The sequence below is a fragment of the Gallinula chloropus genome (assembly GCF_964237585.1).
Source record: "Gallinula chloropus genome assembly, chromosome: 4".
Classification (NCBI taxonomy): domain Eukaryota; kingdom Metazoa; phylum Chordata; class Aves; order Gruiformes; family Rallidae; genus Gallinula; species Gallinula chloropus.
The window spans coordinates 64586914-64716557 of record NC_140088.1 but is presented as its reverse complement, the minus strand read 5'-3'; the positions used below and the strand labels follow the sequence as shown (position 1 = coordinate 64716557).

Sequence of the window (129644 nt, the reverse complement as noted above, 5' to 3'; positions counted from 1 at the left end):
CCGGGTCCAGCCGGGAAGCGCTCCGCTCCCCCCCTCCACCCCCGCCCCGGCGGCCCTCAGCCCTGCCATGACACTTCCCGGGCGCCACGGCCCAGGCATACCCCGCGCTCAGCCGCGGACAGCGGAGGACCGCGAAGGGAGGCCCCGGGCCGCCGCCCGGCGCTCCCCCAGCCCCACCGGGCCGGCTGCCTCCGCCTCGCCACCCCGCCTCAAGGGAGGCTCCCCCGCCCGGGGAGGAGCCCCGCCGCTACTCACGGGTGCCGGCGCCGCCGACTCCGTCCGGCCCCGGGTAGCTCAGCAGCAGCACGGGAAGGGCAGCCCCACCGCGGGGCGCCGGGGGTCTCCACACGCCGGGCGGCGCGGTGGCGCCTCCATGGCCGGGATAAAGGAGAAAGAAAGGCGGCGAGTCAGGAGGCGCCTCGTCGTCCTCCTCCTCCTCCTCTTCTACCGCCGCCGCCGCCGCCTCCTCTTCCTCCCCGCGCTCAGCCCGCCGCTCCATAGCGAGGGGCAGCTCCACGCCAGCCCCGTCCCGGGAACTTTCCGCCAGCGGCGGCACAACCGGCGCCCGCTCCGCCTCCGCCATCGCCACCCCGGGCCCCGCCCCGGCCGGGAAGTAGGGCCGCGGCCGGCCTCCGCCCCCGCCGCGGGGGGAGCCGCTGCCCTGCCCTCCGCTGGCACCCTTTTCCCCTTCGTAACAGCCCGGCACCGAACCCGCCCGCGCCGTTACCACCGCGGGGCTGGGAGCGCGGTGGCGGCTGCCAGCAGCGGCCCTCGCCCCCGGCCCTGCTCCGGGCAGCAGCTCTCCCCTCGGCCCAGGCGAGGCTGCCCCGGGCCGGGCTGGGACAGCAGGGCACGCTTCCCCGCGCAGCTTGAGGGTGTGATGGGACACGGCTCCCTGGGAAAAAGCACCTCATCCCACCTTGGTAGGAGCTGGGGATCCGGGTGATCCGGAGAGGACCTTGCTTCCCCCGTCTTCCACGAGGTTGTTTTTTTTTTCCCAGCCTGATATCCTGAATGTGTTCTCTTCATTGCCACCAAGTCCTCATTCTCATGCACTGAAAAGCAAACTCAAGCCAAGCCCACCTAGTCTTCTATGTATAAGGTTCCAACAGCACCCATACCGCTGGCCGGGCAGATGCAGCTCACAGACAGACGCTGTCAGTCACCTCTATACCATGGACTACTCCTGCATCAAGCCAGAAGGAAGGAGGCAGTGGTCCCATGCGTGTGGAGCTGTCTCTCGGGTCCAGAGCCCACATGGGGAAAACACAGACTTTAATCTTAAAAAAAAACATTCATACATCAACAAGGAAGTCGGACTGCCACGTGCTTTAACTTACCTGTGAGACAGCACCATCGGACCATCTCCTGCCTCGCCCTTGCTTTCCCAAGGGTGAGATCTCACGGGCAGCAGCATTTTCAGACCCCTTGACAAGAGGTAACAATACTAAGTCCAAATATATTCCTCATTAATGTAACTATCAAATAGGTCATACCAATGGGAATTTCACTTAGAAGATTGTTTTTCTGAAGACAGTAGTAAAAACTACTCATTAAGGCAAGGCAATTAATGTGGACAGCAGTATTGCCAGTGAGCAGGGAGAAAGAACAGAAACCTGCTAGGGCTTTAAAGTGTATCCTATATTTAGTGCACTTAGGTAAAGCTGACACACAGTGCCTCTTTCAAATCTCACATAAATACTGTGAAAGAAAAGCTGTGAAGGCAACTGATTGCTAGAGATGCTTTTTCCAGTGCTGCCCCAAGTCATGTAACATGCTGCAACTAATTTAACAGATGCTTTAACTTGAATCCGTTTCAGAAATCCACATGTTCAGCTTTCAGTGCCTTGTATTTGCTAGTGCCAGTGAGAGTAAAACAATGTCCAGACTGTTGCTGATAGAATATTAGGGAAGACAACTGGGAAAGCTTTGACAAAAATTTAAAGGCAGCAGCAGATGTATCTCCACATGAGTGAGTTAGACTATTTTCCTTACCCTGTGTAAACAGAAATCTTGGGTTGCAATGCAGAAAGCATTGCCCATTTCTCCACATTACACATTTTCTGCCAAAGCTTCCAAAGGCCCACCAAGGACTGTTTCCCAGGTGGAGAAAGGCAGCAGAGCAGCTCATACTTGTCCTCAGAGCTTTCTCCACAATGCTGTGTACTTTTGAAATATGAATCCTTTACACACAAACACACGTGGGACTCTCTCTTGAATCACTGTGCTCCAAGCAAATGGAGGGAAAGGACACGGGGACAGGTATTTCCATAGCTATACAGGGCAATCCAGGCGAGGCATAGCTGTTGCCCAAGCAGGGAAGTCCTAACCTGTGACAGGTGCTGCTGAGAAACCCCTTCACCACCAGTCCTTTCTGAACAGGGCAGCTGGTGCTTGCTAAGCGGGAGCCTGGCGAGGACAAATGCCATCCCATTGCTGAAGTATCACTTGTCAGTGTCAGCTCCTTTCCCAGAAACACTACCAGAAGAAGGAAGAAAGAAACCCTGGCATTAACAATGGCCTTGCTCCACTGTGGTCCCCTCTTCTATTTTGTATGTGTCCCTTCTCATAGGGGTCTTCAAAACCCATTTACTGCCAAGGATCTTCTTTGAGCATGAAACTCCCTTCTAATAAGTATTTCTTAGAGCAGAATTACAGTGTCCCCCCTCCCATGGCATTAATAATGACAGCCCTCCCATAACCACTCCACACAAAATGATATGGGAACAAACTGCTCCTAACTCAGCCCAATTGCTGAACTAACCAGCTGAATGTAACCTCGTGTTTAGTCTGCATTAAACAGGCCGGGGCAGCGGTGCAGGGAGCCGTGCCGTGCCATCTGCTGATATGCTGTCGTCCCTCTTGCCTTAGCCTTCATCCCAATGTTTCTGGAGAGTGTGTCTGGAAAAACACACTAAATTATGTCCTTTCTTATTGTTCAGATGGAAGTTGTCATAATTGTGCTTGCCAGCTGCCTAGAACTTTTCAAGGGAACACAAAGCCACTCTGGATACTTAGAGCTTGCCTGCAGACCTTTAAAAACCAGTCAGCCCTTCATTTTTGCACCGTGTGAAATGCGTGTGAGCAGGTGCTACAGTAATGAGATCAGTTAGCATCTCTGCCGGTTGTTTCCCACATCCCATATGATGCCTGTTACACAACATCATTCCTCCCCAGAAAAAGCACCTAAGCTGCTTTTCTCCCCTTTAGCATTTCACCTTTTATTGACCTCTTCACAAAGCCTCAGGATGGAGTTCAGCCTTGTTGGTGGCAGCCCCCATTGCCATCCCACTGCTGAGCTAATAAAAGGTGCAGTTGTTAAAAGGTCCCTCTTTGGTCAAGTCAGGACCCGCTAAAAACCATGCACTTCTCAATGCAAAGAGCAGGTGGCACACATCCCTGGTTGTGGCTCACATCCAGGGAGGCTGAATAAGCATGTGTGACAGACATCTTTATCCTCAGCTAATGGGTTGCACGTCTCACCTGACACCAGGTTACAGAGAGCATGGCTCACTCAAGTGAGAAGACACTTTCAGTGTCCCACTGGTAGGATAAGGCCTAGGGTTCGGCACACACCCCTACCCTAGCAGCAGAGACAGCCCCAGCTTGCGGGGCTCCACACTGCCATGTTTGTGTTAAAGCAGCTGCTGCCAGGAAAACTCACTTTTCAAATGTTCTCTCCTTTTGCTACATCCAAGGACGGCAGTGATTTCCATGTTCTGGAGGTTCTTTGATCCTTCCTCTCCCTTACAAGGGTTTTGCCACACAAAAAGCTCAGCCCCAGCCACTTCAGGATGTGACATATTGATCCCTATTCCAGCACTTCCCTGCTACCAGCACAGGCAGCAGGTCCCAGCAGCAACCAGAAGTGCCAAGTTGTCTGCTGCCTCACATGCTCCTGTGGTCCCTACAGCACTTTCCATTATCCCTTGTCATGCAAAATGCCACACTTCTGCAGCATGCAATTTCTGTGGAGCACTTCTTTTATTATGCAGCATGAAACTGCTGTTTGGCCTATCAGCAGCAGGGGGCAAAACCAGCAGGGCCATTCAAGTCAGCAGAACTTGTTTCAGGGTTTTGCACTACACTTGTATCTACCATCCCAGAATCCCCTCCAAAAGTGCCATGCATAGCTCCACATCCCATGGATCCAAGACATACAAAGACTACAGAAAGCCTCCTTACTTCTGTTCCATCTGTCCAGCTTATTTTTTTCCACCTCTGCCTTTAATAATCAGCTTTGACAATTAATTAAATATTCTCCAGTCAGCAATTAACATAATCTTCCTGGCAGAAACCGGCCTAGGATGTAAAGGTCTGCTGTAGAACAGCTTTCACTCGCAGAGAATGAGCAAAGCACCCACTTGTTTGCACTACAGCATCTACCCCGCTATAGGTTTGAGAACACACGCTCCTTGTTTGGCTTCCTCCAAGACTATCACTAGAAACCCCACCAAAACCCGCTACCTATCCTAGCACTTCCATAACATTATTCCCCTTAACTGGTTTTACATGGGAAACAGACAGACCGTAGTACCTTTCAAATATTACTGACACACAAACTACAGCATGGGCTCCCCCAAACCTCTCCCAGACACAAGCACAGGTCTTACCCAAGACAGTGTTTAAGCTTTCAAGAAAAAGCCATCAGTCACTCCTCCTTCACCCCCCCAACTGCAAGTGGCCCCCTCCAGCAAGAAGTGCAGCATGGGGTGAAATGTTTTCACACCAGAAGGCATGGGAAGTAACTGGAAAGTAAACTTTGGAAAGAGATTACCTACAAACTGCAGAACTTCCTGCAACCTGCTGGTCCTGTGTGTATCAATGCTACCTTAGCCCTAGGACAGCAGCCACACGCTTGTCCTGTGTGTATCAATGCTACCTTAGCCCTAGGACAGCAGCCACACGCTTGTCCTGTGTGCATCAATGCTACCTTAGCCCTAGGACAGCAGCCACACGCTTGTCCTGTGTGTATCAGTGCTCCTTAGCCCTAGGACAGCAGCCACACACTTGTCCTGTGTGTATCAATGCTACCTTAGCCCTAGGACAGCAGCCACACGCTTGTCCTGTGTGCATCAATGCTACCTTAGCCCTAGGAGAGCACCCAACAGTTACCATATTTAGCATAGATGAAGTGAAGGTATTTATCAAAGTAATTATGAACTCCAGAAAAGCCCTTGCTTCACTTCCCACTGAAGGCAGGAGGGGAAATTGTATCTCAGGCCACAGGGGATTAAAAAGCTTTCTGCCCAGTTACAAAACTAAAGATTCAAGAGAGCCTAGAAGTTAGATCTTAATGTGTGAGCACAAGCAGTTAACCAGAACAGGAATTAGAGAAAATGCCATAGCCACACGTCTCATTCTGCAGCTCTGCACAGACCAAGGATGAGCCGGAACAAGACAGTGAAAAGAAGGCAGTACTAGCTGCACAGATACCACCCTTACCCTCCCTCTGATGTACACCCACCCCAGCCCCATCAGTCCTGCCTGGCCCATTCCCGGCCCCTTTGCTTGGCATATCCCTCCCAACCCCTCAAAATCAGCATTTACAGCATGGAAAGATGGTAGAGGAAAACAACATGCAGGCCAGGTGAGGAGAGGGCCTTGTGCTCCTTCTAGAAATGGCACCTTCTGAAAAAAGCCAAAATACCATCCCACCCCCAGTTCTGTTTGGTTGGGGTTTTTTTTCATTTTTAGGGATAGAAAACAAAATAGCCTTTATAAAATTTTTATTGGACACAATAGTGCTACTCATAGCTCTCAGACACAAAGAAAAATAGCTGTTATTTAAGCTTCCTGCTTTTCTTAACTCCTGCACGAATGCCAGACAGTTCCCCAGCATATCTGTGCAGCTCCCTCCGGACCTCCCGGACCTGGCCCTTGCGGCGAATCTTGGCTCGCCGGAACTTCTCCCGATGCTTGACCCTGGGGTTGCGATCGATCTTCTTCCTCTTGGGCGTCAGGCCTTTGTTCTTGATCATCTGATAGGTAACACCTCTCTTTTTATTTGGATCCTCTCCTTCCAACACTGTGTCATCGAGCTCATCTTGGTCTTCGGTTCTCTTCCTCTTGAGTTTCAACTTCTCCTCCATCATCTTGTAGTATTTTAGGGCAGCCTCTTCATCCATGTCCGACTCATCTGAGGGTTTGTTGGCAGCAGCCCGGCCATTAGCAAGCACAGGAGCACATTTTGGTTTGCTTTTCTTAACATCCAGTGGGAGAAACAGTGCAAACTTCTTCTCCTTCTGTAATCTCTCTTCCTTCTTATCATAGTAGTTTTTCAAAAGCATACGAACTTGTGACGACAACTTCTGATCTACAACAGCTAGATCATTGATTATATTCCTGTAAGCAACCAGCCGCTCAATAACGGGGTGATTATGAACTGGCATCCTCTTTGACTTCAAAACCAAATAGAAACTGATATTGGCACAGTAATTCAAGTAGAGATGGTACTTGGTCTGCAAATAGCGACTGCCTTTCCCTTGCGGGATAGTGCCACTTTTGACCATTTGCAGCAGTGGGTACAGTTCATCCTTGAGCTCCATTAGCTTGACCTCAAAGTCCTCAATCAGCTGCAGGAGCTCAGGGGACTCCTGCTTCAGCAGCTTCAACTGCTCCTTCTTGGGAAGGGCCTGCAAATCCTTGTCAATCTTCTGCCCCTTGCTGTCATGGGTTTTCCGCTGCTCAGACAGGTAGCCTTGGATCACATCCAGCCCATAGTCATCTTCTCCCAAGTCTTGCACCAACCGCCTCTGGATGACCTGAGCCTCCTGCTCCTCTTCCTCCTCTTCAGCATCGACTTCTTGTTGGTTACGCTTGCCCTTGGCTTGGGCATCACTCCCATAGTCCGTGTCATAGTAGAGCTGCTTGCGTTGGCCCCAAGAGAGCTCATGGGGGAGCTTGGTGTCCTGACGGTGCTCCTCCAAGTCACTCTCCATGGACAGATCCCCATCTTCCTCCTCATCTTCTTCCTCATCTTCCTCCTCCCCTTCTCCATCCTCCTCCTCCCCTTCTCCATCCTCCTCCTCCCCTTCTCCATCCTCTTCTGCACTATGGTTCACATAAAGATCCAGCTCCTGTGCCACCTTGTCCTCCTCCTCCTCCTCTTCCTCACCTCGTCCAGCTGTTTCACCGTCTTGTTCATCCTCTTCATCGCTGTCCTCTGGTAGCTGCAGCCCCAGCACTTCCTCCTCTTCCTCCTCCTCGCTGTCCCCAGCCTCCTCCCCGCTCTCCAGGGCCGCCATCACCGCCTGGAACTGCGCCTCGTGGAATTCCTCCACCTCGTCCGCCAGCATCTCGGGGTCCGCCAGGCCCCGAGGGCCCGCCCGGTCTCCGGCCGCCTCCTCTCCGCCATCCTCCGCCTCGTCGGGGTCGGCCGGCGGCCGCAGGACGGTCCCGCGGCGGGTCCTCATGGCTCCGCTCCGGCTCTTTCCCCGCGCTTCCGCTTCCGGCACCACGCCACTTCCGCTTCCCGTCCACCTCCCCGTCCCGTGATGCCCGCGGGCGGGGAGCAGAGGCGCCGGGGCTCGGTGGGCGGCGCTGCGGGGTCCGCCGCGGAGCGCGCCGGCTGCCGTGAGGACGCCTGGCCGGACCTGCGAGCGCGGGTGGATCCCGTCCCGCGCAGCGTCCTGCGAACACAGGCAGCCCCTCCGCGGCCGGCGCTTGCCTGCGTTTGCTGCAATGCACGTCAGGAGCGGCGGTGCGAGGGCAGCGGCTGAGCAGGGGAGCGGGTTGGATCGTGGCAGGTCCCGGCAGTGAATAATGCCGTGTCGAAAGCACGGAGCCCCGTTTGGCCTCCTGAAGGGGTTTGTCTTCCCTTAAAAGCACCAGCACGTACGAGTGCCGTCTGTATCTTACAGCAAAGAGAGGAACATCCCCCCCCCCCCCCCCCCAGAAGACAGTGCAGCTGGCGTCTGTACCCTTGCTAACCGAAACTCATTGGCACTCGGTTCCCTACAGCCAGACCAAAGTTCCCGAAGGAAAGAAGTTTTTGAAAACCTCCCTGGACGCAGCTGGGGTACATACACCAGCTCCCCTGAGCCCTTCCCCCGGCCCAGTTGGATCTTTACCGGGACACAGGCGTTCCCCAGCGGGTACCTGTCCCGTTCCCGCTGGCTGCAGATCAGCCGAGGAGCGGGCGAGGCGCTGGCAGGCAGCAGAGCCGCGCTGCTGCTGTGCCTGCGTCCCCGTCCCCTCTGCCCCCGGACCTGAGGTTAGTCCCAGCTCAGAAACCCAAGGCCTGATAATGAGCAGCCACAGACACGGCCCAGCCAGGGGAGTTCTGCATAGAACAAGCGCAGGTGTTTTTCCCTCACCGCAGAACAGGTGCAGTTCTATTTATAAATACTGCCCACCTTGTGAAAAAGACACGTGAGGCAAATATTACAGTTAACTAGAACTGAAAGTGTGCAAAACTTTACTCGCCTTTCGGTGATTTGTTTCAATTCTGGTAGAGCTGGTGACAGAGCAATGTCACTTCCGAGCTTTTATCTGACACAGTCAGCTTCTCCGCAGTCCCCCCTTGTCTATAGTTGCCCTTGCACCAAAGATCTGTTTTGCTTCAGATGAGGACTCTTTTTTCCAAATCTGTCCATGCCAATTTTCAGATATCACCTCTCCTGGATACAGGCCTGTATGAGGGAGCAACAACAATAACTTGGTTTTGGTATGTGAGATACAGCATTCATTTAATTTTTTAGCCACACCTCCGTGGAAAATAGACCTTTATTGGAGGCTAAAATACAGTCATCTCTTCTGATCAGGCTTTGTAATTCTTCTGCTGAATCCTACTGGGTTTTGAGTGAAGTCCATCCGGAGAGGCCTCCAATGCCTCCTCACTCAGCACAGCAAGGACACTACTTTGCCTCACTTCATCCAGGCACCTGCCCAGCTTCTTACCTGGAAAATCCTAGTTCAGCATGTCCAGGGCCAACTGGGGGCACAGGACAAGTGAAGGAGACCGAAACTACAAAGCTGGTTCCCATTTCTTTTCTAATTCTCAATTATTCCTCCACTAACCTCTGCTTCATGGTGAGTTTGGGAGTCTTAACACCCCACTCAGCCCAGAACTCATGCCTGGGCTGCTGGTTTGCAAGCCCCTGGCCAGCCCATCACCCTTCTTTAATGCAGATAATTGTCTGGCAATTCAACACATCCCACGGTGAAAAGGGGATAGTCCATAAAAGTAATGGTTCATAAAACAAATCTTCCTCTAAAGAGCTTGCAGTCTAGATAGAAATCCTCAGAGACATGCAGGTGGCTGAATGGGACTAAAAATAGCTCTTGTGCCACCGTACATGGACCAAAGGGGCTGTTTGCAGACATGTAGATTTAGCAACTGAAATTCAGATGTGCAGAGCACTGTCAGCCAGGGAAAACCACCGAAATCACCAGAACTGCACAGAATGTCACTCTGCTCAGTCTCTCCCTTTGGGTTTGAAAATACTCATGGATGCCCCTGCTAAGATTTTACCAGTGCCATGTTTCTACCAGCGCACTTTGGCAAAACAGACCAGAACCTGCCTCTTTTGCATGTGCTTTATTCTGCTACATCCCCCCTTCTTGTATATTTCTAAAAATATTTAAATCGCCTATCTTACAAAAAAGGTGAGTGAAACAATGCTCTAGACAGACAGACACCCCTGTTTTTTTTTTTCTTCTGCAAAAGATGGGGCACAGGGAGCATCTTGCTGCTGCTTCAGAAGAGAGCTCCACATAAAACTCCATTGACAGTGTTTTGTGGGGAGGGGGAAAGGAAACAAACCCAAATTTTGCTCTCCTAAAGATGGAGCTCTAGTGAGAAAACATGGTTTGTAGAGAAGAACTATAGAATAACCTGATGCCCTCAGACCTGAGCTTGCACCCCTCATCCTCCCCATCTCCCAAGGGGAAACCTCACCTGTCAGTACTGCTGATGCAACACAAAAGCTCCTTGCATCATGCAACTACCACGTGAGACATTTGCACTAAAAGAAGCAGCTCAGGGTGCAGATTCCAGGGTCTTTGAACAGCTCTCAGATTAGGGACCAAGCCAGCAAGGTCTGAAGAAAGGGAAAACATCCTGTAAGGTGATGGGCTGCCCTTTAGGAACCAGGACACTGAGCAGTGTTTCTCAATGGCTTTAGCCTCCTGCAAAGCCTGGCAAGAACAACCAACCCCGGGGAGTCAACAGTGACCTAGCCCGTGTGAAAAGCCTGTGTCCACTTACTGGGCTGCTGCTCTGCTGTGCAAGGAAGATCTGGAGAACACAGGGAGATAGACCACATGCTGCTAGTGTTAATGGAGAGAAATGTGCACAGCAGCTAGCGGAAGTTGAGGAGATCCTGGCTAAAGAGGGGCCTGCCAGCATCCATCCTACCATGCTCTGCCTCCCCTTTTGTCCCGTTTCAGGTATTGGGAGCCCTTGCTGAAAAGGGCTATTGAAACTGGGCTTTCCTTAAAAAGTGGCCTTTTCTGTGCAAGATGCATGCATACGCTACCAAAACAGCTCTGGTCACTGCAGGTTACATTGCAATGTCTGTTTTCCAGAGTTACATAAGCCATGCCAAATCTGGGACAAATAACTCCCAGGTCCCCTCCAGTAGTGCCCTCCTTCAGGAAAAATCTGCTTGCTCAGTACCTCAGAGAGCTTGCCTGGGAACCTGACACAGCCTTCCCTATACCACTCGTCCAATGGCATCCCTTGCCCATTCATAAGGAAAGAAACTCATCAATACAGTGGGCAGAGCTAAAAGAATAATTCAGTTTTGCCCCAGGCCTACTGTTGCTTTACACTTTTTACCCCTCCCCTCTCTCATCTCGTCTGCTTTGCCTGAAAGCTCTTTGGGGGCAGGCCAAACCTTCAATATATGTTTGCAAAGAACATGCTGTAAACAGGATGCTGGTCTTGAAGCCTGAAGTGTTCTTATAATATGAATCAAGTGATCCTTAAGTCCTGTTTCTCAAAACTAGAAGCTGGAGCTGTGACTCCCTGGCAATCCAGATGCTTTCTTGCCCCCCAGGTTGGGACGATGCCACTAGCCTTAATGGTAAGATGTCCCCTAAGGACCAGGTTTTGCACCCCTTTGCACTCAGCAGCTTCATTGCTGGTTGGCAATGAACAGAACCAAAAAGCACAGTAATAGTGCAACCCCCTGCCCCCCTCCCCCCACCACCTTTGAAAGCCGGAGGTCTTTGCACATTAAACATGCCCAGTTTCAGTCCTCAGCCACATGTTCCATGGTGTCAGTGTGAGCCGGCTGGGCTGTTTATTTTAGGAAACACCTAGCTGTGTCATTTGCACACGCCCTTATAGGCAGACACAGGCTCTCCCCGCGCGTTCTTCAAAAGAAGAGGAGGCGAGATGAAGAGCTCTTTGTTGCTGTGCGTGGCTTTGGCCATCTCCCTGGGGCTCGTCCTTGTGGCAGGTAGGTGAGAAACAAAGAGCACAGGAAAGACATGCTTAAGGTACCAGTGATGGGTTTTGCGTAATTGGCCATTAATAATTCTAACAGCCAAGAGTTAAAACCTCAAAGCCTGCTCAAGCAGTCATGCTTCAATGGGGCTCAGGCACCTCTGTGTCTTTCTGCACCACAGAGCTGTGTGTTTTTAACTGCTGCCTGGAGGCTAAAAAGTGATGACTGGCTGCAAATTTAGGACTTGGATTAGCCTTTGTTCATCAGGTTTCTGAAGCGGCAAACCGCAAACATACATGCTTGCTTTCCTGCAGCACTGGGAAGCTTGCAAGGCTCTTGCCTGATAGATTTAAAGGTTTCTAAAATCTTCTGGTGATCTTGTAATATGGCTACAGCCAACTTATTCCTGATTAATGTGTAGTTTATCATCTAACTCCACTGAATTTCATGGAGACTCGATATATACTGAGATCAAGCTGTCATCCCAGCACACTCCTCAGTGTTGTTCACAGGTGATAGATACTGACTACACTAGTGCCAGATCTCTAGATAAGAACCTAAAGTTCAATCACATGGTGAACATGGTCTTCTGGATTAAATCTGTGCTGAAGTATAGCCATCCTAACAGCATGTACAACAGCATCACTGCATTTCCTCCAACTTTTGGGAAAGGGCATTTTAGTACCTACTCAGGCAGGTCCTTGCAAAAAGTCACCAGATGTATAATCCATTAGCTGAAAAGGCAGAAGATGTTGCAAAACACTGGGTCAATTCAACACAGAGCTCTATCTGTTATTCCCCATTCATACACATGGCTTTTTTGTATATATGTGTGTGCGCATATTAATGTATTTTTGTCTAATTGAGCTTTGTCCTACTTTATTAAAGTAGCCACTTGCAGCTGCAGCAGAGCTTGAACAGTTATTTTTGGAATGTAATTGCTTCTTTGCTATGCTGCAGCTGGGTTTTGTTGGGCTTCAGAATGTATTACAGGACAACCCAATATTGGGAGACAAGAAATTTTGCCCAAATAATCTCTGCATAAGTGTTGAGGAGGGAGGGAACACCAGGTTGCAGTAAATCATGCACCAGAAGTTCCAACCTGAAGACATTTAGAAGGGCATTGGGAAACTTTGTATTTAACTACCTTCTCCCCAGAGGGGCTTTACTGGATGATACTTGCAAGTATTGCTGATAGAAATATCCTTTTTTTTGCAGCTTTGTAATTGCACATTAGAAATATAGATGTAGTACCCAAAACTTTCATGGTTACCAAAGCCAAGGGTATTACACAAAGAATTCAGGACAATATTTTAGACTAGTCAAAAAACCTCTGCATATTTATAAAAGAGTGTATTCATATAGTTTCATAAAATGAATTGAGGCCTGCTCCCGAAGGTTTTGGGACAACACAGCCAATAGGATCCAATTTGAATATCGGCTTTGGGTTAAGACCTAAGAGAGAATTGCACACAGCATTAAACAGAATAGTGACAGACATCAGAGAAAGCTACGGGAAGGACAAGAAAAAAGCCAGGACTCAAGGAGGCAGAGTGTAAAGAGGCTTTTCCAGTAAGCTTCTGCGTCAGAGGGAAATGCTCATGTGGAATGGTGAGTTGGCAGAGAGGAAGCAGGCAGAGCGAGAGAGATTGGAATAAGGTGTATAGAGAGGCAAGTACCATAAAGCTCCAAATAATGACCATCTCTGCCTGTCAGGTACCACTGCATTTTTCTGCTGCAGTGGGGCACATTGCAACCAGAAGCACAACCAGGCTTGTATCTGATGGATGTTTTCACAGTGGCATTTGTACAGCTGTCCAGTTGTGCTGGGTGCTAGATGGAGAAACTCTAAAAGCCAGCCCTTGGCTCTAAAGGGCTTGATGGGCACGTGTGGTAGTGGGACATGCTGTAGAAGGAAGGAAGACTGAGGGCAGTAGAAAGAGCAGTGTTTCCCATGTACCCATAGTGGCTTGTTCCAGTGCCCAAAGCAAGGGAGCGAAGTAGTTTCCTTCCTGATCAATAAACTCCACAGTGAACCTTCAAAGTCTGCTGCCATTTGTCACAGAAACAGCATTTGTAACCAGCAGATGACGTGTAGGGTCACTCTGAGGCAATATTTTACACAGTTTTTGTGATATTTTTTACAAGACCTCTAAAGATCTCTGAAAATAACCCAGTGGAATGGAAGCAGACACCTGCATATTGTGGGGCTCTGGAATGTTATTTTACTTGCATTGTATAGACTAGATACCTGGGGACTCTCAATCAATCCTGTCCTTGTTTGCTTTTGCAGACAGCTTCATTTGACAGTTAAGCTGCTGCCATTAGCAGCTAATGGTCAGAAAACTCCATTTGTTGCTTCTGGATCCCACCTTCACCTTTGCTTGCACAGGCTTTGAGAGCTATTCCTTTCACCCTGTAGCAACAAGATCTGTTCTTCATAAAGCCTGGCAGCTGTGGACATGGAGATAAAGAAAAAGCCCAGACACAAGCTTATGCAGTATTTGTCTGCTTCTCTACTGATCCATGCTTTGATAACATAAAGAAATCCCGCTGTTAGGACCGAAGCATTTAAGTCAAAGTAACTCTGAAATGCTCCATAGACATTATGAACACAGATGTTTTCAGCCTATTTCTTCTTTCTCTGTGGTTAAACCAAGGGACAAACAGAATAGGTGAGTCCCCAGAAACAAAGTATGTTAGAGCCAAATATCTATAACTATCCCCCATCTCACAAAAGTCACTGCTTTTGCTATTTCTAATAAGCAGGCAAAAGGTGCTATTGGAAGAGCAATACTGCAAAGTGATGGCTGTGAACCTGATTTGAGCAGCATTTAGAAATAGGGGGCTGTAAAACCAACCACTTAAGAAGGGTATGACTGTGCATATAAAAACAAGACTGGCTTCTGGGTGAAGAGACCAAAGGCTAGTCGGTTTTCCCCAACCCAAAGAACAAACTACTTAAAATCCACCTACGTGATCACTAAGAATGCATGGTGTGCCACCAGGAAAATTCAGAAAGTCTCTGGGTGACAGATGAGATGTTTTGCCCTGTTTTGACGAAGTTTCATACTGAGTAAAATGCTAAAAGTACAGGAGACAGTCTCATGTGGTGTCTTCTCTATTTGAGTAAGAAAATCAGGACTGGAGTTTTACCTGCAAACTACAAGCACCATAAGGGCCGCTTGCCTTCTACCACCAGGTCAGCAGGCTGCCTTCCTGCTGTGTCCTTTGGTGGTTTTTGGCATCTGTTCCCTGCAGGACCCAAAGGACAACATAGCACTCCCAGAAAAGCAACACATCAGCCACACTGTCAAGATTGGGAACATGCATTTAGAAGCCAGACACAACAAGGGTTTGGAATGCTAGAGCAGTCCTGGTGTGCAGTAGATGAATTGGGTAACCTCCCGTTAGGGTAAAAAGCAGCACTTCAGCTGCCAGGTGTAGCTCAAGGCTTACAAGGGGACTTGACTTCCCGTTTCACAAGAAACCCCTGCATGTTCACATGTCACCAGCCACAGAGGCTGGGTTCATTTTCCCAGTCCCACCTCCACAGACAGAAGCATACTGCAGACAGGGCAGGACAGACAGCTGAACTTTTTGCCAAGAGGCTCATTTGTACCCGTTTCACCGTGGACTTTGATCAATCCAGATGTAATAATAGTTCATTTCCACTATGCTCATCGGTAGCTTTCTGCTAGATCAGGTTTCAGGGTTTTTCTGCTTGACCCTGGGATTACATGCCCTGTGCTTGCAGGTTTTCCACGGGACTCTGAGGACCAGGAGTATGTGCTGGTCAACAACAAGTGTCAGTGTGTAACAGCGACCTCAAAGTTCGTCCCCTCCAAAGAAAATCCTGGTGAAGAAATCCTGGAGAGAAACATACGTATCATGTAAGTAGCAGACAAGTATTATATGGAGATGGTGTAGAGGAGATGAAGTGTTACAGGAGTTCCATTTTCTTTGCATTGGTCTGCATGTCCTGGCATTAATGAAGTGAACTTGTTTTCTCTATGGGCTTTCTACAGTGTCCTGGAATATTTCCTTTTGCTTCATGTTTTTCTAACTCACACAAAGCTATCTGGTGTTCGTCCCTTCAGACACAAAAAACATCTCCATGTTTTAAGCAGCCCAGTAGTAATATTACAAAATAGGCTGGGGAAGTAGAGGATAACATTTCTGCAGTTGGTCTAATCTGAAACCAAATTGGGCCCAACACTGGACTCATTTGCTGATCTGCCCACAAACCTGCTATTTCACAAGCTGGGAAAATGAGCTGATGCTAGGCTGTAAGAAAAGGCTGATCCTGTGAGGCAGATCTCAGTTCAAGAATAGGGTTTTGTCCTCTTTATTCCCACAAAACTTACGGAAGTGTGTGTCTCAAACATGGACCGAGTTCAGGCTCAAGAGCTGCAGGAATTACAGTAGAACTGACAACAGGAGAAACACTAATTACATCTCTACCTCCTGTAAGTTTCAGGCATCTGTCAGCTAAGTTTAAAAAATGTATTATCAGCACTGTCACCTTGAAAACGGCACTTTCAGAAATTGCTGCAATCCTGTCAGGGAGGAGGGCACAGCACGGCCAAGATCTGCCACTCCTGGGCTTTGCACTGGAGAAGGATCAGAATGGAAATAACCTGAAGAGCAACAGGAGAGCCAAGAATAGCTCGTGGCAGAGTAGTCACCTGTTTAATGAGCAGTTTTCCCTCCTTTGCAGTGTTCCCCTGAAGGCTCGAGAGAACATCTCTGACCCCATGTCCCCACTCAGAACCACTTTTGTCTACCGCATGACCGAACTGTAAGTACTTTTCTTTACTAAATTCATTTCCTGAGACTTAACCTCCCCTGCAGCATTGCCCACAGCAGCTCAAAAATGTGCTTGAAGGCCAACAACAAAGGTGAGGCAGGGTCACAGAGGAGAGCTTTCCCCACACAGTCTAGCTATCATATTTTGTTGCAAGCTAATAAATTATCATCTCTATGATTAGTTCACATTCGCAGGGAATGTTTTCATTCTGACCCCTGTTCATCTTGAATATCTTGGATATCAGCAAATGACACATCGCCTGTTTAACCCTCCTATTTAGGGACCAGTCTTGCCAATAGCAGCTTGACAACAATGAAAGCATCTGGCTAAGAGTGCCTGTCTAAAACCTAGAAAGGCCACAGTACTCTCCTAGCCACACCCACAGATCATCAAGGTGGCATCTTTTCATCACAGCTCTTAACACTTGTTCTCTTCTCCATCTCTTCCAGCTGCAAAAAATGCAATCCCGTAGAAATTGAGCTGGGTGGTAAGACATACAAGGCCCAGCAGAGCACCTCCTGCAACGAACCTGAAACCTGCTACACCTACGACAGGGACAAGTGCTACACCACAACCTTCCCATTCCTCTACCACGGGGAGACGAAAAACGTTCAGGCGGTTTTGACGCCGGCTTCCTGCTACGCAGATTAGCTCAGCCCACCGCTGCACTAACGCCTTGGTGCGCTCAGCGCGCCTGGCAAAAGCACATGTATAGCACGTAGTACCTGGACAACAACCTGCACTATCAGCTCCCAGAGTAATGCCAACTTGCCTCTTCAGCTCAGAGCAACTGCTGGCTGTCAGACTCTGTTCTCATATCCCCTGCTCACAGCTGCAATGCCATTGTGGGTCTCAGACGTTACCACCATATAGACCAGATCCTCAGCAAAGGTCAATCAGTAATTCTCAAGTCAAGGGAACTACACTGATTTACTACACAGGGGAGGAGCCTGTCTTTTTAACACTCTACCACTGGTGTTCATCTGAGCAAAGCTCCCACAGACATCAGCAGGAATGTCTGTGTATGCCCCTTCCTGAGCAGCCTAGAGCAAACCTCCATGCAACCTTTAAACAAGACCCTTTGATTACATTAGCCAAATTTGTACCATTATTAGAGGGCTGTTGTGCAATCAAATTTGAGAGAAAATATGAGGGATGAGACTGAGAACTCATATTCCAAATTTACTTTACAATTGGACATTCTAGACTGTCCTAGCAGTTTGACAATTGCCAGCCTATAGTTTTCATGTACACTTAGAGAATATCAAAACATGCCACTACCCTCAAGTGTTTTACTGAGTTACAAGGACCTCGGATGTGCCAAGGATACTAAATTCTTCTAGGACATGTCAGATATTTCACTTTTCATGCTTACTTACAGATATTGCTCCCAGTTCAATTGATAGAAAGAAGACCCAATTGGCTCAAATTTCTTTTCTTGTTCGTTATTTTGAGTTTAAAGCTCCAAGAAATCTTAAAAAGGCAACTCAATTGCTGGAGCAGGACTCTAGGGATTCTTTCCTTCTTTCACACCAGTCGTCTTTTTTCTTCATCCAAGACAACCCCACCAAATAAAGCAGCTGATTCCATATTGCACCTTACATTTCAATGCATTACACACAGTATTGCCAGCAGACACATCACGTATATGAGCACAAGGCATCCAGCATTACACTGGAGATGGCTGATATGTTTCTCGCTGTTGTCAGGAGCTGATGGTAAAGCCTGAAGCTGTTCTGAAAAGACTATCTGGCTACACACATAATCAGAGTAATACAACAGCAACAACCTTATTCCCATAATTGTAGCTTTGTTAGTAAAACTTGAAATAAACTTTTTTTCTGCAGCACTCTGTGTGACCTGTTCTAGTTCAATGAGAACTCATTAGAAAAAGCCAAATCTATAATCATATTCTTTCCTCCTTCCCAGTGAAGTAATAAGCTCTCCCTAAATAACTGCTTATACTTACAGGCAAAGCATCCTGAGGTACCATGATAGAAATATTATGATGCACTTGCAGAAACTGTGACAGATTGGGGCTGAACTGGTTTATGATTTTAGGATCAAATCTGCATCACCAAGCTTCTACAAGGCCCTGAGTCAGCACAGCATTATTTTAAAAATCCAAACATCACCTCAATCCCTCTTGAAACTGTAATCCACAGATCAGAATTTTACCTTGCCACTGAAAAACTGCCTTTAAGGCTGGTGCGTCAGAGGCCAAGTCATTCATATGCAAGGTGTCTGTCCCAAAGAAAAAGTCTTGCAATAACCTAATTTTGAGAATGAAAAGAGTAAACAGGACAGAAGTTATTCTAACATTACATCATAGTTATGGAAAATGAACTCAAAATTATCTTTATTTTTCCCTCTTTCGTGCAAAAAATAACTCAAACTCTAAGAAATGCAAAATGCAAAAGGAAGCAAAGAGACTCCCCACCATGTACTGACAGGGCCATAAGTATTTCAGTGGTTAGGTACTATGCTCACTGAAATTTGTCTCAGAGTTTTTCATCTTCAAAACCAACTGGTTCTAAAGGATAACTCAAAGCAACGCCACGACTTCAATCAGGCTCTGAATCCTTACCTGAAAAACCACAGCAGTAAAATAAAAGCAAGTGAGGTTTGCTTACCCCTGAGAGCATGCTGGGGGGCCTGGGACCTTCTAACCAGTGGAAGAGGTCCTGTTGGACAAGTTCCCCCTGCTGGGGGTTGGCTTAGATGTGCCAACAAAACCATGTCCTGCTTTGAAAGACTTTATTTCTCAGACTGTGCAGCCTACTTAAGTTGGATGTTTTGCTGGGTTCTGATATTGGGGGTAAAAATTCCTCTCCCTTGGTGAGAACTCCTCCGTTCCATTCTTTGACAGTTTGACAAGGCTTCCCACTTGGATTTGCAGTACTTCCCTAACAGCTCCATCTTTTTCTTTACAGGTCAGCTTGGTTCTTTAGCTGCATTTAATGTTTCTTAAATAGTTTGTCATAGTGCATTTACACTAAATTCATTTTGCCTCAGACTTGTAGAAATACCTTTCTATTTATCTCCTCACAGACTGCTTCTAGACTTATTCTTCCCAGGTCTGTCTAAATACCGTTCTGTTGCTTATGCAAAGTTGAAGTAGAGGGATTTCTTGGTTTTTTTTTTTTTTTTTACAATTCATTTTTAGAGTGTGGACATTTACCCTCATAATCCCATTTCTAGTTTGACCAAAAAGATTAATTAGCAGCATGAACTACAGCACACCTTAAAACTGAGCAAAACAAATCCTTGAGCTCAAAGACTTTGTTTTACAGTAGAGAATTCAACAAAGAAAGCAGCTTATGACAATAACCAACAAGGCAAAGCCACAGTTTAACTCACAAGTAGGCCCAAGGTGTTTGGGACAGACAAGTTCCTGTGCAGTAAAGGCTTCAGCTACCTCTTAGCTATTTTTGTTGTAACAAAAGCAAAAATATAGTCAACATGAATAAATAAAATATCATTTTAGTGGCCTTGCTATATTGTCTGCTTTTGTCAGTGCAATGCTTGTCCTCAGTGGGATCTTTCTGCAGAACTGTACTGCTTTCTACCGTGGAGCTCACAGCTCTAATTCAGATTTGATTTTTTCTTTTCCAACAAAGTTACTTTGTGAATGTCAAATTATAACCTGTAATCTGATGTCTTGTGCTACATAAAATCATTTCCCCCCAGCATCTTCAGTACGGAAGGCAGGAGGAGTTATGCTCCGTTATCCACATAAGCACACCTATGCTCCGTAATCTGTGGTCTGTTCCCATCAGGAGCTGGACAAAATGGATTATCATTCAACTGTAAACTTTGCCTTTACTTGTAGGCAGCATTTATGAAACCTTAGCCTTGGTCTTTGTGTTTTCTGAGCTCAGCTGTTCTCAGACATCTCCTCCAACCTTACTCCTTTGTCCTACAGAGAGCATTTCCTCATAAAACAGGAGTGACACTTGTCATTCACGTCATCCACCCACTGCATGCAGCATGATTTAAATCCTATGCAACTCCACCATTTTACCTTTGGAAGGATTGCCCTCTAGAGCACAGACTGTCTTCCCTTTTGTCTATGTATAAGTAGGAAGATGGAGATGATTTTTTTTTATCATAGGGAAAACAAACCTACTCCCAAATAAACCTAGTAGTGGAAAAATTACCTACCTGCACTTGAAACTCCTTCTAATAACACCTTGTGTCACAACTGAAACCAGCACCTTTGTCAAGGTGGTTATTTAAGTAAAATAGAACCACCCTAAAGCATTTTGAAATGCTTGCTGCAGATGAATGCTATTGGCCACATATGATGCCAAGAGCATTCAAAGAACTAGGTTTACAACAAGTGCTTCAACTAAACTTTGATTAGTGCTTACTTGCCTTCTAGAGCTATTGTCTGCTCATAGGTGCCATCAAGTCACAGTGTCATCCAAGTGAACCGGCCTGTTGAGTATGGTTATCTCAGCTGGGATAACATGGTCCAGACCACATCTATTTGTGGCCATCAGGCACAATACAGAACCATACTCCTCATGATATAGTACCTCTCATAGGTATGTCACAAAGCAACAACAGCACTTTTACATTCACATTACCTTTTCAGGCCAGTTCTTTGCATTCCCAAGGCTTTTGATTGCTGCACCTGGTGCTTTTAATGGCTCATTTGCTTTCTGTTTTTTCCACATTTTGGAATCAAGATACTACTCTCCATATCAGATCTTATCCCATTTTGATTGGGAAGGGACCTGCAAAAAAAAAAACCAAACAAACCCAAACTGTTCCAGTGTTCTTTCATCACTTTGGGATTTGTGCCTTATGCCATAGGCAGCACAGACACTGTCCCAGAATCTGAATAGCACTTCTGAAGGGTCTACCATAGAATCCCAGACTGGTTTGGATGGAAAGGGACCTCAAAGACCACCCATTCCCATCCCCTGCCATGGGCATGGACACCCTCCACTATCCCTGGTTGCTCAAAGCCCCAGCCACCCTGGCCTTGAACACTGAACCAAGGGATCTGGGGGCATCTGCAGCTTCTCTGGGCAGCCTGTACCAGGAGGGTCTTGCACCCTACAATTACACAGTGTGAAGGTGATGGCTGATAAGCTCTGACTATGAAGTTTTTTATTCCTTCTTCATTGCAACAGCAAACAGAATTAAAAGCTGCTTGTGGGAATCACTACCCTTAAGTCATCTGGTAGTCTTTTTTTTTTTTTAACTGTTTTGTGGAGAACCCAGGAAGGAAGTCTGTTAAGTTCACATTTTGAGAGCCAGAAGCTGAATATTTTTGTCTCCAAATTGAATTTCTAAACATGAAAACAATTCTAACTAAGGGTTGGAGAAAAGCAAACTTTCAGTTAAGCCAGAACTGGTCCAACTTCAACCTTTGCCTAAAATCGTCCTTCAGATATTTCCCCTAAACCCCTCTCTAGTTCCACCCTCAACCATATATGGCCTTCGATTATACATTCAGTGTTTAAAAGAAAATGCAGCCTTCTCTCTCCTGGAGGACAGGAGTGATTTCAGGGCAGTCTGCTTTAAGATGAGCTCTGATCTGCCCCTCAGGTACTGAAGCACTAGCAGCTGAAGTGGAGTATTTTGCTAGCCTGTAGCAGCGTGGCAGGCAGCAGGGTACCTCTGTCGTGGCTGGAACCCAGGGAAGCCAAAGCCCAAGTGTAACCCAAATGACTTTTCCCCTAAGTTGCAAGGGTGAAGGGAAGAGACACAGCTCTAAAAAGCAAGTCTGTGAGAAGGGGTGAATGGTTAATGCTGAGATAGTCAACTGCTCAGTTTGCCTGGCCTCGAGAAAACATGCCAGAAGAAATAGACTACAGAAACAAAGCTGAGATTATTTGGTACATTATGTGCACACACACATTTAGGGTCAATATACATACTTGTGGAGCGGATGGGAGAAACAGTAACTCAGTTCTCAGTAGTGAAGCCCCAGCACACCAGCATTCCATATACTTATATGTAGCTATACATATGTAGTTAGTTATACTTAAATGTTTCTCTTGCATACTCAGTTAGTACTGGATTATTTCACACAGAGCAGGACAGTTACCCAGGCAGAGACCAGATTCAGCACAGGAAATTTGTGCTTTATGGGAAGTTTACAGAGATAAGAAGCATGACAAATCTCAGCCTTCAAGCAGCCAAAAAACCCCAGTGAGCATCAGGGCTGGTAGCACCAAGCCTACTCTCAGAGATGGTTTACGGTCTGGCCCAGCAAAAACAGGTGAGAACACATCCACAATTGACTGAAGAGCACAAATCCTACAAGGATTCTCTGAATTTTCATCCAGAAAATGGTTACCAAAAGCCAGGTTACTGCTGCCACTCCCAGGGAAGCTGTTCCAGATGTGCAAGGGCCTCACAGGGAGCAGGGATCTGCCTTGAAAACCCCTTGCTGTAAAGCAGTACTTCATTCATTAAGACAGTGAGGTCTGTCAAAGTAATGATGGAAAGCAAAGGGTCTGAAGGTTGTTTTCTTGACTTCTGACACCTACAGCACAGATTTGCAGTGCTTGTCTTGAAGTCTAATCCATGTATTTCCAGGGACTGTCACATCAGAACAGATGCCTCAAATCTCTAAAAACCACACTCCTACAAGATCTCTGTCAAGCTGAAACTAGTAAGAGGAAGGCTGTACCAAAGCAAATCACCCAGACACAATGCCTGAAAGTATACATTAATTTAATGTGTGCTTCCCTTCCCCTCGAGGGAACATGACCTCATTTTCCTTCTTGTCATTTCTCTGCGTATCCTTTCAAGTCCTTCATTTCTACAGAGCACAGAAATACAAGGAAATGCCGCAGAAATCCTCTTTTATCTTAATAAAAAAAGCCAGAAAGGTGAAAGCTTTTGGTGAAACACCCTAACCTCAGGGGTGTCAACACCTGCCACAGGGTGGCAACACTGGTACAGATTTGCACCAGCTGCAATCATGATCCTTTCCCCAAAGGATGCTGCTCTTGCATATCATCTGGCATGTTAATTATCAATCCCACACTTAATAGTAATCTCAAAATATACAGACAAGGAATCGAATGCAGTCACATCAAACTGTCAAGTCATGTCTTGCTCCTAAGAGAGCCAAGACTTTTACTTCTGTTTTCTTCTGACAGCATAACCACTGAAAATTCTGGAAAAGATGCCTGAACAACAAATCTAAAGATGACTTGGATACAACAGAGATAGGTAATAAGAATTCCTTTCATGGTCTTACCACCAAAAGAGTCAAGTGTGCAATACAACTTGACAGGGTTGTGAACTCAAATTTAAAAAAAATATTGCTTGCTTGCTTGCTTGCTTCTCAGATCCTCCAGATCCTTGTAACTGTTAAGACACCCATGAGTGTACCAAAAGATCCAAGCCCTGACATCTGGGTCTAGAAACAAGACAATTCTACACAACAAGATGTTATTTTCATTAAGTAAATGTAGGGCCTAAATGCACGAGGTTCAAATCTAAATTATTCAATCCAAAGTCCATCTCAAAACCTGAAAACTCAGTCTAATGGTAAATCACAGAATTGTAGAGGTTGGAAGGGATCTCAAGAGATTGTGTTCAACCCCCCCTGCCAAAGCAGCTCCCTAGCTCATATTACATAGATAGGCATCCAGGCAGGTCTTGAATATCTCCAGAGAAGGAGACTCCACCACCTCCCTGGGCAGCCTGTCCCAGGGCTCTGTCACCCTCACTGTGAAAACGTTTTTCCGCGTGTCGGTGCAGAACTTCCTGTGCTCCAACTTGAAGCCATTGCCCCTTGTCCTGTCCTCACAGGCCGCTGAAAAATACGAGCCCATTTCTCATCCTGTGTTTGAATTACAAGACATGCTCTCGCTAGCCCTCCCTCTAACAAATCTTGCTTGCATTATATAGAGTTCAGCAATGGATTCTTTTTCCTACTGAAGTGTTATCACTCTTGTCAACATCAGCCAGACAATAAGGTAGATTAGTAATCCAGTATCTAGGCTCAGTAAACAGGGAGAGCAATCCAAAGAGACACACTAAAGTGGCTTCCATTAGACAAGAGATGCCTGAGCGTTCTCTTATCCATCAAGTTGATATCAGAGTTTAGGAATAATATATAGCACAGGCTTAAGACAGCTGGCACTCCTGGTGTTTAAAAGCTTTTTTATTATTTTAAATAAGAAAAAAATAAATCACAAATACATCTCAAATGCTAGCATGCATGACCAGCTTGCCACTCAGAGTCTGTGGATTTTACCATACACAATGCTTCTCGCACCAAGCAAACTCAATAAAAGGAGCAGCTCATTTAATTGGGGGGCAGTTTACAATGGCTCCTCTATGCTCTCACCACCCTGCTAATGTTGCTTGAGCGGAACAGAACAAGTCCATAATCAACGGCCACCTTGTAGAAAAAGCTGTTGGCATTGGTCCTGCATAAAACAGCTTTGATATCTGGTGACCATTTCTCCTCTCCAGAAAGCACATATGGAAAAATCTTTTCCCGTATTTGGGGGCAAGCTTTGGCTGCAATGGAACAGAAACCTAAGAGACTATCTCTTCTACTGTTTCAGCAGTTAAAGAACCTAAATTAACACTACTGATCTAAGACTGAACAAAATTGCTTGAGGCATTACCAGACCTAGAACGGAGCACGGAGGCTTAGCAAGCTTGCCTAACCCTTGCTGCAATGCTGAATGTACTTTCCTTACAGCTCTTACCTTTATGTAACACGAAAGCATGAGAGGTGTGGAAACCACTGCAAACAAAAAGGAATTGTTTAACTACAACTGTGAAAAAGAGTGAATTCAGCACTATTTACATTGCAACTGGCTAGTTTCTGTAAATCAAGACTTAAAGGACAGATACAGAGTATAGTCTGAGAAGAAAGAATTAGTTTTCTGCTTCTATTCTATATTCCTCGCCAGGCATTAAAAGGTTCAGAGACAGCACTTTGGAGGCTTTTAAGTAACAGTGTGTCATTTCAAACAGGTCTCTGCTGCTTGGTGTATCACTCAGGCTGGTTTTGTCCTTCAAAAACTGACTTGCAAAGGACTTATTCCCTTCAAGTGATTCAATGCAGTGATACATTTACTCCAAGCAAAGGAAAGCCACTGTATGCCAAACTAAGGCTGACCTTCCTTTAGTGCCATATAAATTGCTTTACATCAGCAGAATCAGCTGGGATTGTTATTCCCCCAGCAGAAATGCAAATGATTGAGCATTTGTCAGGCTATGACTCTAACATCACCCTACTTTGTTGAACAACAAGACACGGTTACAATGTCTCAGCTTGCAAATAATTTATGAGCTTGTAACATATTGCAGAAGTAAATATTTGTCTTGGGCTTTGAGACTTGTTTCTTTTTCTTAAAGGAAAAGAGCACTGACATTCTCAGTTCCAAAAACCGAGCAGGAATTAAGTCCAGGAAAACAAATTCCTTGCAACAATTGAAAGCAATGAACTTGCCTAGAATTTAAATGAAATCTGAACCATCAAACACAATATATGAATGCACATAAAGCCTCCAAGGCATTTTCAAAATTCTACTCAAACTCTACAACTCCTGATGGGATAAAAAAGCTGGGGGCTGGTGGCAATAAGGTAATCTGTGTTTTTCTCCTTTCGCAGTTACCACAATCCGTTACACAAGCGCTTTTCTCAAATCCATCTCAGGGCTCACAGGCTTTGCTCCTTGGAGGAGGTGGCATGCAGCTTAAGAGCTTGTTTGAAGCTGAACCACAGCAAGCATTTATTATATGTAACAGCTGCCCTAGGTAACCTGGTAAGCCATAGAAAAATCTGTCTGGCAAAACAGAACCTATAGCTGCTTATCTCCAAATCCCCATATTATGAAATTCAGCTCCATCAAACACTGCACCCCCCCCCCCCCCCCCGCTGCTACTTAATTAAGGTAATTAACACAAAATAATCTGCAGCAAAACATCATAGCACCCTAATAGGGGCCTAGATGGATTTTTTTTTTCTTGGCTTTTGTTTCTAATACAATCTAGTTTTCTGATTTGTCATACAATCAGAAAATACCATTTGAGGCTGCAGCTTGGTGTGAGCTTTTTATAAGGTACACCTAACCCACACACCATCAATGCTCAACAGCAACAACAAAAGGTTCAAAGGTTTATTATTAAGAGTATTTTTACTGCAAGCCTTCTCATTTTTTCCTATTTTCCTAGTTAAAAAGAATATAAACCCCCAAGCTTGTTGTCTACAACCTAAATAAAGCATATATTTATGAGCTTTACATTACAGCTAACAAAAGCACTAACAAAAAGCATTTGTCAAGCAATCCTACTTACAAGAAACATGGTATACTCCATAAGCACATCACAAAAAATAATACTAGCACTTTTTTCTTTAAAAGAAACAACTAGGATCACTGACAAAAACCACCCACCAGTAAAAAGAGGCGTTTTTCCTCTTGAATTTAAATCATTCTGGTTTGATTAGGATGTAGAAATCAGACCAATGAATGCACAGAGGGAAAGACCTGATTATAGAAAAGCTCACAGGGAGCATTATGTTAATGTTTGTTTTGGGGGTTTTCCCTAGTGAGAAAATAAGGAGTTAAGAAGTAAGTTTCTGGTTTGGGGTTTTTTTTAATTGTGATCATGTTTTTCTGTTTTTATACTGAATTTAAGTGTGTGTAATAAATTTTATTCCTCTTCTGTTCTGTTAGCAATATTTGAAAAGGTACAAATTGTCAATTTCTATAGTAGTTTCACTTTTGTGCTTACATAGAAAGCAAAGACTGCTACCAAAGAGTCAAGAATAAGAATTTTTGTGTAACAAATACAAGCAATGTACTTTTAAAGTTACTACAACTGGTAAGTCTTCTATTTTGAGCTAGCTGGTTACGTTTTAAGGCTTTTAACATAGAAAGCATTTGAGGTATAAATAGCTTAAACTATTTGTTTAATAGTTGCATAAGTTTATGTATTTATTTTAGTCTAAAAGAAATCAGATACTCTTAGTGCTTTCCAGGAGCCATTAATTTTTTGTAAATAAAAAAACCCAAACTAACCTTATAATGCTGCTTTTTTAGGGATGTTGAAAAACATTTTGTGCATGTGTTACATAAAACTATTTTTTGCATGTTTATTCTAAATAAGTTTTTCTTTTAGTGAAAATACTAGAATCTTATAAATTAATGAAATATTTCTGTGTTACAGCTTGTTAGTCTTTTTGTCTATTTGCTGATAATCAGCTGAAAGAGCAGCTATGTAGCTCTGCTTTTCTCTTTTGGAAACTAGATCCAGTGTGAGTTGTGTTAAGGCTGCTGAGACAAGGATTTACTAGTAAAAGTGCAGCATCAGGGAGCTACTCAAGCCGTTCACAGCAGTGCTATGGTGTAACCTTCAATAGGAAGAAGTGCCTGAACACAGAAGCTAAGCATACCAAGATGCTAATTTCAGTAATTCACAATTAAGATGAAAATATAAAATATTTTTTGATGAAGAGCTTTGTTTTGCTCTAGTCAGTTGATAACAGCCCACATAAGGTTCTGCTCTTCCAGACTTTCAGACTTAAATTAAGGAAAAACACAGTTTCTTAGTAGTTGTGCAAGCATGTAAGAGATCATATATTATTTATCCTTTAATTGGCATAATTAGGGTAAAATATAATCTATTGCCCTGGTTTAAATGCTTTCCATGAAAGTGTTTGCCAAGAAGAGTGGGTGACAAAAAAGTGGTTATTTTCTCTTATTCTTTAGAGGATCAAGCTCCTTAATCCTCAGGTTCTTGATGTTGTCAGGTGGGGAACTCTGCATGCAGCAGCAGTAGGCAGTGATTGGAAGGAAGGTGTTCATGGAGGGCTTGCTGGCAGCTGAATAGTTAAGCTCTTGTTGACTGCTGCCACTGGTAGCATTCAGCCCTTCAGGCTTAGGCTGTGCTCTAGCAAATGTCTGTGCCTGATGAAAGTGGAAATGTGTGAATTCTCCTGGAAATGGACCCTGAAAAAGGCATTTGTTATGTAACTTTTTGCACTAGGGCTCTGAGTCACCAAAAGAGATGTTAGACCAGGTCTTCAATCTTCCTCCCAGGAACAGGCAAGATGTGCCTGCAACATCAGTGGTGCTGAAAAGCCACTGTACATGGATGGATGTCCTCCACAGAAACCCAACAGTTCTTCAGGTTTCAGGAGAGTCAGAACTAACCTGAACCAATAGCTTCATATTGCCACTGAGAACCTGTTGGTAAATAAATGCTTAGGTAGTCACAGCTGGCTCTGATCTTACTGCCATCACAATGAAAAGCTTTTCAGTGAGAGAGGTCTTGGCTCATGTAATAGTAATAATTTTAAACCTCTAACAATGCCATATTTAATCCTTAATTTTATTTTTGTAGTATCTGGCTATATATGAGAGGGGCTATTTGCTATGTTATTAACTTCTAAGTATACTATATTAAATAACCTTGTCTTTGTTCTGCAGTGTAAATAAGCAGTTACCTAAAATAAGCTATACAATTTAAAAGCTAAGGATTTTATTGCCTTGTTTTAAAGGTAACTAACAAAAGAAACTAAAAAGTTTGGCTGTCCTTGTGGATGCTTCAGTTAACGCTGACCTGTTTTGTAGCCTTGTCACTTGATGTACTGTGAAATCACTTTTCTGAAAGTAGGAGTGGAAGGGAGTATCACTTCTAAGGTGCTTCAGAATCTGTTCTCGCTTACCCAGCAATGTAAGGGCCTGGGGGAAAAGAGCCTGCAGCTATCAGGTGGTGAACAGCTGGGAGGGGTGGGTGGGAGAGTGGGAGCTGTTGATGCTGAACTGATCCCTTTGTCAGAGCAAGGGTGGCTGAGTGTGGGGTTGCCAGTCTGTTAGGGTCAGGCAGATGAGGAGGGAAAAACAAGCTCTGCAGGGGACAAATAGCACTTGGTGACACAAATTAATTTAATCAGAGCAATAGGGGAAAGAGCTACAACTTAATTTGGGATGTAGCTGTCCTGAGCCCCAGCAGTGGTTGAGTACTTTATGCAGAGGAGTAGTCACTCTTTCTCAGTTTGAACTGGGATTGACTTAACTTGCATCCAGTCTGTTGGAACTGACCCTATGTGTTAGCCCCTTACCCACATTCTTCCATCTTTTCCCAGGGAAAACACTGTGAAGAAACATCCTGATCTTGTGTGCTGCTGCATGCTTCTGCCAAACACTTTCCCTCTACCCAAAGTGTCTACTTTCAGCTACTGCTCTCTGTCTAGTCTTGAGGTGGGAAAGCAAGGGTGCTTGGTCCTCAATGACAAGATTTGATGTACTTCACTGTCCTGGTTTTGGTCAGGATGGAGTTAACTTCATTTGTAGCAGTGGATGGAATGCTGTGTTTGAGAGTTAAAATGAAAGCAGTGCTGATAACACCCTGATGTTTTTAGTTGCTGTCAGACAGTCAAGGACTTTCTCAGCTCTTCATGAGAAAGGAGGGGCGAAGCCAGGACAGGTGACCCAACTGACCAAAGAGAGTATTCCACACCAGTTACGTCCTGCCCAGGATATCGGGGGCTGATGGGAGGAAGGCCGAGGGCGGCTCCGGGACGCGCGGTTCTGGGGGGACGGTCGGGTTCTGGGACGGCTCTGGGTGGCACGGCCTGAGTTGTGTGGTTTGGTGAGAAACTGCATTGTGTATAAACGGCTTCATGTATTTTTGCTCTAAAGTCCTGTTAGCATTGTTATATTGTATCTTTCTGTTATCTTAGTAAACTATCCTTATCCCAACCCACGGGCCTCTTAGTTTCTTGGTTTTGGGTTTATTTGCCCCTTCCTCTTCCCTTCCCTTCCCTCTCACCTCCCCCCCCCTTTTCCCTTTTCCCTGCTCTTTTCCTTTAAGGAGCAGGCAGCTGCGTGGATCTCGGCTCTCAGCCGGGGTAAAACCAGGACATTCACCTACTGCTTCAGACTGTCCATACAACTGAGTTTGTCAATACCCTCATCAATGCACCAGGGTAATGAGATTTAACTCCACCTGATAAGAAGGGTGGAACTGAGGACTTGTAATACCTCCTGTTTATTGCCCGTGTTGCATTCATTGGTGTAAATGCACTTAATCTGGTCTATTGATAGAGAAGACACACCAACTTCAGACAGGTAAAAGCCCTAGTGAAGGCTTCCTTCACAAACAGATAAGATGTTTTTCTTCATTCTGCTATTAATCTTGGGCTCACTTGAAGAGTTTGCATTGTCTTTGTGTCCCAAAGATGTACCCTGCTGCTGCAAGAGCCCTGAGCACTCCAGTTGAAGATCACAGTATGAGCACAAACCCACCTGGGCTGTGAATGTAGCACTGGGTGCAGTGGATAGCCCATGCTTTGTGGTCCTTGTGTGTGCAGGTCATGGCTCTGAGTCAAGATGCTGCACTCTTGAAAGTGCTGGAGTGAGGAACCAGTGCTGCTGGTGGCCTTGTGTGCTTGTGTCTTGGCAGCTTGTCAACAATGTGAATTTGTGGTGCCTGTCAATGGCAACTGAACTGTTTAAAGCTAGGTCCAGTGTTGCTGCACTGGTGGTAGTACTTAGTGCTTAAAAGTTAACTTTTCAACCGAATTAAACTATATGACACAGTCAGGGTGAGTGCAAGGTTGCTGCCCCAGAGTGATGTGATGGGGGAGGAGGGAAAAACAAACAACCTGCAGAGCGGGAGCTGAGCTGACTAAATTTGCTTCGCCCGACTGCTGCCGCCTTCGCGACACAAAGAAGGGGTGCCAGCCAGGAGCCGCTTGCCCCGCGCGCCAGTAGGGGAACAGGCACAGCAGCTGCGCGGATGACCAGCTGCTCGCACAAGTTTGTCCCTTAGCGGCACCTGTCGGGGAGGCGGGTCAAGATGGCGGCGCCCAGCTGGGAGCTCACGTGTTCCGGCTGGGGGAGGCGGCCGTTCGGTGGGGTCGGAGCTGGTGTGCCGCGTGCGGCGGTACCGGGTCTGGCGGTACCATGTCGGGCCGCCAGGGAAACAAGTTGCCCAGCAACCTGCCCCAGCTCCAGAACCTCATCAAGCGGGACCCGACCTCCTACACGGAAGAGGTAGGGAGCCGAGCGGCCCGGGCTGGGCTCCCCGAGCAGCAGCGGGGGAGTGGGGTGCCCGGACGGGGCGGCAGCAGGGGGTCGCACCGGGTGGGGGGCGCTGAGGGAAGCTGGGCGGAGGAGGGGTGGGCGGATATTACCTGTGCCGCTGCTCAGCCCCTCTGTGTGCTCAGTTTCTGCAGCAGTACCACCACTACCAGTCCCATGTGGAGATTTTCACCTTCCAGCCGGACAAGCCCAGCAAGGAGCTGGCCGAGCTGGTGATGTTCCTGGCACAGGTAAGCTGCTGCCCTTCGAGGGGTGACTGGGGCCTTGAGCCCCTCGCCAACCACGGTGGCTTTGCCGTGAGCATAACACTTCTGGCAGGTGGTGTTTTGGCTGGTTTTGCTGTTGTGGGCCTGACAGGTGCTGTAAAACTTGCCATTGACCACGATGACCACAGCAGTGTTGTCCCTTTCTGGGAACACAAGTTTTCCTTGTAAGGGTTTGGTACAACTTTCCAAAAAGCTTTCTTAACAGCACCATACTTCTTACCTCTGAACATTGATAATAGCCTACTTTTCACAGTGTATGGTACACTATCATTATTTGAACAGTTGTATGCTTGTCGGTTGCTTACAATATCTCAGACCTTCCCAGGGCTCTGACTGTGGTGCCCCGCGGTTTTGAGTGGAGGTTTCAGCTGGCTCTGTCTACCCAGGTTGCCCACTGCTACCCAGAGCACATGGCCAACTTTCCCCAGCAACTGAAGGAGCTGCTCTCCTACCACCATACAGTCCTGGACGCAGAGCTGCGCATGGTAAGGCCCACACTATACAGGGTGTTGTGGGCAGACCACGTCCTGTGGTTAGAGTCACTTTTAACAGTTTGCTTTTGAATTTATAATACAATGGGAAGTGTGTGTGGGGGAGGTATTATGAGATTTTGTTTCTGAGTCCCTGTTTCTCTCTTACAGACCTTCTGTAAGGCTTTGATGTTGTTAAGAAACAAGAATCTAATAAATCCAACAAGTTTGCTGGAGCTCTTCTTTCAGCTGCTGCGGTGTCATGATAAGCTCCTCCGAAAAGTAAGTCGTGCTTACAAAAAGCAGTCTTGATTTCCAATGGGTTTTGACAAAGGTGCCAGAAACAATGCAGCACTGGAAAGCACCTTTTCTTTCCTTGGTAACAGAATAAAGTTTGAAATAGTCCTGCTTTTTCAGGAACTGATGGTGCCAGAGGCAAGGCTCGATCTATACATTCAGTCTTTACCACATTATTGCAGGCTCTGGGCCTGGCTTACGTTTGGAATTGAGTAGCTTGGAGGTGGCTGCAGATGAAAACCATAAACTCATGTCTTGTCAGAGCAGGCCTTGACATTTCTTTGTGAGAACTAGTGAGAGAAACAACCAAAACCTAACTGGCTGCTAGTTCAAGCCATATTGGAAGCTCTCTGCCATACAAGTGAAAATACTTGATTTTGGCCATGTCCCCGAATGAATCAGGGTGGGGTGGTTTTCAGCCCTACTTCATGCCTTTCATTTGCTTGCCTTGGTGTTTGTATCCTTTAAGTATGCTTTTGAGATAAAAGCTAAGCATGCATGAGACTTCACAGGATAAATTCTTGGTTTGTCCAACTGTCAACTTAAAAGGTACTCTCAGTGGTGGTGGGTTTGGTCGGTTGTTGTAGTACTTGGAGACTGGGGGAATAGTGACATCCTGGCATTGTTCTCTGTGTGACTTGTGTAGGTTACTCCCTGTGATCTCTCCATTTACAGACTTTGTATACTCACATTGTGTCGGACATCAAGAATGTCAATGCAAAACACAAAAACAATAAAGTGAACACAGTAAGTATTTTGGCTTTCAGATATACTGCCATTTAACCTCTTGACATTGTGACTTAGATGTTTCCCAACTTCTTCCTCAGACGCTGCAGAACTTCATGTACACTATGTTGAGAGACAGCAATCCCACGGCTGCGAAGATATCTCTGGATGTGATGATTGAGCTATACAGAAGGAATATTTGGTAGGTCTGGCAGGCTCCAGCCCATTCCATAGTTGTGGGGCAGCTGTCTTGCCATCTCTTGTGGTGTGTTGTGCAAAACATAATGCTGAGGTGAGGGACTATGACTTAAATATATTTACCATCATTGTGTTCCTGTGTGGCTGTATCCTGTGAAATGGACTTTAACTGGGAAGAAACACTGTCTTGCATGAAGTCTGAGTTACTTCGAATCTTTGATGCTTGTGACACTATAAGACAGCTCCTACATTTAGGTAGCAGCTGGGAAGATTGTTGCCTAGATAAGTATTGAAAGCAGTAAAAGCATGCTGAGTACTGTCAGTTGGTGTCTTGTACCTGGTATGCTGCTGAATTTGTGTTGTGTCACCAAATGGCAGAGCAGATGTCACCCAGCAGTAAATTGCATGGGAAGATAATAGTCTGTTCACTTTGCTTGCTTCTTGACGGTAAGAACATGTTACAGACTTAAGCTGTTAAGCTTGTAACTCCTTTGTTGTTTGTTCTTACACACAAGTGAACTGTACAGAGATAAAAATGCAGCTAGTAATACCACTGGCGAGCAGTGTTTTCTGCTTATGTAACTCCAAAGTAGAGTAGAACAGATTATGAACAGGGAGAGAAAACAGGGACTGCTGGGAAATAGTGTCGATGGAAAGTGAAGACTTACACAATTATAGTAAGTAGGTTTGTAAGTATGTGAGACTTGGTATAAATTCAATTACTGCAGCTTAGTTCTCATAAAACTATTTTAGAGCATAGTTTATCTAACTGTCCAGCTGATTTTCTAGTATGTTAGAATCCAGCACTGATTTTTTTTCCAGGCAGTTTGTTTTCTTATTTTACTGGAAATGGTTCTTTCTGCTCCTTCAGTCACAGGATGAACTAGATGGAACACAAGTGAATCTATTCAGATGAAGCTACTGCTGTATTAGAAGAATAAAAGAAAATGGCAGCAGTTGAACTCCTTTGTTTGCTAATAAGCTTGGAACGTTGAGAGAATTGATTCTAATGAAGCTTCCTGATTATTAACAGTCACATTCTATGAGACTTAATTTTCTGAGAATGCTTTGAGTTTGGCAATTTCAAAAGGAAATGCTTTGCTTTATTCCAGGAATGATGCCAAAACAGTAAATGTCATCACAACTGCCTGCTTTTCCAAAGTGACAAAGGTGAGAACAGAAACCACTTGTTACCAAAGCTACGTTTTACCTATGAATGTAACTTTTTATTTGGGTGCTGTAATTGCTAACAAGCTCCACTGATTGCTTGTCTTCTGCTTGTTTGATTTTCAAAACGCCTCTTGTGGATGGGAGGAGACAGCATTTGGTTCTGATGTACAGAGCAGTAGAACCAGAAGCTTGTCTTGGAACAAGTGCAGGGTAGTGCAAGGAGGGTACATCCCTGCCACATAATCAGAGCAGTAAGGTTTTAATTTCTTAGATGTGAAGAGAGCTGCTGTCCTGCTTGGGGCTTGAGCGAATCTTAAGTGTTCTACCATCTGTGTCAGTTCTGCAGTGCTGGAGGTTTTAAAAACTTGTATTATGGTCTGAGACAAGTTTTTCCACTATGAAGATCCAGAAGCTGTTCCATTCAGTAAAAGGTACCAGCCAAAACTAACAACCCCAGCAACAAACCCATAAAAGCTATTAAGTTTGGAATTCTGAGCACTGTCTCAGATTATCAGCTGTGCAGGAGTTCCTGAAAGTGTTGGTGTGGAACAATTAAGTTGAAATGGCTTAGCAGAATAATAGGAAGAGAATTTTGATCTTTAAACTTGCTCTAGGCACTGGGGAAGAAGCTCAGTTGCTTTTTGATTCTTTGTGTGACTCTGGTTTTTGAGGCAGCAAGATTGACTGTATCTGTAAAATGCTTGTGGCTTTCAGTCCGCAATTTGTTTTGCTTTCTGTTCATATCAATGCCTATAAAAAATTGGGAGAATCTTCAGCTAAACTGCTGTAGGGCTGTTGTCAGTTTGTCTTGTCCTACATAAATTTACTTGGCTTTTCAGGTACTAGTTGCTGGTTTGAAGTTCTTCCTTGGGAGAGATGAAGATGAGAAACAAGACAGTGACTCAGAATCTGACGTGAGTGTTGCGAACAAATCTTTCTCACGCTGTAATAGGTCTGTCATCATAGTGACCCTGGCTCAGCCAGTCTGCCTGCTTCTGTGTACTTTCCATCTTGCTTCCTCAGATGTTTCTGTGCTTCACAAAAGTTAAGGTTTTGACAGCTGGCTGCAGCTGATAGCAAGACCCTTACTGTCTGTCCAGTGCTAAGAGCTCCTTTGCTTCCCTTTCCTCTTTCAGAAGGAAGCAGTTCACTTAGGTCTAAGCAAGGGCTGGTCAATCAGGTTTGTAAGATAGATTGTTGGATGTGTAATGCAGAGTTTTGGGAGAGTTTTTCTCACCTGCTCTATTGGAAGCTGGTTTAATCTTTTAGCGCTCTGTTTTGTCCTCAGTTTTCCCTCTTGTGCCCCACTGGCTGTTTGTTTATAATTTAGTTACCTCGAACTAAGTCTAGAACCTCCTAATAGAGGATATTGTTACTGACTGACTGGTTAACCAGCTGTAAAAAGGACTGCTGATATCCTCTAAGTGGTGTTGATCTCTCACATGGAGCTGGGTGGCTAGTTTTATGGAGGCGATTTTAGATGCTAGTATTGCTGTATGATGAAATTTAGGAAGAGGGAGAGTTTTCAAATGTAGTACCTGAAAAGTATTGTTACTTTCTGTTTTTTAATTGGCACTTGAAACCTGATGTCACCTGAGTCTTGTTTTCCTTGCATTCTTTCTCAAGGATGATGCTCCCACGGCCAGAGATCTGATGATGCGGTATGCGACTAACAAGAAAACCACCAAGCGCAAGAAGAAACTGGAAAAAGCAATGAAGGTCCTCAAGGTGAGGAGAGCAGTGTCTGACTTGCCAGCATTGAGCTTAATCCTTCAAGCACTGTTGTTGTTCCTGCCATCTTAGTTACTTTTTGTCACCTCTTCTAGGTAAAGCTCAAGTGTTCTAGCATCTCTTGGCCAGGCATGTGCCACGTTTGCCTGGAAGAGAGCTGTTACAAAACAGACTCGGAGTCTAAATTGTCGATTAGTTTTGCTCTGGTGCCCTTTGTGTGGTCCCTAAAAAGCATATGGTGTCTTGATAAGGGACTTCTTATTGCAGCTCCTGTTGTCTCTTAAGTCAGGTGGCAGAAAACCCTCTGCAGTTGAAAAGAGCGATGATTTGTGTCATGGTTTCACCCCAACCGGGAGCTGAGCACCACACAGTTGCTCTCTCTAAGAGGGTGAGGGGGGGAATTGGGGTGGGATAGGGAAGGGAAAAGAAAACAAAAAAGCAAGCCTTGTGGGTTGGGATATGGAGAGTTTACTGGGACAGCAGAAAGAGAACAGTATACGAAACTGATGATACACAATGCAGTTTCTCACTGAACTCTACAACTCAGACTGTACAGTTCAGAGCCTTCCTGAAACTGGATTGTCCCTAAAACTGTGTGTCCTGGAGCTGTGCACTCCCCCCCACCGGCCCACCTTTATGCTGAGCATGATGTAATTGTTATGGAATACCCTCTTTGGCCAATTTGGGTCATCTGTTCTGGCTGTGTCCCAGCTTCCTGGATTCTGCCCCTGGCCCCGCTGCCTTGTTAGCAGGGCAGTATGAACAACTGAAAAGTCCTTGACTGCTTGGCAACAGCTAAAACCATCAGTGTGTTATCAGTGCTGCTCTGTCCTAACTCCCAAACACAGCACTGCACCAGCTGCTAGACAGAAAATCTACTATCCTAGCTGAAACCAGGACACCTTGTTAAAGTGCCTGTTTTGGAAGAGAAAAACGGTAAATAGCAGCTTCTGACAGCAACCTGAACCTGAAGCACTTGTAGCTTTTTCATGGAAAGAAAAAAAGTCGCTTTTACTCTTTTTGCCATGCAGAAGCAGAAGAAGAAAAACAAGCCAGAGGTGTTCAACTTCTCTGCTATTCACTTGATTCATGATCCCCAAGGTAAGTAGGCATGTGAGAAGAAAACCCATTGGGGTAAGTGCTCTGGCCACCTTAAATTTATTCTGTGCAAGAGCACTGGGACTTAAAAGCCCCAAAAAACCCTGACTGCCTTCTTTAACCTAATCCCAGCTGAGTTACGTGGTGTGCTCTTTAAGCCTAGCACAAATCTATTACTGCTTCTTTTAGACTTTGCAGAGAAACTGCTGAAGCAGCTGGAGAACTGTAAGGAACGATTTGAAGTGAAGATGATGCTCATGGACCTAATATCTAGGCTAGTTGGAATACATGAGGTACGTACTCTGATAATGTTATAACTGTATGATAGTAGCTGGCCTGGTTTGGCTGGTGACATGCTCTGGCTTCATGCCTCTGGAAAATGAGGTTTAACTTTTCTGTATGTTGGAAAGTGCAGAGCTATGGCCAGGGAGCTTCCAGTGGGCCTCATGGAATGGTGCAATGGCCTACATTTGCGTGGTGTTAAATGGGCTCTGCCAAAGCAGGCAGCTGAACTGTCTTTAATAAATAGAGGAGAAAATACTTTTTTTCAAGATCTAGTGCTCCTGGGAGGCTCTTCAAAGGAGTCCAACAATTACTTGTGCATTGTAAGTTACAGTCAAAGTGTGACAAAAATTACTGGAGTCTTTCTGTTTTGGGAGAGAAGATTGTGTCCCTAAAGGGGACAGGGCAAAGGGAAGCAGGACATTGTAGGATTGTGCAGCAGAGTACCCTGCCCAGAGTTCTGTGCAGACTAGCAGAAAGGATTCTCTGGATTTCACTTGATTTTGGGATTGAGCCTTATTTCCTTTGTACAAGTCCATGTATGTCAAGCTCATGACAGGAGAATTGTCATGCAGTGAAATCCAAGGCATTTGGAGACCAAGCTGTGTAGAAACAACTGTTTTACAGCATATCAGCCTATGAAGGTGAAATCAAGTTAACAGAAACTGATCTGCTACAATTTATTTCTTTCCTGCAGCTTTTTCTTTTTAATTTCTACCCCTTTGTTCAGAGATTCCTACAGCCCCATCAGAGAGGTACGTAACTACTAGCAGGTAACACTGCTGGTCCAACGTACCACGTGTACAGTCAGTTCTTAGGTGGTGCTCTAACTGAATAGGTAGCAGTAGCCTGGGGAGTGGTGCAGAGAGCGTGGATGAGGAGAGTTAAATGCCCTGACTGCCACCAGTGCAGAGTAGTTGGGACTGTTCTGGAAGCTGTGTGTGCTCAGTGCTCCCAACCTGAACATTTGCCGAATCCCCACAATAGAACAAAACAAATCTAGTTCCTGGCAAAGCATGGCAGGCTGAGCAAAGCATGACTGTCTCTTGCGGCTTTTACAGATGTTTCACTCTAATTCTAGAGCATTTATTTTCGTCTCAGCTGGATATTAGCAACCAATTATTAGGTGTGGTGCTGCTGGGATGGAGACGAGATGAATTCCTAGTGCTTGGTGGGAGAGGAGAGATGGTTGTCCCAAATAATGTCAAACTAAGGCTTTGAGCCTTAGCCTAAGTTGCTTGTAGAGTTAGCTCTTTTGGTGGATGTGTCTGTTGGCCAGACTAAGCTGCAGCAACATACTTTGGCATATTCTTCCCATTTCTCTTGCAGAAGTGACAAAGATTCTTCTGTTTGCGGCACAAGCTTCACATCAGCTGGTACCACCCGAGGTCAGTACTTCATGTCGTGGGTGATGTTAAAAATGGACAGCAGGCCAGCATGGAAATGGGACTGAGTGCATTTGTGGGATGGAGGAAAAGGGAATCTGGACAGATCTTTTGTCTTGAAAAGTTTATGATGATTTTGGTTCCTTCTGCAAGTTCCAGGGGATTTTGTGTAAAGGGAAAAAAGCCTATATAGGACTACAGTGAAAGTCAGAAAGGCTTTTTCTGTTAATAATGAAAATTATTACATACTCTAAGTATGCATTAAATTTGTGTAATCTCTTTCACTATTTTCAGATTATCCAATCAGTGTTAATGACCATTGCCAACAACTTTGTCACGGACAAGAATTCTGGGGAGGTCATGACCGTAGGGTGTGTACAGAATCTTACAAAAACTATAAATATCTTTCTGAATATTTCCTTTAAGCCACCTCCAACTTATTCTTGTCATTCATACTGTGCTTTCAAGAACCTGCTTGAATAAAAGCAAGGTAGGACAGTATCTCAGCAGAAACTTATTTTTGTTGGCAGTGTTAAATTCCCCAGGTTGATGGGGTTTTGTGCTTAGAGCTGTGCTGTAACTTTTCTGGATTTCGTGATGGTGCTTTTTTTCCTTTGTCATTTGGTCTTTTGGTTTTCTTCCTTGGGTATTGTTATTTCTACTTTGAGGACAGACCTCTTGTCTGTGAATTAATGTATATACTTAGTGAGTGGCTAACATCATAGTTTGGGACTCTGAACTTTGTTTTGTCAGTGAGATGTTGGAACTGACAACTAGTTGAAATGTTGCTGTCAGTGAAACTGTAATGTGCTTTCTTTGACCAGTCAGGAGAGGTATTTTTGAAAGCTCTGGTCTAAGGGGAGTAGAGACTGATTAGTAGGCGTAGGAAAGATTGAACTGTCCTTAAAGGTGGAACACTCAACAGGGGTGGACTATTGATCTGTAAACATGTTAATATTTTGTGAGCTATTCCTTTTTTTCTTGGCATGAAGTAAAGCATGCACCCTCAGCTTGTGCATGAAGCTGGTTTAAAAGTGAACTTGTGTGAACCCACAGACTTCTGTTATACTGCTCTTAACCAGCCTGTGGGTGGCTCCAGAAATGTTTCTTGATTTTATTTTCCCTTTTTGTTTTTCGGCCTGATGATTGACTGTTCTGTATGCCTGGACTCTGATTTCTCTTGGGGAGCCCTGAGGCCTCGCTGCAGAGTAGAGCGTGGGCCAAAAGAGGGAAGGTTTTGGAAAATTTTGGCATAGATTGCTCTTCTTGATATGTTCTCCTCTGTTATGATAAATGTTGTATAAATGCTGTATAAGGTTCTTCAAGTTCCAGATAATTCAGTGTATTACTGTGCCGGTGGGAGTGTTTCTCCCAAGTGTTACATGTGGAAAATAATTCACTTCTAATTTTTTAGAATCAATGCAATAAAAGAAATCACTGCGAGATGTCCATTAGCCATGACTGAAGATCTGCTCCAAGATCTCGTTCAGTACAAGACTCATAAAAATAAAAGTAAGTGTATTGCATGGATATGACTTGCAGCTCTTTTTTTTTCCTTCTGTATCGTTATTACAGCCTTTGTAATAGTGATGTCTTCATTGTTTTTTGTGTAGGCTCTTCAGTATGTCTATTGCATTATTCTGTATTTTGAGTATATTACATGTAGGAGACAAAACGGTCAAGTGTAGTTATGGAAGGGGAACTAACTGCCAAAACTGCTTGCTAGTAAAGATTTGGCCCTAAGGAAGAGCTAGATGCTGTACTGGAGAAGTCAGAGGGAGTTATAACTTCAGAAAGGCGTGGGCAGGCTCTAAATAGTGATTATCTGAGTGGGCTTTCAATTTCAGAGTTCTGATCTTGCATACTTATTCCTGTCTCTCTTTATTTCTGGGTAGATGTGATGATGTCTGCAAGAACTCTGATACACCTTTTCCGTTCTCTGAATCCAGAGATGCTGCAGAAGAAATTCAGGGTAAGGGTGGTTTTGTCTGCACTGCCTTCACTGTAAGCATAGGCTCATGTGCTCGAAAATGTTAGTAAGAACTGATCTCATAGCCTCTTGAGAACAAGGAGGAATCACGTGTGCCTGCTCCCTACGTGCATTTTGACATACAGTTGAAATTTATCAAATGTATTGACAGAAGGGTTGTGCTACAGAAGCTTGACTGTATGCCATGGGTTTGTTCAACTTTTTAGTAATTCAGGGTTTTTTTATGGTTTCATCAGGCAAAATTTCTCTCTTCCTCTGGTGCCCTCCTTCTCTCCTCCATTTTTCATGGATTTGTGGGCATTAAAATGGCACTTATAACTGCTTATAACACGTATTCTCTTGAATTACAGGGTAAGCCCACCGAGGCATCGGTGGAAGCCAGGATTCATGAGTATGGAGAGCTGGATGCCAAAGATTATATTCCAGGAGCAGAAGTACTGGATGTTGAGAGTCAAAAGGAAAAGGGAGGAACCCAAGAGGAAGGTTGGCCTTTTTTCTTTACCATTTGTATTTTGAGCATTACTGGCACTAAGATTTTATTTGGACCTAATACAAAAGATGGGGAGTGACATGAAAACTAAGCCAGAAGAGTTTGGCAAATGAAGCCTGAGGGTTTTGGAGATACTATAGTGGAGGTGTACTGGAGCAATATACTCCCAAAATGTCATGTTTCTTATGTATGTCAATGCAGCAATTAGTATAACAGTGTCTTGGCTTGGGTTTCTGAAGCTAGTAACTGTAGCACATTGGTGTGAACAGCAGTTAAGACCAGCAGTGTGTGTACCATAGCAAGCTCCTAGCTGTAAATCACATTGCTTCCCTCCTTGGTTTAGATGGGAGCGAGTGGGGAACACCATTACTGAACAGTGTAATAAAGTGTCTACAAACTGCTGTGTTTCTTCAGAGGCTGTCCCAAGTGCGCTTTGTTTTTTTATGACTTTGTATGACAGTTAAGATTTGTGAAGTGTAGCATTGTGGTATGGCTTCTTGTGATGCAGATTTGTTGCAGGTTGCTTTGGGTATGTTCTGTGGTTGGTTTGGTTTTGAGTGAATTGGGGTATGTAAATGTGTTCCCTGTAAAGTTCCAGGGTTTGTAAGCTCATAATTAAATATATTAAGGTGACTGCAGCTCACAGTAACGAGAACATACACCAGCTGTTTTAAACAGTCTGTTACAGGGTGTGCTGCTATATGCAGTTACCACTAGAAAAACTGGTGTTCATAGTGGAATGTGCATGTCATGCGTGTGTGCTAAGAAATCCAAGCTGAGGTTCTTTGCTCAGCTCTGAATTGGTTGCAAACCGATTTGGTAGCAGAACTTGCCAGTGGGAAGCATGGGAGCCTCTGGTCTGTTCAAGTGTGGATGTCTTTTAAAAATCATTAACAAATAGTGGTCAGATGTGTTAATATCTTCCATGTCTTGTGTAGTCTTAAGTCTAGGATGTGGAGACCCAACAGCTTGTTTGGTAAGCATGTTCCTGGGCATAAATGCAGTTAGCTGATAGGTAATCATAGGTGGTGAGAGCTTGTGATCCAATCTGAAATGATTTTGAACTCAGGTGCTTAAACCGAACCTGTATTAACAACACTGTTGTGCTTCTTACCCTGAGCAGATGGATGGGAAAGCGCTAGTTTGAGTGAGGAAGATAATGAAGATGGAGAATGGATTGATGTGCATCACTCATCAGATGAGGAGCAGCAACAAGTAGTGAGTTTTAAGGGTCTTTCTTCCTCAAATAAGTCTAGTTAACAGCAGACCAAGTTCTGATGCTATCTTCAAGTGACTGCTCATAACCAACTATACAGGGCAGCAAAGTACCTTCACGAGAATTGGTGAGGTTGAAGTACTATTCAGCACTTGTGCTGAAGCATGTGTGTTCCTGGTGTGTTGGGGAGAGACAGGGGAATTCTGTCACAGTGCTGAATTCCTTCAGTGTCGTGATATTTATCTAAGTGCTTTTATTCATGGTGAAATATGATGGAGTGGAAGTACTTCCCTCTCCTAATAACACATGTTGAATATAACATTATGAAGAATCCTAACAGCTGGTTATAGCATTTCCCAACAGTATTGCCCCTTCGTTGTTATTTGGGAGGCAAGGGACGTGGATTAGAGCACAGATGTGGTTTGCAAAGCTCTGGATGACTCTTCTTTTCCATTTTTTTCAAAAAGGCAGAAAAGGTGAAAAACATGCCTGTAGAGGAACGAAAAGCCAAAGCTGCAGCGGTCAGTACAAGCAGGCTGCTAACCCAAGAAGACTTCCACAAAATACGCCTGGCACAGCTCTCCAAAGAAGTTAATTCTGCACCTGGCAAAGCTGCCAAGAGGAAAATGATAGAAATAGATGATGAAGAGGAAGAGGGCAGGTAGGATATGAAATACCGATGAGCGCTCTCTCTTCTTTAGAACCTGTTGGTACAGCTTGTAGTTGCAGAAGGGTACAGAGCTGTGCTATTGGTTAGTATCCACTGGTGACAGGTGGCAAAGAGCCATAGAGCCTAGAAGGGCTCCTGACCTGGGGAATTTATTTATGCCTGGGACAAAAGACATGAGGGCCAGCAGGAGCTACAAGACTGTTTTGCTTGCTCAGAACAATAGGCATGTATTTGCATGGTTGTATGTCCAGACTTAAACAACTGTGGTTCAAGCAGAACTTGAAGAACAGTAATGGGAAACTTCTGTAGGCTTCTCGCCAGTGTAAGGCTTAGCCTGAGACAAAGAAGAGGTGGTTGTGGGGAAGTCTATAGGAAGACAAGGGTGCAATAGATGGGTGAGGGACAAAGAAAGGGCTACAAGGGCAACTTGTTTTTCTTGCTTGGTGAAGCTTTGTGTGTGGCTTTCTGTTGTCTTTTTGTATGTATAGGGGAGAGCTGCTTTCACTCAGAGATATCGAACATCTGCATAAGAAGCCTAAATCGGACAAGGAGACCAGATTGGCAACTGCAATGGTGAGGAACTTGGCTAATTACTGTCATCTAGTTCTAGATTAGGGCCTGTGTTTTTGTCTCCTTCAGGAGCAGGAGGAGGTGGGGTTGAATCTGTAAGATGGGTGCCCAGCTGCCATCTGCATTTTGAAAAATGTTTGGTGTAGTTTTCTGCTATTGGATCTGGGCTGTAAGAGATGAACAGCCTCTTGCTGGTCATGGGTGGCAATGGAAGTACAAACACAGACACATCCAGTTTTTACTGTGACTTAAGAAATACATCCAGCATGGAAGAAAGCATGTAAATGTGCATGGAAAGTCAACCTGACTCTGGATGTGTCATTACTGCCACATAACCGATTGCCTTAGCAGCTGATGTTAACTTGTAGGGAAAAGAAAATGGGAATGTGACCACCTGTTACTATGTTGCACTATCTATTCTAGGCTGGAAAAACAGACAGAAAAGAATTTGTGAAAAAGAAAACAAGAATTAACCCATTTGCCAGCTCTTCCAACAAAGAAAAGAAAAAGAACAAGAACTTTATGATGATGAGATACAGTCACAGTGTCCGGACAAAAAATAAGCGTTCTTTCAGGGAAAAACAGGTAATGCTTAATGTTGAGAACAGGTGGGGCAGTCTGAACAGTAAATTTACAGTGTGGTTACAGTGGGGTTCAAGTGCTGACTGTCATGTGCCTAAAGTGGTTGCTGTTTAATTTGATGGTTTAATTTCTGGAAAGGACTGTGGGTTGGGTGGCTTCCCTTGAATCCTACCCAGAGGGTCCTGTCAAAGATCTGCACAGGTGAAGCATGTTTCTGTCTGCTTCTCTTTAACATGCACTGAAGGCCAACCCCTGTTGAAAAGTCATGTGTAGGTTATGGAGGCAATGATTAAGTGATTTGTTTTCCTTTAGATAAAGTAAAGCAGGTCACCTGAGAACTCTGACTATAATCCTGAAACAGAAGAAATGTTTCCCTGATATGGAGGACATGCTTTTAGTGTGTTTCTTTACTCCCCATGTTCTTTCTTTGACCTTTCTCCTGTCACTATGGGCTCATCTGTCCTACTCTTGAGGTCATCTAATAGCTCATCACAAATGTACTTAAAGCATATGCGTAAATACTATTTGTTACCTATTTTAAACTGTTAAAAAATATAATAGCAGAGTAGTTGAACAATGCTGCTCTCTGTGGTGAAGCCTATGGCTGCTGCTTCCTCAGCTATAAGCTTGGCCACAGCCCTTCTGAAAGGGCATACAAGCTACACATGGGTATTTGGCAGTCCAGTTACTGTGGGTTCCTGCAGGCAGCTGAAGGGATGGATAACTAAGAGGCAAGGCAGAAACTTCAGGGAATGACTTTGTTCCTGTAGGTATTGGGCAGGGAGCCCATGTAGACCCTCCCCCCCGCCAGGTGTCTGGGGTTAGATGAGCTGGCCAGAATGGAGTGTGGACAGGCAGCCTGCATGCTCCTTTGGTGCACTTAGCTGTGGGTGGGGTGAGGCCTGAACTGTGGCAGCTCTTGCCAAAGAATTGGTGGAGTATTGTATTGCCTTGCCCTGCTGTGTTTCACCTTGACAGGGTAAGTAGGTGCTAACAACAAAAATCTGCCTTAAAATCCTTTTATCTAGCCTGGCAGATGGCCAGTCTAGGGGTTTACTGGGTGTTATAAAATTGATCTCCTTTAAATATGTTCCAAGGAAAACTTCTGGAATAATCAAATTATGCAGGGGTCTTGTTTCGGTGTGGTGTTAATTTTTTGCTTGCTTGCTAGGTTTGGTCTTCTGCTGGAGTGCGTTCAGATGTTTCTTTTGTAAATCCTCCTTTTAGTCATTTCCAGGACTGTATCATTAGGACAATGTATGTTTATCTGCAATTTCTTGCCTTAAGAGCAGCAAGACTGAAGCTGTTTATAGACTCTATAAGAGAACATGTCTTAAGTGTTTCTGTTGAACAGGAAGATTTGGGCTAATATAGTCTGTAGTAATTTTTTGCTATAAATGTTATAGAAAATAATATCGTAAACATACAGCAAATATAACAAGATTATTTTTCTGCCTCATCCTAAATAAGACATAACATTAACCCAGCTCAAAACACAAAAAACATTGCAAAACAACAATCCAGGCACTTGTAGGAGACTGCTCTTTACAGTGATTCTGATACCTTGGCTCCCTGTTTCTAAAAAGCCACCTTGAATGGTTTCAGCCCTTACAATTAATGTTTGAGTTTGAATTGTAGCAGCTGAAGAAAGATTTTTTTTTTTCATACTTTTCACAAAAATTAGGCCACAGCATCAGTTCTGTTGATCACGATTTGGAAATACTTGTTAAAAGTGAGCTGAAGCTGTAGGATACTGTATTCTGCTATCCTTTTGGGGGGGGAATAAGATCAACTGTTCTCTGTAGTCCAGACCTAAATCTCCTTGCCAGCAAAACCATTTCTGAAATAAACAAATGAGTCTCTTCAGAGTGGTAAGGCACTTGTAAAAATTTTAGCATACCTCCTTCCCTCCTTGCCTTCCCCTGTAAAACAGGCTTTTGTAATACTCTTTCAAAAAATAAAATTTAATTCTACTTATCTCTCAGCTGGACCAAAGGTTTTTTTCTTTATCTCTTCTAGTTGAGTCAGTGGAAGAACAGTTTAATAAAAAACCTAATTAAAATAACACAATTTTAATCTTTTTCATTATATAGGATCTGTTAATGATGTACTGAAATCTTTTTTAAGCCAAACTTTCTTTAACTGTATTGTTAAGTTGCACTAATGACCATTGTGTTTCTGTCACTGTAGCTGCTAGCGTTTACCAGGTACTGCTCCAAATTTTAGCTGATAAGGTTGAAGATATTGGAGAAGGCTGTTTGTGTCATAGTGTTGTTCTCTTTACCTGAATATTCTGCTTTTGTTTCGTATTTAGCTGGCTCTGCGAGATGCACTTCTGAAAAAGAGAAAACGGCTGCTGAAGTAACAAACCAGTAAAGGAGGACTTCATCACCCTTGAAGAAATGGCCCTAGAATTGCTGATTTCCACCGATCATCACCCCAAAGGAAAAAGACTGAGATGCTTTATGGATTTATTTCTATTCTGCACATAATTACAAATGGAACACTTCAAAGCTGTTGGATAGTGCATCTCTAGGACAGACCAAGGAGGCTTTAATCCTTACAGGATTCGGATTGTTTGCAGAGCATACTAGGGAAGAAGGTGACTCATTGAATATAATTTACTTAGAGCTGGTTTTGTATATGTAAGTATTAAAGCATACAACTATATAGTAAAAATATTTTACTTGAAGCAGTTGGAAGGAGAAAGAATACTCCATCTTGATCCGTAAAGCGTGTGCATATAATTTCTGTGCCTGTCTTACAGATGTGATTTTTCCAGACTAGATGTTCTAAGCTGCTTTTTACCAGCTTAATAATAAAACTGGAACTTCCCTGTACTACAAGAATTAAGTGAACAGTTAGGGAGAACAGCAGCTTGATTATGATGGATGAAGAATTAAATTAGTTTTTGAGACAGTTTTCATGTTGCCATTTCAATAGGTAGTATCACGTGCAGGAAAACTAAGGAATGTTATTTTCCTCTATGAGGGCAGCGTGTGGCGGGACTTGCTGGTGTCTGTTTAAAGGATACATGTGAATAACACAGATCTGTGGATTCTTTACTTCAGAAGTTGAACTCCTGCTTCACTTTTGAATTCTGCTGGGTCCTTTAATAGGTTTTCTGTACCTTACATGGCCACCTGTTTTAATGGTCACTCAAGGTAGTTAGTTATATCTCTCTATCTAATTCCATTTGAGATGGGTTACGATGGGAAGAAAGGGGTGCTACACCCACAGTACGCTGGAAAAACAGTCGGTGATTTTTTTTTCCTTTCTTCTAGGGATAAGTGGGTTTGTATTTATATCTCAGACTTCACTGGGTATAGGTATGTGTATGGTGAATAGCTAATTGTATTAATTGTGCCTTAAGAAAAAGGGTTCTTCTAAACTCTTTAAACCCCCGGTACATCCGTTCATCTGAACCCGTGGCTTCTCCCCCTTTTCCCTACCCAAAGGGCGGGTACAGCGCCATGGGACCGGCAACGGCGCGGGCGTTCTGGTTGTGGGGGCTGCTGGTGTTTCTGCCCCTCTCCGTCCGTCATGTGCTACCTTTATGCTGCCAGGGGGGCGTGGGCCGGCCGGGCGGGGCTGGGGGCGGGCCCCGCAGCTGTCACACTGGGAGCGGGGCCGGCCGACGCGGCCGGCCGTTCGGCACCTCGGGGCGGGAGTGGGGCGGCCGTACGCCCGGAGCGTAGCCGGTCGCTGTCTCTGAGGCGATGCGACGGAAGACGGCCGTTAGGGGCCGCGTGGGCGGCCGTTACACCTCGGGGCGGGCGCGCGAGGGGGGAGGGCCCCGTCTGTAGCTGCCCTTCCCTTCGGGCCGGCCCTGCCGCTGCGCGGAGCCCGGGGTGCCCGCCGACGGCCGGGTACAAGCGCCATGGGGCCGGCAGCGGCGCGGGCGTTCTGCTTGTGGGGGCTGCTGGTGCTGCTGGGCAGGGAGATAGCGGCGGCCACAGCTCCTCCGGCGGTGGCGCCGCTGCAGTGTAACGTGAGCCTGGACAGCCCCGCCGAGGAGCGGTGGCTGCCGGTGCTGCGGCATTTCGATCCTGCCTTCCTGCGCGCCGCCGTCGCACGGGTCATCGAGTGAGTGTGGGACAGGGCAGCCCGGCGGGGGGGGTTGTATGTGAAGCGGCTGCGGGTGGGGGCACGGGTCCGTGCCCGCCGGTCCGCTTAGACAGTCCTTTTTCCCGGGAGAGCGGCGTGAGGGGCAGCCCCGGTCCCCGCCGCTCCTACCGCGGCCGTGCCGGGAGCGGGAGCGGGCCAGGGCCCGCGTTTCCCTTCCCTCCAGCCCCGTGGAGCCCTTGTCGGGCCCGAAGGAAGAGCGAAGTGATGCTGCACGTTGCCGCGTTCGAAAACTGAGGCTCTTTTTGAGCATTAACCCTGTCCTACGGCAGCGGGCGTACGTTAGGAACCTGTCAGAGGTCAGTTGGGCAGATCCCTGGTAGGAATAAACCAGCCTCACCAGCGGGAAGCCGGTGCTGAAGGTTTTGCGCGAGCTGAGCGCGCTGCTTTGGGGAGGTGCAGAAGCTGCTGAGATTCGGCGAGGGACGGGATGCAGAGGTGTCCGATATAGCACGGGAGAGGCTGCTGAGGGATGGGCGGCGTCATCGGAACAGCGGGAGACTCCTTGAGTACCTGGCTGCTAGGTGAAAGGTGCAAACCTCCTTGTCTCTCTCAGCTAATGCCTTGAGTGTATTTGCAGTGAAAGTGTACCCAAATGGGTCCACGAAGTTATTCGGCCGATTGCAGCGGAACTGGAGTCCTTTATGCCACAGCCCTTTGCAGGGGAAATTCTGGGACTGTGCAAAGCACTGGGAGTAAGTCTTGGAGATGGGGTTCTGCTTAACTTCGCCTACGAATATACTGCGTAAGTATCTGGTACTTACTGGCAGAAATCTGGAGTTTCATTCTTAGTTCAACATAGGAGAACACAAGTACAGGGCAGGTGGAGACACGTGGCTGATGATTTGCAGGGTTAATTTGCGTACCATTCCCTCAGTGCAGCCTGAAGGATTCATTCTCATTAGGTGGGTTGTTATCCTGATTTGAACAAGAAACACAGAGCAGCATTTTTTATTTGTCAGTTAGGGTAATGTGTGGCTTTAATGATTTTTGTGTGTTTGTCAAGTGTGAAAATAGCTTCTGCTAACAAGGGGGGGGTCATGCATTCAAAGTATTGGGTTCGTTTATCTTTGAAGATCCTGTAACGTACCCTTGTTGAAATTGTCATATTTTACCAAAAAGGAAACTAGAAGAATTAGTCACTATCATCATAATTTTAACCATTCACCTGAGATTAAGTTGCTTCCAAACCATTTTCTGGATGAATGTTCACAATGGCTGGATAACATAATTTCTTTATTGCACTGTGGTAAATGGATGTAGTATCTTTATGACAGCAAACAAAATATCAGCGGAAAAAATACTCAGTTTTGTTGTTTGGTTGTTTTATTTTTTTTTCTCCCCCTAGAAGCATGTGCAGGAGAATAATAAACACTTGGTGTTGCCTGTACACAACCACAAATGCCTGTTTCTCTGGGTTTTAATAAAACCCAGATGTATACAGTCACTTACACATATTTTGATTATTTTTGTGTTGTACCTGTTAAAGTGATTTTCTTATATTAATCCTTATTAAAAAAAGATAAGAGAGTAACTTAACTCTTAGTTTTCTTAGTATTTCATAGGACAATTATCATTCTTAGCCCATAAAATTTTAAGTTTCTCAGCTGTAACAGTACTGAAGAAAAAACTGGGAACCAACTAGTTGTCTGCAAAATTTTTTACCCCTACAGTTTTGAAAGACAGTTCTGTGTGTGCACTGCTGGAATGACAAACTCTCAATTCTGGAGAATTCTTTTTTTTAATTCCTTGTTAATATAGTTCATGAAAAAGCCCATTTCAACAACAACAAAAAAATGTTTTAAAGGTTAATTTTAGCACACTTCCTGTTCTAGAGAAGTTAGTCTTTTACTGAAATAGCTGACACTTTTAACAACTGATGTTTTCAGTTTGAAAAGACATTGTTTGAACTTTTTATCTAGTTCTCATTAAAAATATGAATATGGTATGAACTGAAATAATCTATAATTCTCAAAATTAAATCCAGGAAGTTTCATACTGATACACTTTGTACATGTTTTAGATGTCAGCTTTATACCTTGACTTATAAAATAAGTAAAAAGTTATTTTAAAAGTGTTTTAATTTTTTTTTTTTTTGTTTAAGTAAGTGGCAATGCTGCTTCTTACCTGGTCTATATTATCCACCCTGATGCAGGCAGTAGTGTGGCTTTTGACTTTCTGATCCAGGTGTGAGCTGCTGAGTTAAGTATCGTACAGTTTTGTATGCTAAACTCTGTGGGAAAGGACTTGCCCCTATGGATTGTGGGCATAAATCATAGGGCGTCCTATGTATCATAGACTGTCCACAGTATTGTAGTACTGTGTAGTTGTGCAGAGCTTCAGTCAAACCGTGTTGTTTCTTTGGTCCCAGTTTGAAATGAAAACCTGCAAGAAACTGTATCAAAAAGTCTAAGATGAGACTTCTCTGAGCTTGGGAAGTGTGTTAGTGATACAATGCAAACTCCTGCTTCTGTGCTGGTGCTAGGAAAACGCCTTGCAGCAGACACACTCCATTACTCCTGCTGAAATGTTGAGCTGTTTCAGTAGACTGGAACATTTAAATCCTTCTTTCTCCTTTTCCTTTTTGAAGGTTCTGTACCAGTATTGTCGCTCAGGATGACAAAGGAAACATTTACCACGGTCGGAACCTGGATTACGGTTTCGTCGATATATTAAGCAAGATTACAATTGATGTGAGGTTTATAAAAAGTGGGCAGGTATGGTCTGGGGTTGAGGTGGCTCGGGGGTGTCCTGGGAAGGAAGGGGGTACAGCTGCGTAGGCAGTGGGTTTAATGCAGGAATGTGCTTCCCATCCTGAATTCTACTGGGTTACTCAAGTGCCACAGTCGCTCCAGAAACGCGGCATTAATGTTGTTTTCTTTGCTTTCTGGACATCCAGTCGGTGTTGAGGAGCTGGAACAAATGGAACAGCATAATCTAGTATCTCAGGATCATTATTTGGAGGGAGATGGTGAAAGAAGGAAATGTTGAGATATTAAAAAAGAAGAAATGCTAGAGCATATGGAAGAGAGATCAGTTTTGTCAGGGACCAATTTTAAGGCTTTTTTTCTAAGGCCTTGTTAATTTTGGTGACCAATATGTGTGTGTGAGATGAAAATTTCTGAAAATGATCTATTTGCTAGTGCAATCCTCATTAGTGTGATTTTTCTTAACATTCATTAGTCTGTGCTGTGTAAGGAGAACATTTTGTTTGTTACTTGCTGGGCTACTCACTTTGTGTGGTGTATTTTGCATATTTTACTGTAATATAAGGCAAGGTGTTTCAATAGACAACTTGTGTGTGAAAGTCATGGAAGAAAGAACAGGATGCCGCTTCAGAATGTTGCCTGTATTTTAAGTAGAGCTCTGTTGAGAATCCTGTAATACCACGTGTTTCCTGGTTTCAGGTAGCATATCAAGGCACCACCTTTCTTGGTTACGTAGGCTTATGGACCGGACAAAGTCCACACAAGTTCACAATCTCTGGTGATGAACGAGGTAAAACAAATCTGCCTTACACACTTGATGCCATGTATGCTGTTTCAGTAGACTGTTGCCTGTTCTGGCCCTTCTCTCACAATTTCCTACAGGGAAAAAAGCAATTAAGGTTGCCAAGAAGGTTGAAGTTGAAGGATTTCTCTTGCCCTCAGGGAGTGAAAGCACATGTGCTGCCAGTTCTTGGCTGCTGCATAGGAGAGAGGTATTTGTGTGTCAGCACAGTGTCACCTGAGCCTGAAAAGTGTCAGAAGAGACAGAGGACCCTGGAGAAAGCCCTAAAAGACAAATTAATGTGGTCTGTTAAAGAGGTGCAATTGGAGATGGCAGAGTTGGAGTTGAGAGAAAAAGATGTGGTTGTGCATAGCAAAGATATGGCTGCTTTCCTCTGTCCCTTCCTTTGTTCATATTACTCCATGAGGAGCTTGAAAGAGGATGGGAAAAGAAACATAGAACTGAGAGGTCAAGGGGAAAGGCAGCAGGGCTTGAGAGAATGCAGGTTGGTACTGGAAAAGCAGCTGAGAGAAGACGCCATAGTAAAGGAAAGTTGAGATGTGTCACTTCTGAGAACTAAAATGTGACAGTAGAAGGGCTTGGAACAGTCAGGAAGGCAGAGGAAGGGTCACTTCCATTGGTGCTTCAGCTATGTCTCTGTTATAGCTTAGGTTTGCCTCTCCCATCCCTTCCCTCTTCTTTTCTTCTTAAAAAGCAGACCTTTTTTTTCTGGTTTTTGTAACTGCAAACCGTGTCGTCTGAGTCGGAACCAACATCTAAAATAAATGTTTATTTTCCACTTGTGATTGCAGTAAGGATTTTTTCCCTATTAATTAGACAGTCTTTTGTTCTTGACAATTTTTTTAGCACATGCACCTTTTGAATCTGATTCCCTTTGTTAATGCTGCCTTGTTACATTCACTAGATTCTTTCCATAGTTTGTGCTGCTTATTTTTTTTTGTTTGTTTCTGTTGCCAGTCTAGTTACTTAATCCTTTCAAACCTGGAGCATCTTGGGCTGATACTGAGTGAAGTAAACTGCTTTTAGTTCATGCTAACATCAGCTTGGAAATGAAGTCTTCAGTGTATTGAGTCTTTGCAAAATGCTTGATTTAGAAAATCTTGCAGACCAAAGGCATGTGTGTGTGAACAGGCTCGATGTGGGGAGAAAAGCACTGCTGTCCTGTTTGTCCTGCTGTTTCTCAGCACTGTGCTTCAGCCCTCACTCAGTATGAGGATCCTCAGAGAGAACCGTGAGGTGATTTCGTCCGTGCACAAACCTCTTCTGTTCTTCTGTTCTCTTGATTCTGATAGAAGAATCAAGTACTGCCAGCCTCAGTGTGGGATGGAGCTGATGTGCTGCCATCCACCTGTGTGACTTCACTGCAGTCACTTTTAACTACAAGCAACAGTAACTCACTCCACACAATACAGAATTACAAGGTTAGAAAAGACCTTTAAGATCATCGAGTTCAACTGTTCCTGTTCTATGCTAAACCTCATCTACCCTTTTTTTAAACACATCCAGGGATGGTGACTCAACCCCCTCCCTGGGCAGCGTGTTCCAGGCCCTGACAACTCTTTCAGTGAGAAATCTTTCTCTAACATCTAATCTGAACCTGAAACCTCATGCTGGGTTCCTTTAAATCTGTTGTTGCTGAGTGGTTTCTGCTTTTTCGGTTGCTGTACAACCAAACAAAATTTAGGAAAACAAGCATGTGAACTATAACTGCAAAGGGGAATGACTTTAAATTAGGGTGAAGGTCTATCAAGTGACAAACATCTTGTTTCTGCTGGCGTTTTCTAGTTTTGTCATATGAATAATTATAAACTTGCCCTTCTGTTTTGTTAGTTCTCCTAATTTTCTTCAGTAGCATAGAAACGCCATCGCTACTTCTTTTTTTAGCTATTTCATGATTTCTGTGTAATTCTGCCTGGTTTCATAATATTGCAGCAAGATGAATAACGAGGTGATTCATGCCAATATTTGAATTGACAGATGTAGACTATTATATCAAGTGAATTGACCTGTAGTTCTTTTGGAAATATATGTTGCCAACTGTCAGCCCCTGCCACAGTCACATTGACTCTTCATTGCTTATCATTCAGCTGTGAATAAAATCTGTTTAAGAACTGAGGAACTAGCAAGTTACCCATACTGAAAAGAACACCATGGTTTCTGATTGAAATTGCTGGCGCTGGCAAGTTGCCAGAGACTGTATTTTCTGTACCATGCTGCACACTGTCTGTGTTTTCCACTGTACCTCAGGCTTCCTACCATTTTATGGCACCAATCATGGGAATCTTGTGCCTTTCAAGACACCACAAAGCTAAGATAACGATTGTTCCTATCCTTACAGGTCTGAGATGCTTTCTGGAAAGCAGGGGTGTTAATCCAGCTGCCCTGGTTGAACTTCAGTTGGGATTATGTTGTCTATTTATATTTCACCTGTTGTTTCACTTGGGTAGTAATGCTTCTTTGTTAGCCCCTCTCCTGAGATGCTGACAGTTTATGCTGATACGTAGCTGCACTGTTTCACTGAGGATTTAGCTTTCTCTGGTATTTCGTTAGATTGGAATATTGATGTACAAAACTGAGCATTTGAAAACAAATTTTGTAAAATAGGGCTTGCCAGGGTATGTTAGTCTGGTTATGAAGCACGTCCTGCATGTTTTATGTATAGATACATCACCGAAATAATACAGAAGGAAAGGAGCACTATCGGCTTACGGTATTCTAAATGGTGTCACTAAGGTCAAGATGGTAGAGAGGCTCTGTCTGCCTTCAGGGGGTGGTGCTTTGTCAGTTTGGTATGAGCTGGCTAAATGTGATGGTTTTGTGGTAGTGGTATTGTTAGAGAATGAAAGAATCCATTGCACCGCTCTTCTGTAATGCAATAGAGGCAATGGTTGCGGAGCTAGAGGTGGAGAAGAAAGGAAGGCAGGAGGATAAATTTCACAGAGTGTAAGTGTGTGCATGTATAGCAGTTTTTGTTTTTGTTTTTGTTTTTTCTCTCCCAGAGGGTGGTAGGTGGTGGGAAAATGCAATAGCTGCTTTTCTGAATCGGAATTACCCTGTCAGCTGGCTTGTCCGAGACGTAAGTGCACGGAGTTATTTTCTCATATTTCACATTAGTCATTAGTACTTGCAAATTCATGGTAAATTTGATGTTCCAACTCCCAGTTACACAGAAAATTGAGAAGTAAAAGTATTTCATAAGGAGGGGATAGGTATTCACCCCAAATCATCAGCGATATGTACAAGAGGCAATTCCAGCCCTTCAGGGGGACAATCTCTAATTAATGCCAAAAGTCTTTGAGAAGCTGTGCAAAGACTCTCTTCCTGGAGAGTATTTCAGGTACCTGTGATTTACCATCCAACAGATTGAGGGAGCTGAACTCTTTGGTGGTTGGTGTCTGACAGAGTGCTTGTTTTACACTAGGTTTGATGCATTACCATATTAAAAATGTGGAGCTCCCCGGGGAGTGTCAGAGACTGCTATTTTGTATAGCACATTCTATGATTATTGTGTTAGGGTGCTACTGAGATGAAATAGATCTGCAGCTTCTTAGTCATGAATTAGTCACATCTCTGTGCAGTTCAAGCAATGCCTCTGTCTTTTCACTGGTTTAACGTTGGTGAATAAGGCAAAGATGTGGAGTAGGTTTTTCCCTTGTTGACCCACTTCACTCTATGCCAGTGTTCACATCGAAAGACTTGTCTGAGGATTGAATTTGCAGAGTATGAACATGCCTCTGTCTTCTGAATGGCAGATACTATGTGTACATATATATGTGTTCGTATGTGTACACACACTGACTGTTTTCTTTGAATATTTGGCAAAGCCAGGATTGAGGAGCTCATTTACTATCGAGTGCATTTCACATTGACAAGCATGTCAGTTTGGAGAAAGAACTATTTTCAGAGAAGTATTATCAAGTATCACTTTTACAGTCAATTGCTATTTTCAAAAAGCTGGAACTTTATTTCTTTTTAAAATATATCCCAGTGCTCATTTTTGTGCTTGACCGTGCTCTGTGATCCTTATTTCACTGTGATCTCCTTTTTGTATTAGACCCTGAGCAGGGCAGAGGACTTTCAGTCAGCTGTTCTCAGACTAGCGAGCACTCCCATCATTGCTGAAGTTTACTATATTGTAGGAGGTGTATCGCCCAAAGAAGGCATGGTCATAACGAGGAACAGAAGAGGGCCAGCAGATCTCTGGCCTCTTGATCCCTTAGGTGGAGCGTAAGTAGAAAAAAAAGGTTTATTTTATTCTTTCATATTCCCTCTGGAGTGATAGGCAGGGTTAGTGACGTGGCTGTATGTGGCTTTTATTTTTTTTTTAAGCTAAGAGACAAGACTTTTGAGGACTTTCCCTGTCTGCCTGCCAGGGATTGCACCAGTCAATTCAGTGTGTCCAAAAATACTTTTGACCCAATGTTGTAGAAAGGTTGATAGCTCAAAAATAACTGCTCATATCAATTTTGTGAAGTCAGCAGCTTAATATATGACGGAGAGCCTAAGTAGCTGTCCTTCAGTGAAAAAAGGCATTTAATGACTACGGTCAGCCAGTAAATACAAGCTTGGCAACAGCTAGAAGGTCTGTTGGCTCCCTGTACTTCCCCACCCAAAGGCTGCAGGCTGCATTTTTTGCATACCCACCACCTCGTCTCTGATCATCTCTGTACAGGTCTGATCTTGCTTTTATTGAAGTTGGTAGCAGTTTTGTCACTGATGCTGGCAGTTCAGAGATTACTCCCTTTTCATTTGGGTTGAGTGTTTTATGGTAAAGGCTGCTGTGTCTATCACCATAGGATCCCTTGGGCTCATTTGAGACATAGGAAAGAGGCTTTTGAGGGACGTTTTTTTCTTTTTGGCAATGTGAAGATACTGATTCTCTGCCTTTATTAATTACCTGCTGTGTCACCTTTTGTCTGCCTTCATGTCTTGTGTTACAGGTGGTTTCGTGTGGAGACAAACTATGATCATTGGACTACTCCTCCTCCTTCTGATGATCGAAGGTAAACTTAGTTTGCAACTCTGTGATGAGATAATGCTTTTATTTTAGAAAACTTTAGAGACTGGGTGTTTTTTTCTCTGAGCAGGTGTTAGCTTATTGAGCAGGCAGCTTGTTCAGTTTCTGTAATGCTACTCCAAAGGGACAGGTACAGTAAGGAATTCTATTCATATGTGCCAGAGGAAAATCTGTGTGGCATTGAATGGCATAAGAGATGACAGATGGCAAAGATAAGGCATGTACCAAAAATTCCTTCATATATCAAAGTTCAGTAAAAGTTAAAGGTTTAGATTCACAGTGAAAAGGTATTTACTGGCACTAGGAAGGTGCTCACAGACATGGTACAATCCTTAGGCTGTGTAGTCTTGTTGTGGTTTTTGCGTAGTGGAGGAGGGGAGGGCTGCAGGGGTGGCTTCTGCAAGAAGTAAAAAGCTGTGGCAGATCACCTGCTGGTCTTTATTCAATGGTGTAGCAATAGGGTAGCTACAGCAATGTGAGAATAGATTATGACACCCAGAACTCTGGATTATTTTGGTCAAAGCAAGTGTTTCAGTGTAAAGGCACTTAGTGAGGAATTGTTCACATGGGTGCTTTGTAGCCTGTGGAACACTAAAGTGCATTTAATGGTACAGTGTTGTTTTCCTGCAGAACTGCAGCCATCAGAGCTCTCAATGCTACTGGACAGAATAACATCAACTTTGATACACTCTTTGAGGTATTTCTTTTAAATCCTGCATCATGATTTAAAAAATCTTTTTCAAAACAGAAGCATGTTTGTGTTTTGTCAGGGATTTAAAAGCTGTGCAAGGAAGGCATGGTGAAAAGGTGTACTGCACAACCATGTCTGGAGAGTTTGAGACTAATACAGTTTGTAAGATATTTCTGAACTCGCCCACGTAGGCATTTCATAATGGTCTGCAATCCACGTGGGGAATCCCATCACCATTGCCTTTGTACAGTCCCTTATTTTGATCACAATTATAAATATTACAGCAGGCAGATAAAGTGTTAGACATGAGTGATATTTATCTCTTAGTTTTGAGAACTTAAATGTTGCATGTTTCAGAGGGCTTTTAAAAGATATTCTTGTAAAATAGTCTGATGTTCAAAAAAGACCAAAACAAAAAATCAGCAAGAGAACTCCTGGGCTTTGCATTATTCCCTTTCCTAACTTCATCCTACTGCTGTTTGTAAGTAGCTTTTCAATTCCCTCTTTGTTTATCAAAATGACAACTCTTCAAACTTTCTGTACAGGTGTTGTCAGTGAAGCCAGTCTTAAACAAGTAAGTATTGGATTCAGAGATGTTAATCAGTTCTTCCCACTGTGCCTTGGCCACTTCAATCAGTTGCAAACCTCCTTAGGATTTCCCTCTCTGTCTGAGGATCTCGTGGGTTCCCAGCTTCGATTTCTGATTATGCACATGGCACTCTGTTCTCACTTCCACAGCTTTCTTCCTCTTTCATTGGCCATTCTAACCAAGAAACTACACCTTGGTAGGCTCAGTCTGGTAGGGAAAAGTTCCTGTGTAGTAGTGAAACAAATAACTGCTAAGAGGAACAGCTGGATTTTCTGTGGAGTCATTTGTGCCTTTTACTTTTGGAACCTTTGGATTTGTGTTGAGGCTGCAAATAGCTTGGAATGTGTGACAAGGAAAAAAATTAGTAAATGAGGGACATAGCTTTTAGGAATCATTTACTGGATTTTTGAGAGAGATTTATTTCAGTACATACATTAGTGTTCTGTGTTGTTCCATAAACTGCTTATCCTGTTTTTTTTTATATAGAGCTCTGTATTCTCTGGATCAGTCAGCTTGGCAGTGGTGTCTTCAAAGTTAATACCACAACTTCCTCTCAACATTATCAACATTATTTCCATACTAAATCACAGAATGACAGAGGTTGGAAGGGACCTCTGAAGATCACTTAGTCCCACCCACCCTGCCAGAACAGGATTACACAGAACTACAGAACACTAGGAGTTGGAAGGGACCTCGAAAGATTATCTAGTCCAACCCCCCTGCCAGAGCAGGATCACCTAGACTAAACCATAGGATCACCTAGAGCAGGCTGGACAGGACAGCCCAAAACCCAGCACTATACCAGCTACTTGAAAGAAAACGAACTCCATCCCAGGCAACACCAGGGCAGGGTAAATCAAGTCAGGCCATACTCCTCTGTCTTGTAAATGTGAGGAAATTTAGAAAGAAGAAGATTGTGCCAGTGTGACTGCTAAGATTTAACAATATTTTTTTTTTAATACAGTGATCAAATGGATGTTGTGAAATACAGTTCCTTTGCTGTACTAAGTGGGGAATAAAATACAAAAAATTGCTGCCAGCTGCCTTCGTATTTATCAGTCTCTTTCCCACTTTTTCTAACCCATCTGTGCCTAAGCAGAAGGTTTGTTTTCACTAAAATTTGTTCTGCTGCTCTGCTAGTTTTGTAAGTTAATCTTCTTGCCTTTGGAATGTCACTCAATGTTTTCCTCTTTCCCCAACAGTAACACAGTGTATACCACAGTAATGAGCGCTGCTTTTCCAGATAAGTACCAGACATGGATCAGAGCTGTCAAGTGAAGCACTGTAAGTAATGTGTCAGTACTCCTAGTTATTTGTACTTGAATAAGAATTTCAGCTGAGGAGTCATTGAGGGACAAAGCCCTGCAGTGGCACTAGTCTGAATTCCTGGTTCTCCCCTTGGTTTGCTTACTGACCTTGTGTAAATACCTTGCTGTTGTGTTTTAGAGAGAGAGTTAAGTATTGACTATCTTGCAGAACCCTTTGAGATTATCTTAGGACAAGTGCTTTATCAGAGAGGAAAGGGAATGTGTTGTTGAGACCTAAAGGTTGAGGTGGTTAGCTCTGTACAAACCTGTGCTCTCATATTTATCTATTTATTTATCTTATTTCAACAGGCAAAAGCAGTGAAGAGCTGAAGTTTTCCAAGACTGGCGTATACTTTTAAACTCACACTTAAAAGCAGGACAGTTGTTGTTTTGGCTTATTAATTATGTGAAGCATTCAGGAAATAATGATTTGTTAATTCTTCAGAGCACTGCAGATGATAATGTTTATTAAGTGTAATGGAAGCTCAATTGATTTTATTGTAATTACATTGATGTTCTAGCAGATGTCAATGGCTAAAAATTGCTTTTACTGTTTGTTTTTGGAGAGAGTTGGGCAACTTGAATGTACTTACGTGCTGACTAATATAAGTTTTGTGTATATAGAGGCCTGAATATAATTAAATAAAAATAGGCAGCTGATTGCTTGATTTATGAAGAAGTGTGGTGTTATTCCTCACAGGGTCAGGTGCTGTGCCCAGAGAGATCAGGCCTGGGGGAGCAGGTAGACCAAGGAGAGCTCCGCAGAACCCTATTGTAATTGCAGAAGGGGGTTGCCACAGGCCCTGGTACAGTTTCAGCCTTTGTTGAGCGGCATCAGTTTGGGCATCCTCTGCTGATGCACTCGGGGATCTTCCTGAACAGAAAGTTTTGTCAGTGCAAAGAATTGTGACTTTGCCTAGTGTGTGTCTCTCCCTGAGGGTGGTGGTTCTCCAGTGCAGAGGCTCTTCAGCTGGATTTAGCGGATTTATGAAAGGTGACCAAGGATATTAGAACACTTCAGTTGGAAAGGACTGGCAACGCTCCCCTAGTCCAAATGTCTGACCACTTCAGGGCTGCCCGAAAGTTAACAGCATGTTAAGGGCACTGTCCAAATATCTTAAACACTGCCAGGCATGGGGCATGGACCACCTCTCCAGGAAGCCTGTCTCAGGGTGCAGAGCTGTAGACAGGCACTTTATTAATCAGAAAACAGGAGCTCTTCTAGGCAGTGTGATAATCCCCTGACGGATGGGAGAAGCTTGTGATGGGAAAGAAGTGAGGTTAGAAAAAGTCTCGTTGTCTTTTACAGATGTGAAATTTGCCTTAAATAGAAAGTTCACAACTCATATATAGCGCAGAGGATTGTTTGGGGTGGTGGTTTTTTTTGTCAGGTTATGCTGTGACTGCAATTCAATTCAGGCACTTCTTAGGAGCACCCCAGAAATACAGAAGCGTTTGAAGAGTTAAGACCTTCACATAAAGCTTAGAGGTCCCATTCTTTACCAGACAAAATTCCTGCCAGTGCCTGGGAGAATTTTAGGTGGGAGAAGAAGGTATGATCGGAGTGTCAGGTCGGAGCATCGTTTCCAGGTATGTGCAATGTTGCCTGCAGTATTTGTGCACCAGTTATGCAAACTTACCAAGAGAGCTTTGTTGGAGATGTGGGCCCTTTATCTCCTTGTGCTGAGTCTGGCAAAGTGTCATAACCTACTTACCTGCATGCTCTACTTTTGCCCGGATCAACGCGCTGCAAGCTTTGCCGTGACCCATTTGTACAATGATGTTAGCAGGCATATGCCAGAATGGTAAATGTTAACAACAGGGAGGAAGATGTAAGTAACAGTGGTCGTGGTACCTTTGAGATTTCAGAGTGACATGGCATTCAATCACAGAGCAGGCACTGGCCCCTGATCCCAGCAGGTTTTCTTGGTTACAGCCACCCACAAATGAAGACAAAGGGATCTTTTTGGGTGTAATTTTGCACACTTCTTGACCTCAGCAGCGTTAGGCTGGTTATCTTCTGGCAGTGGAGTGCCCAGATTCTCAGTAGTACATAAATTTAATGCAATGTGTTCGTTTCAATGTGTACAAACAGACCTGGAGTGTGTATTTGGTGTCTGTGAATATTCAGCTAACAATTGTCTGCTCCTGTCCCGTTGGCTGTTCAGCACTTGCCATGGAGAAGACTATTGAAATGTAGGGGGTTTTGAGTTTCAAACAAGAGATGAAGAAGTCTAATTTTATTTTGCTTTTGTCCTCCTATTTTCTTAAGAGCTTTGTACTTCATCTGTTTATAACTGTTCAGACATCCCATTTGCCAACAAAATAAAGTCAATATGCCAACTTGAATTCTTTCATTCTAGCTAACTGGAAAGATACATAACTTTCTTGTCTTAGTTTAATGATATGCTTAAAATATATAAACCCTGAGAAACTGGTAAATGACACATCTTACAAACTAGGTGATTTAACCTGTAAAATGTGTTGAGCTGCTTTTACATAAGAATTGAAATTTGACAAAAGTACAGAGAGACACGATTGTTACTATTTTAAATAAAACCATCTTAATGCTGGAAACTTAATGTAGCGCTGATTGGTTTTGGAGAGTTTTGAGTGTTTTGTGGAATCTTGTCTGCTTTATAAAAAAGCAGAATCATCCTTGGTAGTTTGAATTGCTTGCTGGTTGTCCTGTTTGAGGTTTTGCCTGCTTGGTGGTGTCTGCTTTTTATGGACTGGGAAATAAAATAGCTGTTCTGCTTTCTCAAGCCCAGTCAGATTCATGACTTAGAATTGTTAAGTAATTAAATAGAACTAAGTTAAATACATTATCCTGGCTTCATCCATCCTTTCTTTTTGGCAGTACAGATTCCCTAGCTACCAAGCCTGAAAGATTTTTCATCCCAACATATGGAGTGGGTGAAACCTTAAATTCTTTCTCCTCCAGAAGTTTGCATTTAGCAAAAGGCAACTGGAAAGTGTGTAAGAGCTGACTCTTAAGATGAGAGAGACCAATGTACTGTATTTCTCATTCATAATCCTCTTTGGTAATCCTAATCCATTTCAGATCTGTAGCCTTTCTTAAGCATCACATGGGAGAGGATTCTTAAGGCTGCTCAGAACAACTGTGCAGTAAATAAATCGAAGGGTCTGCACTTGCTGCAGAGCCGCACGCACTACCTCTGCCGCAGGTGCCGAAAGACATGGCCCTTTCCGCTCCACGCCCCAGGGAGCAGCTTATTTGATTATTTAGGTTCTGAAGAGGAGTTTCAGAATCTCTGATCAAGCAAATCACCTCAGAGATTACTGATTGCTTTGGCTACTGAATAGAAACAAAAAATTAAGTGGAGAGCTTCTATGTGCTTACATTAATAGTCCATAGGTTAGAAATTGGTAGCAAGGTAAGTTGCATTTTAATTTTTATTTCGCTGTAACAATGTTTTGTGTTCAGAAATAGTTACTTGGCACCCATAGTTTGAGATGAAATATCCTTTTGGCATGTCAAGCTGTGTAAAACCAGTTAGGAGTTTTCTGTCTGAAATTATCGTTTTTGGCACTGTGGTAACAGTGGAGGGGCAGAGGTCACTGCATGTGTAGAATAAAACAAGCTTCACCATCTTGTTTCCAGTTACGAGATGTGCTGAGTCTGATGGACAGGTGGGACATGCATAGGTATTTAGTCTGGAAGGGCAAGGCAGGATCACCACTTTCCCCAGTGGTAGCTATCGTTTTTATTCTTGGCAGAAGTATTTGTTGGGTTTTGGTTTTTTTTCCAATTCATCTGTAGCTCTTAAACAAGCTGTTTCTGTTTTTCTTTTACCTGAACTTAAAATTTCTGTTTCCCTCCAACACCTCTCTGAGAATTTTTTCCTAGTAAACTTTCAGTAAGGTTGTCTCATTGCTTTACAGATTCTGCTCATCTCTTCCTTTGGTTGTTCAAATGTCTATAAAATTGTCACAATTGTGGGGATTCAGTTGTGCAGGGGATGCATGCAATGTGTCATCTTCCCTAGGAGCCCTGTTGTTGGGGAGTTAGCATCACATTCGCATCTGTGTTCCTTGCAGGAAACCTTCAGTTCACATGTGTGGAGCATCAAATTCTGCACAGATCTGTAATGGGGACAAGCTCAGTAATGTGACAGCCTGTAAGACTTAACTCAAAATGCTGTCACTTGCTTTGGTTTTGAAGCAGCTAAAATAATATTTGCGGTAAGCCAGGAAGTTAGCCTAGGCCTTTGTTCCTGTTTTGGGAGAGCTGACACAAATGGATTTGTGCAAGTTTTCCTTTAATGCCCTTCATGTGGTATTGTAAGGTTCAACGATCAGCAGCGTGTGTTTTAAGCATTGCAAAAATCAGTGCGTTATCCATTGGCTTGGGAGATGTGTGTGGAGTGTGGCTGTTACATGTTTCTCCTGCCTGTGGAATGTTAACTCAAGTGAGCAGGGAACGTGCATCTTGTCTACCTGCCCATGGCCATCTGTTAAGGCGCTGAACTGGATTGTTCTGTTAGTTGTCTGTCCACATGTGGCTCAAGGCCATGCTTATTTTGGTGGTTGTTTAGTTCTGCCCTGGTGTAAGTGCATACGGTGGGTTTTACCACCTTGTTTTACTTGGCATGCGTATTTGCTAGCAGCAGCAACATGGTGCATGCCAGGAGAAAGCCTCACAGGAATGTTCTGCAGCATCTCAGAAGGCTCAGGGAGAGCCTGCTTTAGAGGCTGCCTGGCTGCACCAGAGCAAATGTAAATGGCTCTGTAGGAAGTGAAATAACAGCCAAGAGCAAGATGAGAAAGGAGCAGTCTGTAGGAGCATCATTTTGTCTCACCTGGTTGTTTTATACAGCCTGTATTTGAGACGATGCTGTGGTTCATCAGGTCTTCTAGGCTGTGTCTTTATAAGCCATTGTTCCTCCTCTTTTTCTTGGATACAGGTTTTTAGGAAGGGGAGAAGTGTGTGTCATTGGTGGATGAGGAGGGAACAGAGGTGCAGAGCAGTTGGGCTGGCTCTATTTCTTCCTCACTCCTGCTCTTGAAACAGTTTTGATTCCATGGGAGTCTCTGGTTTACTGCTGTGTGCCCCTTTACTCAGGCTGCCCCTACCCCTCAGGCAAAATCTGAGGGTAACAAAGTGAACAAGTCTGCAGCTCCAGGAATTGCTTGGGAGAGAGCTGTTGGCAGGACTATTCATGATCAGACTAATAGGTAGGTGCTGTTGCCTGTGCTTGCTCTCTGCAGGTGCTCCTCAAGCACACTAGTACTAGACCATCCCTTGGTATGGATGGCCAAAATTCATGTCTTAAGTAGGGCTGTCCCAGTAACAAACATTTGTTTGTTTTGTGGGGAAGGAAGGTAATGAGGAAAAGTTTTAATCTTTGTCTCCACACGTGCTCTCAAATCCAAGGGCATGTTTTATCAAAAGAGATAAGCAGGCAGTACCCCTCAATGCATCCTAAGCAAGCAAAGTACACGACTCTGTACTTGTTTCAAATGTTTATTGTTTTAAAAAAGTGATCTGGAAGTGGTTTAGTTCCTGAAAAAGGAGTTTGAACGGACAAATTTTTTTCCTCATGTTTGCATCTTTAGCGGTATTTTGAAATGCACTCACCTCTTCCAAAGAGCTGAAGCACCCCCATCTTTCTTTGAAGCTGGTATTGTCAGGTTCATAAGCAGCACTGAAAATGCACATGTAGGCATGCAGGCTGTGTTTTCCTCCAGTGTGGAGGAGCAGTTGCCCACACTAACCCCGTTTCAGGGTTTTTTTTCTTGGGACTGGCTTGAATCCAGTCCTGTGGGCTGACCTCCCATTAGGAGCTGGAGTGTGTCCGCTGGTGTCATTTCACCTGAGAGGAACCTGGGTCGTGCTGTTTCCGAGTGCCCTGCCAGTTATACCAGAATGGAGCAAGTGGAGGTGCACGGGGATGACTTCCTAAAGCAAGTTCCTGATGCAGAGTGAATCATTCGTATCGTTGCTTCTCTGGATAGCTTAATGCTTGCTGAAATCTTCAGATATGTGTCTCTGAAGATAAGTTTTTGTTTGGATAACCAGGCAGGAGTTACTCTACACTGAGAAATTCTCACCTTGAAAGTTTGTTTTTCCTGTTCCAAATAAGAGCCTTGAATGCTGGGGATTCTGACTTTTGTGTGCAATTGTCCCTTTGAGGAGTTAATCTAGAAAGGTTGTCAGCACCTGCATTAGTTAAGCCCCAGACATAACCAGGCATAATTCAGCAGCGATTTCATGCCATTTTCGACACTGGTATGAAATAAAACTATAGTGATCCATTGCTATGTGTCCTCCCCATGCCATCACCTTATGATTGTGAAGAAGCCATTGTGCAAAGTGGCATCCTGGACAAGGTAGAGAAATTCAGCGTTTCATCTGCCTCAGAAACTTTCCATGCTGAAGTGTTGCTGACCATGGCTCACTTCCTGAGCAAACACTGCACACATGCACCTTACACAACAGCGGGCGTGTTCCTTCAATTAGCCTTGGTGCAGATCTGTGGCTATTTTGAGAGGAAAGACGTGGGTTAGGCGGAAAGAGATTGAAGGAGGCAAAAGGATTGCGGGAAGTGAGTGAAGGACGGCTTTTCCCTCTGATGGGGAGAAACGCCTCTGTAGTCACGCTGCCATGACCTTCAAAATCCTTTGGGCTGTGGTCTCCTGACAGCACCAGGCTTTTGTATTTGTACAGGTGTTTATTTCCTTTCCTCCCTTTCTCAGCTTTCTCTCCCTCCAGTTCTGGGTCAGAATAAAAATCTGTATAATTCTTGTGTGATAAAGCCTGGGACTGCTTTGGTGGTCCTGATGTTTTTGTTTTTTTCCCAGAGGAAACATGTCTTACTCTGAATGACATTCTGGTTGTTCTTAAAGTGAGAGGTTTCAGAATTTGGCCTAATCTTGAAATAGGACCTGTTTGTTTTGGCCAGAGCTTGCCGAGGCAGTGAGGTTATGAAAGTCTGGCTGTCCTGCCCTTCTGTGCTGGCTAGGATCTGAGCAATTGATGGTATAATATGCTGCCACACTCAAGCAGATCCACGAGGTGAAGGAAAGCAGTGTTTAACAAAGCTGATTATTTCTTATGATAGCCAATTGTTATTTCAGACTTATCTCCCCTCGAGCTGTGGTACTGCAAATAGATTTAAATACTGTCTGTGCGTTCATCCCTCATAATGAGAGTTATCCTTCACAGATGCCTATATGCTAAGTATTTGTGTATACTGACTGTTAATGAATCACCTTAATACATTATTGTTCTTGATCAGTATTTAAAAACTTTTTTTTTCCTGTACAGTGTGTGAGTGTCTCCCACGGGCAGTTGTGTGTCATATTTTAGCACCTTCAACCCGGTGCTTCAGCTGTGCACGTGGAAGTGGGGGCCAGGTGGCATGACGATTCGAAGATATAGTCTACTCTCAAAGCTCAATTGAGTATTTTATTGTAGCATCTGAAATGAAGGTTCAGGTCGAAGACTGCCTGACTCCACTCAGGAGCATAAAGTTAGGCATGAGAGGCATTGGGAGGGGACCTGAATGCCTGATTTATACATATACCATACAATTATGGTAAGATAGGCAATCTCTGCTGGTTTTATGCAATTAGGAAAGGTGCTGAAATGATTCCTGTTCATATCGCTGACTTGAAATTTGAAGGAGTGAGGCAGAAATCCTCATCTGAGATTGTCTAGAGGCCAACAAAGTGGCTGGAAAAACCTGGTACTGCAAGATGTACTTGGGCACAAGACTGGCCATCTGCTCATTGATCTTAATAAGTGTTAATATATTTAATTATAGATTCTCAGCACTGTGGGAAATGTTGCAACAGTTTTGATTCTGACGGAACGGTCATTCCTGCATCTCTTGTGTGGTTTTGGTGATACTGGGCCGGTCTGCAACGTTCTAGAGGTGCTGGCTGGAGAACATGGGATCTGGTAGCTCTGTAAATGCCAACTACAAGTACTCCCTGCAGAAGTCTGAAAATGGTGAGTGATTCTTTTAGAAGTAATCTTCTCCTGTCTGCTCCTGCATGTGCTATTGAGAGGGTGCCGTGGAAGTGTTTCATTTCTGAAATTCTGGGTTTTCTTGATAGTATCAAGTTGAGGCTACGTCTTTCAGTATCCTGTGAGAAGGAGTTTCAGCTGTCAGGCAAAAGACCAACAGGCTTGAGAAAAATAAATTTGCCTGCTAGAACTAACATAATCAGTTGCTGGCCAGTGAGGATGTGGTTATGTGCTGATGGTGAGCTAGATGGTATCGCCCTCCTGCTTCTGGTGGGCTCCATTTTTAAAGTCTTAGTGGTGCAGGACTCATGAAGCAGAACCATTAGCAAAGTCAGAACAATCTGGTTCTAAAGAAGATATGATGGTGTGGCTAAGAAAAGCAAAAAGTGTGCTTTTGTGTAATTACATCAGCTAAATGCTGATAATCTAGATTTGTTTATGGCTCTCAAAGCTGTAATGATTTATGAAACCCTCTGTATGATAGTATCCATTTTCTTGGATTGTGCTTAGGTCTGCACTGTTACAAAGGGAATTTATGAGTGAGACTTTACACATAAGGAAGTGGAAAAAAGTAAATAAATTACTTTGCTGTTAGAATCAATCAGTCATCAGCACTGGCAGAAAAGCAGTGTGGTATAAACTGCTTGTGAGTGCTCTGAAAAGAAAAATAGGATCACCTTTAGAAATCAAGAAAGTGGGATACCATGTGACTCAGTCTTTTCTGCCTGTAATTGTTCTTTGGTGATAAACTCCACCTTTTATTTAAGTAAGTTTGACTTGTCTGTTGCTTATAGCACCAGAGAACCATGGACTTTCCCAGCAAGTTCAGGGCTAATTTATGATTATGGCTTGTCTATAACAAACGCAGTGTAATGTAAAACTAGTTACTTGAAACCCTGCATTAGAGCTGATACCTCGCCAACAGTTTCCCATGGCAGAAAAACCTCTCTGAATTTCTTGCATCTGGTTCTCAAAATCTTTCAAATCTTTTTGATTGAGTGCTGGCCCTTTGGCAGGCTTTCAGTAGCTTATATGATGACATATGATTCAGTTTACTGTTTGGATCCTCATGAAAAGTCTTTCTCTTCCTTTTTATTATTATTTTCTAAACAAGTACAAACACTGACAGATGAAAATCACCCAGGTGGGCTAGTAAATTAGAATGCCCAGCTTTTTCAGTTGCAGTGTCAGTCTCTGTAAAAGTAGCTTTAAAAGCAGTGCCTTGTCCATCTGGAACTTAAAATTCTGTGGATGGTGGCTCACTGCATGCTTGATAATGAGTCTTTTATAGATTTGATTTTTAATGTTTCAAGGATCTAGTGTTCATTGGTATGTTTGGAGCCATAACTGTGAATTTCTGCTTGGGATTCAGTTGAAATACATCTGACTCTAACTGCAGTAATTGGATATTTATCCACTGTGGATAGGGGACCAGGAGAATGCAAGATATCTAGAAGTTGCTTGTTTTAGAGAGGGATTGAGACTGATTCTGGTTACATGCCAGCCAAATTACAAGAAGTAAGGCAGCTAGTGTTGAGTCTGTTACAGAGGAGGCTCTAGCATCAGGAGCACCAAACTGCAGGAAAAAATGTCAGCCTTTTTGTCTTTTCATAGCCTGGCAGATCCGTAATAATTTTCTCAACGTGATACAAGGCTCAGACAAAGAATGCAGAAGTTATTCTTGAACTAAAATTAGCCAAGTCTTACCTTCTTGCCCACAACTTTGCCATGACTCAGTTCCCCAGCTGCAGAACAGCAATAGCTCTTCCCTTTTTCTGCTCTGCCACTCCAAGTGCACACTTGGAGTAACATTAATCAGAAGGATTATTATTTTCAATACATAAACCAACAGTATATGTTATTGAGGTAAAGGTCAATGTTTCCTGCTGAAGTGCATGAAGGGTGTTTTATGTTATATAATTAATGCAAGCTAATTTAATTAATGTGATCTCTTTGGCTCTTGCCAACACTTGCCCTGCCTTTGGGGCAGGGGTGGGGAATTTCCTTCTTTTCATAAAGCTTTTCCATCCCACGCTCCCCATTGCTCAGGTGCAAACCACACACCAAGGGAATATGAGGTTCTGCAGCAGGGCTAGCAACAACTCTGTTGTCTCCATTTGATTTGGCCACCAGCCTGTAGATAGAGCAGTCATCCCTCCCTCCACTGAAGACGACAGAGAAGCATTATTAGAAATGTTTTAAACACAGGGCTCCAAAGATGAACAGGAAGGGACACAGAGCATAAACAAGAGAGATGAAGGAGCAGGGCTGCGCAGTGAAGGTGCTATAAAGTAAAGAGGCAGTCCAAATGGGGTCAAGACCAGCTAAAAAGGATGGAATTGTTTCTAAAGGTACATAAAGTTCTGTGGCAGAACTTGAAAAAGGAAATGGGAAACTGCACCAATGTACTTTTCTTTAAGTATGCACAAACACCATCTGAAATAAGACTGGTACTGGGTTCTGGCTATGGATGAACCAACGGTCAAGCATCTGTCAGTTCCTTCCATTTCACCTGAAAATTCCTGGCATTTCCTTCCTCCTGTGTCATTAAGTGGCCAAAGATCTGTCTCCTACTTTTCACTATGGATGTTAATTTTGTCTTTATTCCAATGTAATGGTATGTTAATGTTTCTGCTAGAATAGATCTCTGCTGAAGTGTGTCCAGAGCTGCAAAAACTGAGACATTTATTTGGCTTAAAGGAAGGTAGACAAACCCCGTATTTATAAGACTCTGGAAGAGTACAACTCCCTGTGTGTCCTTAGTCAAATCTCTGGTTTCCTAAAGCCCTGGTACCTAGACTGTAAGATGGACATGAAAACAATCAAGGCAGATAGGAGGAAATTGTCCTTTAATACTGAAGAACGTTATTTGGATCTTTAGGTCCTAGTAAGTTAACTCTGGTGCTGAGGAGCCAGCAGTGCCAGTTAGAATTGCTTCAGAGGTCTTTCGTCAGGCAGGGTCAGGTCAGCCTGTTGCAATATGGTGAAAAGAAGTTGGTGTTTTGTTAAACTTGCTCCTGAAAAAGAAAGGGGCCTCTTCAGTTTTCAGGGTGAGGAAAGGAGCGGTATTAGGGTACCTCAGCTGTGGCCACTGCAGCTCATGGGGTTGGTTCTCTTTTGGTCTGCTTAGCTTTCAAGGCAGCCGTCTTGATCCAGCGGTGGTATCGGCGCTATGTTGCTCGGCTGGAAATGCGCCGACGTTGCACCTGGCGAATCTTTCAATCCATTGAGTATGCCTGTGAGCAGGATCAGATCAAGGTAAGGTGCCTACTGCCTTCTTGCCCACTTAAGTCTACTGAAACTCTAAGTATTGAAAGCGAGCCATAAGAGCCATTTAACATTGTTTTCCCTGAGCCTGAACACAATAGGCAGGTCTCGCTGGTTTGTTTAACTTTGATTAATGTTCTTTTACATGGTTGTCGTGCAGTCAGGCAGGGAGAGGAAGGGCATATGGGTGTACTTCTGTCTGTGTGGCTGAAGGTAAAGCTACTTTTTTTGACTGCATCACAAGACACTAAAACTAAGATTGCAATAGTGTGATTTGTTGTACGTACTAGAGAACGCGAGAAGGGCACACGTATTTCCAGGAAGAAGATCATGTTAAGTTACCACTCTACTCAATTTCATTCCAGGGTGAATGATAATGGGCACTCTCTCTTTTTGCAGCTTCACAACTTCTTCAGTTATCTCATGGACCACTTCACTCCAAGCAGCAGTAAAGAGAGTAAGTTTCTATGTGCCATATGTAGCACCAGCAGCTCAGAAGTTGCACCCTGTGTTGATTTGTTGCCCAGTGCTGGTCCCTCAGGATGGCAAAGGGAGGCAAGAGAGTCTAATGAATGATGACACCAGGAATTCAGATAGGGAATGAATTGTCCAAAGACTGTCAGAGCTGTGCGAGGGATGTGGGGCAATTCCTGCTCCTTAGGAACTAAAAGGGGGAATAAAAGCTCAATATGTTTTCTAAAAGCAGTATTAAAACCAGCCTTTTTTTTTTCAGTGATCCCTGGTAACCAGGGCTTTGCAGAGTTCATTTCTGAAGCGAGAAAGTCCAAGATTTCAATTAGCCGTGGTAACCGATGTCCATCTGGCTCTACCAGAGTTTTGCAGGAACTCGCGCAGCTGCCAGCACTGCCTGACACATAGCACAAGGAAACTTGTCCCTGCAGCCTTTACCCCATGGCAAATTCTGTAGCAGTGTCAAACTAGGAGCTTGCCTCTGCCACTGCCAGTGCTCACGAGCTCTAGCCTAACCAAACAGCTTTTCTTTAGTGAATTACTAGAATGGTGTATTGAGCCAACTTAACTTTTTCTTGTCTCTTTCTCTTTAAAAACCCCCACACAACAATCAAACCGATCTGCCATCCAGGAGATTTTATCAGTCGCATGTTTGTGAGTGGGGAAAGCTTCAAAGAGGCAGAGCTGGAAAAATACTGTGACTATGAATCCATGGAGGTGCCAGACTCCTACACTGGACCCCATCTCTCTTTCCCACTCCTTCCTGACCATGCAACTGCCTTGCTGGAAGCTTTCAAACAGAAACAAGTAAGGATCCCAAAAGGACCCCCCCTTCCCCCCCTCTCTGTGCCAGTGTGTAGGGTAGATAATTTGGTTTTAGCTTTCTCAATAAGCTAAGCTGTTTGGAGTATAACAAGCTGGCAGGACGTTAAGCAAAGGGGGATGAAGATGATGTGGTATCTTTCCCTGTCATGGGAACTTTTTTCCTTTCTGAAAATGCAGTTCTGACAAAAGTAACAACTTTTCATAGCTGTGTGTCCATGTTAACCAGAATTTCATTTTAAAAGGGGAAAAAAACCCCTTGACAGTCTGTTAAAACATTCTGTCACTTTTTTTGGTTTGCTTATGCCATGCAACTTTGACTCTTATTTAAAATGTAAAATGTGACTTTTTTGAGAGGAAGTCTGGTACCAACACAGCAGCACTGACAAGTCCTTGTACAATTGCAGTGTTCTACTGCCATCCTTCAGTTAAAGCGCTGAACTGCAAAATAGACCAAAACCCCTTCAAGCAAACTACTTCTAAACCAAGGGCCTCTAGCATCTTGACCAATATTGCATGCCTACAGCCTGCCTTTGAGCAAACATAGTTCTGGGGATGTACGGCAGGTCACAGCCTGGTTTAGTGTAGAAAAGGCTAAGGAAAATCTAGAGGAGCGGCATCTTTTCTGTGATACTGGCCTGGAATTTCTGCTGCTGTAGGAGGTGGTGTTGCCTAGCAGATAGCGCCTGGGTGCTAGGGTTTTTGGGTTCTCTTGCCAGCCCTGCAAGTGCAGAGGCTGGGCTGCTTTGAGTGAGTTTCTTCCATCCTGCTGTTTGCCTCATCTTGTTTATAAGTCCGTAGGTCAGCACTGAGTGTTGCCCCAGTGAGTTCCTGCCATCCAGGCTACCATGGGGGGTCCATGGGGCCTTTGCAGACTATGCTGCATTGTGGCTCAGAGGTCACTGATTTCCTGCTTTAATCCCTTCGCTTTCTCCTAGTAGCAGCTCCATGCTCGCTATGTCTTAAACCTTCTACATGAGACCAGGAAGCACCTCAAACAGTTGCCAAACATCAGTCACGTCTCCACCTGCTATAGTGAGGAGGTCACCGTGATCGGTATGTCTGGAAGGGGAGGTGGTTTTTCTGTGTGTACTCTGCGTTTGGCTTCCATGAGAGCTTTTGGGATACGGCATGAGCGAAGCATGCCCCTAGATGGTAGCATTCAGCTTTGTATAGCACTGGAGCAGTGGTGCTGTCATGGTGATCATAAAAACGCAGGGAGAGGAGGAGGTATGAAAGGAAACGATAAGGGTACATTTGTCTAAGGGAAGATGGTGATAATGATGACCTGGGCCTCTTAAAGTTGTTATACATTATAGCAAAGACTTAAAGAAATTTTCAACTGCATTCACATTTCTCTCTGTTCTGTCACCCCAAACCTTCCTGGGGCCCAACCACAGAAACTGCACTCGGTCAAGGACTAGCTTCAAAACTCACTCATTTTCTGTCCTGTTCTGTGGCCTGGGATTATTTAAACAACAAAGTCCTGGAGCTGTTTTTTGCTGAGTGTTCATTATCAGCAGTGTACACATTCAAATCCAGAATACTAACACGTCTTTGTGTCTTACCAAGTAAATTTGAAAGAGACAAAGCTTTTCACCGTTATTTTTCTACTCTAAGACTGATGCTTAAACTATGAGATATTTCTGAAAGATCTGTACTTAGACTTTCACATGCAGTCAGCTTCTGGGAAACAAACCTTTCTCCAATGTCACGTCAAATGACAATTTAGTTTGATTATTATTTTGTATGTAAAACTTTCTCCCATGTAATGAAGAAAGTCACTTTCTTGTGCCACATAAGAGGTAAATGAACAAACCTTCTGATTCAGTGTCTTCAGAAGCCAGTGTGGTTTTTTTTGCTGTCCTTCTCAGACTTCAATTCAAGCTTTTCCTCCATGTCCTTTTCCTTCAGGTACATTGCCTCAGTGTGAGGAAGCTTGAACTTCCCAAAATATTTTAGTGGTCATTTATTTATAGAGATACTTCATAGGAAGTTATTTATTGGTGTCTTCTTAAGTTAAATGTAAACATACTGTGACTTGTCTTTTTGTGCTTGTTAGGAGACCTGCACGGCCAGCTGGATGACTTGTTCCTCATATTTTATAAGGTAAGCACCGTATTTGGAGAGGGAGACTGGCATGGTGTTGTGAGAGGTTTCTCATGGGTTGTGCTGAGACGTGTTTGCAAAACCGGGCCCTTCACATGCAATTCTCCAGGTCAATTTGATCGGTTTTAAATGGTTTTGTGAAGCAGCAGTTTATTCTCTTGCTGACTTTGAAATCTGATAGATGCATGTTTGGGAAGTGTCAGTGGATGTTTTTGTAAGTGCTGACACCAATGGCAACCCTTCCTGACTGCCAGCTTTCGCTTTTTGGTAAGTTTGCCACTGGAAACCTACAGGGTTAAGAGTCAGGATCTATTGTATCAGGTAACCTGGGACAGGAATGAGAGAATGTACAGCTGCAGGGGGATGTATATGTTGATGATGGAGAGGTCTCTCTTGTAACATTGGCCCATTCCTCACTTTTACAGAATGGCCTTCCTTCCCCTTCCAAGTCCTATGTGTTCAATGGGGACTTCGTGGACAGAGGCAAACAGTCCCTCGAGATCCTCATTGTCCTCTTTACCTTCCTCTTGATCTACCCAAAGGAGGTTCACCTCAACCGCGGGAACCATGAGGACCACATGGTCAACTTGCGGTAAGGGTTCTGTGCGGGGCTGATCACAATGTCGAGTGTTGCTGTGAAATCCCACTGAACTTCCTTTCTCCTGTTCCTTTAGCTACGGTTTTGCCAAGGAAGTTATGCAGAAATACAAGGTAGGCATGTGCTTGAGTATCCTTTACCACGAGACATGAACTGTGAAGGCCTGATGTTTGATCTTTTCCTTTCTGACCTGTCCTCCTAGGTGCATGGAAAAAAAATCTTGAAGATGATTCAGAACGTTTTCTGCTGGCTGCCCCTAGCCACCCTAATTGATCAGAAAGTCCTCATCATTCATGGGGGCATCTCTGACACCACTGACCTGGACATGCTCGAGAAAATTCAAAGGAACAAAGTAGGTTTTATTTCCTAGATATTACAAGATAACAGTGTCGCCAATTTGTGGTGAGCAGCTTATTTCTACATGTCAACTTGATCGTTAATGAGACAAATCTAAAGGGTGGTCTTCCTGGACACTGTGTTTAGTTGCAGGCTTGGAGTGGACCACTTTGGTTTAATAGTGTGTGTGCAGGGGGTGCTTCTGGAAGATGTAAGGATCATAGCCAGGGAAGTGGTGGGTGGTGGGATGGATAAATAGGCATGCTCGTGCCGACTGTAACAACATGGTAATGATGAGACATTTTCCCACAGTTACTTAGCCTGTTTCCCCCCTAGACTTCCAGAAGGGTTTTGGTAAGTCATTTAACTTGTCTCTGCCTCACTATCCATTTCCCTTCTCAAAATGCAATGACAAGCACTTGCACTAGTCAGTCAAGAAGAGAGAGCTTTATAGTCAGGATGGATGTGGGTCCCAGCTGTAAACCAAGAGTGGCACATCAGAGGGGGCAGCACTAGCAATCTCCCACAATTAATCAGTGTTTGATGACAGCAAAGGGGACTGATGCTCAGAGGTCTGGTCACTTGACGGTCTGCCAATGGATGATGTTAGAGCTGGAAATACAGGTTTTCAAGCGGTGTGACCATCTCTTTTCTCTCTTACCTCTTTCAGTTTATTTCTGTATTACGAGGAAAGAAAAGAAAGGAGTCAAATAGAAATGTGGAAATACAGGAAATAAATGGGGAGGGCAAAGTAGAGGCTGACCCAGCTGGCAACGAGGCAGCCCCCAGTTTATCTCTGCAGCCCCGGCCAGTCCCGGCTCCCAGCACGGCCAACAGGCTGGAGTTCTCCAGGTGGGTCCGGCAGACCGTGCAGGAGCAAATTGAGTGGTGTCGCCGGCTGGTGGACATCAGTGAGTCAGAGGAGGAGGAGCTCACCTATTCCAGTGTGGTCTCCTTGACAGATTTGGATGGGCCATGCTGGACTCGCCAGGAGGAGTGGAAGCAGGTGAGTAGTCTGTGGGGTCCTGAGCTCGCTGGGCTGTGTGTGCCCCTGCAGGTTTGTTCTTTGTTAAGAGGAATCTCAGTGCAAAATGTGTGGGGCAAAGCACAGAGCTCTCTGCAGAGGCTTTTGCTGCTTTGTATAGTGGAGTTAAGGAGCAATTCGGTGTCCAAGTGCCAAGAGGCAGGCAAATGGGCTTTGTGCTGTTTGGTGCCTATTGCTTCGTACCCCTAGACAGCCCGGCGTTGATCATTCAGTGTTAAGTGGTCAGGAAGGGCTGTACTTTGAGTACATGGTTTCTGCTGCTTGGGGATGTTTTGTTCGATACCAGTGCTACATCCAGCCGATCCTGTGGCATGGTTCCCTTGGAAATTAAAGAGCTGTGCACAAGACTCACACAGGCTGGTGCTAGCTGCTGTTCTGCTGGTGCCTTTCTTCTCTTTGTGCGAGTAAGCCTCTTCGCCAGGCTTTCAGCTTTCTATGCTAAAGGCTCTGTCCAGTGTTTGCCTCTGGCACGGCAATCATCTGGTGTTGTATAAATAAAACCGCTGTTTGGGCATAGAGTGGGGCAACAGGTTTTCTTCATTCACTGCAGGGGAGAGAAATAATAGGCAAGACTGATTGTAGAGGCCGGTGGTTATATCGCTTACTGTGTATGTGACATACCTGAAGTCAGCTCTGTAGGTAACAAATAAGAATGTCATTTGCTGATGAGTGAGTCTCTGTCTTGAGTACCAAGAGCAGACTGAAGTTATGGTTTTAGCTGGGTTTCAGTAAGAGTTGATTGTCAGTCAGAGCCTGGGAACTCGGTTTCCTGTTTTAGACCAGTCTGTCTGTAAACCCCATGTATATGCTCTGAAACCATCATCACTTCACGTTACAGCTGACATCCCGGCACTGCACACCTTATCAGCATAAAGCTATATATTGAGGTCAGGGTTAAAGAGATTAAACTTTAATCCGAACAGTGGTTACTGAGTCAGCACTTACTTAGATTTATGGAGGCTGTGGAATGTCCTGGCTAGACAGCAAAGGAGTTTAATACTAAGCCTGCTCATGGCCTCAGGATCTGCTGGGTGTTCTTGCCCCACGACCTATGTTTTGGGATGGAGGACAAGCAAAGCTCTTTGAAATCTTAGAGGCAGCAAAGGCAAACCCTGTATCAGACCTGATTTATAGACCCCCCTCTTTCCCCGGGCACTTTGGGGGTGCCCATAGCATAGCTCCAGGCCAACAGTATTGTCACCTCTGTGGTGGACCAGGTCTGTGACAGCCCTGTGGAGTGGTGTGGTGGTTCAGCTGGGATGCAGCTAACATCTCTGGTCCATGCACTGCGGTAATAGCAGCAGTCCTGGGAGGGATTGAGAGACAGCTGAACTTAGTAAACTTGGACAGGTGGTATCTGCTGAGTACACTTTATTCAGTGAACTTTTCCAATCCTTTCAGATACTAGATATTCTCTGGAGTGACCCCATGCCTCAGGAGGGCTGCAGAGTAAACACAGTGCGAGGTGGTGGCTGCTACTTTGGGCCTGATGTGACAGGGAAGATCCTTGAGAAGTATAACTTGCAGTTCCTCATCCGCTCCCATGAGTGCAAGCAAGAGGGCTACGAGTTCTGTCACAGCCGGAAGGTCTGTAAGGGGGATGGTGTGAAGGACACTTGGGCTTCCATCCTGCTAGGGTGGGATTTCTGTGGTGGCTTCTCTCAGCTCTCCATTTCTTTCCATGGGGCTTCGTCAAGTACCTAAAAAATCCTTGAACAGCTTTATTGGGAGATACCCAAGTGTGTCCCCAGCTGAGGCCATGGGTTAGACAGCCTGGAGCCACCTATTCTGTTGGGAGAATCTATTGTGCAGGCAAAGCACATCCTTGAGCACAGTAGCTGAGAAAAGGCCCAAACTCATGATGCCATAACCCCGCTTAATGCAGTTGTTTCTGAAGATGACATCCAAACAAGTGTTACTGCAGTGAAGCTTTGCTCTCAGAAGGTTCAGGGTCATTTCAGGGACTTCAGCAGGGGCACTCTGGCTCCACTCACCACTGTGGAGAGTGGAAATCTGTCAGGACAGTACAGTGAAATCACAGAAGCCCAGTGTGTGGCCAGGTCCGCATGAGACCAGCGCTGCCCTCGAGGAACTCACGCCAGCCCCTGCCTTGCTCTTCCTTTTCCACATAAGACATGTTGCTTTCAGTGTCTGTTGACTCCAGATGGGATTGGTTGTATTGTTTGCACTGATACACGTGTATACAGCAGAGGATGTATGTACTGTCTGTTAATGCCTCTCTTTTTTGGGGGTTTAGGTGCTGACCATATTTTCGGCCTCAAACTACTATGAGATTGGCAGCAACAGGGGAGCCTATGTGAAGCTGGGACCGGACCTTGTCCCCCATATTGTTCAGTACCAAGCGAACAAGACAGCCCACACTCTCACTATGACCCAAAGGCAAGGCTTTTCAGTCACTCCGTATTCACCTAGTCAAAATTCCAAAAGGAAAAACTCTGGGAGTTTGAGAAAGTGCAATTCCAGAGCTAAACTTCAAGAGCTTCATTTACTAAGTAATAGTGCTAGAGGAGGCTTCAAGCTTTGTGCAGAAATGACTGAGGGAAGCTCAAGGGTTGAGCAGGGAGCATTACAAGATCAGAAGGACGAGTACTGAAGGGGAGCTGATTTTCCAGCTTCTCTTTTCAATGTCAATTTTAAATTTTGGCCCTTGCTGAGGTTCCCTTCTGCTTTGTTGCTTCACTAATTGATGCAGGGATTTGTTGCATCAGCTGCAAGGAACTGCACTCCAGGTGTGCAGTACCTCATCATGAGCATTGCAATGCAGCTGTAGCTGTGCAGAGCAGTTGTGTGAGGGTCTGGGCAATCCATGGACTGGCCAGAGGACTGGGAAGGTGCAGCTTCTCTTGCACTTTGGGGCGAGTCCTTAATGTGCTTCTCTCTTTTCTGCATCCCCCAGAATCAGCAGAGTGGAGGAGTCAGCCTTTCGAGCCTTGCGGGAAAAGCTCTTTGCTCACACCTCAGCCCTCATCAGCGCCTTCAAGGCCTACGACAAGGACAATACAGGTAACTGAGCTGAGAGACACTCAGGATAATGCCTGGGTAGGGCAGAGTTGAAGCAGCTTGGTGTGTGGCTGGGCGGGAGACTTCTCACTCGGAGTTGTCACAGGGGAGGCTGCGTCACATCTTGCCAGAGAGTTGTTCTTTTTTGCTGTTATTCATTGTCCCTGTTGGGAGCCTGTTATGCCTCAGAGTGGCATTATAATGTGGGGGTGTCAGAGAAGCAAGAGGTGATTAGTCCCATTTAGGCTTGGTACTAGGAGAACCCTTTGGAGCAGGACTACTGGGGAAGCATTGGAAAACCACATCTATCATGTTACTTGGGAAGGGCTGGCTGGTCTCTAGAGCCCCTTCATCCCTGGAGACAAAAAATCACTGGGAAGAGGAAAGTGACAGATGCCTCTGTCAGAGCTTTAAGGAAGGAGCTGAGAGTTGGTAATACTCTGGCTGCCAAGAGTGCTCTGCTGGCGCAGGGACCAAGATGTGTTGTTGAGGTCTGTCCATTTGTGGGGCAGGGAAGAAAAGGGACGCAGCAGTTGGCAGAACTTGTTTCTTGCTTTCTTCTCTGGCAGCAAAATTGTTCACAAAAGTCCTGTTTAGCTGTTGGAACAGCTGCCAAACTAGGATGTTTTCCATGTTTCTGGGTCACTGGAGAAGTACATGTGCTGTCCTGGAGGCCATGACCTGCAGGGTGACCCCAGCCGTAGGCTACAAATGTATAATAAAATACCCAAAGTTCACGTCTTCCTGTTGTTCTGATGTTTGCAGCCCCATGGCTCTGTTTTCTTGCAATGACCCAAAGCTTGCTGAGGCTGGGGAGCAACAATGAGCCTGTGCAGCAGCCATGCAGGGTTTTTTCCCGTACCAAAATGCTCACGTGTGCTATGGAGAAATGACACTGTTGCTGTCAGCAGCATGGTAGACTGTGTACTGCTCCAAGCTTTTTACATTGCTCTCACATGCTGTTTGCTGCCCCTCTCTCAGAGACTCTCCCTTTTCCTTACAGGAAAGATCACGCTGAGCAACTGGGCGACAGCAGTGGAGTCAGTGCTGCACCTGGGATTGCCCTGGCGAATGTTGAGACCGCAGCTGGTGCGCAGCACGGCGGATGGCATGCTGGAGTACAAGTCCTGGCTCGATGACTTGGCTATGGAGCAGCGGAGTCAAGAGGTAAGGACTCACCCCCTGCCATCAACACATGATATAAAGCAACTCACAAGATCTCCAGCACCTGGAACCAAAGGAAAGGGCATGGTTCTGGTTCCTGTGTAATTCAAAATCACTCCCAAGTCAATGGAAAAGCTTGCATAAATTCAGGTGGTCCAGGGGCATTCAGTCCCTTGTAAAAATAGATGATGCACGTGTAGTCAAAACCTAGAGGTAGTTTTGGATGCAACTTTTAAGTAGAAAAACTATATTCCATTCTCTGATTCTCAGTTTCCTAATTACACCCAGCAAAGCCAATGCTGCAACGTTTAAAAAAAACATAGCCCAAGTCCCCATTGTCTCTGTTAGCCTGGAAAAGCTCTGCTTGGAAGCAACAGAGCAGAGGTGCACAGAGGGTCCAGTCATCACAGACCTGTTTGAAAAGTCACACCTGATGCAGAGAGCATTGCTGGGAAACTCTTGAGAGCAGAAAGCATTTTCATTTATTAGGGGAAGGTCTGCAGTAAGGCAAGCCTTCATGATGGGTAAAAGGAGTGTGACCATGTTGTTTTTCAGCACATCCAGTCCAGTTTGCTGGAAGTTATTTATCGAAACAGATCAAATTTGGAGACCATATTCAGGATCATAGACAGAGATCATTCAGGTAAGCAGATGCGCAGGGGGTGTCGGTCTCTGTGCTGTATTCCATTCTACTTCGCGGCTCCCTTCAAGACACATGGAGGCATTTTTATTTAATGGCTTAAATTTTGGATCTTTCTCCTCCCTCAGTTGGGGTTATTGCCTCCAGAGCTTCTGAAATGTCATTGCAAGTTTCTGCAAACATGGTATGTTTTGAAGGCCTGCGTGCAGAACAAAAATTGTGATGACAGCAATGACAGTAACACAGTGTATTCTAGATCTGGAGTGTTACCTGATTTCAAGGAGTCACCTCCACCAAATTACTATGTGACAGAGAAAATGCAAGTGTCTGCCGCCTTCTGTTCTCCCAAGTTGGAATGCCTCTCTTTACTGCTGGAAGCTGTATTTTAGCCAGTGTTACACACGCAAAATTCAGATTATTTTTTTCCTTCCTCTAGAACATGCTGGCAGCAGGGGTGGGATGAGAGATCAAACACGAGCAGGGTCTGTGACTGGCAGCAGTGCCCACGGTGACCTTGTATTATGGTGACTCTTTTCTCCACAGGCCTCATCTCATTTGAGGAATTCCACCAAACCTGGAAGCTGTTCAGCTCCCACATGAACATTGAGCTCACAGATGATGGGATCAATGACTTAGTTCGCAGCATTGATTTCAACAAGGATGGAAACATCGACTTCAATGAGTTCCTTGAAGCCTTCCGCCTCGTCAAACAGTCCCAGTAGCGAGAGCCTGGTGCGGGTTGCCACGTCCAATGCCTTGACTGTCTGTGAAGCCAGGGGGACTGGTTCCTACCGAACGGCAGAGCGTGCCTGCAGATGCACAGCAGGGAAAGGGAAGGCAGGTACCTGTAGCACTTACTGGATGAATAGAGCCACAGGCAACAGCTGTGGTCCCTTTGGAGAAGGTAACAAGTAAAATAGTTAAAGCTGCACTTCAGGTCTGGCCATTTTTTACAAGAAGCCATGTTTTAACAAGAAATTCCTGCTCAAAGGGAAAATGTGACTTTGTCAATACATGCAATGAAATGTTACAGGTCCATTCCTGTGTAGTAAAATGGAAGTAAAGGTATTCCATGTAAGGCAGTGTTTTAACCAGGTAGCGTCTGCTAGAGCACAGCTTTCCTTCTAATAAACATTTTTTTATAGATTTCTGGGGTGTTCCTGCCTTCTCTAATTTGCCAACTCTGCTAGCAGCAGCGCTGCTTCAGTGACAATACCTACTTTCTCTCTGTTGTTCCTTTACTATGATAAGTTCTCTAAGTTTGAATCTACTTATGTGCAGCAGAGTGACACTTGGAAAAAACACTCTCTCAAGCATGCAAAACTCTCTAGCAGGGCGGGGCTTGTTTAAGCAATCTACCAAGCCCAGTTCTCTTTCAGAGGCCAGGGTTGTAGATCAAGTAGCCCCCTGCTAAAGTACCTATGGCACATGTTCAAGGTATTTTCAAAGCATGGTACAAGGGTAGCTTAAGAAGGTATGTGTGTGGGGTCAAGCACTGGCAGAGAAAACCCCCGCCTGTTTCTCTCAAACATGCGGTGTAGCCACTCAAGCAGGGGGCTGCTGGTAGATGACTTCACTTAGACCGCTCCCATAGCCCTTCAGCAACAGAAGTCTGGCCTCAACCCCTTTCTCAGCAGAGCCCCTGCTGGAACCTGCATTGCACATCTGAGATGCCTTATGAATTGGAGCCATGCATCCAAAAATAAACTCACCCTTTTCTCCCATAGCTACAGTTCCACGTGCACTTTTTTCACCTGTAAAGGAACTAATGCACAATACAGGCTCTTGCATGCTAAGGCTGTATTTCTATTTTTCTGTCTACCAAACTTTATGAATGGAATCTTTTTTTTGGTGGCCAATCAACAAAATTATTCTATCTCTCTTGTGTTTGAGGTGTTTCTGCTGTACAACCTCCTACTGCTGAGAATAATGCATTTTAGTTTCAGCTATTTTCAGTGACTTTTGTCATGAGGAAGAAAATAAATCTGTCTCTCCACTGCACGTAGCAGCCACTGGCTTGGCAGTGCCTGGTACCTGGTAGGACCTAAGGATGTGACCTTTTACTTTAGTTTGGGAACTGAGGCTGCGAAACAACGCTGTGGCATAGGGTTTGACAGTCTGTTACCTGCAGAGCTGGGAGAGAGTGAAGTGTGTTAACCTGGCGTGGTTACCAGTTTCACTGCTTTGCTGATGTAGCTGAGAAAGAGCCAACACCACGCACAAGTTATTGCAAAGTCAGACTGAATTTATTACTTTCCAGCAATTAAAAAAAACTGAGAAGACAACATCTAGACATTCTGTTGTTATTTGAGGGGCCGTAAGGCTTTGTATAATTCACATATGAAAAGTAATATAAACATAACCTTCAGATCCTTGCAGTCTAAAGGAAGGACAGAAACTGGAAACATCAGCCTCCTGCAGCTTACCCCAGTAAACTGCTGGTATTGCAGAGGCTGGTATTGCAGAGACCACCACAGTTACAGCAACATACACATCTGTAATGATTTAAACTCGCTGTTTACATAAAGATGTTACTTGATTGTTCTGACAAAAACATGGAAGCGGGCTAAGCTTTCCACAAATCAAGTCACAAGTGGAACAATTCCCTTGGCACGGCATTTCTAGGACACTGCTGTTGTAAAAAAAGGAAAAAGAAATGTACAATAGTACATATAATTTTATAGTAGTAAAACAGTATCTGAACAGATTCAGTTTTCCTTCTTTTATTAAAGCATATACAGCTTTATAAAATATAAACCTTCCAAAGGTCAAGTTGAAAAGCTTAGAAGAGGCTTTGCTAATTCTAAAGGTAATAGCCAGAATACCATTGCTCCTAGAAGGTTTATTTTACCTCAACAGTTTTAGCCTTGGAAGGTGAACCACGAAGTTGAGTAACATGTTCTGTGTAAGCCCAGCACCATCCACCATGTCAACTGAAGACTCCTCCTCTGATGGGAATGCTCTCATTCAGGCCATGTTCTACAAGTTTGATGTCCTCCAAGTCATCCTTTATAATGCTAATTAGGTGACTCAGGCCTTCTTGCTGCTGCTTGAGATGCTGCAGAGTTTGAAAAACAGCATAAGCACAGTTCAACTTCACGGATTTTAAGTAGCTGTTCTCAAAGGTGCTGGGCACATGGAAAAGCGTGGCATGCTTTCTCTGGAATAAGGAAACCCAGCATTTTCTGCACTAAAAGCCTAACTGCATAGAGTGGCTTTGTACAACAGCTTGATGCTCTGTCACTGAAGACAAGAAAAAGGACTTTGCCCTCAATTAGAAAAACCTGACATTCTAGACATATCTCCCAAGTTAGTGCATAGCTGACTTAAATTATGGAGTTCAAAGAGTATCCCAGGATTCCACCCAGTCATACTTACTTGCTTGATTTCCCTCAAGAGGTCTGCATCTATGTAATAGCGCTCCTCAGCCCGCACTGCTCCAAAGTGGTTTTGCATTCTGATTTGGGACATGAGCTCATTCAGTCTGCCCTGGGAAAAGAAACAGGCTTAAATCAAAGACAAATCATTTACATCTGTCAGAGCTCCTGCATGTACCACTCCTCAAGTGACCAGGGCAAGAAGCACTGCCGCTCATTCCATTTTTAAGTTTATTTTTGTTAGGATTTTCTTCTGTTTCTTTTTATATTTTTTTAATATGCAAAGGCAAAGCAACTCCAATACTTCTAAGAGCTCAAATATACTTAAATATCTATGAATCATGCAGCAAAGAGCACGAAGCTACATCTTAACACTGCGCACTTCTCTTTGGAAAGCTTTCCTCAACAAATACATATGCGTGGCTTGGAAAACTTATACTCTTTCATGAGGAAAAAACAGAGATGTTGGTAAAGTTCTATTAACTACTCACCTTGAACTGTGTAGGTGCATTAAGTTCACACTGAATTGTATCTAACTGTACACGAAGCTGCTCTTCATCTGCTTGAATGGCATAACCGCTTTTCCTTTGGATCTCCTGCTTTATTAACACCTACAAAAGGAGCCATTGAGGTTTATTAGAGAAGACTTTGCTCACCTCTCTTCCCACTCACCCATCCATGTGCCTTTTTGCTTTCCTCCTGCACATGTCTCATCAGATTAGTTCTGTCCTAGTCTGTTGCTGTGAGACCTAAGGGCAGTCCCACAGCCTCTGAGTAAGAGAAGGTTCCTAAAGCAAAGACATGCTGCACTCCAGAAGCCATGCCTGACAGCTCTGCCTGTTACTTCAACTAATACCATTCAGATGAAGTCAGAATTTAATTTTCAACACTAGCCATGCATGAAACTACACAGGTCATCCTGCCCCCTCTCAGTTTGCATCCTGGCACTAGACTGTGTGTCAGAACAAGTTATACAGACTATGCATGTTACCTGCAGCGTTCTGTGAGAAAGCGCCATCAGTTTCCTTTTGTACTGTGCAATTTTTGCCATAGTTGTCGTTTGGTTTTTCTGCAGCTCACTGATATCTTCTGATATTATCTGCAGAGGAGACAGAGTCAGTTGGAAATCCTAAGATTTTCCAACACAGCAGAACATACTAGTCCTGATTTGAAACCGGGACTTTCAGAACAGTAGTCAGTCCAGCAACTAGTGTCCTTGCCAAAGATGCTTTCAGAAAGCTTTCTGCTAAACCTCTACTATTCTGGTTTCTATTTATTTTCATATTTGTCTGTGATTTCCAAAAGGCACCAGAAAACTGGGTGCCCAATTTAGTCTGTGCCAATGCAACTTTATTCAGCTGGTTTGCATTAGCCTGTAACAACATAGCAGGCTTGAACCTGAAAATAAAATGAAAGGCAAAATGTGCTGCTCCGGTTTTGGCCAGAAGACATAATTTAAAAATATATTAAGAAATATAAAATAAAGAGGCATAGGCCCCTGCACATGGTTCCAGTTTCAGTTTTCGATACACAGGGGGGCATGGGAGGGGGAGTCACATCCTTTTGTACACAGCAAGCAGTCATGATAAGGTGAGAAACCTTACATCTAATCGTGTTTGATGCTGTTTGGTCATCTGATCTTGAACTTTCAGTCTTCTCAAAAGCTCTTTGAAACCCACCATTGGCACAGGAATAAGCCTACAAGAATACAAATATTTCTTAAAACTCATTTTTGTATTAGACATGGGGTATGGATTAATAATTATGAATATAAAGTTAAAGGTGATCTTGGCCTACTATGAATTAAAATAACATATAAACATATCTTGCTTTGCTAAGTTCTACAGTCCTCATTATTCTTAGCAACCTGTTCCTTTTTTATAAGGACATCAGCTTAATATATCTGTAACCACTGGAGGGTACAAGGGTACATCACTTTTGGCTGCAGGAATAAAAAGCAACAACATAATCACTGCAAAAGAAAAACAAAACAAAAAGTAACTAGTCCATGTAGTGGAGGACACTGCAAGTCAAAGTAATGCAAGTACGGCATTTATCCTGACAACCTTTAAGCACCTAAAGAGGTAAAGAGATTAGACAGGCATTTCTAGTAATCCTCACTGCTTCAAATGAGATCAGCACTTGACAAAGTTATTCTCTATTAAGTTTCTTACAAGTTACCTGAAGGGTAACTTGTATTATTACATATTTCTCCCCATTCCAAGTCTTTATGTAATACTCAGACAGACTGTTATACTTACTTGTCAGGATCAGGATTATCAACTTTGGCTTGTTCCCATATAATAGGGTCAACACCTTTAAAAAAAACCCAACCAAACAAGTTTTTAAGTACAGATTGATCTGAAAGATAGCACATTTTACAGCTGTTAAGCAGGAAAAATACTAGGAAATACACAAACCCTATGAACTCTGCTAACATGAATGGCTGTTATACAAATTAGGGTATAGTCCTTAGAAGTCTTGGTCTTTGGCTGTATGTTCAGTCCAAAAGGCTGTCAAACTTCTACTGGTTTCAAAGCATGGGAAAGGTAATAAAATCAGACAATCCATACTTCAAGGGGGAAAACTCCTCTCATTTCCACTGTATGCTACATTTGGGTTAGCTTTCCTCATCAAAGCTGCTTATTGTATTTAAAAAAAAAAAAAAATTAGTAATTATGTGACCAAAGTACGAAACCATTTGCCAAAATAATACCAGTAGGAAGTATAATGGTTCCTAACCCCATTTGTCTAAGGTTTTTTTCTGTTGACACAACAGTTGCTTGTTTTGTCATGAACTGCTTCATCAGTAAATACATAAAAGCAGCCTAATTGTTCACGTACATCAACATCATGATGTAAATTACATTCTCCAAACCTCAGTGCTAATCAGATGAGTCTGTAACAGTACCATACAAGTATTGCACACTTACTACATATGCTAGGAGAACAAGACAACACTGATAAGGAAGCCATTGACTTTCTGATCGGACACATGCAAAAAAAAGAAAAAAAAACAAACCCCAAACCACTAATAATCTAACAGTTTCAGACTAGCTCAAAGAGGAGACCATAACAGTCAGCTACCCTAAGATTCTCCACTGCACAACACTCCAGGTCACTCCTCAACTCATCTCTCGAGGTGTGGCTGCTTCTCTAGAGCTCAGCAGTAGCACCTCTTCTTATACATCTCACTGCTTGATTAGCCAGCCTAGAAGTTCAGCTTCCTTCTTGGTCATGGACTAACACGTTGCACCCAACTGTTGTTACACAGGCTTTACAATACACTTCCAATGTTAATGAAAGCCAACTTGTTAGTGAGCAGAGCAACTATTTCTTCCTGACGCTACAGCAGCTGGAAGACACTGCTGCTTGTCTATGCTTTTTCTGCAAGAATATGCCAAGTTCTTTTGCAATCCAGATATAACCTTTGCTGTGTTTGCAAACGCAGTGTTCTTACTGAATATGCTACAGATCGTCTGCTGGAAACTGCAGCCTGCCTTCCCCAAGCCACCTGCAGGAAGGTCACTGCAAGTACCACATGTCTATAGAGAGTAAGCTATAATTAGCCTATGAAATGGCACGAACAGCACTTAACTACTCTACAACCAAGGTGTATAGGTGCTTATCTGTGGCCACAAATTCAAGCTAAGTGACAGAATTTTCATGCTGCAGAGTAAAAAATTAATATAGGACATGACTATTCTGATATTTAACTTTCTATTTTATTTAGACAAGTTGATTCATGATGGCTAAATCATGTATTATGGTTTTATGTGGTGGATTACTGGTAAATCATAACTGCCTTAGTGGACTACATTGCACTTCACTGGGAAAACCAGCTGTAATTAAAACCACTACCTCAGTAGTTTGGAAACTCTTGTAGTTTTAAAAGGTGTCTTCCAGTGGGCTGATGACTGCATTTTTCCACAGAGACCCAAAAAATCCCAGGAGGGGAGGCCCAATTGTGCCCCTGCACAGCCCCAGACCACATACCAGCAGGAGGGTTCTGCAGAAGCTGTTTGACTTGTGCTGGGGAAAGCTCTGTTCTGGCCATGGAGAGGGTGACCCCCAGCTGCTGCAGGGATGATTTTATGCTGGCTTGTTCAAAGTGGGCATAGAGGGTCGTTGCGGGAACTCTCCTTGAAGTGCCGTTGGGCGAGCGCTCCACGACGTAAATGATCACTTCTGTCCTGAGCAAGACAGAACGTGTACTGTCAGAAACAGGTCAGCAGCGTAGAGAAACTAAGAACAAGCACATATAAAGCATCAGTAAATGGAGGATTTAACACAACAAAGCAGAATGAGGAAACCTGTAAATACCCTATAAAATTACATTCTCTCCCCACAGTTCTACCAAGCAGATCATATGATGATACCAATAATACATGAAGAACAGCCTAAACCCCTTGTTTTTTAAGAAAGAGTGACCAACTGTGGGAAAGCAGGAAGCAGAAGTGTCAGAGTGCTGAAGTACTTCAGGCAGACTATCCAGAAGCCCCCAGGCAAGTCAAAGCAGACAGCACTCTGACATAACACATAGGGAACAAACCAGTTCAACTAACTTTGCAACAGCCTTCCTGCTGAAGCAAACGCTTGTGATACAAAACACCCCTATTACCATCCACCCCAATGCCCTTCCACCTTACATGTGATCCATGAAGATTATCTCATAGCTCAGGAAACATTAGCTATTTCTCCTACCCCCATGGTTAGTACTCTCATCTCCAAGTTTTTGCTGATGAGCAAGGTCTGGAGAAGCCTATTTCCCGACCTGAGCTGTGGTTCTCAGCTACGCATTCCAACAAAAGCAAGTAACATACACAGGAAAGACAGTGGACTTAAGCCCTTAGGAAAAAGCAACATGTAGGAATAAGAGACACAAAATCAAACTCAGGATGAGCAGATCTAAAAATCAAGAAGAAAGGGAGACAGAGTAGACTAAGCACTAACCCTTCATAACATGCAATACCGGATAAAAAAAAAGTAAAATTGCAGAAAGTTCACATACTGGTCATCTGGCATCGTTTTAACACCTTCTACATTGACAGTAAGGGTCTGGTTTCCTCCCAGAATTTTGTGTAGTGATTCTACAAGCTGCTGCTGCTGGCTTCGAATGTCTGTTTCTTTTCTGTTAAAGACCAAGACCACAAGGCCATCTTCATCTTTGTTGTTGGGCATTAAACTGTAACCCACAGCCTGCAAATGAACAAACAAAACCAGGGAATATATTACTCAGCAAAAGTGTATCTATGTGGCATGAAACGGAGAAGCTAAACCCCTTAGTTTTTTAGAGCAACTGTTTCAAAATTTAAGTTACAACATATTCAGAGATGCAGAAAAGTAAAATTGCTCTGCTTTTAAAATGTTGTTTCACAAGGCCACAACAGAGGAGCTTTTGAAACAATGCAGACTTTCATCAGCAGAGAGTAGTTCCCTGTGACTGTAAGCCTCGCAGATTAATCCTTCTTCTGTTAGGCCATCCTGTCATGAAGCACAAGAGTGACAGCTAAGGAAGAGTTTGGTTCTGTGAGGACATAATCTGAGAGAAACCTCATCTTTTTAAGGAAAGTGACTTCCCAGTTACTGGTATTACACCTGTCCTTGATTTAAGCTACCTATTTTTTCTGAGGCCTCAGAAGAAAAACACCAAAAAAAATCCCCCAAACCAACCAACTAACCTCCAAATAACCACTACCTGTTCTTAAATTTTAAGCACATGCCCTTCACTTTTATAGTTCTGAAAGAGGCCCACATGGTGGGGAAAGACATGCCAGTACACCAAAGACTAAATCTGATTATATGCAAAGTAGTACTAAGACCACAAATACATGACTCTTCTAGTATTTGTGTTTAAGAAAACCCCACCAAACAACAACAGAAAAACTATTCACAATATCTTCATGAAATTAAGTAATTTCAAACCATAGCAGCTTCTTTACTCTGTTTACTTGACATTCCCTAAAAGCATGGTTTTCTTGGTCCTAAATGCTTGTCATTTTTTCTAGAGCTGGAATTGTGTACAAGTGGATTCTCTGAACACCTGTGAAACCCTTCAGGTAATACTTCAGTCTTATCAGATGCCTGATGCTTACAGAAGCTATAAACCAAACCAGTTTATGACACTTTGTTCTGAAACCTGAAAACTTCTCTGCTATTTTTCTTAGGCATTTGCCTTTGCTAGCAGATTTTATGAAAGTGTCATGATGCACATAATCAAAACGAGTCTTAACTAGGTATTAACCTACATTCAGGTAAGAAAGTTTGCACTTCAAAGAATCGGCTTGGGAAAGGAGAGTGTCACTGTGCCTGACCCAAATCCACTCTCAAGCCTGGAGCTTAGCAAAAAAGTCAGCAGGAGTGAGATTTGTGGAGGATGAAGAGCTACATATTCTTCACTGACATGAGAAGCAAGATTTGGAACTGCTGATGGTATCATACACGGAGTCAACTTCAGCACTGGCAAGGGTAAAGGCAGAGGAAAACTGAAGGCTGGAGTATTTAAAATGGTATATGCACAGGTCAGGTTCATAGAGGGTTTTTCTAATATAGGCAAAGCAATATAGACAGACCCTAAAGTTCTTATTCCAGATGTTAACTTTCACATCTGAGAGAAGGAGTTATTTTAAGTAGTTTCTCTAAAATTTTAACCTAAACAAAACCACATTTAAATTCATTTCCAGACAGGTGCTAATCTGAATACTATAATAGAAAAAGGTTCATTTCACAATCCATATACGCAGCCATCATCTAGTGCCTCAACAACACCCTGATTTCCAGCATCTACACATCTTTAAACCTTTCAATTAGCATATACATTACCTGGAAAAATACTGTTTCAGAATACTCTTAACAGCAACAAAATTTGATATGACACTCACAAGACACTCAAACACTCAGCAAGTGGAGAAACTGCTTCAGAACTGTTTGTGGGCAGCTGAACAATCCCATACCTTAAACCTGCAAAAGGGGTTTTCCTGCGTGAACTCCACTGGAGCGATATTATTGTTGAAGTACCCTTTGCCTGTTCCCCAGAAGGCCTGAAGCTGGTTCCATTTTGCCAAAATAGCATCTCTCTCATCTCCTAGGAGTGTTGGAGCTGAAAGGGCACTGGCTGTGTTGATGAGCTGGTTTGATTGGGCAGGTGTCTGAGCAGGTTGGCTGAACAAGCCGCTTCCTAATGCTGTTGGATGAACAAAAACAAATGAGTTCCTTAACCAAGACAGGCTTGCTTGCTAACACTTACCATCTGCCTATCACTGGTATCACTTCTTTTCACATTCTGAGAAGCAAGCCAAATAAAAATACATAAATAAATCAGAATTGGATGACTTTTTTTAAAAGTGCCTTTTCACACCCTATCTGCATCAGCAGCACAAGTTCCTGAACACTAAGTTAGAAGAAAAGATTTTTTTTTTCCTTTTTCTTCAAATGAGATATCTATATTGATCCATGACATCACCCAGAACCTTCAATATCTGTATCTGAAGGGCAAGTTTGTCATTACTGATTCAGTGGATTCAGAGCCTGCAGCTGGTCATTATCCAACTCACCCTTAAACTCAACTCAAAACTATTTTTCTCACGTTTGGCAGTCATAGCATTGCTACAACATCGACTCCCTAACTACTCTTTCTACTACTGCCAAACTAGAGGTGAATATTTTTGTTCCGAAACTCACAGGTGAAGCTCAGAAACTTGTCTGAACTTTAGTTTAAGAAAAAGAAAAGGACTGCAAATGTAGCAATTCAAAAGCCAAATTTCTGAGAAGTCACATCATCAAGACATTAAGAGGAACAGCCTCCTTTTATCACAACCTTCTGTCCCACTACTTGTGCAGCTGTTGCTGTCTTATGCTTTTATTGCTGTGGAAGGGGTTGTCCTGGTTGAAATGGGCAGGCAGCCAGACAAACACACAGCCAGTGGAATGCAATAGCGGAGACAATTGGGAAAAGAAGTAAAACTTGTGGGTTGAGAGCAGAACAGTTTAATAGGGCAGAAAAGGAAAAGAACAACAACAATGATAAAATAATGTATAAAACCAAGTTATGTGCAACACAATTGCTCTCCAACCCCTGACTGATTCCCAGGTAGTTCCCGAGCTGCAGCCCTCGCGCCAGCTTCTATACTGAGCATAACTTCATATGGTATGGAATATCTCTTTGCCCAGTTTGGGTCAGCTGTCCTGGCTGTACCCAATCCCAGCTTCTTGTGCACCTCCTGTGGAAGGCTTATGACTCCTCACTGGCAGGGCCAGGGAAGCTGGAAAGTCCTTGACTTGTAAACCCTACTTAGTAGCAACTAAGCATTTGTGTGTTAATAACATTATTTCCATACTAAATCACAGAATGACAGGGGTTGGAAGGGACCTCTGGAGATCACTTAGTCCAACCTGCCCTGCCAGAACAGGATTACACAGAATGACAGAACACTGGGAGTTGGAAGGGACCTCGAAAGATCATCTAGTCCAACCGCCCTGCCAGAGCAGGATCACCTAGACTAAACCACAGGATCACCTAGAGCAGGCTGGACAGGACAGCCCAAAACCCAGCACTATACCAGCTACTTGAAAGAAAATTAACTCCATCCCAGGCAACACCAGGGCAGGGTAAATCAAGACACAAGTATACTTACTGGTTTGTTGCTGCTGCGTACCAAAGCCTCCAAAGCCTAGCCCAGTTCCCAACCCACTACCCAAGCCAGTTCCAGTTCCTGTGCCAAAACTAGTACCAAATCCAAAGCCTTTATTCTGGGTAGCACCAAAGAGTCCTGGGAAAATAAGAAAAGATTTATTGAGAAAAAAAGAAGAATAGTACCTGTAAAATGCAAAACATTACTACAAAGGGCTGAAGCCCTACTGTTCACACTAAAGTACTTTCAGACTTGTGTGTTCTTACCGCTGGTTCCTGTATTGGTGGGAGCAGAAAAACTAAACGCTGGTGCAGCAGTGGTGGTAGTTGCCCCAAATCCTCCAAACGCACCTAACAAACAAAGTTTGCAAGTAAGACAGAGGGTACATCATAAGTGGCAGCTGTATGTAACGTGACAATAAACTGCACGCTTCAACAGGTGTTATGAGATGTTGACAGATGGATGTAGGATGTTACAAGCATGTAGTTCACATGGATCATGGGTATTGAGTTCACTGTCCAAGGAAGTGGGGGAGAAAACATGAACCAGAAAGCCAATACATCTATGGTGTGTCAAGAAAGCAAATAAAAAAGCATCAAGAAACATCCTAACATCCTGTTCTCCTTGCCAGCAGGATGTACTTCCCTTAGTGACAGACACAACTAATAAAAGCATTTCTTAGATTTAGTCTCAGGAATACTTCTGATCAATGATAAACCATCTGATGTTTTATGAGCTTTTTCAACATTCCTAACATCCCTAAAGCTAAAATAGAAACACATCAAGCAAACCCTGAGACCAGGGTGCACACAATAGCTGTACCTACATGGGACTACTGTCACAGCAATTTCTACACACAAGTGAAATTCTAAAAGGTTTGGGAATATTTTTTAAGCTTCATTACCCTATTGTTCTCCCTGCTAAATCTGATTTTGCAGTTCAACCACTCTCAGAGGAAGATCCACGCAAAAGCTATAATCCTTCCACAGATTTTCTGGAAAAACAGCCACTGGTTAGCAGGTGGACACCTGTGCTGCACCATTCCAGAGAGAGCCCTAAGAAACACATCTTTGCATTTTTGACCTTAGAAGAGGTGCCCTGGCACAGAGTGGCTGTGCCAAGAGAGATGCTGCCAGCCTGGAGAGCCTCTCAGCACATGAGGCTGCACAGATGCTGGATGCCACCACACCATCTCTTTGTTACAGTGGTGCCAACGCACTGCTGTCCAAGGTGGAGCCTGGGGATATCTGAGTAGCCCTTGAGGACTAAGTCTTTAATTTCACAGAATCATACGGGTTGGTGGGACATCTAGAGATCACCTAGTCCAAGCCCCCTGCCAAGCAGGTTCACTTCGGGCATGTCACACAGGAAAATCTAGATGAGTTTTTTGAGTCTCCAGAGAGGGAGACTCCACAACCTCTCCGGGCAGCCAGTTCCAGTGCTCCATCACCTTCACAGGTGAAATTTCTCCTCATTTCAAAATGGTTTTATATATATTCAAATCAAGACAGACAGTCTGCTACAAAGGATTTGTCAGAAAGATGCTGCCACTGCTAACTCACATGTCAACAGTTAAAAACCATCTCGTCAGAGCCGCTCCACTACTGTCCTCTAGTATACACACAACATAAAAAGCTTAAATCAAAGCTGACATTTTATTTTCATTCAGCAAATTTCTTAATGGGACTGGATACAAGAAGTTGTTCCCAGTTGCAGTCCTACCAGCGAGTGAGAAACCTTAGCAGGAGCACCATCAGATGACATAAGCTTTAGGTAGCTTTGTAATCACAGCCATTTATTCATCCTTTTTTGAAAAAGGATCTAAGAGTGAAAACTACTCAACGAATATATATCTCCAAGTTCTCTTCTGGAGTAGTTCAAATTCAGCTCAAGAAAAACAGTGCAATAGCATTCATAGCAAATGAAAACAAAATCAGATCCCCTGAGTGCAGAGAACAGGTAAGAGTACACTAACACAGGAGGCAATGACACGGTGGAATGAAGGTAATTCCTATACGAGCAGCGGCAACAAGACCCCACAGGCTAATTCTATGCGAGTGAAAGCATTAGAAATCCATACAGTTGGGTATTTTCACATGAAACTGTAAAGATTTAACTCAACATTCTATCAGCAGATTGTTCTGAACTGATGGCTCAACATGGGGCTGTGAACAATTTTCTTAGTCAATACCCAGAGCACACATCACACAGCAGACCCGTGCAGAGAACCCCTTAGCCAGAGCCTGGGATGTGTGCTACTTCAGGGTGCCGAATGGCGTTTGGGAAACGGATCATGGTGAGGGCTGTTCATTTTGTGCTGATCGTATACAATTGGTTTCTCCACAGAAACTACTGAGGTGTGGTGGATTCATGACAGCCTAGGGAAGGCCAATGAGGAGACACGTGGGAAGATGATAAATGTGACTTGCAGTAGTCCAAGAATCTCATGTGAGGAAACGTGGCATCGGGGACCAGCTCTGCAATTGTTCGTAAGTGCCTGGATCTGAGCAGAGAAGTGACACTGCCGTTTTGGGAGGTAATCAAGGCTCCATGTCAGACTGGGTCAGACTGGCACACTGACACAGTTCATTTCCATTTCAGAGACTGAGTATTAGGTACGTGGTTATTTTTCCACAATGGCTATTTCTTGAGAATTTAATAGGCAACCCCCCCTACAAGCCTATGATTACCAAACTCATTCTGCTTTCGCAGATTTAACTCGAGTCTCCACTGGATATGAAGATTAGCATTAAACGCAGATTCCCAGTTCGGAATGTAATTCTTGGACCCCTGCTATTAACATTTATTACAGGACAAGTATTTATGTATTATCTACCTGCACTTGCCAGACTGTTACCAAAATTGAATGGTGGAGTTGAGGTAGTGGAAACACCGAAATTCCCAATATTAAAATTCACTGCAGGATTAGCAGTTAATCCGAAACCCCCAAAATTAAACCCACTGGCAGTGGAGTTTGTAGTTTCAAGCCCACCAAATCCTGACAAGCGGGAAGCAGAAAAAGAGCAAGGTAACATTAGTTCTAAGTAAAAGGTAGATTCAGGAAAGAAAAACTCAAATATTATGCCATCACCGCAGACAAGATAGGCATAGTTAAAACCCGGAGCAAGATACTAAATGGCATGAAACATTATTGAACACAATGAGACCAGTTAACGCTTTCAGTTTAACCCACTCTCCCTACATCACTGCTGGAAGCACGTAAGCCTGTTACTTTTCACCTCTAATGCATATAAAGCAGCTAACATTTTCCCAATCTTATTTCAAAGCTACATATTAAATCATCTATGTGATTCAACATTCCCACTAACAGTAATTTTTAACTGCCCGAGACTGCTTGATACAACTGCACCTATGCTAATACCATACCCACATATGAGGAGCAATAGCAGAAGAGCCACAAAATAAAATTGGGGCAGCTGAGGCACCATGTGTGCCCCTAATACTCCAGGGTGGACTTATTCAAGTAAAATCCGTCCCCTCCAGTGCTTGCTGGTGCCTTAGCTGATGCACTCACGTTTTTCTGTGCTAAGAGAAATGGCCTAATATAGCGGCTCCCCAATTCCCTCTCCATGAGTAGCCAACAAGTTCACACTAGTCAGATCAACAACGGGAAGTCCTGGGGTGCAATCCTAATAATCCCTGTAATATCAGTCCGTGAGCACAGTAACACTTGTGGCAGCACATGGGTAGTACAAGATTATCTTTTACTTTCAGATGGGGCCAAAAAGTCCATGTCTGAAATGGAGTCAAAGACCACGCAGTACAGCCCAGGCTGACTGCAGTGAAGGGGAGCCCTATCCAAAGGGCTTACTCAAAGTGTCTAAGAGCCAAGGGAGAATTATTTTATTAAGTGGGAACAAGGAAGGCTCTAGCTTATGTTTCACCAAGACAGACAACCAATTGACAGCAGCAAAACATTAAGGCAGAAAAAGCCTTTCTTCCTTTACAAGTTAGACACGGACTTTTAGACAGCTCAAAAAAGTGCCTTCTGAGAGGAACTGAAATTAATATCTACAGAGGATCGCTACTGCAGTCCTAGGTGCTGATCCGACCAGGCACCACCGTGTGTCACCGCGCCACAAGCGCCCTGCGAACGACCGGTTCTCCTGGCGGGACCAAGCCCCGGCCGCCTCCCGACAGACATGGGCCCACCACCGCCGCGCGCGGGAAAAAGAAACGACACCCCCATCGCCCCCCGACCCCCGCCCCGAGCCCGGCGGCCGAGGCGAGGCCAGCGTCTGCTCGAAGGCGGGCGGGAAAAAGCAGCGGGGGAGAAACTCTGCCCCCCGTCTCACCGGCTCCACCGAGAAAAGGGGGGCGGCCGCACCCGGCCCTACCAAAGCCCTGCCAAGGGTTGTTCCGCGGGCCCGCGCCCTTCCCTCTGCGGACGCAACGGGTACCGTCGGGGCCCGGGCGTCCCGCCACCGCTGCGGTGCTGCGGCCCCGCCGAGCGGCTGAGGACCCCGCTGAGGAGGACAGGGCACGCGCGCCCCGCGACCGTTGTGGGGCTGCGCGCCTCGCTGGGGGAACGGCGGGCGCGAGCGCCCCGCGAGCCGCGGAGGCTGCGCGCTACGTGCGGGGCGGCGGGCGGGCGAGCCCAGGACCCGGCTACCGCACCGGGCGTGGAGAGCCGGAGGCTCCTCGCTCCCTCCCGTCCTCCCCGCCCGGCTCCTGCCTGCCGCCGCCCGCGACCCTCCGCGCTCACCGGTCGGGTTGGCGGCACCGGCGCCCGCCGTCGCCCCAAAGTTGAAGGCCATGAGCTGCTCGTCGGCGCGGCTGCGGGAGGCGCGTGCAGCCCCGGCGGGCCCGACCAGAAACAAACCCCCGCCGCTTCCGGTGCTGCCGCCAAGTGCTTCCGAGCAGCGCAACCTCCCGCCGACAAGCGAGCGCCGCGCAGTGACGCAAGCCGTGACTGCCGCCGGCTGTAGCGGCTGGCGGGGCGGCAGAGGAGTCCCGGCCCCGGGGCCGCGGCAGCTCTGCCCCTTGCGCGGGGCGGAGTGCTGCTCCCGCGTTTGTTTCCGTAGAAACTGCGGCGAAACACAGCACCGACAGTGGCTCCGGAGGGCGGCACGCTCCAGGGGAAGAAGAAGGGCTCTGAGGGGTGGGAGCTTCCGGCAGGGGAGGGGGCACAGCGCCCCGGGGCCCGCGCGGGAGCCCCGCCACTCCTGTCGCTCGAGGCGTGACGGGACGCGCCAGTCCCGACAGGAGCCGGGGAGGGGGGGGGCATTGCCCCAAGTGGTCCCCGCCGCTGCAGGGCCCCGGCGTCTCTCCCTCGCTGCAGGGTCCCTGCCGGGCCGGGGACCGGCCTTAACACCGGAACCAGCAGTTTGCCTTGCCCCCCTCCTGGCGCCATTAATGGGGTCGGGCTTTCCCTGCTGTAGGGCCTGGCAGGCAACGAGGACAATCTGCTAGCCTTTCCCCATGTCACAGGTTCTTTCCGACCATCGGCCAAGACAAGTGCAAAATTAACTCCCAAGAACAGACCTGGCACCTAGAAAAGGGCAGGAAGAGTAACATCTGGGTAAAAGCAAAGGAAGTTCCCAAATCGTTTTCATGGAGTGTTACTTTCAGCCTGGCTGCCCAAAAAGCAACATTTGGCAGGGAGGGGAGGCACAGGGGAGAGGTGACAGTTTTAGCCCGCAACATCACGTGGAGTGGTTGCTCCAAAATAGCTCCTTTGAGATGACACGCTGTAGAAAGATGTGATGAGCTTCTTGTACCCTGGGTGTATGCTTGCAGTTCTCAAGGCAACAGGCAGGTGACCATCCTACCAGAGTTCTGCTTCTGGACAAGGTTTAGGATACAGACTGTCCTTCTGCCAATGCAAACACATGGAAGAGGCAAAGCTGCAACTGCAGTAGTGTGAAGACCCCAGGCTGCGCCAGGTGCTTTTTGCTAATACAGGTCATGAATAACTGCATTCACCATCACAATTCCTGGTTGGAACTGGCTCCAGCTGAACAAAGCTTGAAACAATTACCAGCTAGGAACCTCACCACCACCACCAAAACACTGCAAAGCCCAATGGCTTGCTTTAGAAGACAACAGTACATCTTAAAAAATGTTTCCTGGTCTAGATCTCATGGAAATACTTCTCATTGAGAATATTCTTTTAATTGAGGAAAAAATACTTTTGTGATTTTCAAAACAAATTTCCACTTAACAAGTAAAAAAAAGTGTTATGACTTCTCTGGGCCCTATACATACCTTAATACAGAGGTGTGCTTTTATCCTAAACAGCAAATGTAACCACCAAGTCTGCATTCACATTAAACCACGCAGCTGAGAACCATGACACAAACACCAGATAAAAACAAACGCCCTTTTTGTACCCTCCACCATCACGAACAATGTTGTGTTGTGTCTTGTTTTTTTAAGTCGAAGAAACCCCCCAAACCAGAAGGATAAATGCATTGATAACATGCAATGGGATCCGGTGGGGAGTCAGAACAGTTAGGAGGCCTGTATGGAAAACTGTTTCAAATCGTCAGCTTCTTCTTTTTCCCTTGTAACTACAGACGCTTAACAAAGTTTCACCCGGCGTTTTGGATTAGTTGTACAAATAAGGTTTGTGAAAGGACCAGTGGTGTTAATAATAAACAGTCAGTGCATACTGGAAAGAAGTAGTGCGCAACACTTTACAGAGAAGACAATACTAGGCCTACAGCAAAATTGTCTGTTGTTCCTGGGCGATACAGGAGGCTGCTGTCTTTTTGTAAGGGTACTTTGCAGCCCACACTCCTAAGGCCATTTCCACCTGTTACCCATGCTGTTCCTGTAATGAACCAGGCCATTTTATTTTTGCTGATGCAGCGGTTATGATCGTCAATGGCTGTCAGCGCAGGTTCAAAGAGAGTTGCAGGGTTGAAAAAGCAGGGTGGTCTCAAGCAGTTTTAAAATACAGTTTTAAAGTTGTAATTTAGCCAGTAAGAAAATTCTCCTCCTTTGATGACAGTGCAGATTCTCTTCCATCTCCATACCACAAAAAGTTATGCTTGACACAATCGTCTCTCCACAGTGGACAACGCTGGGTAGTGGTAGTTGTATTAGGTCAGCTCTAATAATTTATTTTTCAAGCTCACATGTTAAAGAAAGTCTACTAAGATGTCCTGATGAGTGGGGACCTTTCATCTTCAGTACTCTGAAAGGAAAAAAAAAGATTGGAACTCAGCGAAGTAAAATGTTGCATGTTAGAGAGCAGTGGGGAAGCTGGCTTGCCAAGACTCCAAACAGGAAAGGGAAAAGCTCTTGCCTCCTACTTCTAAGTACAGTTTCCTGTAAGAGAACCAGCACCACACAAAGGAAGCACCAGAGGGTGGATGGCAGCTCAGGTAGGGACCCTGGCTCACTGTAGCACCTTACAGATGACAGGCCATAACCACCCTGCTGGGAAGGACATCACAAGGAGAGCCATAACTAATGAATTACTTGCCTTTGCACAAAAAGCAACAAAACAAACAGAGAAAACACACTCCCTTTGTCATTTTAATCCCCATGCAGCATTCTGGGACGTGTAAGAGCCCCTGTGAAGCTGTATGTGTAGGGTGGGGCTGGAATGCCTAGGACAGGGCCCTCAGGCGATGGGACAGTTTTGACTCTCTAGCTGAGCCTGCAATAACACAGGCAGGCTTAAAAGCTCCAAGGAAATAGTCACAGGAACCTGAAGTACAGTCCTGAGAGCTCTTCTCCTGAAAGGCCTCCTAAGTACCCAGAGGAAAAATCAGGAAGGAAGCCAAGAGAGCCAAAAATCAGCTGCTCAAAGATAATGGTTGAGTAAAGGAGGCCCTAGTCCTCACTGCTAAAGCCCCTCCACTACCATCACAGCCTAGAGCCCCTGGAGATGTGATGGCAGTGGGATCCACTGTCCCAGGCAGATCCTGGTGGCTGAGACAAAGTGCGAGGTGTGGCTGGGCGCTCTGGAGGTGGTTGTGAGGGCACTTTCATACATTTTTAAATGTATTCAGGAAACACCACACAAGCAAGACCATACTAAGGCCACATGACTACAAGGAGAAAACAGCCTACTAGAGTACCCAGTCAATTTCTCTAACCAATGGACCCATAGTTTGCCTTGTCTGAACGTGACTGCCTTGCTTATTATGGTGAAATTTTGGAATCAGCTTTTAACATGACTAGCATGTCATTTTGTGGCAGAACTCATAAACAGACAGCCAAATTAGTACTGTCTGGATAAAACTTTCTGCATGCTGTTGTCTGTAAAATTCATCTGTTCCTTGGTCATAAATTTGCATTATGATTCTGAAAAATAATCAACTGGCACAATACAAATGTTTCTACTGAAAGAACACTGTCAGATTGTCACCCACTAAATCAAATATAGTGGACTTTTTGCATCTTTTCCTTCAGGGTCCTCTAGACAGGCTGATTTTTAAATTTTTTTCACTACTGCTGGCAGGGGAATTTAGGCGCAGAAGGTATGACCTGCCTTACCACATTTCTTACGTTAGCTCCATTCCTTTGCTTTGACGCATTTATTCTGAGTCTACTAAAACTTCCCTTCCCTAGAAAGGTTATTTTAAACAAAAACAACATATAAAAATGTTTGTGTGCAGAAAGACACAGAACAGGTAAAATCAATGAGAAGAAAATCAAACACAGGCACATGTGCAGTAAGCAAGGTCAAATTCGAATGCTACTTACCTCTTCACTTACTCCCCGGGACCTGCACACAAGCACAATAAAAACAATCCCAAAAACAATTCCTAGAGCCATTATTACAAAGGGGATTCCAGTTACAACTGTGGCTTCCAGCAGGACATGCTTGAGTTTGCTGGCAGATACTTCATCGATCAGAACACTCTGGAGCAAAGAAAGAGATGAAGAGGGAAAAAAAAAAAAAGATTTACTTCTGTTCTTCCTTTGTATTAGACAGCTTTACTTCTGTGAAGGGTAAGGAAACAAGACTCCCAGAGCTCTTCACCTCTGCTTTATTGCTTCTTGATATTCTTTCCCTCTAAGAATTCTTGGCTTTTTTTGCATGGCCTGAGCAATCATCTAGTCTACATTTCAAAAGAACGTAGTGATTTTTAACTCTCAGTTGAGGAATGGAATCACATAGGCCTGGAATAATGGTGTACATCATCAAAACCACTCCTCTAGAATCCTCCCTGCATCCAGTTAATTCAACACTACAACTATGGCAGAGGAATATTCACAAAAGACGACTCAAAAAAAGATGCTACTCATCTCAGCATCCCTCTCCCTCATGGTCAACACCTTTGGAATTAAGAGCACTGACTGAGCGAGCTTTGAAAGGTTGAACTTAATACTGAGGCAAACAAGCAGCAGGAGGATGGTACTTAAGAAACTTGTATATATACCTATCTCCGTATAAAACAAGAAAAAACAATATTTTCTTTGCTGGTTAGCTCAAAGACAGGATTTTTGCAAGCTTTAACATGCCAAAATGCTGCAAAGAAGTAACAAAAATATTTACCTCATTTATGTACATCACTGGAAAAATTAGTGTTCGGATGTTGCCTGTTTCGCTGTAAAAAAATCAGAGTAACAACTAATAATTACGGTTTTGCAACTTTGGAGGTTTCTGAAGACAGATTATAACAGAAGAATGAATGAGGAAATTGTCCCTAAAAACAACCTCCATCTTCAAGATGAATAATAAATTCTGTTTAGGGACCAACAGCATATTTTGGGAGAGAAAGAGAGGGATCGTTAATAACTGGATGAATGACCTATCTGTGCTGGTCAGCAGGAATGCTAAGCTAAGCTGATGTTGAAGATTATTCATGTTTGTAAAACACAGAAACTATTGTTCAAGCAACAAGTGCAGAGCAGTGAGAAACCCCCCAGCATTTGGCACACATGAGATGACAGCTCACTCTTAAGTTGTGTTAACAGAACAACTCCTGGCCACTAGAAAACAAGGTGCTGTGGGTCTGAAGAAACATCACTGAATGTTCCAAGAGGACTGGGCAGATAACACACTTCTTTTCTAGTTACAATATACGACAGAGCTGTGCCAATAAACATCAGCTCAGAAGCTGAGTAGGAAGAAGAGCTGCCACACAGCATTGGTGACAAGAAAATCAACACGCCAGAAAGACAAGAGATGAAGGGAACGGTATTTCTGCACAACTGAGCTGCAGTTTGGTGACATCCCCCTCAAACTGGAACACCCAGAAAACCAGACAGAATCCACTTGCAACAAAGAAGCAGCAGAGCATTTTACTCACACATTACTTGGCATTGTACACTGCTGCCATTTGCAGGGTTGTACTGACTGCCAAAATTGCAGTACAAAGATTTCCTTTTATTGTATCAATGCAGTCACAGGCAAGGTACTCACTTCCCTCAGCTGATCAAATGAGGCTCCCCCTACCAAGTTTTAGATCCAACTTGCCTGCTCTTATGAGACACCACTGGGTCTACTTTTTGTGCTTGTCAGGAATTTAGAATATCAACCCAGGTCTGAGATATCCACCCGGCAGCAGAGAACACTTACAAAAATTCAGGTAATTTTCTGACGTGAACATTGATTTGCATCCGCTTGGCTGCTTGCAGGACAAGCCCTGTCAGCTGGGGAATAAAAGAAATCAGAGTGTCAAAAAAAACCCCAAAGAAAAGTAAACACGAAATAATAAGAACTGAGAGATTGCAACCTAGTATTTACACTGATGTGGACATGGCAAGGCAAGACAAGACCCACTTAGTGTTATTATTTATTATCCTTCACCAAGATCCTCTTCTAACTTGTATTCCTCCATTGCAGCTTGCCTCTTAATTAAGAAGATGTGAATCTACAGAGATAATGGTGTCATCGTGCTGTGCACTACAGAGATCCTTCTTTCAGTTCCACTGTACTTTTGGAAACGGGTGCCACCTGCAGCTCTCTGTTCTGGTTCCTGAGCACAGAGACTCCACAATCTCCGCCCCAAAAACCCTTTCTCTCTGAAAGGTGAAAAACAGATACTGACCATAGTCAATGGGAGCGTAGCACCACAGAGACAGGGAGCGTGAAATGCTTCTCACAGCAATGCCACCACTACAGCAAGAGTTGCAACTGGATGCACAGGCATATTTTTCCTCATCTAAGCAGCAACATTTAGACTGGAAGAGGGGGGAGGTGCAGACCTCATTTTATCATAATACAAAAAAGCTGGGTAAGTAGGAACAGGGTAACAGGAAGAACCTGGCACCAAACCAGATTCCAAACAGCATCTGCACTAGACCTTAAGAGAGGAACTATGCAATTTCCTCCCGCTTTAGTTATACATAACAGCTTGACAAGTCAGAGTCCTGTCTCTGTAAACTAGGCAGGCCATGATTTTGGTCTTTCTTTCAACCTACATTCATTTACATGGATGTAGAGATTAGTGTTGTGCTGGTTTTAGAATTCATTTTCTTCATAGTAACTGGTACCAGGCTGTGTTTTAGAACTGTGATGAAATTGTATGAGTAACACATGGATGTTTTAGTTATTGCTGAACAGTGCTGACACAGCCTTAAGGCCTTTTCTGCCCTGACAGTGAGTAGGCTGCAGGTAGGCAGGCGGCTGGGAGAAGCCAAAAGATATCCCATACCATATGATGTCATGAAAAACTGGGGAAGGGAGTTTGACAGTGCTGTTTGCCTGTTGCCTGAGGACTGGCTGCTGGTGACCAACTGGGATTTTTTTACATCCACTTGTTCTTCTTGGTTTTGTTTCTTTTTCTTATTTTTTTAAAGCATTTTTATCTCAACCTGAGTTTTCTCACTTTTACCCTTCTGATTATCTCCCCCATCCTGCTTGGCGGGAGTGAATGAGTGGCTGTGTGGTGCTTAGCTGCCTATCGGGGTTAAACCACAAGCATAAAGCCACAGACCATCAGCTGTAAGCTCCTTTTATTTCTGACATTTCAGAGTGAGAATACAGCAACTATGTAAACTTCCATGGAAGACATAATTGCCATGTTTCTGTTTCTCTCCTCTCGCAACTCCATGCTATCTAAATTGAGTCCAACATCCACTGAGTCTTTATTGATTTGCTCTCTTGGTCCACATACCTGAGGAAAACACAATCAATATCCAAATGGTTGGGATGGCAGGGTGAGCAGGACAAGTAGCCTCATCTGCTTCTAAGAAATACTTTAACCCCTTCATTTCATCAATACCAGTCTGATGACAACTCTAATTGCATGTGCATAATGAGAGAATTATCTTAGTTCTTGCTATCCAGCAAAGTTTGCCCTATACAATCCAATACAAATACATCACTTACACATATACTAGTACAGCTTCCCCAAGGTGAGTGGGACTGTGTCGATGCACACCATTCAAGAAGGTGACCTAAACCCATATGCTTGGATTCACTGACATAACCCCTTAAAAAAGGCTGCACTTACAGGATTGATGTCCAGAAACGTCTCGTGATACTCCTTTTTGGGATGCATGCCCTCTATGTCCTGTATAAACTTTTGATCTGCTTGGTAAAAATGTGGAGCTGATAGAAATATTGGAGCACCTGGAATGTGAAAACACAGGAAGTCACCACCTAAAAAAGGCAGAGCAGGATTCAAGGAAGTCTTTGAGGACCTGAAAACTCTTCCCACTGTGCCATTTACAGTGAAAGAAAAAGTCCATTCTGGAGCTACAGAATCAACACTCTGACTCCATCTGCAGAAAAAGCAATTTTTCCCTTGTGCAGCACCGGAGTGGTTTCCTGTCCCGGGCTTGCACACTGGTCTTCTGCACTGTTTTCATTCAACTACTCTCAGATCCGACAGCTACCTGGATAAGAGCACAAGCTAAATGCCCAAGCTGTTCAGTATGGACCCTGGTACTTCCTTCTGATTCCTTTACTTAAATAATTGCTGGAGCAGACAGCATCTGACAGGAACATCCTCTCAGATCAGTACTGCATTTTACAACCAACTGATCACTTGTTGGTGGCTGATTTCACTGAGCACAGTCAGAAGTCTACATGCCTCACAAAACTGTCCTTGTGTACTTCAGATAGAAACAAGAAATATCTTCCCACTGATGTCCTTCCAATCTGCTTCCACCACCTGGTAACATACCTTGCTTGCAGACGCTGACGTTGAGGACACCAGTGCCAGGGCAGTTTCCTGGTGGCACACAGAATCCAGCATTGTCTGGGTTAACTGTTGTGTTGGCAAATACCATAGCAGAGGGCACAAAGCGGTAGGTCGGGATGTCTGCAACAGTTCCCAAGCTGTCAAACACCAGGTAGAAAGATCTGCAAGGAAGAAAAGCCAGACCCTGATTTGTTAGTCTTGAGCACACAGTGACACCTGCTGCAGATGTTTCTTTGCTGATGAGGTCTACAGTAAGCTAGAGATTTGGTTTAAGCCCATCCCAAAGGTCTTCTGTATTAAATTTCATGGGCTTTTGATCAGCAAATACCCATCTCATCATTCTGCTGCTGCACAAAATAAATGATCCTGTGCCAGCCGTGCTGCTGCAGGGACAGTGAAGCCTGGCTTTGGCATTTTGGAGCCTCGCTCCTGTCCCCATGTTGCTATTGCATGTTGTGTGAGGCAGTGCAGGTACAGGCTACTGAGAGGGGCAAGGAAAGGAACGCTGTTGTGGCAGACAGAAAAATTTCTCAAGTCGTCAATTTAGTGGAACACACATCTGTACTGATTTAAATAAAGAACTGCAGATAGGTTTAGTTCTTTGCAGACAGGAAAATGGGCAAGGGAGGAGACAAGGCAGAACATGAGGAATGAAACACAGATTTGGTGCGTCTTCTTGCATTTCAAACAGCACAGCGAGTCATGATGCTCTGAAGAGGGCAGTCTGGGTTCGCTAAAAAAGCAAGGCAGAGGGAGATTTTGGAGGAAAGCAGCTTTGGGCAAGTTTCACATAAATCCTTCCATTCCCCTCACTGCTAGCCTTATAGGTCAGTCTGGTCTGTCTTTCCAGTCACCTTCCCAATTTTCACTTTATCTTTACCCTGAAATAGTACATCCTTAGCTTGATGCAGATTGGGTGTTTCTCTCTCATCCTTCACACCGTAAATAAATGCAGAACACCTACACTGTTAAGTAAAATCATGGGAGGAAAAACACCAGCCTAACAGGCAAGCTCAAAAGGAATGGATGTAAATGTTTTGCTATAAAGTCTGAGTGACATTTCCTTCTCCTTACCTGCAGAAATCAGAAGAAAAGATATAAATGTGCTCATCTTTGCTAATCAGCGGATGAAAGGATGTCCCATCTGTTCCATTGATCATGTTACATGTTTCTGTTGTCCACCAGCTCAATGAGCTGAAGAAAACAAAGCAGACAGAGTAAGAGTTAAAAGAACTTTGAATGATGGTCAGGTGGTGCTAGCTCATGGTCTAAGCAAATATCAGACCTGTACAGTGCTAAGTCATCTTGCCTCAGCTCTTCTAACAAAAAGGGTGATTAAAATGGGTTTAAATTGGATCTAGAGTCTCTGTAAACTGGCGCCAGGCAAGCAAGAATAGTCTGCAAGAGTTCCTCCCATGTATGTAATTGCTGAAAGATGTTTTGTTTAATGGGAAAGGAATGCTTTAGGCTTCTTTGTAACACATGCTCAGCTTCTTTGTAATGCCTGCTGCCCACTGAAGGAGTGTTAAGATAGCCAGGCACAAGATGTCCCAGCAAGGATGGGTGATGCCTGGGAACCCTGGCTGTGTGGATGCAGGAATACTGTCCCCAGAGGTGGCTGGGTTTGAGGTCCTGGAGGAAGCAATGGAGAGAGAGTCATCTCTGCCAATGGGCAGTCCATGATTCAGAGGGGAGTGTTGACAGCAGTCTGCTCTCTAAGGGCCAGGGTAATCTTCCTTTCATAGTTGTACAACATGAACCAAAATACTGGGGGGCTGGTCTAAAGCTACAGCCACTAAGAGCTACCACCATCCTTAGAATAAAAGGACTCTTTTTTTTGGTAAGCAACGCTTATGTTCATCCCAACGTGAAAAGGGGCAGACTTTGACAGAGGCCACATCACACTGAAAAACTTACTCTTTTCCTTTCCATTCCACAATCCTTGAGAAGTTAAGGTAGTCCGTTTCCCCACTTAGGAAAACATATTCTCCATCATCGGTTCCATTCATCTGCAAACAGATACAAGAGCTTTTATCACTCCACTCATTCTTTAACACCTGGCAGGTTACTACAGTGGGGTGGCATGAGTGTAAGGTGTCATCACTTCAATTCCACCCTAAGAGCCATGGACTCCCTTCTCCTCACCCCCCCCCCCCCGCCCCCGAAGTAATCGCAATCCATGAAAAACTCTACCTTGAATATAAATGAGGCAGAAGTGGCTGGGCTAGATTCTGAAACCTCCCCAGTGAAGGAAATAAAACATCAGAACAGCCTTTTCTTTCCTTTTGAAATTTGCCACTGAAAACACAGTCCTTAGCAACAAAATAAACCCAAAGATAATAACCTGAACACTGCAGATGATCTCCAAGAAACAAGTCAAAAGTGACGTGCAACCAGAAATACCATGGAAGCCAATAATGGCTCCAGCACAGAAATAACATTTCAATCAATTACTGAGGATAACGGTCACAAAGCTTTTCTAGTAGTTTGCACAACTGGCCCCACAAAGCCCACGTTACTCCAGTGAGCCCAGGCAGTAGTGGGATGGTTTACTTCCATCCTTGGAAAGCTCCCCCGTACATGCTAAGGGGAAGTTGGATGAAACACTCACAGCTATGCCAGCAGCCAATCCCTGGGTACAGCCAAAGTGAAGAGGAAACATCCTTTTGCTACCCCTGCAGCCTACCTCCTGGCCTCTGTCACCCTTCTCAACTGGCTGGCAATGATAATCCAAACTCTGTAGCAGTGTTCCCCACCTCAAGCATCAGAAAGTCTTGCATACCAGTTACCTTATTAAAGAGGCCAAATACTGGATCAATCTCAGGATGCAAAAGGTGAATGGTTGACAGGAGCCTGTCTTTGTAGCCCCACAGCAACTCGTGAACCGTGCGAACTGTAAACAGGGATTCTTGGTACAGAAGCAGCAGCACCTCTGTGGCAAACTGAAGAGGGGTTAACCTGGTCCACTCCATTGCAGTCTGCCAGGGGATTGGAATAAGGGAGCAACAGTTAGATTTACTGTTTATGTTTAAGTACCAGCTGCATACAAACACAGATACATTTCAGCACTGCACATGTTTCAGCTGTATTTTCAGTTTCATTATTTCCACTCCTGGCAAGTACTGTGCTGGCTAACAGGTTCTTCAGCTTTTCTCCCACAGGGATGTGCTCCTGCAGATTCCCGTTCAGCCTGGCTCTGGCACACAATCAGCTCAATTCCATTCCAGTAACTGCCGGAGTCTTAAGAATGCATCTGAAGTGAAATGTGTAAAGTTTTTACCTTTAGGAAGCGATGGTTTGCATTTTACATTAAATGGTTACCTGCATTTTAAAAGCTAGCTATTTCTCCAAAATGCAAACAATACCAAAATTTGTTCCCCTTCGAGCTGACAAGTGATTTTATAGATGTCTTTAAAAAAGCAAAACCAAAAGAAGGGAATATTCCTTGGACAAACCAACCCGTAGTTCTTCTAGTACTGCCTGTTACAGTACATCATAGTCAAAATTCCAAACAACATATTAACACCACCACTCAAACGCCTGGGGGGAAGTGTAAATACAGTAACCATATTGTTTGCAACTTTTAGTAAGCTGAGTCCTAGTTACTACTATATACGGTGCATCTATGTATTCATTCATAACATTGGAGAGGACATTTTTGGAGATGCTGGGGGAAAAGTAGAAATTAATGTACCCTGTAATTGAAATGAATTATGCTAGTAGAGCGAGTAAAGGGTTAGTGACACAACCAACAAGTATTTCAGTACAGTCTAATTTCCTTTGGAAGCTGCGACAGCTCATTCTCACACTATGCCTGTAAAAGAGCAAAAATAATGGACTGCCTCTGTTCACCAAAATGAGACTTTATTTGCAGAGTCTTTTCACCTAACACAGTCAGAGGGTGCATGTTTTAACTTTAACTTTTTTCAGAGAGCACCTTTTCTTCCAGCTGCAGCTTAAACTCCCCTGCTCTTTTTTTCTTCTTCTCTTTTTTTCAGTTTGAGATGCAGACTTGGAAGCAACTTTTGCAATTTTGACAAAAACAACCCCAAGCATTCCAAACTTTCTCATTCAAAAGTCAGGGCTCCTCCTACACAGGTGACATCACTAATTCCCTAGTTTCACTTACTCATGGAAACCCAACAAGACTGATTTCTGCTCTCAGAAGTGCGTGTCAGCTCTCAGCACAAGAGTGAGGCACTAACACTACAGGCGCCTGTGGGGAGGGAGGAAGGTAAGGAAAAAAACCCCAACAACCCACAACAGTCCAAACCAAAACTGCATATGCAGTATTTGCTGTCTCTCTCGTTCTTCAGTCACATTTATCTACCACAAAGGAAGAGACAGTATGAACCAACAAGCTGCTTGTTCTAAAGTGTGTTAGGATGATTTCCAAGCAGAAAGGAAAGAGGACTCACCACTGCAGGAATATTAATAGTTCTAATCAGGTCCAATTCAGGGTCTCCAACTGACTTCTGAGGTTCAAATACATATGTCTTTGGATTCAGAGCAGATACTTTGGTACCGTTGTCCAGAAACTGAACGTGCACTCTTGGCCTGTATTCTCTGAAAAAAGAGTTTGTTCTCCAATAAAGTTAAACAACTACACATAACATTAACTGCATTTAACTTATGACTGTTCTACTGCTTTAGGTGCACAAAAGGTGAGGTTTTCAGTTCATTGTGAGTAGACTCATCTTTGCTACTGCTGCTGTCAGCAACAGGAGCCCCCTTTGTGTCAGTGTAAACTGAATGGGACCCACAGGATTCTTCAGAAAATGCCACCCCACATGTTAATTGCACTTTATGTTTTTGCCTCATCTTTAAAAAATCTCCAAGGAAAGAGAACAATTTCAGACAGTAACACAAGATTTGGAGGCACTATATATGGCATTGCCCTTGAAGGACAGTTTGAAAATGAAACTTTTATCTCTTTGCTTCAGGCAAAATTCACTCCCAGGCAGAACACAATGGAGGTTTCCCATGAGTCTCGTTAACCTGGCCTAAGAACCTACCAGACTCTTTCTGCTGGCTTCAAAGTACTTTGCACTAGGACTTCTGGGCTTACATGACACAACTACACCACAAGCTTCATTTTAGCTCTTCTCCTTTAATTCTCAGGCAGGAATCCTGTACACAACAGAAATTCAACTGAATTTTTGCCGTAAACTACTCATGGCCTGGGAGGTTGCTTCTGTTGCTCTCTAAGCACTCAAGACAAGCAGCATGAAACTCAGGATTGCTGTCAAACAAAGGCAATTGGCATGAAACATCACAGGGTACCTGCTGGCCTGATGAGGAAGCCAGATCTTAACTACCCTGAAATGGATGCCTTAACCATAATTCAGTCCATTGCCACTACCAGTTTACAAAGAAGACACATTCAATTCTGCAGAACTGGCTGGCTCAGGCACAAAACGAGCTATACACGTGTCCTTGGCAAACCTGAAATGGGAAAAGGCAGATTGTCTGCTCATGGGATAATCCTTTTGGTGTACACATGAAGTGGAATGCACTGTATTTCCTAAGTCTACATTCACTCAAAGTTTGTTGAACTTTACATTGTTTTGCTTCCTGTGTAAACGTTAAGTCCCAAGATGTGAAGGTGAATTATTCTGCCAGATGCTATGCTATGGTGTTTTTCATTCATTTCAGATCCTAGATCCTACCCTGGCAGCACTAGATCCAGCCTCATGACAGGCAACACAACTCTGGTTCAGACTTTCGAATTAAAATAAACTGGAAAGGCCCCTGAAACTATTATTGCTAGAAACCAATCATTCCCATCTTCCTTACACGAACAGCATGTCTACTGCTCTTTGGTATCCCTACCACCTAGGAACACGTTGGCCTTGCAACATTTCCAGCTTGATTTGGCAAGAACCTCTCATACAGCAATCGCCTTTATACTCTAGGGCTTGAACTGAGTGGATGGGAACAGATAGTTGGGAACTGCCTTCCCTAAAGCAGGCCAGAGATAACCTGAGAAGCCTCCCCAACTCTAAAAGGGTCGGAGAGGAAAATTATACCCCTGATTAGGGATACCAACAGGAGGAGCTCAGATGTTAAAGACAAAAAGCTGTAAATGTGTGCAAGACCAAACAATATTCAAATGTTCTTTGCGGCTCAGCAGACTTGGGCAGTTAAGCAGCTTGCACTTTATAATGAATCATTTTATATGCTGCAAATTCAGCTTCCAGTATTTAGAAACACAAGCACTACCACATTTTTGTTACAAAGTCTATCCCAGTGCTCACTGGGTTTGCAATGTAAGCTGGTCAGAACGGAATTGTAGGAAGAATAGGGAGGAAGAGGAATTCAGCAGCCCCACCTCCACTAGATTTTTTTCCTCTGCTTATCTGGGCCAGTTCACTTCCAGCCTTTTTTCCTCCCATATCCTGTTTTATAAAAACACCGAGCCGTGGCCTTTATGTTAGGGCATTTTAGGTGGACACATGCTAAGCCTAAATGAGTCTTTAATGCTTTGCTACATGAGGCCCCTGAGACACATTTGGTATTTATTCTCTGGCTTGGGCACGCAGTATGTCTGCAACATCCCTCCCTTCTCCATCTCCTCCAACGTCCCTCCTCTCTTCTGCTACCCACTGCTGACAGTCTGGTACAGTCGGCAGCGTCAACGAGGCAAGGATTAAACAAGCAGCTGGAAAAAAGCACTCCTCTTGCTAACTTTCCTTTCTTCTTTAAGACAGAGCACAGCACAACTGAATCCTGTTCAGACATGTCAAAATCAGGCTAGGCAAACAAGCCAGAGGCAACTGAAACACTCGGCACTGGAATGTGCAGCCTCCCTCCCTCGCACCGAAATAAACAACTCAGGGAGAGCCTGCATTGCCTCACAGCCAGCCTGTGGCACGCCTTGCAGAGGAAGGATCTCCCAGCAAGCTACAAACCAGCGGCTCAGGCTGGGTCTCCCCTCGGGGACAGGCAACCCAGCCAGCTACACCACCAGCCCTGTCCATCCCACTGAACTCTTCTGTGGAGAAGATTCACAAACCAGGCTAGGCGTGACCCCCAGGAGACCCTCAGAGCTAAGGAAAGGTTAAAAAATAGAAGCTCTTATTACACACAGGGCTGGCACAGAATGTACTGCTGACTCACCATCAGCATTGTACCAGAGACCTGCAGAAAAGCTTGGCAGCTCGGAAATTTATGTATCTTTTCTGCAGCTCTGCTGGTTTATGTAATACAAGGTATTTCGCCAAAGCACCACATGTAGTTTGCTAAGGCTGAACAGACACAGTCCTGAAACACAAAGGAGGTAGGGGAAGAGACTGATGGACAGTGAAGCAAAGCTCAGGTGTGTCAGGAAAGTAACAGGCAAGACATACTGCAGAGACCAAGGCTACCACAAAGGCTCTCCCTTTTTTACCTACAGTACCTTTTTCAAATCCTAACAAGAAGATTCTGATCGTTTTGCTGGTGCCTGGTCTGAATGAGCATGTGTGACCAGAAGTGAGACTGACAATGAGAAACCAACCTTTTCACTGTGGTTCTCATACCTCCGTGACTTCAAAGACCTGCTGCAGGACTGCTCCTGGCTTACACTGCTGCATGCAGCAGAGCAGAATGAAGGTCTAAAGGTAAACTCATTTTTAAGGTGACTTTAAAACGTCTCCATGTGCAGCAGACTCAGATTGTTCTGTGTACAGGTGTACCATGCAAATAGAGAGTTCAAGAGGCTGGATAAGCTCCAACACTGCATGTGGCCTTACTAAGTCCATCTGTCTGTAAAAATGGTACATATGTCTGAATCTAAGTATGTTTTATAGTGAGGGTTGGGTGAGGAAGGTCCTTATAGTACCAGTCTCCAATTGGTTATCTGGCCATTCTTGTACTGAATTGCACAACGTCAGTTGGGAAATAATTTCTGAGTGAACACATGAATCACACTTTTATGCAACACTCCTCTCTCCACACTCTCAAACATCACCCAACCAGTCACTGATTTTTCTCTCATAAGATAGTAGGCCAGGATGCAACCAACTTCCTCTGTGTTCAGCAGCTGAGGAACAGGAACACACAAGCAAAATCTTGTCCAAAATGTGACAGGCTTAACCTGAAACAAACTGCAGGTTCTCCAAGAGTCAGTTGTACCACTTCTGCTCACACATTCACAGTTCATTTTTTTCCTAGAGTGGGATCCCAAGCATTATGGAACCTGCTTTTTGGTTTCCTCACACGCAACAGGTTTAGTGAAATGTGAAAACAGTGAAAGGGTCCTACCGGTAGGTGTATGGCCCTATCTCCTCTACAAGAGGAGTATCGCCTTGAAGCACTTCTAAAGGATTTGTCACGTTAAAGAAGTAGAACTGCATGTAGACCGGTGGAGGAGGATCCTCCCAGGCTTCAAAGGTTTCCGTGCCATTTTTCAATACTGTTCCCTGAAACAAGAAAAAGACAGATTAGCTGTTAAGGACAGATGCTGTATGATATTCTGTGCCCTCAGAACAAACACAGGCAATAGGATTTGAGACCTCAGTTCCACAAGCACAGATATGATATATAAAAGATATAGATATGTTTTACTTTGAAGTATCTCACTAAATATCAACACAATCAACATGGTACAATGGCCTGCAGGCTAGAGGCATGTGCTTGTTAGGTTTCTTGTCCCACTTGTTCCCATAGAGATTTCTGCCTGACATTTTTCAGAATTCAGCTATTACACGGTGACCCTGTTGCATTTCCTGTGTCAACAAAATCCTAACCTGGTGTACGACACCACAAACCATGCCAACATTACAGATAAGAGTGGAACTCAACAGTGGGAGGCCAAGAGGTCCTAAGAAAGACCTCTGAGGAGTAACAAGGCCAGAAAAGAAGCTTAGATTCCTTATGTTTATAATTTCTTTGCCTAAGAATGTCAGATTCCAGTACAGCTGTGACATTCTGTCTCCAAAACAATCAGACTTTTTTTTTTTTCAGTGGCCAGTGAGGAAAACCCGCAAGTGACAATAAATGCTTTCATGTAGGCACACTGGGATTCATGCCTTTCTGACATCTCTGAACAGGGCAAAGATTCTTCACCCTCTGCCTTTAATTACTTTCCTGGAGCAATGACAGCACATGCTTCTCCAGACCCATGGACTGTCAGTCTAGTTTGTAACTAATAAAAGCTGGACTTACAAAAGAATCATTATTTTATGACAGAAGCACTTAACTAATGAAACAGTAATTCCTTTACCTGGCAGCATATCTGTGTAATAAGGAAAGTCACAACTGTACCTGCATGTAGCTCCAGTAGAAACATGTAATACAGGTCTCAATTCCTCATTTTATTACCATTCCATTTTAGACAATATCCACCCCAACTATAAAAGCATCACCACCACCACCAACATTGAGGCTTTTTGCATCATTGTAACCCTGGTACTGGTACTGTGATAGTAAAGATAAAGCTGGGTTGCAGAGTGGCATTTTCAGGAATAAGCACAAAGAAAACTGTATATTTGAAAACTGTATCACCTGTAGGCGGAAGAAGGGGAGGGGGAGAATAATTTGCAATTAAATGCATCTCATCAACACTTGCTCTTTTTATTCTTCTGAGAAAACAAGTCAAATATTGTTAAGTGCAAGCTCAGAAGCAGAGCAGACTGGACAGCTGCCATTTCTTGGTTACTGTTTAAGGGGTCTTAACTTCATCAGCCACAGTTGCCTCAGGAGTCATTCTTGGCCTTCCCACTGTTTCCCCTCCATGCAGATTTCAATTTTGAATGATTAGATAAAGAGAAGACTGTTTCAAAGAAAAACTTACTGGCAGGAGCTTAGAACAGCAGCAGTATTGCTGAATAGCAATGAAAGCCAATACAGCTGGTAGCAGTTGCAGACTGCTGTCCCCTGAGAATTTCAAACCATGGTTTCTACACACTACAAAAATAATATATTTTGGACATGCTTCAGGAGTGTTGTGCATTTCTTTAAAACTACCAGCACCTCACATGCATCATTTACTACACAGCCCAATGCTTTGCATCCTGTTTTCTTGCAGGCTATGCCAAGGAGGCTCATCCCTGTATTCAGACAGAGCTTTCTGACGTTGGTGTATAGCATCAGGAACAGTAAATCTCCCCAAACCAGGCACTCCACTTCCATGCTGCCACCATAAAGAGCTGGGAGTGAGGCAGCAAAGTATTTAAGACACCTAGAGATGACCGTGATAGCTTTTTGCCATATGCAAATAGCCACACACAAAGTCAGTAATTTCAGAGGTGGTGATGGTGCAGTGGACTGCTGCTGTCTGCTCCCTTCTTAAGGTGTATAGAGCTCACATCTCTCACGTGCACGAAACATGACAAGTATAAGCTTGACACTGATAAACAGAGTAACTGATGCCTGTCTTGACCTTAAGCATCCCTGTCTAGGAATTTGAACTGTTCCCTAACAACTACTAAGCATATTCAGGGCACCTATCTATTGTTCAAGTGTCTAATATGAGGCAACTACAATGTGAGGTTATAACTCAGCCTAAATGTGCAGTATTTAAAAAATACAAGTGTACTCTGATCATATTAATTCCAGTTTTAAGCTCCAGTCTCTCCTTTAAGACAGAGGGGTCACCTTTACAATGTGCAGGGAGGCTGTACCCCCTGTCCCCTCTCCTGAGCTAGACTGAAAACAAGAAGCTACCGAACTTGATGTAGCCTTGATAAATGCAACATGGGTTTCTACCACACTCTCTCTCCATGCACACAGGCACCAGATTACAGCAAAGAGCATTAATAGGAAGGAAACGAAGGAGCTTTTCCCTGGCAGGTTGGTTAAAATACAGGCCCTTGAGATTTTGAAACCATAAGTGATTCCTTGGGAGACAGGCTACAGAGCAACAGGGTGGTGAAACAAAGTAATCTGGGGACTTTGTTCCTGGATCTGCATGACGCCGTTTGTATTTCCCAGAGAAATGACATGTCTATTTATAGCTCTGTACAGTAACAGCCCCAGTCATAAACTCAGATTCACAAACTTTCTGAGCTGGATTCAGACAGACGCTTGTGACAGTCTCAGATAATAAAACAGAGTAAGCTCTCTTCTATTTTTCACCAAATGTTACCAGGGATACTCGGGTCTGTCACAGGGGATCACACAGCCTGGATGGGTCTGAGAGAAAAATGTAAGGACATATTCTTGAGCAAAACATATGTCCACGTCCCTCAGCTGATGGCATTCAAGTTTAGCTCTGATGACTCTGCTCCACACCAGGGTAGGATCTGGTATTACATGACTGAGATTGCTTGGGGTTGGGTTTTTTTTTCAGAGCTTGTGCTCAGTACTGGGCTGGGCAGGCTGTGATGTATGAAATCACAGGACTGCTCTTTAATCTAAAATACATGAAAGATACAGCTCCTGCCAGTTATTGCCACCATACTGCATAAGACCAGAGAATCAGACCTTTCCTCTTGATACACTTATATGCAAGAACAAGAGACAGAATATTCAGAAGCCTCAAGTCGGGCACTAGTTCTGCAGGCAGCAGCCTAGAGAGGCCTCAGACTCAGAGATCCTGTCTCAGATTGATGCATGCGTCTACTTACTGCAAGACCACAACCTAAAAACAGTGGACAGTATGATCTGTCTTCACTCAGGAGCACAGCAGGGGTTCTCCTTTTTAAGTTCTCATTTCAGGTGCACTAAAGCATCCTTCCCACTGACTTGCCTTGCCATACCAGTCCTGAATTTGCAGTCTCATTCTTGGGCATTTCCTTATCTTGACCACGCTTCACACGCTCCCCTCCCAAATGCAACTGTTAATGGCAGTGATAAAGGGGGAGAGAAATGGTACTGCTGAACATTTTTGGAACCTACACAGAAAATTAAATATTCTTTTCTTCCACTGGAACTGCAAAATGTTCTAATTCCAAGACATTGTTTTATGTGTTCATCTACGACAGAAATTAATTGAAATTTTGAAGACAAGTGATATGGTAACCTATCAGACCAACACCAGCAGACTTCTCTGACCCTACACCTTGGGAATAATCTGCTCAAAAGGAGAACATCACAACTGATCCTTCCACTACAACTCCACACTAAACTGTGCTGTGAACTCTAGCACTTCACATTAAACAGCAACAACAACAAAAGATCAATGCATAAACTAAATCAAGGGGCAAAATAGCTTCCATATCCTTTTGGGTCCTGAAAACTCCAGACAATCCAGCTCTAGAGATGTCTGGAAACAAAACTCCAGTGAAATTTCAAGAGGCTGGTTAGAAGACTAAGGGTTTTCTAAAATTATCAGTGTAAAGTATGAGGCATAAAGAAAACACTTGATGTAAAGGGCTGATTGGCCAAGTTTGGGATTAGGTGCATTGATCAAAGGTTGGCATATTCATAAAGTCATGCTTATGGCAATGAAATACATAAGCATATAGCCAACATATAGCAGAAGGCAAACACTGCTAGCAGCTAGGAAAGCCTTTCTTCTGTGGGCAGCTAATTTATTCTTCTTCTATTTTTTTTTGGCCCTTATTCGGTGGAGTTTCAGGTGCTAGCCCCTGACAAGGAACAGGTACCGGACAGGTTAAGACATCTGCTCTGGAACGGAACCTCTTGCCCAGTCTGCAACTCCTCCAAGGACAGAGAAGTTGAGGAGGCTGAGGAGGTACAGAGTGCAGAGATAACACTTCATGTCCAGTGCCCTGGACTGCAGAGAGATGGAAAAGCTCAAGTCTTGCACATTTCAAAGGCAAATTGAAATTTGTCTATTTGCACATTTTCTAAGCTACATACGTGGTTACACAAGGGACAGCAGCTTTCCAGACTACACACAAATGAGGAAAAGCTCATGTGGGATAAAGCACATGCGGAAAGCAGCCGAATCAGCAGAGTGAGTGGGCGCACACTGCTTGGAGGCTGAAAGCTAAAGCTGCACTTCCACAGTCCGTGGTGTGGCTCCTGGAGAGGGCCAGGAGGGAGTCAGTGGCTAGCACAGGGGACAGGACACTTGATTCTGTGCAGTCCAGATGCACACTAGCACGAGCTGAAAAGCGGTAAGCAGGAAAAGACTGAGCTCTGGAAACTTTATCCTGCATTACGGAAAGCCCTGCTGAGCAAATAACAACTTACTCTTACATAATCAACCATTAAGGGTAAGGAGCATGTAGCTAAGAGATAATACGCATAAGGAGGATCACGCCTAATTCCTCACAGTCCTACACTCTCCCGCCAAACTATTTTTTTACCCCACTGCTCTTTTAATAAGAGCATGAAATAGACTTGAAACCAGAACTTCTGCTGTGATGCAGAGGATGACAGACTCCTTCCCAAAGAGACCCAAGATCTGGGAGATGGAACTGCACATGCTTACCCAAAGCTGTACTGGTTTAGCTCAGTTTGCATACAACTTTGCATACATTAACACTTCACTTTACACCTGCCTTTCAGACTGCCTAAAAAAGGTACGGGCTGACAATCAAATGACTTCAGGGAAAACTATCCATTACCCACGCTACGCTCCAGCCTGGCAGAGGCACCTACCTGAACAGCATAGCTGTGTGAGCAGTTCCTGAAGAGCAGGTGACACACTGGCAGGCTGCACCACAGCCTACCCTATCGTATCCTCTTTTTTTTGTGTGTGTGTGTCTATCCCCCGAAGTTTACAGGCAGGCTTCAAGGTGCCACAACTTGCTTTAAGCTGACTGCCACCACAGAATTGCACTCGCTAAACCAAACTGATTGAAGTTAAGACCATATAGCTTCTGTGTTAGGAAATACTCCCTCTTAATACCCCAAACAACAGAACAGTGCATTGGTCAGGACATTACAGGGGATCAGCAGACATTAGCCACCAGCCAGACAATAGCACTTGTCACATCCCTTCATTTGTTAGCACTTTCGGTTCCTCCGCCAGAGTAACAGAGAGGACGCTGTTCCTTAGATTATGCAGATCTCTAATTGTTCATTTACACGCATCACAGGTATTTTAAGGGAGTTACTAACAGCTGACCCTTCTCAATGAGCCACCGAATAAATGCAAAGAGCCAGTAAGAGACAGGAACAAAAGCTTAGACTGACGACGAGGAGGGAAGGGCTCTGCATTTGTAACAACGCTGGGATGGGTGTCCCCGAAGTGTGCTGCAAGCAGCCTTTAACAACACGGCGAAATGCCCTGCTGTCATCGCCAAGCCTGGGAAACTACCACGTGTCTGAGCCCATAGCACCTCTGGCTGCGCTCCAGAAGCAGACGCAAATGGAGCAGCAGAACAAGCTACTGTACGAAAGCTGCAAGGAATCTATGATAGGGGCGGCAAAACAGGAGGGGCATTTTAGGTGTCCCCTGTTCATCTCATGTGCTGGCGAGGGCTTTCTCACCTCATCTGCGGCCCCACAGCCTGTAAAGCTGCCCCAGGAGAAGGGATTTTTACTCATATCTACTCAACTTTTACCCAGCCCAGGCCCCGCGCAGCCTGAGCTTCAGCCCGAGCTCCATCCTGAGCCCCAGCCTGGCTGCCTGGTGCAGGGCAGGGAGGCGCTCACTGCCCAGGGATGCTCCTGCCCTCGCCCAACCACCGCCGGTCCAAGGAGGGAGCCAAACAATGCCACCCGCCAGAGCCCTCCCTCTGCTCCCAGGGTTATTCTGAGAGGAAATACACCGGATAGGAGGGATTGGGGTGGGAATCGGGCCATGCTCTCACCTGCTTCACCTGCAGGTCCACCACTGTCTGGAAGACGTGCGCAACCAGCAGGGAGATGCTGGCGATGAGCAGCGTCATGGCCAGGACCCCCACGGTGACGAGGCACAGCGACTTCATGGCTGCTGCTGAGGAGGGACACAAGCACCGCCGCCGCCGCCAGACTCCCAGCCGGGCGAAGAGGGCGGGCAGCCGCCTCGCCCCGCCTGCAGACGGCCCGGGAGGAGCCGCCGTCGCCGCGGCACCTCCCGCCCCGCAAGGCCAGGAGCGCCCCGGCGCTGGGGAGCCGCTTCTCCGCGGCCTGTGGCGGGGCGGGAGCGAGGGGCGGGGCCGCCCGGCGCCCTCGGGCGAGCGTTGTGACCGGCAGGGCCTGGCTCAGTGCCCCGAGTTGGGGGCCGTGCCCTGCTTACCAGGGAAGAGGAGAATGCATCCCAAAATCACTCGGGTTTGTTCCTGCTTGCAAGGGAAAGCGGCGCGGGCACGGCGGAAGTCTTCCTGCCTGCTGAGGATGGATCTGCTGGAGCGCGGCGCCTCTCGGTGCAGCCAGCAGGCATCCTGCAGAGGTTTTTTTGGAAAACAAGCGGAAAGGCGGCTCTTCCTTAGCAAGATGATACGGGGAAATGCGTAGGGCACACGGACTGCCTCTAGGCTGAATTAAGCTTCACAGGGATCAGATTCTAATGTAACGCGATATAGTTTGGCTTCCGCTAACACAGTCGAGCCACCTCTAAGAAATAAATTGGTGCACCCGCTTCTGCTTTAAAAGGCAGCGGGAACTCCAGCTCCAGCTTCGCAGCCGTGACCACCTCCCGGCAGGAGGGAAAGGTACCCGCAGTGGGTGTTTTTCTAACTGATTTCCATCACAGCCTTCGTGCTGCACGAAAGGAAGGAAAGCCTCTGTGATGCAGGGCTCCCGCCCCAGTCATCATCCAGCTGCCAGCAGCTCTAGCGTTTTTGACAGTCCTAAGTCAGCTGCTCTTGCTCTCGCCTATCCAAATCACCGGGCTGGCGGCTGGCTGTCATCAGCCGGATCCAAAGAAAGCCCTCCCTTGAAGAGAGCAAGAGAGCAAGGCCATCCGGTGGATTTCTTGCTAATATGGACTAAAGCATTTTCCTTTAGAAATACTTCTTCCTCCAGTTGTATTTGCAATAACAGTGTTATGTGATTACATGCCTTTTTTTTTATTATGAAATGTTATGAGGTCACATTTCACAGTTGTTTGGAAAACTAGCATTTTTGTGGTTCCACCCATGCAGTAAAAAAAAAAAAAAAAAAAAAAAAATTAAAAAAGAAAAGCTTCTGGCAGCTTCTTTTCATTTAGATTCCCACTCCAAAGTGGTGTTCTTAGCTCTGTTTCATCATCATCTCTCCAAAAAACAAGCAATGGAGTAAATAGAATCTGGTTTTGAAGGCTAATTTAACTACAGCAATAGAATTCTCCCCCTGGAAAACAAATCTTCCATGAAAATTCTCTCTCTGAAACCATAAACCTCCCCTTACACCCTAAAGTATTGGCCTTTGGTGCAGACCAGCTGTAGTGATTTTTATAAGCAGATCCCTCCTCCTGCAGCTCATTAAACATATTTTCAAGGGCTGCTGAAGTGGTGAACAGAGACCTCTTCCTCAGCTTACCTAAAGCAGTTTAACCGCTCTGTGGGTTCTGGTTTTTAGTGAGGATATCCTGATGCATGCACTCCAATGGCAGGAAGAAGCCGGCCAGGTCCACTGTCTCTAAATCAGAGATGGATAGAGAAGAGCATGGACAGACAGCAATTCTCTAGTTATCCAAAGCCATTTTTATCCTAACTACTTTTCACAGCCATGAAGATTTTTTTTTATTAATGATGCTAAAGAACACGCAGTTTTATCTGAGCACTGTAGCCCTGGGAAATCAAAAGAAAGGTAGGAATGTTTAAGGGATTCCAGCAATCTGAGGTATCATACATGAGAGAAACAGTATGTTTTTTCAAAGGCTAAATTTGGTTTGCCACTGCAATGGATAAAGGATTCTTGCAGCCCACAGAACCACTTAAATTGTTTTAGCTGAACTCTTGGATGAATGTTTATAGATTAAGCAATGATATCTGCAGAATTTTGGGTTTGTTTAATTCAGTGTTTTGTTTGTGGTTTTTTTTTTCCTGATGCACAGAACCACAAAGTTTCTCCACACAGATTTCCTAGGTTCTCTAGTGTGAATTATTTTCTTTTTTGGCAAATTACTTTACTTTTGGAAATCAAAAAACTGTGTACAAGCAATGCTACATTTAAAACATACCCGTGAAGAGTGATACCTCCTCTGAAGCGCACCATGGGAATGCAGTGGGTGCACCGCTGGCTTAGGGCACAATACTGTGTCAGAATTACTAATCCCTGAAACAAGCAGAAGCAGATCTTCCCATTCCAAAATCTGGATTATATTAAAAGGGGAGAAGGCAGATAAGGCCCCTATTCAGGAAAAGATGAAAGCTTTCCCAAAGAAGACTTCATGTCCTCATTCTTTTTCCTTTCTACCCCCCTTTCATTAACCTTCCCTCTCCCAATTCCTGTCATTTTTTCACTATTTAATTTGCCATTTTCAAGAATCTCTGCAACTTAAAATGACAGTATTTACAGAAGTTCATGACAGTTACTCTGCTCATGTGCTGTACTGCTGTCTTATGTCCACTGTAAACTCTTGCTGCAGTTGGTTTTCTTTTTCTGATACTGTACAGAACCCATCATGAATGGCAACCCAGCTGTGGTGGGCACCTTGTGCTAACACCATAAATATGGTGAAAACAGTGGGCAAATCCCACTCTGTAAATCATGCTAAGTGCCAGCTTCGAGCGTTGTTCCTGGTGCTTGATGGCAGACACAACAGGCCGGCATGCAGGACGTCAGATGTCAGCATCCATAGGAGAGAAACACATCAAAACGGATGCAGGTTGTCAGCAGGACCCCTTTGGAAATGCGAAGTTGCAAGGGGTGTGGAGGGCATGTAAATGAGAGAACACTGAGTTGTTAGGGTCTGGAGAAGCCCAACTGTAGAACACACCTGGCAAGCAGTCACGTAGTCTGCCACAGAAAGCTCCTGTCTCTTCTTCCACCCCCATCACTCACATATACTGCTGGGCCACCCCAGATTTTGCAGTGTCACACAAAGGGCAAGCTTCATGATCCCAGGGGAATATTTCAGGGCCTCTCCTGATGATTTCCATGTTGTAAAATTGTTTAAGAACCATTTTTAAAAAAGTAAACCATGAATGAAATAGTCCTGCCCCATGTACTGGGAAAATATTTAGGAAATATAAAAAGTCATTACCTACTGAGGTTGTCAGCATGGCTTCTTTGATTTGTGTAACAAGAGCTACTTGTCTCCTTGGGGTCTACATAAGGAAGAAAAGTGCTCATCAAAGAAGGAATTATGAAATCACAGAGCACAGCATCAGCTAAATCAGAAGAGAGCCCAGAAATCCTTAATCCTACTCCTGTACTTTAGTAGCAGTTAGATCTTTCTTTAGCCAATGTTTTATGTTGAACACGAGAGAGGTGGAAACAGAAGATAGGAGGGGTAGGATACTTTCAGTTGTCTCTCTGTGTTGTCTGCATGCATGTCACTTCATGAATCTCTGGTCTTCGCCACCCAAGATAGGAATCATGCTTGTCCTTACTTCAGTCCTTGGTACTACAATCATCTGCCACTGCTGACAGACATGTTCACACCAGGTCTAACTGGATCCAAATCTTGCATTACTTCCTTTAGGAGCTGTGACCTGAGGGCATAGAGAGACATGAAAGAGCCTTTCCAGAAGCACGTGTAGTTTCACTTCAACAGTGAGAATGCAGTCGTAACTAGAAAAGTATTTTACTTAATAAATACCAGTTTCTGTCTTATCTAAAATTTTTGGAAGGCTTGTCCACTCCCCTCCTTCTGCTGCATGGTCTTTGCAGACTGCTTTTGTCTGTGTTTCTGTGGTGCTCTGTTTACTATAACCTCTATCACCATGTTTCTGAAGCCTGCCCATCTTTTCCTCTGGAACATATAACAGAATAAATTCAGGACTGACATCTGGTTATCAAGACTGGTGCTTTTCTGAAGATAGGACATCCCTCCCTTTTGCATTCTCTCAGGAATTGAACCCCTGGCTGCCATTTAACTCTGCCCAGCTCATCAACAGGACATAAAACCAATTACAGGTAACTTGCAGGTCCTTAATACTTCAAGTTTCCTTTCAAGCTTGCCACAAAGAGCCTCGCTGGCTGGATGTTTCACAGCAGGGGCCAAGGAGGACACCAGTGAAAGCTTAACATGCAGTAAGCTCCTAGAATTTTAGAAGTAGCTCTTGGGAAACACCCAAGAAAATACACAAGGAAAACTTTTTCAGAGGCTGTTTTGCCTTTCATGTGCAGCTAATACACATATTTCCTGTCAGTGAGTTTACACATGCTATGTACACTTCCACTGCTGTATGCAAAATTAATAAAGATACCAATTCCAGCTGAGAGTTGAGAAATTTCTGAAAGACTTGTAAGTTGGTAGCAATCAAATTTCACCATATTCAAGCTTTAATTTATTTTTCCCCCACAGTACAAATTAAGCACTGTCAGGGAAGTAGTTCACTATAGGGCAGAGCTACCCTGCAATTACTAGGGCCAACAGCAACCTCAGAAAGGTCTGTGAACAGAGCTGCATGCGTAACAGCAGCCTTTGCTCTTGGTTCAGCTGCACAGGGGTGCACAGAACGTGCATGTACTGGACAGGCCAGGCTGGGATTTCTGTTCAGAATGTTGTTTGACTTCTAGATTTGGGACAATGACTTTATGAGACGACAGATTTGTCTGCAGCACTTCTTTTTTTTCTGCTGCTGAGGAAATGAATACTTTTAACTGGTACAAGAACAGGAGCGGAAGTGCTCTATTGAAACTGGGTCCTGCTCGACTCCCATGTTGTTGAGACTTACCAGTGAAATAGCCACAGTCCTCGTGAATTGAAGCCACACATAGGCACACCCCCCTCTACACACACATAGCACGTGTGATGTACATCATGCAGTACATTTTAAAATCACACATACACAGCTGTATCCCTTGTAAATGGAGGAACACAAAACTAGCAAGTGCAGCAACTCTCACCCATCAACTACTTCTGGTTTGGTTTGCTGCTTCCCTGACTCATCGGCTGCCTCTGCCTCATGACTCAGAGGCAGCAAACTGCCACCTGTGTAGGAGGACAGGGCATTGCTTCAGGCCATCTTTTCCTCTCTTTTCACACAGATTTTTCCCCCTCACACAGCTCTCTTCCAAACATCATGTTGAACCTAACCAGTCCCCATCTTCATCTCCCCATCACACTGAGCACTGATCCACACTATATACCCAGTTGCACATCTTGTTTATGACTGTCACAGAGCAACGCCCAAGCCCTCACCTCCGAGCTAGGGCACTCTCAAGCTGAACGTGGCCAAGGAGCCACGCCAGGGCATAGGGGATGGAGGAAATTAAGTTGTGGGGTGGGAGAATGTCACTAATGGCTATGTAAGATAGGCTAAGACTTGCACTAAGCTGTGAAACAGAGATCCTGCTAGGAAAGAAAAGAAAAGAAAGGAAGCTGTGGGGCACACACTGGAATGAACGCCACACTCTGGCATGCAGCAGTGTCTGGATAACCTAAACAGTATAAACCTAAACGGAGTTTGATGAGCTTTGCAGTGCCAAGCCCATCTAATCAGTAAATCTACTCTGCAAGTTTTACTGCCTTAAATCAAGTTATAGCTGCTAGACTGCATATTCCTTCAATGTAGATTGCAACAGTCAACAACCAGGTGCTTGATCTTATACTGGTGTGCATCAAGTCCTACTCTCCACCTGTTTTCTTCCTGGAGGATACCTCAGGGCTTGGGAGGAGCCATTATGGGATAGGCAGCTAGAGCCCAGGGAGACTGACAGAACTTCTCCAAGCCCTCAGCTTTCTGTACAGGCCTGAAGCAGTGCCAGGACCAACTGGGTTTGCTTGTTCTGTTGCTGATGAGCACTGCGAACAGCAGATCCCACCTGGCTCAACAAAAGGCATGGAAAACGTATGCTAAACCCAACTGCAAGCTCAGATCAGTGCAAGAAGCCATGAAGGATTTCACAAAGGAGATGGACCACCACCTAAGCCACCATCCCCAGTTATTTCACTCTTATTTGAAAGACGACACATTTCTAGTGGTAAAGACAGTATTGTTGTTGCTATTCTTCCTTGAAGAAATGTAAAACCAGTCCAGGATTATGTCTTTTCTCACCTTATAAACCCTTTGCCCCTCATTATTATTTACAAACAGGAAGCCAACAAAGTCTGAATCAGCATTTAAAAATGTATCTCTGATCTTATTATGATGGCAGCTAAAAGGAGCTGGCAGGTTTCTGAGACACCTTGCTAGCTTGGTGAGATTAGTCGCATGGGTCAGTTACTGAAACAGTCACACACTTTCCCATCAATTACAAGACACTGGAGAGGAAAGACTAGCCTTGAAAGCATCTTGTGATAAGCCTGAACATGCTAGGAATAGTAAAGAATCTCTCATTCAAACAGAATAAATGGAGATCATATACTTTCACCTATATTATGGCACATATGCCCCTTAAAAATGTGAGAATTACAGTCTACAACTGTCAGTGAGACTTCAGGACCCAAACCCCTCAGCAGTGGACGAAAACCGTGGCCCCTGACCCAAGCCCTCTGATCTGACAGAAGCTTTGTAGATAGAGAGTGCCCAAGTGCAAAGCAAATCACATGTCAATCTATTCTATAGTGCTGCCAAGTGCATCTGTTTACTTTGGCATTTGCTGACAGGAATGGGGGCGGTGGGTGGGCAGAGAGAGAGACCTTCTTGTGTTTATTTGTCTCATTTTGGATTCAGGCTGACTGAGAACAGTGTCAGCAATCCACACCCAGTTTTAAGGGAACTGTACTACAAAAGGGCACGTTTAAAATTAGCAAACTAATGGCATGCTGTTCCCTCACCAGGAAGTCACATTCCACATGAACCCACTCCAACATTACAAAGGTAAAGGATGCTCCTCTGGAATATGACAGATCAGACTCTGGGGAAGCAGATTCGAAGTGTGTGGTTGCTACATCCATGCTCAGGGCTCCACATCACTCTTCTTTTGAAGTCAAACTTTTTATATAATTCTGAGGGATGAGGTGACTCAGTACTTTCGCTAGTCTGCATTACATCAGGCAATTATTATTATTTACTCAGGTGATCACCCCTGGTTAAAATTCTGAAATGTATGTATCTTTTAGTAGGTGATACCAGTGGGGTGAGAGCTGCAGAGCTGAGCTCTCTGGAGTTTGGGCACACACAAATCCTGCAGTCTCAGTCCTTAGTGCACCACACTTCCTGGTGCAGATGAGAGATAAGCCCAAAATAGCTGACATTGGGAGTCTCTTCCTGAATCCCAGTGTCTATTGCACTTATATGCACACTTGGTAGGCCCAGAAATAAGGCCAGAATGAGTCCTTCTTAGCTCCTAACCCTACTCCTGGCTCCCAGGTGGCTGCCGTTAGTAAACAAATGTTGGCCTTAATACAAATAACTTGTGTCCACCAGCTTACACAATGAGGCTGTGCGTGTGACAGCACTCGGCTCCTGTCCCAGGACAGGGCAACACTAGCTAAAGGCATGATAGACACTAGATTCCCTGGAAATGTGCCAGTCGGTGGAGCTCTTAAGTGGCCAGTGCAGGAGAAAGATTGAGAGAACGATGTTCAAAGAGCCCAGACCAGGGAGTTAAGGAAATGAGGGAGGTCCTAGGGGACTTATCCTGGTGAGGAAGTCTATGGCATCTCCTGCCTGTGGTTCCCTTAGGATCTGTGCATATGCACAGATCTAGAACGAACTTTTTCTTCAGCAGATGTAGTCTGTCTCCCAGCCCCACCTGAGTGGGTGCAGAGACACGCTGCAGAAGGTCAGTGGCTCAGAATCACTGTTCCTAAGTCCGCCCGCTGAATCAAAGCTTTGGCACCAGGACGTGATGAGCACCTGTGCTTAGCAGGGTTTTATTCCAGTACAGTAAACGAAGTTCACCAACTGTTTGGATGGGCAGGTCGCCAGCCTCCCTCCAGGGCTACAACTGCTCACAGCTGTTGAAGACAACACTGCATTCAGCTATCTGTACCATCTTTTCTACACAGAAGTGGCACTGAGGAAAAAAAAACACTGGGGAGAAGGGAAAAGCAAATGCTGCCCGAGAACCTACTGCCCTGCCTGGCCACCTCCACCTTCCTCAGGATGCTGAACAACCCAGCACACTTTTGCTATTTCCAGGCCTAGGCATCTTGCAGAATCTGACTCGCCTGTCCCCATTCCCTGTCAGACCCTGGGCACTAGCCCCAGTGCAATGTTGCACTTTGCTGTGCTTGTCAGCCTCAATTTTGAGTATCTAATAACTTGTGGCCGAAAGCAGTGCTGGTCCCTAGGATGGCAACCATTAAACTAACCCTTCAGCACAGTCTGCAATACCTTGCCTGGGTTAGCTGGGCACCTTGACACCGCAGTCAGGGCAAAGCAGGGAATACTTTGGGGAAGTGAAAAAAGTCACACCCTGGTTGGTTCTAGCGTGTGACCGGGGGTGCGGGACGCAATCACTGCATCAAGCACCAGCTTGTCAAGCGCAAATGACTGGCTCATGTTCTTGCCTTTTCCTCTAACATGACTGGGTGGGAAAGGACTTTATGCTTTATCCTGTCATCAGACCAAAGCAGCACATGACTAAGTGCCCAATGACATCCTCCTTCAAACATTAAACTCAGGGAAGAGGAACATGCGGGAACAGTTTCAGAA

At 44.5% G+C, this 129644-nt stretch overlaps 7 protein-coding genes across 11 annotated transcripts; 4 read left to right on the top strand and 3 right to left on the bottom strand.

Moving 5' to 3' along the window:
- Nucleotides 1-5712: 5712 nt before the first annotated feature.
- Nucleotides 5713-7423, bottom strand: UTP3 (UTP3 small subunit processome component). Its single transcript, XM_084263989.1, has one exon. The coding sequence runs from the start codon at nucleotides 7413-7415 to the stop codon at nucleotides 5784-5786; it is 1632 nt and encodes a 543-aa protein (XP_084120115.1). The 5' UTR covers nucleotides 7416-7423; the 3' UTR covers nucleotides 5713-5783.
- Nucleotides 7424-11344: 3921 nt separating this feature from the next.
- JCHAIN (joining chain of multimeric IgA and IgM) lies at nucleotides 11345-16857 on the top strand (the record flags this gene model as incomplete). Its single annotated transcript, XM_084262998.1, has 4 exons — nucleotides 11345-11408; nucleotides 15154-15289; nucleotides 16117-16197; nucleotides 16656-16857. The coding sequence occupies 4 exons, from the start codon at nucleotides 11345-11347 to the stop codon at nucleotides 16855-16857; spliced, it is 483 nt and encodes a 160-aa protein (XP_084119124.1).
- A 14189-nt stretch (nucleotides 16858-31046) lies between these two features.
- SDAD1 (SDA1 domain containing 1) lies at nucleotides 31047-47436 on the top strand. Its single transcript, XM_084262668.1, has 22 exons — nucleotides 31047-31205; nucleotides 31379-31483; nucleotides 31906-32004; nucleotides 32161-32271; nucleotides 32962-33033; nucleotides 33114-33214; nucleotides 34323-34380; nucleotides 35220-35294; nucleotides 36007-36108; nucleotides 37143-37212; nucleotides 37399-37502; nucleotides 38189-38246; nucleotides 38821-38879; nucleotides 39171-39247; nucleotides 40291-40388; nucleotides 40772-40848; nucleotides 41217-41349; nucleotides 42480-42574; nucleotides 43040-43233; nucleotides 43731-43815; nucleotides 44236-44397; nucleotides 46709-47436. The coding sequence occupies exons 1-22, from the start codon at nucleotides 31116-31118 to the stop codon at nucleotides 46757-46759; spliced, it is 2076 nt and encodes a 691-aa protein (XP_084118794.1). The 5' UTR covers nucleotides 31047-31115; the 3' UTR covers nucleotides 46760-47436.
- An 820-nt stretch (nucleotides 47437-48256) lies between these two features.
- On the top strand, nucleotides 48257-60299 carry NAAA (N-acylethanolamine acid amidase). Of its 3 annotated transcripts, none has more exons than XM_084262958.1 (11): nucleotides 48257-48480; nucleotides 49100-49264; nucleotides 51110-51212; nucleotides 51927-52017; nucleotides 55029-55105; nucleotides 56084-56256; nucleotides 56970-57032; nucleotides 57677-57743; nucleotides 58283-58311; nucleotides 59529-59610; nucleotides 59943-60299. In XM_084262958.1, the coding sequence occupies exons 1-10, from the start codon at nucleotides 48275-48277 to the stop codon at nucleotides 59602-59604; spliced, it is 1050 nt and encodes a 349-aa protein (XP_084119084.1). In that variant the 5' UTR covers nucleotides 48257-48274; the 3' UTR covers nucleotides 59605-59610; nucleotides 59943-60299. The 3 variants fall into 3 exon arrangements, 2 of the variants coding, with proteins under 2 accessions (XP_084119084.1, XP_084119083.1); XM_084262957.1 differs by having other exon boundaries at nucleotides 51110-51236; XR_014617254.1 differs by lacking the exon at nucleotides 58283-58311 and having other exon boundaries at nucleotides 51110-51236.
- A 7251-nt stretch (nucleotides 60300-67550) lies between these two features.
- On the top strand, nucleotides 67551-81829 carry PPEF2 (protein phosphatase with EF-hand domain 2; the record flags this gene model as incomplete). Its single annotated transcript, XM_084263599.1, is given in 17 exon segments — nucleotides 67551-67611; nucleotides 70760-70887; nucleotides 71296-71353; nucleotides 71999-72174; nucleotides 73131-73245; nucleotides 74252-74298; nucleotides 74724-74891; nucleotides 74895-74935; nucleotides 74937-75009; nucleotides 75099-75248; nucleotides 75903-76238; nucleotides 77679-77864; nucleotides 78535-78677; nucleotides 79195-79301; nucleotides 80302-80465; nucleotides 81018-81105; nucleotides 81646-81829. Coding segments are annotated over 17 exon segments (2220 nt in total). The 3' UTR covers nucleotides 81825-81829.
- Nucleotides 81830-83332: 1503 nt separating this feature from the next.
- On the bottom strand, nucleotides 83333-97887 carry NUP54 (nucleoporin 54; the record flags this gene model as incomplete). Of its 2 annotated transcripts, XM_084263723.1 has the most annotated exons (13): nucleotides 83333-84160; nucleotides 84481-84591; nucleotides 84971-85090; nucleotides 85471-85578; nucleotides 86084-86177; nucleotides 86741-86795; nucleotides 88476-88672; nucleotides 89491-89678; nucleotides 91433-91662; nucleotides 93113-93247; nucleotides 93376-93459; nucleotides 95946-96107; nucleotides 97836-97887. In XM_084263723.1, the coding sequence occupies 13 exons, from the start codon at nucleotides 97885-97887 to the stop codon at nucleotides 84032-84034; spliced, it is 1665 nt and encodes a 554-aa protein (XP_084119849.1). In that variant the 3' UTR covers nucleotides 83333-84031. The 2 variants fall into 2 exon arrangements, with proteins under 2 accessions (XP_084119849.1, XP_084119850.1); XM_084263724.1 differs by lacking the exon at nucleotides 95946-96107.
- A 1323-nt stretch (nucleotides 97888-99210) lies between these two features.
- On the bottom strand, nucleotides 99211-120965 carry SCARB2 (scavenger receptor class B member 2). 2 transcript variants are annotated; one of them, XM_084263609.1, is made up of 12 exons: nucleotides 120837-120965; nucleotides 114430-114587; nucleotides 110604-110751; nucleotides 108975-109163; nucleotides 108103-108194; nucleotides 107260-107379; nucleotides 106168-106346; nucleotides 105493-105611; nucleotides 103614-103687; nucleotides 102588-102639; nucleotides 101792-101950; nucleotides 99211-100271 (listed from the first exon to the last, which is right to left on the bottom strand). In XM_084263609.1, exons 1-12 carry the CDS (start codon nucleotides 120951-120953, stop codon nucleotides 100230-100232), a joined length of 1449 nt encoding a protein of 482 aa, XP_084119735.1. In that variant the 5' UTR covers nucleotides 120954-120965; the 3' UTR covers nucleotides 99211-100229. The 2 variants fall into 2 exon arrangements, with proteins under 2 accessions (XP_084119735.1, XP_084119736.1); XM_084263610.1 differs by lacking the exons at nucleotides 99211-100271; nucleotides 101792-101950; nucleotides 102588-102639; nucleotides 103614-103687 and adding an exon at nucleotides 104436-105153.
- Between the last annotated feature and the right edge of the window lie 8679 nt (nucleotides 120966-129644).

Bases quoted from the DNA above. Each gene is read 5' to 3' on its own strand.
- SCARB2 (XM_084263609.1), bottom strand. From the start codon at position 120,953: ATGAAGTCGCTGTGCCTCGTCACCGTGGGGGTCCTGGCCATGACGCTG. The intron at 109,164-110,603 runs GTGAGTCCTCTT...ATCCCCTGGCAG, and splicing joins CTATTAATATTCCTGCAGTG to ACTGCAATGGAGTGGACCAG. The intron at 100,272-101,791 runs GTAAGTAGCATT...TTTTCCTTTCAG, and splicing joins CCCGGGGAGTAAGTGAAGAG to AGTACTGAAGATGAAAGGTC.
- NAAA (XM_084262957.1), top strand. From the start codon at position 48,275: ATGGGGCCGGCAGCGGCGCGGGCGTTCTGCTTGTGGGGGCTGCTGGTG. The intron at 55,106-56,083 runs GTAAGTGCACGG...TTTTTGTATTAG, and splicing joins TCAGCTGGCTTGTCCGAGAC to ACCCTGAGCAGGGCAGAGGA. The intron at 58,312-59,528 runs GTAAGTATTGGA...TTTCCCCAACAG, and splicing joins GTGAAGCCAGTCTTAAACAA to TAACACAGTGTATACCACAG.
- SDAD1 (XM_084262668.1), top strand. From the start codon at position 31,116: ATGTCGGGCCGCCAGGGAAACAAGTTGCCCAGCAACCTGCCCCAGCTC. The intron at 31,484-31,905 runs GTAAGCTGCTGC...CTGTCTACCCAG, and splicing joins TGGTGATGTTCCTGGCACAG to GTTGCCCACTGCTACCCAGA. The intron at 33,034-33,113 runs GTAAGTATTTTG...CTTCTTCCTCAG, and splicing joins AAAACAATAAAGTGAACACA to ACGCTGCAGAACTTCATGTA.
- UTP3 (XM_084263989.1), bottom strand. From the start codon at position 7,415: ATGAGGACCCGCCGCGGGACCGTCCTGCGGCCGCCGGCCGACCCCGAC.